Source organism: Aythya fuligula, chromosome 2, assembly GCF_009819795.1.
Source record: "Aythya fuligula isolate bAytFul2 chromosome 2, bAytFul2.pri, whole genome shotgun sequence".
Classification (NCBI taxonomy): domain Eukaryota; kingdom Metazoa; phylum Chordata; class Aves; order Anseriformes; family Anatidae; genus Aythya; species Aythya fuligula.
Genome location: NC_045560.1, coordinates 27,678 through 169,874, shown reverse-complemented (window position 1 = coordinate 169,874; position 142,197 = coordinate 27,678). Strand labels below are relative to the sequence as shown.

At 44.8% G+C, this 142,197-nt stretch overlaps 3 protein-coding genes and 2 non-coding genes across 18 annotated transcripts; 4 read left to right on the top strand and 1 right to left on the bottom strand.

Moving 5' to 3' along the window:
- Positions 1-2,325: 2,325 nt before the first annotated feature.
- Positions 2,326-12,530, bottom strand: LOC116486055 (ATP-binding cassette sub-family F member 2). Of its 2 annotated transcripts, XM_032181987.1 has the most exons (15): positions 12,471-12,530; positions 12,025-12,198; positions 9,847-10,059; positions 8,887-9,069; positions 8,399-8,570; positions 8,150-8,245; positions 6,882-6,984; positions 6,699-6,794; positions 6,482-6,601; positions 5,923-6,012; positions 5,599-5,709; positions 5,310-5,372; positions 4,728-4,856; positions 3,689-3,892; positions 2,326-2,927 (listed from the first exon to the last, which is right to left on the bottom strand). In XM_032181987.1, the coding sequence occupies exons 2-15, from the start codon at positions 12,176-12,178 to the stop codon at positions 2,790-2,792; spliced, it is 1,872 nt and encodes a 623-aa protein (XP_032037878.1). In that variant the 5' UTR covers positions 12,179-12,198; positions 12,471-12,530; the 3' UTR covers positions 2,326-2,789. The 2 variants fall into 2 exon arrangements, with proteins under 2 accessions (XP_032037878.1, XP_032037879.1); XM_032181988.1 differs by lacking the exons at positions 12,025-12,198; positions 12,471-12,530 and adding an exon at positions 10,561-10,682.
- Positions 12,531-13,102: 572 nt separating this feature from the next.
- On the top strand, positions 13,103-16,889 carry CHPF2 (chondroitin polymerizing factor 2). Its single transcript, XM_032182210.1, has 4 exons — positions 13,103-13,377; positions 13,938-14,502; positions 14,915-15,097; positions 15,371-16,889. Exons 1-4 carry the CDS (start codon positions 13,103-13,105, stop codon positions 16,631-16,633), a joined length of 2,286 nt encoding a protein of 761 aa, XP_032038101.1. The 3' UTR covers positions 16,634-16,889.
- Positions 16,890-22,078: 5,189 nt separating this feature from the next.
- Positions 22,079-116,916, top strand: SMARCD3 (SWI/SNF related, matrix associated, actin dependent regulator of chromatin, subfamily d, member 3). 13 transcript variants are annotated; one of them, XM_032183312.1, is made up of 15 exons: positions 22,079-22,094; positions 25,657-25,850; positions 64,921-65,138; positions 68,261-68,303; positions 82,762-82,884; positions 94,077-94,199; positions 95,528-95,623; positions 96,067-96,168; positions 98,058-98,219; positions 98,534-98,631; positions 100,824-100,928; positions 105,741-105,876; positions 110,438-110,560; positions 112,572-112,673; positions 112,772-116,916. In XM_032183312.1, the coding sequence occupies exons 3-15, from the start codon at positions 64,930-64,932 to the stop codon at positions 112,823-112,825; spliced, it is 1,476 nt and encodes a 491-aa protein (XP_032039203.1). In that variant the 5' UTR covers positions 22,079-22,094; positions 25,657-25,850; positions 64,921-64,929; the 3' UTR covers positions 112,826-116,916. The 13 variants fall into 13 exon arrangements, with proteins under 13 accessions (XP_032039203.1, XP_032039201.1, XP_032039202.1 ...); XM_032183310.1 differs by lacking the exon at positions 22,079-22,094 and adding an exon at positions 22,655-22,697; XM_032183311.1 differs by lacking the exon at positions 22,079-22,094 and adding an exon at positions 23,847-24,369.
- A 17,393-nt stretch (positions 116,917-134,309) lies between these two features.
- LOC116486920 lies at positions 134,310-134,500 on the top strand. Its single transcript, XR_004253024.1, has one exon. It is a non-coding gene; the product is annotated as a U2 spliceosomal RNA (small nuclear RNA).
- Positions 134,501-140,654: 6,154 nt separating this feature from the next.
- Positions 140,655-140,845, top strand: LOC116486919. The gene has a single exon (XR_004253023.1). It is a non-coding gene; the product is annotated as a U2 spliceosomal RNA (small nuclear RNA).
- The last annotated feature ends 1,352 nt before the right edge of the window (positions 140,846-142,197 follow it).

Genomic DNA, 142,197 nt, shown 5'->3' with positions numbered 1-142,197 from the left:
CTCCCACACAGCTCAGTCCCCAGGAGCAAACTGCTCCAGCACGTGTCCCCACGGGTGGCAGCTCCCCCCAGCCCCCTGCTCCATGTGGGCTCCTCTCCACGGGCTGCAGCTCCGGCCCGGGGCCTGCTCCTGCAGGGGCTCTCCATGGGCCGCAGCCTCCTCCAGGCCACATCCACCTGCTCCACCGGGGGCTCCTCCACCCATGGGGGGGCTGCAGCGTGGAGATCTGCTCCTGGTGGGACCCATGGGTGCAGGGGGACAGCCTGCTCCACCAGGAGCCTCTCCATGCACAGGCTGCAGGGGAACTGCTGCTGTGTGCCTGGAGCACCTCCTGCTGCACTCACCTTGGGGGCTGCAAGGCTGTTTCTCACTCCTTGCTCTCCCAGCTGCTGTTGTGCAGCAGTTTTTTCCCTTTCTCTGCTTTCCCAGGGGCAAACAACATTGCTCATTGGCCCAGCTCTGGGCAGCAGCGGGTCCCTTTGGAGCTGTCTGGAACTGTTCCTTACCTAACATGGGGCAGCTTCTGCTTTCTCCTCACAGAGGCCACCCCTGCAGCCCCCCACTACCAAAACCTTGCCATGTAAACCCAATACATTGCTCCATTGCCTAATAAGAATTCTCCAATCACACCTGCTCTCTCATTCCAATATTACTATGCCCTCCTCAGAATTTACCACTCCCAGAGAATTCAGTCTAAGATTATAACCTGCATTTATTATTGCCACCATGGTCCTTGAGTACACAGATATGAAATGTGCTGATAGAGTCACTGCCAAGCCTTTACTAAGAATAAGCAACAGCAAAAGGAACAGCTGTAGCCTCAGGCAAGACTTCCAGACCTCATCATTCTCATAGCTACTTTGCAACCCTTTTCAACTCACCAACATCTTTTTAAAACCTAGAGAGCAGAACTAACGAAGACTTGCATTCATTGATTCTCATTTTAAATTCTGTCCTACCAGTCAGTCTTACCCTACTTACTTGTGTGCAGCTTGCTTTTTCTCCTTTACTACCTCTGTTAGCTTCCAGGTACCACACTATGACATACTCATTCAAGTGACCTTTCAGTGCATTCTAGACTTCTCTGCAAAGCTAACTTAAACAACATTTATATTAATCTGCATTATTTTCGTAGAAAACACTTTTTTCCCCCTCAATCTCCAATCATTGCTAAAAACACTGAAAAAAATAAATGTTCTGCAGTATCTACTGGAAACAGCTCCTCCTGTGACATTTGTCCTGTGGATGATACACAATGCTTCCACAGCAGCAGTCTACAACTTGGATGGTCCCTTTGGAAAAAGCAAGGGAATACTTCCATAGAATAGCTCAGGTCGGAAGGGACACCTTAAAGATCATCTGGTTCCAAACCCCCTGTTTATGGGCAGAGATTTTTTTGAGCAAAATTACTTTGCTCAAAAGGCCAGAGCCACGGACAGCATCTGAGAAAGTATAACTGCATTTTTGTCTTGTTCTTCAAATTCTCTGTCAATGTGTCCTGTTGGAATAGGTTATTGGATTACATGAACCTTTTGCATGACCAGTGCTGCCACACACGTGTCATAAGTAATGAAAATGATAGCTTGTGATCATAAGAAGGTATTTAGTTTGATTTGCTACTTTTTTAGTGCCTTCTCATTGTTTTAAAAATACATGAAGAAGTATTTTATTCAATAAATTATTCAAGCTGCTGTGGCAAAATGCAGTTTAAACAACAGCTTTTAAAAAAATTGTCAGGAACAACAACAAAGAAAAGTTAAACTAACTATAGCTGATTAGTCTTGTTTAGTTAAACCCGGAAGGAAGAAATAATTAGTTCATAGTCCAAAAATCCAGATTTAATAAGAGCCTCATATTAGATCCACAGAATTCAAGATGAAGGAAAAAAGATGCATCTAAGTTGCTCTGTTGTAGAGAACAAGTGCTGGTATTCTATAGATCTATGTTGACTCTCTAATTTCAAATCTTCGGAACCCTTTAAAGTTGTATTTGTTAACAAGAGGGAAAAAAAAAAAAAAAAAAAAAAAAAAAAGCATGTGTGGCTTGCTCCCCCTTCTGTCATTATCTGGAAAACCCAGTGTTCAATGTGTGAATTAGCAGTTTTCCCAGCTGCAAGAATCGTCGTACTCTGCTCTGTACAATTCCAGAGCCCAGTATTCACACCTTCATTTATACCACAAATTCTGGTCATAACAAGAGGACTTTGGTAATAGTAAAGAACCAAACCCTCACTTCATATGAGAGCCCTGCATCCTTACTCGTAAAGCTCAGTACTGGCTGATTTGCCCCAGCATGCCCCAATAACTACTACAGCTCACAAAACAAGACTGTTCTTCCCTCTTTATTGACTGATCAGGCAGATCTGTTAATTACACTGTTAAATAATAGTTAAAAACAAACCAAGGCCAGAGGAGTTTGAAGTGAAGTATCTAAACCGAAGCAGAAATTGGGAAGGAGGAGGCAGGGTAAGCTGGGCTGGGGTCTTCACTTCTGTATCACTGCAACTCAGACACCCTAACTGCCACGACCCCAGACCGTTAGATTCCAAGGCCTGGCTCAGATGGGACATCATCTAAATATGGAAATGGTTGCCCAAATGCAGCCAGATCAGGAGAGAAGAGATCTGTCCAGATACAGAGGTGCAAGGCAAGTCAAGGGAAAGCAGTATTGCAGCAATCCTAGAACACAGCCACAGAGATAGCAGCAGTCCCATTCCAGTCGGCAGGTGAGTGAGTCATGTTGGCCACTGTCAGTCTCCACAGAGAGCACCTGACCGACTGCTCTAGAGCTCACACATTGTGGGTCTTCTTGGTGAGCTGTGGATCTTCATCCACCAACTTTGACTTGAGATGTTCCTTATAGGCGAGGATGTCACCTTGCCACTTTGTGATTGTCTGCTTCTCACAGACCCAGATCTCCTGTGCAACCTAGAAGCAAATACACAAGGAAAGGAAGGTTTGTAGTGCAGCATTTTATAATCTTACCAAAAATATAAAATTAACCAAAATCTACTCTCTGAAGGAGAGAGAGTCTATTAAGCAAGGAGAGAGTCTATTGAGTTTTACATATTTGACTACCAAAGATATCTACAGTGAAATATCCCACCTGGTGTTTTCTGAATAATTTATACAGGATTTTAGAACTAACAGTCCTTGAACCCTCTACATTTATTTTTTTCGTTCATGGAATAAGAAATTCACTTCCTGCTAAGCTGGGAATCGGAAAAGGTAGTTCTTGACATGAACTACGCAGATATGCTGCACTGCATATCGCACAAAAATAAAATTGTATCTGAACTTGCAGACAAAGCTATAGTTGATAAATCAACACCTGATATTTCTGTGTATATGGAGTGACCTCCTTAACATGTAGAGATGGAGTGATAAAGAAAACTGCTAGAACTACTCCAGTATCATGTAAAACAATCTAGTTAAAGCATCCACATGTGTCATGATTTCCATTTAACTTACTCTTCATTTTTAGCACTTTTTTTTCTTTCACATGCCTACAATGTTTTCCAAGGTTAGGTAATTATTCCACATGAACATGGCAAGGGAATCATATGCAGTGATATTTCTCACTCACATATCTTTTCAGGATAAGGAACAGCTGAAAACAGTTGAAAACATCTTGCTTTAATTACTCAGTGTTGGAAAGTTGGTTTGCCAAAATTCACCACTCTTCTTACCTGCTGGATGAGTCTGAAGTCATGGCTGACAAGCATCATTCCTCCTTCAAATTCATTGATAGCATCTGCCAGAGCATCTATTGTTTCTATGTCCAAATGGTTGGTGGGTTCATCGAGGAAAAGCATGTGAGGATTCTGCCAGGCCAGCCATGCAAAGCACACGCGGCACTTCTGCCCATCAGAGAGGTTCCGAATGGGGCTCACCTGACAAACACAGACACTATTTGCAGCTCTGCAGGGTACCTTATAGCACCAGCTCCTAGATGCCACACTGACCACAAAATATTCACAGTTCAAACTGTGTTTGCTGCAGCTACATGACACAAGAGGACAAATGTAGGCTTACAACTAGACTAGGCTTCCTTTACCAGCAAAACAAGTGAATTCCAAAGGCTTCTGAAAAAGGGGTGTCCATAGCAAGATTCAGCTTGTGTTAGAGGTTCCAAAGGAAAGTTAATTGAGATCTGCCTAATGTTCATTGCATCCTGACAAAAGCCTAAACCTACTCTCAACTTCTTGAGTGACAAATGGAGAACAGTGTAAAAATCAAGGCTAACTGCAGTGATGATGACAACTCCCACCAAAATGTAAATACAGGAGGGTGGAGTGTTTAGTTAGAGCACCACTAGAGATTCAACGCTCATTTGCTTGAACCATGTGTTCCCCACACCCAGCTGAGAATATGTTCTGGCATTTCTGACTGGCATTCATCTCAGAAATAGAGATAAGCAACCTGGTTCAAGTTATAATTGAAATATAATTGAGGCTAGCACTATGCCATAACCCTTCTTCCTTCACCTGGGTTCCGAGGAGGTCACACATTTCAACCCATAAATTGCTGCAACGCAAAATAAGTTACTGTGAGCCAGGAGTTATTTTTTCTCCAATTTTAAAGACAGAGATGGAAAAATCATTTAGATGCTGTGGTGCACCATGCTGCATTCTGCATCACACTGCCAGGTATCTGTAGAACAACAGAAAATGCAACAGCTCTACTTCCTTAATGCATAAAAAGAAAACTTCAACAGCTCATACTGACCTGCTGCTTCCCTGTCAGACCATATCTGCCAATGATTTTTCTCATCTCCTCCTTCTCCTTGATCTCTGGGTAGCATTTCATCATGTATTCCAAGGGTGAGAGGTCTAAGTCCAATTGCTCTTGCAAGTGCTAACAGAGAACAAAAGCCAGCTTCAGGCTGTGCATGCCACCCATCTCCCCCCTTATACCTCTCTGGTGCCAGCAAAGCAGCAGAATCCATGAGATGATAACCCCACCCCTGGCATGTTCACTGTGCTGAAACGTTATGGAAGCAGACTCCATTTCAGGAGCAGGAGTGCTGCTTCAGAATAGCGTGCTTGTCCAATATCAAGCATGGGACAACCATCTCTCCAGTAAAAGGTGAGAGGCTAAAAAAAAGGACCACAGCAAGCCACTTTTCAGGGCAAAAACATTGGCTAGAGTCCATTCTGCCAAAAGAACAGCTCCCTCCCCAAGCTCAAGGCATGGAAAACCAGCAGCAGGATGGGCCTTTAGAAGCAGAAATAGAGGGACAAGATTCCCCGTTCCTGTCAGTTTTTTTCCTCAGCATTTCATGTCCATGGTAGTTGCTGTAGGGAGTACCTGGTGGTATCTACCAATCTTTACATGTGAGTGCTTGCGGATCATCCCGTCTGTGGGCAGCAGCTACAAAGAAAAGACAGAAGTATTTCACCATAAAATCCCTTCTTTCACTGTATGCCAGCCCTCTGCATGTCTGAACATATAGCATGACAGCAAAAGCCCTATACTGCAGCAAAACTTCAGGATTTCCAAAGTCTGATAGGGGTGCTCTCACAAATAAATGCAGCTTCATTGAAGACTACTCGAAGAATAAAGGGACAGAACAGGTTAGACAATGCTGGGAGCATACCTCTCCTGTGAGCAGTTTCAGCAGTGTTGACTTTCCAGCTCCATTGGGTCCAACAAGAGCTACACGGGTATCCAGGTCAATCCCAAACTCCAAGTTATTATAGATCCATGGCTGCAAACCACATAAATTATGACATATTATGCCTTTCCATTACTACTTAGACTCTACATGCTGCACCTGTAAAGCTCTGTCTTCAGCAGACTCAGCATTAACACTGCCAAGAAATCTGATCCACCTGATTAGAAAACTTACCCAAAAGCCCCCATTACAAGGCAGAGGATACAAGTAAACTCCATACAACCCATACACACTCGCTATACTCACCCCGTCCTTGGTGTATTTGAAGCTTACATTCTGCACCATGATGACAGGAGGGGGGATTTTTCCACAGGGAGGGAAATAGAATGACAAAGTCTGTCAACATAGAATATCCACTTGTTAGACACCCTGGAGCACATACAGATCAATCCCTTTATTTCACTCCCTGTTCCCTCTGGCAACTCACTCACAGGTTTATCTGCTGGCTAATGATTCCCTATTTCTTTTCCTTTGAAGCAAATGGGTGCTTATACTTTTCAAATTATCAGGAGCTGCTCTGAGCATCCTCCCTGATCTTCTCCAACTTTCAGACATTTATTTCTGTGTCTACAAAATGGCCTTACTGGTATGACAAATCCCCTTCTCTCCATTGGAAGAAAAAAAAAAAAGTCTCCTCCTTCCACTCTTCAGCAATATCCTATATTCAGTACAGGAGTCTGGAAGGGAATCCTACTTTTGCTCTCAGCTGTGTCAGCCATTACTGCCATCGGCTAAAGTTCATTTTGCTTATCTGGCCCAACTTTCCTACACTGATCTCTAGATGCAATCCCACGTTTGATCTCACCTTATCGTTCACCACTCTCTCTGTCAATCCAGAAGCCATCATTTTTTGAAGGGTCTTCTCCTTGCTCTGAGCTTGCCTGGCCAGTTTTGCGCTACCATGACCAAATCGCGCAATGTAATTCTGCAACGAAATACAGAGTTAGCCAAAAGCCATGATACAAAGGCTAGAGGTGCATGGCTGCATAGGCAGGAAGATGTTCATGCAACTAGGCAGATACCTTCATGTGTGCAATCTGATCTTGTTCCCAGTGGAAACGCTTCATTTGGTTTTCTTCTAGTTCCAAACGAGTCTTTACATATTGATCATAATTTCCCTAGAGAGAGAGACCACAAAACATCAGACATGCCCCAGAGGAGAGTTTCTCTGTTTCTGTTAGTTGCACAAGACACCATTCACTCACTGTGTAGTACTTCAGTTTGCGGTTGTGCATGTGGATTATGTTGGTGCAGACACCATTCAAGAAGTCCTGGGAGTGGGATATCAGCACAAGGATCCGCTTGAACCTGTAGCACCACAAAACTTAATAGAGACCAAGCTAGGAAAAGAATTGCTTGTTGGCCCTGATGGTGACAAAGGATTTACATGCAACAGATCTCTCTTGTTTACAGCCAGATTAAGAACAAAAAGATAGAAGCCTTAGAGATGCTTCAGGAAATTTGCAGTAAAGCAGCAATGACCAGCTTTCTAAGACATCCTTCATCATAAGGCACTCTTCATCCATATTCATGAAGAGTCGAGAGCTGGCTACCTTTGTGGTGGATTACTACTGCTACTGATGCAGAACTCCATTGGTGTCACACTTCTAAGAAGTTTCAACTTTTGCTTCTCATTTTCACCTTTTTACAGCCTGCCATCTCTTAGGTTCTCTATCACAGGTTCCTTTCCAAGTTGGTAAAATGACTGGCTAAAGCCTCTTCCCAAAAAGAGAGGTTCAAATTACTTTCCTAAATCACCTGATATATAAAACAGACAAAAGGTTCAACTGACAGCTGAAAGAATAATCTCTGCAAATGAAAAGCCCTTCTCGTGCTTATACACAGTCCTTTTAACACACAACCCAAATAACCTAGACTTCACAGCTATTCCTAAATCTTTTGCCTTAAGCATTAACATTTTAACTTTGTTTAACAAAAAACAGTTGCATCCACATACTAGAACAAGATGAAACCAACAGACACAGACACTACAGTTGAAGAGAAAAACAATATGCAAAAAGCTGTGCTGGAGGCCAGGTCTAGAAAGTTTACACTAGTGGTACAGCACATGGTTCTGGTACATGCCTCCCAGGTCTGCTCCTGGCTTTCAGGAAGTAAGTTTAACCTGTACCAGTATTTCTCACTTTTTTCACTAAGGAAGAGACAGACTTATCTTGAATTCTTTACCCTTGCATCAAGAACCGTAACATTTAGCAGCAAGCACAAGGTATCATAGAATCATAGAAATATGAGATTGGAAAGGACCTACATGATCATCTAGTCTAACCGCCCTCCTACCACCAATACTACCCACTAAGCTACTAAAAATATGTAAGTACAATTAGTAACGCAGTATAGTTACATAGCCACAAGAACTACAGACAGTTACTCCTGTAGCACTTGCTCACGTGCTGACAAGATGTTCCAGCAGAAAACTACAACCTACGGAAGCTTCAAACTCCTTCATGCTTACGTTTTCAGCTCTTCTTCCAACCACACACAGGCATCCAAGTCAAGGTGGTTTGTGGGCTCATCTAGCAGCAGCATGAATGGACGAATGAAGAGGGCTCTAAAAGGAGAGGGGAGATGACAGCACAGGGTAAATGCAGGTACCCAAAGCCTCTCAGCTCTCCTCTGAGTTCTTAGAACTGTGTGTGTGGCTTTGCAGCATCAGGATCAGACAGGCATTTTCCCAGGAGGCAGCAGGCAGCATACCACTCACCTAGCAAGAGCCACCCTCATTCGCCAGCCACCACTAAAGTCCTTCAGCTTCTTCCTCTGCATGGCTGGTGTAAACCCCAGGCCGTGCAGGATACGTGAGGCCCGTGCTTCTGCCTTGTCAGCGTCCAGCTCCTCCAGACGTTCATACAACTCCATGAGTTTCTCACACTCCGCTGAAAAAGAGCCTGTCTGTCAGCACTTCTAACAGTAATTGGCTCTCAGCTGCACATCTGTACAGCTGAGATAGCTCATAGTCCATCTGCTTCATCACTAGTCAGCCCCATCCACTCCTATGACTTAGACGCTTCTTAAGAAGTCGCATTGGGTAATTTCATCTAAAGAAGTGGACTTTTCAACTAGTACCGGGCAGCTGGGAGAAAAAGTAATATGTAAAAACTCTGCCAAGGAACCCAGGTAAGACCCTTCCTTCAGTGGGAAGGGAAAGTGGAAGAAATGTCCCTTGTCCACAGGGACTCTGAAAAGCTTTACCATCCTCATGAGCCAGACGCTCTGCCTCTCGTTCTAACATGGCTCTCTCTGTATCCACCTCCATCACACATTGTAGAGGGGTCTTGTCACTGGGAGGCATCTCTCGGGTCAGGTGATAGATGTCAATGTGCTCTGGAATGGGCACTTCTCGTTTCCCAATAGCTGACAAAAGCATGGATTTCCCTGTGTGCAGACAGACACTCCACAATTATTTTTATTCAGTAAGATATGTCACAAAGAAACAGACAAAATGCAGTCAGATCCCACTGATTCCCTCGTTTTCCAACCCAAGAAAATCCTTAGGAATTTCTTGCCTATGAGGAATTAGAGACCTAGCAGAGCCATTGTAGTTCAGCCCTTACCCAGACTTAGGGAGGTGTACTTCTGCTGTGTACTTCCTGCTGTCTAACCAGGTCTAACATCTGTTACCAGGACACCAGACTCTACAGACTTCTAACACATGGGAACGTAATGAACTTATCACTAAAGAGCCTGATATGATCTCATCACTCTTACTAGCTTATCAATTACACCCATATTCTGCATCTCTCTATGTACATTACCAGCTTCTCCAGCAGTTAGACAGCTGTTTTCCCATTCAGACTAGATCTCCCTACTCTTCCATACTATGCATGTTCTCTGGCTGGTAGCATCATCACTGATTTTATTGACACTGTTAAACAAAGCCTCCATACAGGAATCAGAGGTTCACAGAGCCCAGGCATCCCACTCTAGTCTCCACAGAAAGTCTAAATGCTTAGTCCAAAGGCAGGATGCAACCCCATAGTCCTAGTAGCAACTGGTCTTGCTGGGTGGGGAGATGTGGGAGGTGAAACCATCATGTCTAACAGTCTTTTTTCTGGCTTCCAGCATTTACCACCCGAATGTGTCCAGCTTCTCAGCAGCACAGAACCTTCACCGAGCTCCAAGAAACCCGTCACTCTGTGCCCTACAGCTTACCAATTCCATTGAGTCCAATCAGGCCGTAGCGCCTCCCAGAATTCAGCTCAAGTTTTGTATCGCTCAGCAGCTCCTGGCCATGGAAGGTCAGCGAGAGGTTAATGATGTGCACATCAGTGCTGTTGGGATGGGAAGCCAGCACTCCTGTCACAGCACGGGCAGCAGCTTTCTTTAATTCAAAGTCCTCCATCTCCTTCGTAAGAGCATCCACCTCTATATGTAGAGACAGACCAGAAGGATTACTGAATTACAAACACACGAGAAGCCTATGGCGGGGGGGGGGGGTTGGGACCAGATGATCTTTGAGGTCCCTTCCAACCCAGGCCGTTCTGATTCCATAAGCCCCTAAACCAATATAAGCAGGATGACAAAAACAACCAGTGTCTCTTTCTACAAAAATATCAAGGAAGCCTAGAGATGATGGCACTCAATTTTCAGCTCAGCAAATGGACATCAAATGGTCTAAGAGGAAGTTTCACCCGCTCTAAAAATAATAGCTGACCATTAAAACCCGGTGAGTAGCCAGAACAGCCAACCTGTTGTCCATGCACAGTAGGACTAACCCTCAATGCAGAAAGGGCTGGGGCAGGGGAAGGGCTTAAACACTTTTGGTTGCAAGTTTAAAGGCAGGGATGGCCTAAATAGAACTTGGGCAGGAAACAAGCAGCAGGTAAGATGTGAGAAAAGAAGCAGCAACGTTAGAAGAGGCCCTACCAGCTCCTAAGGTAACACATCCATTTGTAGACTCCCTCTTCCTCTCCTCCTACAGCAAAAGCAAACATTTCCTGCCTTGCTAACGTCCCTCTTGCAGCCCTGAGTTACAGCCCGATTTTTACTGCTCCGCGAGGCCCTGCCTGCCAGCCGAAGAAGCAAACAGCGTTAGGGATCGTAGCAAGGCTCGGAGCAGAGACCCGGTGTTCAGGTCAGCAGGGGACACCGCCCGGCTGCCTCCATCGCGCACAGCCCCTACAGACGGCAGGGCCGCAGCCGCTGCAGCGGGAGGGGAGCAGCCGGCACGGGGCGCGCCGCCCCCGCCGGGCCCCCCCCGCTCCCGGAGCGCTGCAAGTGCGGGTCCCGCGCCGCCGCCGCGCGGCCCGGGCTCCGCCAATCGGAGGGCGACATGCAAATGAGCCGGGGGAGCGGGCGGCGATTGGCCGGCTCGGGCCGGCAGCGGGCCGGGCGGGCGCAGAGACCCCGCCCGCGGCCGGCGGCACCGGGCGGGCACGGGGCGGGCGCGGGGCGGGCGCTGCCCGCGGGCACCGCCGGGGTCCCGCGGTCGGAGCGCGGCCGCGCAGCGCCCGTGCCGGCGGCACCAGCAGGCAGCAGGCTGGCGAGGTTCACGGGGGTGCCGGCACAACCTGGATCCCGGGGAGGGCATCCTCCGGTGTGACCCCTGGCCTCGGGCTGCCCCGGATCCGGCACTCGGTGCCTCCTGAAGCACCGCGCTGCTGACACACCCTGAAGTCTTCGCTGTCTGGAGAAAAACTGGCGTGCCCGACAGTCCATGGGTCACCGGGCAGCTGAACCAAGGACACGAATAAACTCTACCAACGAGCTTTACCTTGCCTACTTCCCTCAGGGGGGTTAGGCTCTGCAAACCAGGTGCACCCCAGAAAAACAGCTGAGCTGAAGTTCATAACAACAGCATTATTTTTAGTTAAGAAACCAGACCCTACAGTAGTGTCTGCAGAACAAAAAAAAAAAAAAAAAAAGAAAAGAAAAAGCGGTTCTGGACATCAAATACCAGATCAGGACAGTATCAGCTTGGGAAGGAAATGATGCCACCAGCACCCTCTGCCTTCAATCAGCAACCTCAAGACAGAACCTAGGGAACACTTCAGCCACACTGCACAAAGCCACCGCACAGCTCACAGGTGTCCTGCTGGCTCTGAAGGGAGGGAGCAGCCCTGATAGCAGACCCCGCAGCGGGCCCGGCCCAGCACAGGAGCAAGCCCGCAGGGCACTCCCTGAGGAAGAACAAGCGCCGCGATTCACCAGTTCACGGGCACGGCCAACCGCGTACGGCTGCTGCCCGCCAGCAGGCCCCGGCTGCACGGGGCACACAGACCGACCGGGCCGACCCCACGGGGCGCAGCGCCACGGGCCGGGCACCCCCCGGCGGCTGCGCTCGCGAGTCCCGGCGGGGCCGGGCAGCACCGCGCCGCGGCCGCCCCTCACCTGGCAGCGCCGTTCCGTTGGCCTCCGGGGGCCGGGCCTCCTGCGGCTCCGTCCCGGCATCGCCGTTCTCCTCCGGGGCGCGGCGGGGCCGCTGCCGGGCCTTGGCCGCCTCCTTCTTCTTGGCCGCCTTCTTCTTGGCCAGGTCCGAGGGCATGGCGAGGCGCAGGGGAGCGGCTGCGGGGGGACACGGGCCCGTTAGGCCGCGCCGATCCGGGCCGCCCCGCCCCACTTCTCCGCCCCGGCCCGGAGCACGCGGCGCCGCCGGGCCCGGCCGAGGGCCGCCCGCTGCGCTCTGGGCCGCCCGCCCCGCGCCTCCGCACCCACCCACCCACCCGCCCGGCCCGGCCCGGCCCGGCCCGGCCCGGCCCGCCCCGCCCTGCCCCGTTCCGTTCCGTTCCGTTCCGCTCCCCCCCGCCCCCAGCCAGGCCCGGCCCCGCCGCCCGTACCGGCCGCTCGGCGCTTTCCTTCTGTCGCAACAGGACAGCTGCCACCGCGTGCGCACGCCCCGCCCCCCGGCGCAGCGGCCAATCGGAGCGCGAGACGTCACCCGCGCCGGGCGGCCGCGCCGCGCTGCGGAGGGGGGGCCGCGCTCCCGCCCCCGGCCGGCCCCGCGCGCGCGGGCGGCTCCCGGGCACTGCGCGTCCCGGCGTGCACCGCGCCGCCCGCCCGGGCCCCGCCCCAGGCGCGCTACCATAGAGCCGGCGCGGACGGCGGGTAGAGCGGCCGCCGCGGCACCATAGAGGAAAGCGGAAGCGGAAGCGCGAAGGTGGCGATGAGGCGGCTGAGGTGGCAGCGGCGGGAGCGCGGCCGGGTGGCAGCCGCTGGCACGGAGCTCCGGGACGGGCCCGGCCCTGCCGCGGGCTCGCCCTGCCCGCCGCTGGGAGCGCCCCGCGGCCGCTGACCCGCGCGCACTGAGGTCGCTGCCCGCAGGCCCCGCCGCCCGCCCCGCGGCCCCGCGCCGGCGATGTCCCAGGGCCGCCGGAGCGGCTCCGTGAGCCCGTCCTGCCGGTAGCGGGCCGGGGGCCGCTCGCCGGGAGCGGACCGGAGCGGAGCGGACCCCCCGCGGCCGGGCACCGCCATGCGCCTGGCCGCGCTGCTGGCCGCGCTGCGGCCCGTGCTGCCGCTCGTGCTGGGCCTGTCCCTGGGCTGCAGCCTGAGCCTGCTGCGCGCCTCCTGGAGCCACGGCGGCGGCGAGGACCCGTGCCTGGGGGCGGCGGGCCGGGCCGGGCCCCCCGCCGGCGGAGCGCAACCGGAGGCGGAGGATGGGCGGCCGGGCCAGGGTCACGAGGACTTCAGGCCTAGGATTGTGCCGTACTACAGGGACCCCAACAAGCCTTACAAGAAAGTGCTCAGGTAAAATCAGCGCTTTTCTTCCGAGGAAAATAACTTCGTGTGAATGGCGTTTGGAGCTCTACAGCTTCAAATCAGTTGTTTAAAAAACAAAAAAGTTGTAACAGCATGAGGTAGTGGCCTAGTTTACTATCTTGAAGGAGTGCAGAAATGAATTTAAAAAAATCTTAGACTGAGATGCATGTATCTAATATAATGTGTTAAATTACACTTAAAAACACATTAATCAGTCTACTCATTGGAATTCTAAGCCATTAGTAATAACTTGTATCACTTATTAGTAGTTACCTCTATTTTTTTTTGACTTGCACAGTTTCCAGGATTGCAGAAGTAATGCAAGGCTGTAGGTTCCTTGAAGGAAGGAAGTGTTTTTAAAAAAGGTGACTTTTACTAGTGAGTCTGCTTTTAAAGCTCTCCTTTCAGGCTTAACTGTTCTTGCTATCAATAGATTCTAACAGATAAAGACTTATGCCAAGTGATGGAGCAGTTACAGAGGTAACTTGACTAATGAGGATGTTCTGACACTAAATTAGTGTACTTCAATTTTTATCCTTCCCTTACAGAACTCGCTACATCCAGACAGAATTGGGATTCCATGAGAGACTGTTTGTGGCAGTGCTGACTTCCAAGGCTACCCTCAATACGTTGGCAGTGGCAGTGAACAAGACTGTAGCCCATCACTTCCCACGCCTGCTGTATTTCACAGGGTTGCGCAGTGCCAAGGTGCCTCATGGCATGGTGCTTGTGGCCCATGGAGACGAGCGTCCTATCTGGCTGATGTACGAGACCATGTACTATATCCATCAGCACTTTGGTTCTGACTATGACTGGTTCTACATCATGCAGGATGACACCTATGCACAGGCTGAACAGGTCAAGGCTCTGGTGACACACCTAAGCATTAACCAAGATGTCTACCTGGGACGAGCAGAGGAGTTCATCGGGGGAGATGAGCAGGCCCGCTATTGCCACGGTGGCTTTGGCTACCTGCTGTCCCGCAGCCTGCTTCTGAAGCTCCACCCGCACCTGGACAGCTGCCGCAATGAGATCCTTAGTGTGCGCCCAGACGAGTGGCTGGGGCGTTGCATCATTGATTTCCTGGGTATCTCTTGTATTTCCCAGCTTCAGGTACTACCTCCCTCCCCAGCTTTTTGTGTTAGCTAAGTCTGACAGAACCCATGCTCTTGCTAGTCCCTGCTGCTCAGCAAAGGAACTCCTCTGTGAGCCCCCACTGGGTTAGGGGAGGAAAGGGCTGTCTGGTGTGGTGGCACAAGGGAGACACCCATAATGAAAGCTGAGAAGTTGGGGGAGAGAGCACATGCTTTGCTTTTTGGAGGGTGGATAAAGGGTGCATTGGTACTAAGAAGTAAACAGGCCTGTAATTTATGGAGGTCGGGTATGGAGGGTAGCTGTTGTGTTCTTGTCTCTGGGTATTGCACTCGGCACAGAGAGAGAGGCGGATGCATGTCTCAGGTGAGGGAAGGCTTTGCTGTGAACATTAGAGTTCCATGCCAATCTTCCTGGCTTTTGTTCACTTCAGGGTCAGCATTATCACACTTATGAATTGGCCAAAAATGCTGAGCCAGAAAAGGAGGAAGAAGAGGAGTTCCAAGCAGCTCTTGCTGTGCACCCTGTTTCTGACGTGACATTGATGTACCGGCTGCACAAGCACTTCAGCAGGATCCAGCTGGAGAGAGCCTACCAGGAGATCCAGGAACTCCAGGTATGTGGTGAGGGATATCTGTAAATAGTGCTCATCCAAGCAGGTTTCCTTTTCTTCCAACTCTGTCATAGAAGATTGTTTCTGTTTGTAGGTGGCTGTCAGCCAGACACAGGAGATAGTCCTGCATCTTAGAAGTAGCACTTCAGATACCATGCTGTCCAAAAGCTGGTGTGATGCTATCAGGATATGCTTCTAGGTGGTGATGCAGGTCTGGGTGGGAAGTGGACAGGACCTTCCTTGAGAAAGTGTCATTATGTGTTCTTTTTTGCACAGATGCAGATCAGGAATCTGACATCACTGACTCCTGCAGGTGAGGCAGGCTTGACGTGGCCTGTGGGGATTAATGCCCCATTTCTTCCAAAGACACGTTTTGAGGTAATCAGCTGGGACTACTTCACTGAGCAGTACCTCTTCTCCTGTCCTGATGGCTCTCCCAAGTGCGAGCTCTCTGGAGCCAGCAAAGCAGACGTCAGTGACATTATTGAGTCAGCACTTGAGCAACTTAACAGTCGCTACCAGCCCTCACTTCGCTTCAGCAAGCGGCAGTTGCTGAATGGCTACCGGCGTTTTGACCCCACACGGGGCATGGAGTATACCCTGGACCTACTGCTGGAGGCGGTGACCCAAAAGGGCCACAGTCACATTCTGGTCAAACGAGTGAGCTTGGTGCGGCCCTTAAGTAAGGTAGAAATTATTCCCATGCCATATGTAACAGAGGCCACGCGGGTGCAACTGGTGCTTCCATTGACAGTACAGGACTTGGATTTTGTGGCGAACTTCCTGGATATGTATGCTATGAACACACTGGACACACATGATAACGCCTTGCTGACTTTGCTTTTCATCTACCATCCGTACGATGCTCAGCGAGTCAGCCAAGTGGATGTATTTGCTGGAGTCAAGACCATGGTAGCAGAACTGGAGAAACGCTATGCAGAAGTTAAAATCCCCTGGATTAGTGTCAAAACTGAGGTGCCATCGCAAGTGAAACTCATGGATATAGTCTCAAAGAAGCACCCTGTGGACACTCTGTTCTTCTTGGCCAGTGTCTGGACGGAAATCAACATGGAGTTCCTGAACCGGTGCCGAATGAATACTATCAGCAATTGGCAGGTCTTTTTCCCAGTGCATTTTCAGGAGTTCAACCCTGCACTGGTATACCGTGGTGAGCAGACTGCTTCCTCCAGCACCGACTTCCTAAGGGACGGGCACTTTGACAGACATTCCTTTGCTGAGGCCTGCTTTTACAACTCTGACTACATGACAGCACGTACCAAGCTAGCAGCTGATATCCTGGACCGAGATGAGGTGCTGGAGGGCATGGAGGTATTTGATGTCTTCCTCCACTATTCTGGTTTGCACTTATTTCGGGCTGTGGAGCCAGGGCTAGTGCAGAAATATGCACTGAGGAGCTGCAATCCCCGGCTCAGTGAGGAGTTATACCACCGCTGTGTCCTCAGTAACTTGGAAGGGCTTGCATCACGCTCACATTTAGCCATGGCCCTCTTTGAGCAGGAACAGGCCAACAGTACTTGAGAGACTGGGAACATCAAGAGTTACTCAGCACCTTAACACTTGTCACTTTCCATCCCCTTCCTGGCCTAGCCGTGGGTGAAGGGCATGTGAGGTCAAGGGAGGAGGGAGGCTTTCCTAGCCTTGCTCTGCAGCACAGGCATGGGCTGTGGAGAGAGGCAGTTCTTGTGGGGTTTTATTTTTTTTGTGTGGACTCCTTTGTTTTGTTTTTGTTGTTTTACTGCTTTTTTTAATCAATAAAGATTTCTTTCCAAGCAGAGTGATATAGCTTTAAACTTTATAGGCTCTGGGATGAGGGATGGGAAAAAATGCTGTGGAGTTGATTTTAATTTAAGCTATGCAATTCTGACAAGCAGTGCAGATGGTGAATATGAGATGTGTACTGAAGCAAGGTTACCTTGGCTATGCTACCCTTGGTGCTGTTGTTCCACCCTATCATGTTTGCCTTCGTGCATTCATTTTCAAGGAGACAAACACAGTTTGTCTAGTTTGCTGCTGGACAAAACTGTTCAGTGCATGTCTATTTTGTTATGTTTGCCTCCTGCAACTGCAGAACATTGATTTTGCTTTGTGATCTGGGAAGGTAAAGGAACCATCAAAGACTGTGAAAACAAGCAGCTGTAAAACTTCCTTGTTATGAGTGGTTGCGTTCTTCCAACCACTGTTTTGCTGGTCCATTGTGATCCTAGCAGGAGAGGCATTTGGATTGCATGAGGAAATATTTAAAATGTTATGTGTTGAAGAATAGTGTAGATATTCTCTTACATATACTTAGATACTGGGAACCATGAGTAGTGTAGCATTAGCTCCGATCTGCATGCAGCACTCCAATCAGATCCTAGCTGTGGAACAGATTCTCCCATTTTGTCCATTAGAGCTATTAGAGGATTTTCATATAAGAAAACAACTCTGTCAGGAAGGATATTTGTATGAGAATTTATTTTACATGAAGTCAAGGCACACAGGTGGTGTAATTCTCAATATGAGAAGGTATTTCCAGGCTCTCCTGTCACAGTGAGCCATTAAGTTTTTTCTGTGGCTGAGGATTTTGTACAGCACAACACAGGCCTGAAGGCTATGCTGGACTTGCAAGCACAGCACAGGTCTGCACCTACTCCAGGTAACTTACCTGGAAAGGAAAGGAAAATCACTTGAATGCAATTATTTAATTATTAAACAGATTACAGGTTCCCTCGTAGACCAGGAAGCACTTCAGCGCTGTACAGATGACAGAGCCCTAGCACAAGATGCTCAGAGAGGTTGTGGAGTCTCACTTCTTGCCAATCTTCAAAAGCCACCTAGATGCCCAGTGCAGCCTGCTCTGAGTGGCCCTGCTGGAGCAGGGGTTGGACTATTCTACCAACCTCAACCAATCTGTGAAGTTACAGAACAAATGAATCAAGTGAGTTCAGAATTGTTCGGCATATCAAATAAGAGCCAGTTGTTGGATTTGAGCGCTTCTCATTAGGTCAAAGGGGGGCAGCTCGTCACCCATTGTTGTTTGACCTTTTAATTGATGTTTTGCAAGTAAATGTAAGATCTCTATTGACAAAACCTGCATGTGGTATAAAAAATGTGTACTGTGGAAACAGGTATTAAGAAAGGGTAACACCAGAAAGTAGTGCGTAGCAGAGTAAGGTTATTCAAACAGATTTTGTCTTAAAACATTCAAATACAGTTACATGCTTGGTGTAAATAAAGGCATACCACTTCCCCAGAAAGGATGTAACAAAAAGAAAAGTAAGTCTGAAAAGAATTTGTACTGATGGCAATTAGGTTGCCAATTGGCATTAATTTAACCAGGACACACTATTTTAGGCTCTAAAATACAGAGCTCTCACAGCCCTGAAAAGTTTACTGTTTAAGATATGAAATAATGGATTTATACAGGTAGACAATCTTGAGGAAACAAGTGTTGTTGATTTGAGACAGCAATAACGCCCCTGAGAGATGCAGAGCTTTCTGAAATCTGAGAGATGCGGAACTTTCATTGCATAAAAGCTGTGAGGTGATCTGATTAGAGTGTACAAGTACATAAACTGACTAAAAATGCTGGATGCTAAAGAGATCTTTAATTGGGTGGGGTTAAGGGATAAGCACCAGAACCAACAGCTTTGAACTGAAACAAATAATTTCAGCTGAAAATAGGCATATGCTTATAGTGATGTGATTAACTAGTGAAATTACAAAGCAGTAGTTTTTCTAGTAAGTTAGAATTTGTCTGGTTTGTTACAGAGATCATTGGGGTCCCATTTGAAATGACCTGTCATACGTACAGGCAGAATTATTTGTCCTTCATGGGCTTAAATTTCATGACTAAATAGTGGATGAAAATTGCAAAAGAGAAATTGATCAAAGGCTATTAAGTACAAAGCCAACAACTCTGTCACAGTAGGTCTCTGAATCAAAAAATACTGTGAGCTAGGACAGCATGGCAGGAGCTACTGCTATAGGTCTGCCCTGTTTTATGGTCTTCTCTAGGCATTCATTATTAGCTACTGTCAGAAACAGAATAAATGAGTCAGAGGTACTTATGATTTGACCCTGCACCAACGTTTTATGTCATTATCTGAAAAGAAGGAACAGTCTTTTTCAAGGACGCTCTTTAGTTCACCCAGAGATGATGAACTGTATGAAGATCATGACATAGAATTCTTGGACTGTATTGGGGTCATGGACTGGTCAAGAAGACAAATCACTGTGAGTGTAAAATTCAACTTTGTAAAACTCAGAAAATGCATGCCCTCATTAGCTGTCTGTTGTGTCTGCAACCGTGCTTATTCTGTTGTGCTCCAGGTACATGTACTGTTGTGTATACTTCACTTTCTTCACACTCCATGTACTTGAATATTCTTTCTTGTCTTCAGTTGCAGTAGGGGTAACTTGCTCCTCTGGATGTGCAAGACAGGCTTGCTTAACCCTTACCGTGTACATCAATCTTCTCCAAGACTCTGGAATATAAATAATGTGACCTTTCCAGGTAAGGAGGATGTGCAGCCCCCCTCATCTGGGCAACCTGCATGGTTTGCCACTCTACTCCCCTGCCAGTCCTGAGCAGCTCAGTTGTGTACATATAATCCCTAGAATGGCTGCAGACATCTCAGTCACAGCCAACAGCATTCTGAATTTTCCCACTGCAAAGTGGTTCACAGCTTGTTGCTGGCACTCTGGAATGTGTAAAAATAACCTGCAGGTGGTCTAGGCTGTTCCATACGCAAGGTTTGGAGTTACCGTAGGTCAAAATCAGATGACCAGATACTGAGAACAATATAATCTCATCAACAGGTACATATTTCCCTATCAAAATCAAAGTATTCTTTCTCAGCACAGTCCTCTATTATTTACTCCAGAATGAAGACTTATTTTCTGAGGAACTTGCTCTATTATTCAGCTTCGAGAATTACCTAGTCACATAGCTCATGAAACATACTTTCCAGTACTTCAAAACACAGCTGTGCTTGCTTGCTTAGTTTCCTGCTAGTGGTCCTGGCCTGAACCACCAAATGTTTCTTGCAACACCATCTCGGGGCCCTCATGAGTCATGTCCCTTAGGCAAAGGTAGTCACTCTCTCTTGCATTCCTGTATCAGATTATCTTTCCTGGATATACACGGCCCTTACATATCTTCTCAATATGCATTCTAAGCCTTTTCTTCCAGGATGCTCAAAGATGGCAGTTTCTGGACTACAGGTAATACAAAAAACTTTATATTTACTACTGTATTTCCAGTGCAAACAGCTGTGGCGAGAAGGCAGCTAACAGTGTTATTGGCTGCGTTAGGCAAAGTATTGCTACCAGGTCAAGAGAGGTGATCCTTCTTGGAAGTGGTGAGGCCACACCTGGAGTGCTGGGTCCAGCTCTGGGCCACCCCAATACAAAAGAGACCTGGACACAGTGGAGTCCAGTGTAGGGCCACAGAGATGCTGCAGGGCCTGGAGCCCCTCTGCTGTGAGGAGAAGCCGAGAGAGCTGGGGCTGCTCAGCCTGGAGCAGAGGAGGCTCCGGGGATCCCAGCCATGGCCGGCAGCACCTGCAGGGAGGTGCCGAGAGGCCCCGGGCCCAGCCTGGAGCCCGGGAGGCTCCCCCTGCCCCCCAGCAGCACGGCCGTGCTGGGTGGGGGCCAGAGCCCTGGCCCAGGCTGCCCCCAGAGGGGCTGGGGGCTGCTCCCTGCACAGCTCCAGCAGCGCCTGCCCCTGGGGCTGGGCACCAGCTCTGGGGGCTGCTGGAGCACCGCTGGGACCAGAGGGACCCTGAGGACCCTGACAGCGTCAACAGTTCTGTGAGTCTGTGAAAAGCTTGAGAATACATGTATGACATGCAGGAAAAACACATTCTGAAGGCACATCAATATATATCCCCAATTTGAAAATACCCAGTAAGATATGAATCCACCTCATAATCTTTCCAAGATTTTATTTTTGTTTTTAGGCTTACACCATTTCTGAACACCTGGAGTTGGAAATATTGCTTGGCTTCTGCTCATCTGACATTCCTTTTAAACTAAGTTGTTTCCCTCTACCCCTTTCTCATAGCTCTTTGGAGCATCACTCAGAATCACTCACTCTGTGCCCATCCGATACTAACTCCCCTGCTCACCCCTCATTGTTTCCAGTGCTTCTCCAACTTAAGTCAGACTCTCTTCAGTGCCTCTTCAAATTATTCCTTGAAAGTGTGTTTCATACATATTTTCCACTGGATAGTCACTAACGTTCCTTGTATTTTCTCATTATTACTGGCATACTGTATCAGATCTACAGCCCACCAGACCCAGCGTCCTCACTTAAGGGCTAGTACCAAAAAAAAAAAAAAAAAAAAATTAAAAAAAAGGGCAAATTTAGGGTGATAATTCTTGGCAGAGACGAGTTTTGAATTTGACGCGTTACACGTGCTTCGAAGCCTTTCTCTTCCCGCGTTCACTTTTAAAGCACGGCTACTTTGGGCAACATCAGTCCCGACTCTCTCGCCGTGTGCCGGTCGCTCGGTGCCCTGGCGGTGCCCGCGGCCACCCTCGCTCGGCACGGGGCAGAAGCGCTGAGCGCACCCCCGGGGACCTCTCCAGACCCGGCGGCCCCCGGCCCTGCCCCGCGGCCCTCGCTCCCCTCCCGGCGCTGCCCGCCCCGGCCCCGGCCCCGGCCCCGCCGCCGGGTGGGTGCGGGTGGGCGGAGCGGGCGGCGAGCGGCGCGGCCGCCGGGTGGCCGGAGCAGGGCGGGCGGCCCGGGGCCGGCTCTGCGGCGGAGCCCGAGCCGCCCGACGGCCGGGAGCGGAGGGAGCGCGGCCGGCGGCGGGGCCGCTGCCGCCGCTGCCGGGCCGGGTGGCGGCGGGCGGAGGCGCTGTGGTGCGCGCGAGAGCCGCGGCGGCGGGGCCGGCTGCGGCGGCGAGGGGGCTGCGGCGGGGCGAGGGGCGCTGCGGCGGCGAGCGGGTGGCGGCGAGCGGGTGGCGCTGTGGGAGCGAGGGGCGCCCAGGCGGTGAGCGAGGGGCGCTGCGGCGGTGAGAGGGGGGCTGCGGGACGGGGGCTGCGGGAGGGGGGCGGTGGCGGCGGGGCTGGGGCTGGGGCGGGGAGCGACGGGCGTGCTGGGGAGCGACGGGCGGCGGGGGCCGTGGCCGCGGGCCCGCAGCTGCCCGGCCGTTTCCCGAGGCTGCCCCTCGCCGGAGCGCTGTCCGGCGGCTGCGGGGCCGGCGGCGCCCCGGGGCCGGGAGCAGCGCGGCCGCTGTCCCCGCCCGTCTGCAGGAGGAGCTCCGCGCCCCCCCCCCCGGAGGGTTCGAAGCGGTCGCGGGGACCGCGGAGCCGCCGGACCCTGCAGCCGAAGCGGCGCTAACACGCGAAAGGCCGGAGCGCGGCCGGGCAGGGGGAGCGGGTGCTCCCGCCCCGGCCCGGTCCCAGCCCCGTGCAGGCGGCCCCGGTGCCGCGCTGCCGGCCCTGCGCGGGGGGCGCTTGCCGCGCACTTTGCAGACGGTCCCTGCGCCGCTCTCCGCAGCGCCGCGCAGGCGCCCCGCGCCCGGTGCTGGAGCGGCGGCCCCGGCGCGAGCGGGAGAGCGGCGCGGCGGGGAGGAGGAGCGTGGACGGGACGGTGAGCGCCTCGCCCCCGGCCCCGCCGCCCCTCGCCCCGGCCATCCGCCCGCCTCCACCCCGCCCCGGGCGCCCGCGGGAGCTCCGGCCGCGGGACGCCTCCGCCCGGCCGCTGTCCCCCGCCGGCGGCACCCCGGCGCCGGGCGCGGACCCCGCGCTCCGCCGCTGCCCACGGGACGCTCCCGGCGGGGGGGGGACCGGCGGAGCCCTCGCCGCCCCCGAGGGAGCGGACCGCGCCGCCCGCCCGTGCCCCCTCCGCGCCGCTCCGCCGCCCCCGCTCGGCTCCGCCGCGCTGCCCCTGCTCGTCGCGCTCGGGCTCGGGCTCGGCGCCGCCGCCGGCCTGGCCCCCAGCGGTTTTCTTGTCGCGCGCCCCCCACACCCCCGGAACGGGCTGCGGCGGCTTCGCCGTGTCGGAGGGAGCCGGTCAGATCGCGGCGGGGAAGGCAGGTGGAGAGGGGGAGCCCCGCGCTCGTCTGCCGCCCCCAAACGGGGGCTGCGAGCCCCCTCGGGAGCTTTTTCCTGCGCGCGGTCTGGTCCTCCCATCGGAGAGACGAGCGCCCGCCCAGGCCGCCGTGGGGGGGTCCTGTGGAGCAGAGGGTCCCCTTCCCCAGACCCTGGCCCCGGGGACACGCTGTGCCCCAGCGCTGCCTCGCAGCCGGCTGACGGGTGTCTGCAGCGCTCCGCGAGCATCCAGCCTTCTGCGTGCGGGAGACACGCTCAAATAAAAAAGGAGTTATTTGTCATGCTGCCTTTGAGCTGGCCCCAGTTTTCTTTCAGAGGGTAACACGTAGTCCCAGGTACTTACTGAAAACAAGCTGACCCAAATCTGACCGCTGCTCTGTATGGCCCGCATCTCCTTGACTCCCACCTTGGCACCACCTGCTGCTGGAGGTTGCCGCTTTCTCCCTCCCTCCTGTCCCCTGGGTCCTGAACTCTCTTCCATTTCCCCTCTCAGCGTGACCTGTGGAGGAGGACCCTGTGTGCATCTACCCCTGGAACTGGTCTCCCACTAACACTTTTAAATCCTTTTTTGAGTGAAACTAACCTCTGCCCTTGAATGGAAAACACTCATTGGAAGTGGAGACTTCTGGCACATATCCTGGGGTGACTGGTGATTTTCATAATCTCCTACCTTATGCAGATTGACACTCCAGGAAGGCCCATGCTCCCTGAACTTCCTTCCAGAAGAGACCAACAGCCAAACTGCGATGCAACATCTACTTTGCTGGCTTTCCTCAGGATGGTGGGGAGCAAGAGCTTCTTTGATTCTCCTTACCTCCCCTTTGAGAAGCACAGACACCCACCTAAGGAGAGAGATCCTCTGTGCCAATTCCTGCTGGAGAGACTTGTTTTTTTGGAAGCTGCTGCTCTGTGCTGCTTACTTTGCTAGGAGATTAGGTCATTTCCAAGCACTAGCCCTCATCCAGGCTGTGACCTGGTATTGTCAGCACTGCGCTTCTTGGAGACACCAACTTAATAGCACTGCACATCCAGAGGAGTCCTGCTGCTTCAGAAAATAACCAGTTCCTTGGTGCTGCCTCAGGAACAATCAACAACCTATTGTTCACCATAGGGACACCACCATGAGAAACCAGCCCTTCTTCCCTGGCAGAATCTCCTGCTTTCTGGCTGTGGGGAAGAAACTCCCAGCCTGGCCCTGCTCCTCAGGCAGGGTGAGGGTGAGATTCGTGGCATTGTCAGCCTTTGGTTTCCTCCTTTTCTGCAGTGCTGCAGTGATTTTCCTTTCTGTACCTCATGTACTCTCTCACTTTGCTCTCCTGGCCCAGCCCTTCTTCCTTGCACTGCTTCCATTGCTGTGTTCTAACTCAGCCGCTGCTTTCTGAGACTCTATCCTTCCTTATCTTTGTCTCTATTCTAAGTAGAATTCACCATAATCTTTCTGCCCCTGTTTTGGCCTTGCTGAACTGAGAGCCTTGTTACAGTCCCTAATGGAGCTGTTTGCTCTTATGCTGACCAGCACTGCCTAGCCTGGCATTGTGATGCTTGTATTTCCCTTTCTTGCCTATCTGTTCTTTGAACAGCTGCTCCTAACTGTATTACTAGGTGTGGGCTTACGCCCATGAATGCTGTGAGTGCTGGTGTTCACATCTGTTCTGCTGTAATGCTTCTGTCCTTCATCACCTACAGTGAAGAGATGTCAAAAAGAGCACTGTTCTGTATGGACAGGTACAGCTGGCTCAGCTCTTCCCAAGGAGCAGCTGTCTTTTCCTTCTTACCTTGGCTCACCTGCTCAGGGACCTGTCATGAATATGTAGCCACTGAAGCTGCCTGACTGTACCCTGAATCTGTGGGATCATTAGTTATCCTACTCTACAACACTCTCGCCAGCCTACCAAGGCAGCTGATAGTGCCTGCTGAGATGCTATGGTAGTCTGACAGCCATTAAAGATACAATTTTTTAAGAGTGAAAGCAAGCTGACTTGGTTAAAGTTCCTGAGCTGGCCTTCTTTCCCAAGGTTGCCAGGGATGTCATAGGGCAGAAATGTAATTGAGAACATCCATGTGAGAAAGTACCCTTGCTTCTCGTTTAGACTAGACAAATTGCAGGGATCTCTTCCAGTCTTAACCATTCTGTGGTTCTTACTAAAGTAAGCCTCAACATGTTGACAGATTATAGGCAAGTGTTGTACTTCCATATTTTCTCCCACCTTCCCAAATATAAGCTGGCTTCAGTCTGAAAGTTGAATAGCTTATAAATGTGGCCTAGTGCCTGGGCAAAAGTACCTTACTGGCAACATGGATGTGCACCTGTCTGCAGTTGTCTGCCGGGAAGTCTTTAATCGCTGTCTGTTGCATCTTTCCTTTCTTGATCTTTCTCTCTCTCTCTTTCTTTGAGTTGTGCTGCCTTTGAAGTGTCTCATGGGTTGGTCTGTTCTAGGAAGTTCTATTTTTATTATATATTGCTTCTCTCTCACTCCGTATGTATTTTCTTTTTTCAGAGCTGGATCCAAATGCATCTTCGGCCTGCTGTCTTAAAGCTGTTCCTGCTTCAGGTCGTTTAGAATATCTTCTGCTAATTCATCATGACATAATATCTGGTTTCGTGCCCCATCCTGTTGGATAAGTTTGCTGTTCACTCTTGGTCTATACAGAGGTGACTCCAGGTGTTCATCATCTACCTAGTTGGGTACAGGTAGGTTTTAGCCCTTTGAAAAGTGACCTGTTCTAGGTGGGAAGAATGTGACTTATATTGATACTGGAAAATATTTGGACATCTGGAAAATGTTATTTTGTGAAATAAGTTCTGAATTGCCTTCTAGCTGCTATTGATCTCATCTGGTCCTTTTATTAGTCAACTTCTTTTCTGATAGTTTCTACTACTGCTGTCAGGGAGGCAGATGATTAGGCAGAGTAGACTGGTTCAGATCAAGTAATATTAGAGAATGCAGTTGCTAAGAGCAGGCCTAATAGAGGAAAGAATGAAGAAGATGAAGTAGCAGATATTCTCTCAGGTGGCTTATTACCCAAGTAGCTACAAGTAAATGTGATTAGTTCATGTCAGATGGTTATTGATTTATAGGGTTGCCCTGTGTTTTACAGAGATTTAAATTAGCTTGGTTAGCTCTTACCAGCTGTTAGGCTTCTCTAGTGCCTGCTGTTGCTGGATATGCACTGGTCATCTCTGTGATAAGGTACTCAGATCTGACTCTCCAGTCTACTTTCTACCATTAGTTCCAATCCTCTTGTTGCTTCCACTAGTAAATAACCAGCTTCATTCACCTATCTTTTCCTCAGCCAATGCACAATACATCTGTAAGGGACTTTCGCTTTCCTACAGCTGGATCGGTGCCTTTTTGCCTTTTATAGCCTGGACAGGTCATTTCATTGGTAGAGTGCCTACTAGTAAAACAAAACCTATTTTGCATTGGAAACAAGTAGACTAACGTATAACTTTCTGATTTTAAGATAAATTATGTTTGTTTATGCCATCTTGTTTGGCCTGTTGACAACCATATTGCTCAGTCTGCCGCAGCATAGTTATGAACTTTGGACATGGCTTTTTATCTGTTGGCTGAGCTAAGGAAAGTCTGGTACAGAGAGTTACTATTAGTAGTTTACTGATCATGACTTACATGAACCTAAGAACTGTGTTGCACTAAGTCACACCAAAGCGTCCTGTCTCTGAATAGTACTAGATACGTGAAAAAAAAAAAAAAAAAAAAAAAAAAGAACAGGAAAACAAGGCAAATACTGAATGTTTTTCCAGTCAATTGGAATCAGTAGTTTGGGCTAAATAGTCTTAGAAAATCATACAAATTATTATGTCTGCTTTTTCAATGTTAAGTTATCTTCACTGGAAGGAATTGTTCCATTTTCCTGGTCTAGAGTTGTCTAGCTTTATTTTCAGTGCATTTACTTTTCTGTGATTATGTTTTCTGTTACTATTCTGTCCTTTTCTGTTCAACTGAATGTTTTCTTGGATTCTGAATCCAAGGATGACTATAAGACCATTCACTTTGGCCTATTCTTAAAGGCAGTGGGCACTCGAATCCAGTTTACAGCTGTTGCTGGTTAACGGTATGCCTTTTAGGAAGGCAGTTTGATAATTCCTGTCATTCAGGCTCCAAATTACAGAAGGATGAGGATACTTGGTGGAGGGGGGACCAGACAAAAAGGTGTGTGACTGCAGGGCCTTGACAAAATAAATTGTAAGTAAAGGCAATGAGAATAATAATCTGTTAATCAGAGGAAGCTCATTTTTGATTTTCTTACTTGTGTTTGTACTTGTGGATGGTGTTGGTTCAGGGTACCTATTGAATGCAAGACAACAAATATGGCAAAATGCTTTTTCTAACTAATGCCTAGGAAAGTTTATTTCCTTTTCAGCTCTGATTCACCATTCCATTTGTTTCCCTTCTAGTAACTGTCAAATGCTGTGTCCTCTATGATGAGTAACTTGTTAGAAGCCATTGATATTAAAGTTAATGCAGAGTATACCTGCTAATTCAGTCTGACTTTCTGCAGACAGCTTGCTCCACAACCCTGTCTGAAATCAGAAGAGTTTATGTATTAAAACTCTTTTAATTGATCTTAATCTCAATTAAAGATAAGGTGTTAACTTTAAACTTCAGTACTCTTAATCACTTGGAGCTCACTTCTCTTCCAGTGTGATATTGCCACAGTGGTTTCCAGAGTACTTGAGTTAACGCCTGGAATTTGCTGATCTCCCCTTAAATTGAATAGCATTCAAGCAACCTAGCTTTTCTAGGGTGGGATTGGAGGAATTGAATGGTTCTGACTTAAAAATATAAAGCATTGAGAGTTCTGGCACTATACCACAGGAATTATTCAGGTTTTTAATTTATACAGAAATGTCGTAAGTGCATAGAAACAGGCAAATAACTGCAACTTTCATACTTTTTCTTCTGGCTTACAGAATTATTGTTGTGTTATCCATAACATGTTTGTAACATAGATAGTGGCTAGTAGGTCTTGTTCAGGAGGTGTTACTCAGAGGTCAGCCTGCAGCCCCCCACTACCAAAACCTTGCCATGTAAACACACTACACTAAGCACTTTTCTTTGATTCTGTAAGTATTCTGTTAGTGATGTCTGTTATATTCTGTCTGTCCTACAGGCAAGGGGTGCAGGTTCCAGCAGTGCCAGTTGTGCTTATGTAGAAGAGAGTGCCATTGTAATTGTCTGAGAGGAATGTCAATTTTATTTTATTTTATTTTGCTGTGCTCCTAGCTGGAATGTACTATGTGGCAATGCTTTGTAGGTGTTGTGGTTTAACCTGGCTGGCAGCTAAACACCACACAGCTGTTCGCTCACTCTCCCCCCTCCCTCTCTGGGATAGGGGAGAGAAACGGGTAAGTGAAGCCTGTGAGTTGAGATAAAGACAGTTTATTAAGTCAGGAAAATAATAATGACAATAATAATAATAGTACTACTACTAATAATGTGTACAAAAAAGTGATGCACAATGCAATTGCTCACTACCCGCTGACCGATGCCCAGCCTATCCCTGAGCAGTCCGGCCCCCCACGCTGGCTAGCCACCCCCATATATTGTTTAGAATGACCCCAGATGGGATGGAATACCCCTGTGGCCAGTTTGGGTCAGCTGCTCTGGGTCTGTCCCCTCCCAGCTCTTGCTGCACCCCCAGCCTGCCTGCTGGCAGGACAGAGTGAGGAGCTGAAAAGTCCTTGGCTTGGTGTAAGCACTGCTCTGCAACAATTAAAACATCAGCATGCTATCAGCACTCTTCTCATCCTAAGCCAAAACACAGCACTCTACTAGCTACTAGGAGGAAAATTAACTCTGTCCTAACTGAAACCAGGACAGTAGCATAGTTTGTATGGTGACAGCTTTTGGCCGCCGGTTCTTGTTCTTGTTCTTATTCTTTTTTTTTTTTTTTTTTTTTACCTTCCCTATATAAATTAAAAGTCTTCAGTACCTGAAATTTCGTGAGTTTGTTTGTACTTACACTGAATGTACTTAAACAGCACAATGGTGTCAACTCAAAACATTGTGTTTAGTTCATTAAACATGTTGCATTATTTAAGACTTTCATGGTCAACATGTTTCAGACCTCTGGATTGTTTCAACTTTTCTGTGAATTGTACTTGACACTACTTTACCCAGTGTTCCCACATGGACTTCTCTAGTGGCAAAGGCATGTGGAGAAAATCATCCCTCTCTCCTTAGTTTCTTCTCTCCATAAATCCAAGAGTTTCTCTGACTCTCTTTGCCACAGTAGGATAGGTAATTCGGTTTGAGTTGTTTTCCCACTGTGGTCCCTACTTCCAGTTCAGAGTTTCTGCTTTTCAAGATAAAATCTCTTGCTTTAGGGGGATGTTCTTTATCCTTTGTTCTTAGATTGTTCCTTGCATTTCAGTACACACATTATTTGAATGAATCTGTCTTAATAAGATGTTTTTTAGGTCTTGATACAATAGATCTGTCCTACACTCCAGTTTACTAGAGGTGATTTTGTATTAATTTCCCATATGCTGAATGACACTGATGAATATTGTCTGACTAATTCTTCCCTGTGGAGGTACCTTTGCTTTTAACTACATTTCCCAACTGACACTTGCTCTTTGCTTTGTGACAGTAGATTGGGGACGTTATTGATATTTCATAGTGCTTATTAAAAAAAATAGTCCAATACGCTGCCACCTCCCTAGAACAGTCTTTCAAATATCTCATGATTAGTGCTAAGCAATAAGCTGCCCCTCACAGAAGGTTTGTGTTAGTTCTCAGTAGAGTTTGGCTTTTGTTCTGTGGGCTTTGCTTTTTGGAAACAAACAAGCAGGGACTGCCAGGAATGCCAACACTAGGTCTCCAGTATTACATGTTGGGTCCCAACTGAGTGTGGTGGAACATATGAGACATCTGCTGTTACAGCTTTTCTGTGGACTACTGGCTACTTCCTCTCTCAGTCATCCTCTAAAGTATGTGGTGGTGTGTGTCTTCTGGCTGTATGGCATGTAAAGCTTTTGCTGTGTGGTCTTAGGGTCAAGAAAACTGGATGCTCCATATGTAACTGACGCATTTATACATCTTTAATGTCTCTTGGCAAGTGCCATAGGCTAACTATATGCTGCATGAAAAAGCTTATGTTGATTTTGATTTTATTGCCCCCTGTTTTTTTGGTGGTCACCTAGATCTTCTGTAACAAGGTAATGTACTCCTAGTTTTGTCTCAGTAGTAGTCTTAAATCTGTACACTTTTCTCCTCAAAAAGTGTACAGCCCTTTTTTTTTCCTGAAAAAAAAAAATCTTTTTTCAGTTCCTCTTCATAAGATAATTATTTCATAGCTGGTTTTCTTATATTTGTATCTTTATTAATTATGCCGTATACTTTCTTGAGATGTGACCAACATTGCCTGCAATACGATAAGAGGAAGAGAGAATTGCTGTCTGTAATACCTTCTGTCAGGCTGTCTATAAATCCTTCACATTTAATTCTCAGTGAATGCTTCTATCAAGTACTGCAGCCATCTTTCTGTGCTGGTGTATTTAACATCATAAATCGTACACAAAGTTGTAATTAGTTGCATCCTGTCTTTTGTTCAAAGAATTAGTGTCCTGTTTGTGTCATAAGTATGCCATTGCAGAGAAGGAGTCAGAATGTCTTCTGCAGAGGCAAACAGTGCCCCACAGGTCTATTATGTTCTTATTCTATTCTGTTGTGCCCTTGTTCTATTAGGGTTAGAATTCTTCGAAGAATCATGTGAATAAGAGCAGGCCTGTCAGTGCATTGTCCTTAAGTCTTTTGAAAATACTCTCAGTGAGGTTTCTGAAGAACGTAAAGGCTAATAAGGGACGTATATAGTCAATAAGGAAAATTCCACATAAATAGTTAGGAAAAGTAGGAAATATAAGTGTACACAAAAGGTGAGAGCACACATCTCCTTGATTAAGATTATCCTGTCAAGGATATTTTCGGTGCAAAGGGGATAACAACGAAATAGGCAATGTGCTAAACAAAACCACAAAGACACAAACTGCTAGTTCAGGGGATAATGGAGACAAAGACCAAATGTCTGCAGTCACTCAATGATGAGCCATTAAGAAACTACGGGCATAACTTTGGAGAGGATTTCCCTGGACTTGGTAATTGATAATAAGGTGGAAATAAGAGGAACATCAGGGTTTGGAATATTTGAGGAGGCTTGTGGAATTATGCAAAACTTACTAGGAAATGTTTGGGGGGGGGGGGGAGAGAAGCAAAGTGAGAGGGTAGACAGAAGAGGGTATGAAAAAGGTCACTTGCATGCACACAGTAGCTGGTCAGTACGTTTTTCTGGCTGAGACCTGTGCCTGATTGTCACAGTCTATTCTATCTTTCTATTAAATCTGTTCTTAACTTTCTGTGTAATCTCTCTACCCTATGTGTGAGTTCTCTAAAGAATAGGTGCCACAAACTGGCAAGACTGACGTGAGTGTATACCAGCAACTGGAGTCAGACCCGGGGGTGCAGCCATCCCTGGACTGTGGTGTCGGCCACGGGAGAAAGTGGTTGTCTCAGTGTGAGTAGCTAGAGGGCCCATCTCTTGGGAGCATCTTCACAGATCTCAAAGACTTTGTGTCTGGAATGGCAGCTACTGTGGGGACCAGCATGAGTGAATTTGGGGCCAACAAGTGAGTCAAACTGGGAGTGTAGGCACCCCTGGGCTTTGTTTCTAGCAGCTGGAGTGAGGGGGAGTCTCAGGGCTAGCCAGAGCAGGTAAGGATCTCAAGTTCCACCACTGGGTCTGGCATGTGTCCCAAGCACCAGCTACTGTGGGGGACTGAGGTGAGTGAAATGAGTGAGTGTCTCAGCAGCTGCAGGTCACAGCCCATGTACCAGCTACAGAAGAGGAGCGTGTGTCTTTCCTAGACCTGGTGTGTGTGGCAGGGGTGGTATGTGTAATCTGCTGGCAGATCTCAAGCAAACTGAGGACTTGTCAGTAGATAGGTGGTCCAGTGTCTGGGCAGGCCTATGAGATGAACAGAGGGCTTGTACTGTACTTGGGGTCCGCAAGTGTGGGGCGCTATATTGGGCAAAATCGGCAGGCTTTGTAGGAGTGACTCTATAGGAGAAAGTCACAGATTGCCCTGTGCTGGTCATAGCTGCTTCCAGCCAGCTGAGCAATGTACAAAATGGATCCACCACACACCGAAACTAGAACCAATCAGAGGAGCACAGGACACCTCTCTGAAAATATTTAAGAAAGGGCAGTAGTTGCCAGGCACAAGGGGAGACACCCAAGCAGAGGCAGGAGAGATGCTGGAAGAAAGATGCCCAAGCAGGGACAAGCAGTGTTGCTGGAGCAGAGCAAGAGAAGTGCAAGAGCAGAAAAGATATCCAAGAAGGGTGAGGAAACACCAGAGCAGAATGGGAGAGACACCTGAGGAAACGGAAGGTGTACAAGAGGAGTTGCTTGATTAGGAGTGAGGACACAAAAGGAGAAGGTGTACCTGTAAGGCACTATGGCCCATTGAAGAACCAATGATGAATAAGAAGCAAAAGAGCTGAAAAAAGACAAGGAACCCCTATGCATTGACCCCCATCTCCTGCACTTCCTGCTGCCTCACCAAAGGGACTGAATGTGACATCTGGCAGGGGGATTGGAAACTGAAAAGTGGGAAGGGGAAACATCCAGAGTGAGACTAAAGTGTTTTCCCTATGTGTTATCTTTATTCCTCAGTACTAGAATCAGTAATTAAAGGTTTGTTAGTTGCCACTAAATTAAATTAAGCAAAATTCCATGACTGGAGGCTTTTTTTGCCTCTTGTTGCGGTTTAACCCAGGCAGGCAGCTGAACACCACACAGCTGCTCACTCACTGCCCCATAGTGGGATAGGAAAAGAATCAGAAAGGTAGAAGTGCAAAATCTTGTGGGTTGAGATAAAGGCAGTTTAACTGGTAAAGCAAAAGCTGCTTGCAAGCAAAGCAAACCAAGGAATTCCTTCCCTGCCTCCCATCAGCAGGCAGGTGTTCAGCCACGTCCAGGAAAGCAGGGCTCGTCGTGTGTTACGGTTTCTTGGGAAGACAAACGCCATCACTCCGAAAGTCCCCCATTCATCCTTCTTTGTTCCAGATCTTATTGCATGATGCGTATGGGCAGCTTTGGGTTAGGTCTCCCAGCTGTGTCCCCCCCAGGTCTCGGTACACCCCTAGCCAGCTCAACAACAAGGCAGCATGAGAAGCAGAAATGTCCTTGGCTCTGTGAGAGCACTGCTCAGCAGCAACCAAAATGTCAGTGTGTCATCACTACTAGTGTCACCAGAAGTCCAAAATGCAGCATCAAATGAGCCTCTATGAAGAAAATTAACTATCCCAGCCAAAATCAGAACACTTGCCACGGGTGTCTGTGAGATGGGTGTATGACTACCTGCATCTTTTTGCTAGCAAAGTAAAAGCAGGACTGGCTGGCAAGCTGGAGACCCATGGAGTGGGTATGAGGTTGATATCCAGGTATCCAGGCTGGGGTATCAGGTGGGCAGAAGGGGTGTGTGATACTCAAGGGATCCATGAATGTTTATGGGCTTTTGAATCTAAAGAGTGGCAGCAGGTATGCTTTCAGTAGTTAACGTCAATCCTGGTAAGCCGGAGAGGAGGACTTGGCTGCCTGGTACTTATGTTTTGTGTGAGAACTGGCATGTGGGTACTGCTGAAGGCACAACAGTCTTCAGACACCTTCTCAGTGTAACTGCTGTGTCAGCATTCTCCACATGTCTGAGTGTGTGCATGCAAACTCGGACTCATTAGTGACTGAGCCTGCAAATGGGAAAACAGCAGCTGTGTCCACTGGCCTGGAGCAGAGACTGCGGAGTCTTCAGGCACACTGGGCTGGAATCTCTGGGCTCTGGCACTGCTTGAGGGGTGGTTGCTCGTTGGCTGCATCCCTTAGCAGGAAACAGGAGTACGGATAACTGTTCAGTTTTCGTGACAGAAGGACTACCATTTTGGTCCCCTGTTGGTGGCCAGTGTATTATATAAATGATTTCTAAAGAGGTAAATAACACAGCAATAAAATTAGCTGATGATGTGGCATTATTCAGTGTAGTAGAACCTAAACCTGTTTCTTAAGAACTTTGGACAAGTTTGAAAAAACCTTGATGATAATATGTCAGAATGAACGTTGATCTTATTGATGTTTACATGTATCTTAAGTGTGGGAGACAGAGGGATTTGGCCAACCTCTTTTCAGTGGTTTGTGGGAACAGGACAAGGGGCAATGGCCACAAAATGGAGCACAGGAAGTTCCGCACCAACATGTGAAAGAACTTCTTCACAGTGAGGGTGATGGAGCACTGGAACAGGCTGCCCAGGGAGGTCGTGGGGTCTCCTTCTCTGGAGATATTCAAGGTCTGTCTGGACTCCCACCTGGGCAACCTGCTCTAGGGAAACTGCTTTGGCAGGGGGTTGGACTCGATGATCTCTCGAGGTCCCTTCCAACCCCTACAATTCTGTGATTCTGTGAACCGAATGTTGATGAGTTTATATGTAAAGTGTGTAGAGAAAATAAGTCTGCTAATGTAGCCATGTTGTTGTCCAAACTATCTGCTTTGTCTCGGGAAAGAGATCTTAGCATCTTTATAGATCTCCATAAATATCAATTTAATGTTAGCCATTAAAATGGAAAATCCAATGTTAGATATTATAGGAAAAGAATCAACAAAACTGATTTTTTTATTATAAAGCTATGAAACTCCATGGCTTACCTATATGGTGAATGCAGTTCTATATCCCTTAAGATTTATTAAGTAGTAGAAATCGTAGAATTCTAGAAAAGGTGATGAGGATAGTGAGAAGTTGGGAGATTCCATCAGAGGAGGTATGTGAGAATTCTTTAGAAAAAAAGATAAAGACAAGTATGCTAGAGATCTATAAAGCCATCGGGGGTGGGGAAAGCAAGTTGCTATTTATAGAATATATGGACATGTCATGAAATTATCAGGCAAGAGGCTTAAAACAAACACAAAGGGATATTTTTCATGTCATGCCCAATTAGATCATGGCATTTATTACTAAAAGATGTTTTAACTCTATACTATAGATGAATTTAAACAAAGGTGTTAGACAAGTCCATTGCTGGCTGTTAAACATGGTAGTCCAAGCTCAGGAAGTTAATAAACTATAACAATTAAAAAAAGGAAGGTTATACAAGAGGAATAGGTATGTCTTGTTTCTTGCAATAGTAGTAGTATTGTGGCTATGATGCTCTATCCATATATTCAAAAGACAAAGGTTTTAATGCAGTGGAGTATGGTTATTTGAATATCTGATGAATATTTATTTGAATCTCTGATGTAGTTGCAGAAAAGGCCAGTCACAAGCGGTATCCCTCAGGGGTCAGTCTTGGGACCTGTGCTCTTCAACATCTTTATCAATGATATAGATGACAGAATCAAGCGCACCCTCAGCAAGTTTGCAGATGACACCAAGCTGAGTGGTGCAGTTGATAAAACAGAGGGAAGCGACGCCATCCAGGGGGGCCTGGACAGGCTGGAGAATTGGGCCCATGAGAACCTGATGAGGTTCAACAAGGCCAAGTGCAAGGTGTTGCAATTGGGCTGGGGCACTCCCAGGTATTTTTACAGACTGGGCAAAGAAGAACTTGAGAGCAGCTCTACAGAGTAGGACTTGGGGGTCCTGATGGACGAGAAGCTGGACATGAGCTGGCAGTGTGCACTTGCAGCCTCAAGGCCAACTGCGTCCTGGGCTGCATCAAAAAAGGGGAGGCCAGCAGGGAGAGGGAGGGGATTGTCCCCCTCCACTCTGCTCTTGTGAGACCCCACCTGGAGCACTGCGTGCAAGCCTGGGGCCCCCAGCGCAAGAAGGATGTGGAGCTCTCGGAACAGGTCCAGAGGAGAGCCACACAGATGATCAGAGGGCTGGAGCACCTCTCCTATGAAGAAAGGTTGAGGGAACTGGGCTTGTTTAGCTTGGAGAAGAGAAGGCTCCAGGGAGACCTCATTGTGGCCTTCCAGTACTTGAAGGGAGCATATAAACAGGAGGGGGAACGCCTGTTTACATGTGTTGGTAGTGGTAGGACAAGGGGGAATGGTTTTAAATTAAGACGGGAGATCTAGGTTAGAAATCAGGAGAAAGTTTTTCACTTGGAAGGTGGTGAGGCGCTGAAACAGGTTGCCCAGAGAGGTTGTGGATGCCCCATCACTGGAGGTGTTCAAGGCCAGGCTGGATGCGGGTCTGGGCAGCCTGCTCTAGTTAGTGGTTGACAGCCCTGCCCAGAGCAGGGGGGTTGAAACCGGATGATCTTTAAGGTTCTTTTCAACCCAGGCCATTCTACGATTCTATGAAAATAAATTTATTATTATTTTATTTATTATAGTCTTTCTTGAGCATCTGGTACTAATTATTGGCTAAGTGGACGTTTGGTCTGAGATCTGATGCCAGAAATGTGTATTTTTCCACAGTCTTCATTAAAAATACAAGGACAGTAAGTGATAAATACTTCTTTTATTCCAAATGTCAGTCCTTGTTAAGCAGCTTTGAAGAAAATAAAGCGTTTAAACAGTATAGCTGTAACTCCCCCCATCTTTGATTGTGTGTTTTCTTTAGTGTATTAGCTCTCGGAACTTACATAGTTTTCCCATACCTGTGCAAGTCGTCTGGACTGATTTAAAACTGAATATAAAAATACTTTGGTTCTGTTTATGGAGTGTACTTTAGATGGGAAGAGGAGTGAAGTTAGAACTTTTTTTGGGAAATCAGTTTTCACCAAAATAAGGCAAAACTTCAAAAGCCTGATAGTGTTTTTCTTAGCAAGTTGTGCTGTGGGTGTTCTGTCTGATGTGGATAGTTGGGGTGCCTGGAAGCGGTTGGTAAGATTAGGGTTTTCTTTGAGTTTCTTACAAGTATGAAGGTGCTTTGGAGGGAAGCAGAACAGAGATGTCTCAGATTATATCATCTATTAGGCCTGGATCATAGAATCACCGAATGGTTTGGGTTGAAAAGGAACTCAAAGCCCTTCTAGTTCCACCTCCCCTGCCATGCACAGGCACCTCCCACCAGCCCAGGCTGCCCCCAGCCCCTTGGGCACTGCCAGCAATGGGGCATCCACAGCTCCTGGGGGCAGCCTCCTGCAGTGCCTCACTGCCCTCAATATGATTAATATCTTCCAAACATCTAATCTAAATATACCCTCTTTTACCTTAAAGCCGTCACCCCGTGTCCTATCCCTACACCCCCTGCCTAAGAGTCCCTCCCCAGCCCTCCTGCAGGCCCTGAAGGCTGCTGTGAGGTCTCCCCACAGCCTTCTCCTCTCCAGGCTGAGCAACCCCAACCCCCTCAGCCTCTCCTCACAGCAGAGCTGCTCCAGCCTCCAAGCATCCTCGAGCATCCTCGTGTCCTCCTCTGGACTCGCCCCAGCAGCTCCACATCCCGGTGCTGGGGCCCCAGAAGGAAGGCAGTGCCCAGGGAGGGTCTCATGAGAGCCTGCTGGTTGAGCTGCTGCTGGTGCAGCCCAGGGCATGCTTGGTTTTGTGGGCTGTGAGGTCACAGTGCCCGCTCCGTGTAATACTGAGAAAACTCACTCTTACTGAAGGGCTGGCACTGAGCTAGCAACATGTAGCAATCTTGCTGTTGTTCTTTTCCTGATTATGCTACGTTAACACAAATAAGTTTATTTCAAATGCCTACAAACACAGCTAGTTACAAGTGAATCTTAGTGTGAATTTTCTTCACCTTTCCTGCTTCCTTCTTTGTAAAATTGTTTTCAACTGCTCTGCTTTCTTCTTTGAAAACATTTAAGTTATAGTCTCACATAATTCAGCTTTATTGCTAAATTCCATTTAATAAGCTCCCAATCTGTCCTGGCTGCTTATTCCTGTTTCTTGTAGTAGTTTTTCTCCCCTCACTGTTTTGCTGTAGCAACTTGTGGGACCTGTAAATGAGGTTAAGACTGGTTCTCAACCTGAGCAGTATTCTCCCATCACAGTACTTCTCTGTTACCTCTAACTTGTGAAAAAAATCTTTAAACATGAGGAGAACAAGGGATGTGTAGCCCAGCTAAAATAAGTGAGGCAGTGTTCTTCAGCTAGTGCTGCTTTTGACATAATCATTGTTCATGGAGTCTGCTCAGCAGTTTTTTTATCACAGCAACTAATTGAAGAAGAGTAGCAGCTTACAAACACCAGTAATTGTACATTTCAGTACTGTACATTTCAGTACTTGTTAAATAGCTGTTACTCAAAACGCTTTTTATTTTATTCTGTGATTTCTCGGTTTAAATTCTGTCACCCTGCATTACTAGTACATAAAGAAGACATGGTTTATTTGATTAACTGTCTATGTCTATATCTGAACTAGTCTTCATAAGTTTCCTTTACAGTGAGTAGAGAATTATAACATTTTTGTGATGATTGCTCATATTTTTAGGATTTATGTGTGCATGAAAGGCATGTTACTTCAGGTCAGTGAAAGAGCATATGCAGAAGTACTACAATCTATGTTTGTATACTTATATATTGAATCATAGAATATCTGAGTTGGAAGAGACTGACAATGATCATCAAGTCCAACTTCTGGGTCTCAAAAGGACCACCCAAAAAATCAGACTATGTGTCTGAGAGCGTTGTCCAAACACTTCTTGAACTCAGGCAGGCTTGGTGCCATGACCACTTCCCTAGGGAGCCTGTTCCAGTGCCTGACCACCTTCTCAGTGAAGAACATTTTCCTGATAGCTGGTCTGAACCTTCCTGTCACAGCTTCAAGCCGATCTCTTGGGTCCTGTTGCTGGTCCCCAGAGAGCAGAGCTCAGCACCTGCCTCTCTTCTCCCCCTTGGGAGGAAGTTGTAGACTGTGATGGGGTCTCCCCTCATCTCTTCTCCACGCTGAACAATCCAAGCAATTTCAGCCGCTCCTCATATGTCTTCCCCTCTAGACCCTTTACCACTTTTGTTGCCCTCCTTCGGACACTCTCTAACAGTTTTATATCATTGTTATACTGTGGTACTCAGAACTGCACACAGTACTTGAGGTGAGGCTGCACCAGCGCAGAGCAGAGCAGAACAATCACTTCCTTTGACCAGCTAGCAATGCTGTCCTTGATGCACCCCAGGATACGGTTGGCCCTTCTGGCCACCAAGGCACGCTGCTGGCTCGTGCTCAGCTTGCTGTCGATCAAAATCCCCAGATCCCTTTCTTCTGGCTGCTCTCCAGCATCTCATTCCCCAGTCTGTATGACCAGGGTTGCCCCTTTCCAGGTGCAGAATCTGACACTTGCTGTTGTTAAACTTTATGTTGTTGGTGATTGCACGGCTCTCTAATTTGTCCAGATCTCTCTGCAAGGCCTCACCACCCTCGATGGAGTCAACAGCTCCATCCAATTTGGTATCGTCCATGAATTTGCTTAAAAAACCTTCAAGTCCTTCATCCAAATCATTTATGAAAACATTGAGGAGGACTGGTCCTAAAATGGAGCCCTGGGGAACCCCACTAGTGACAGGTCACCAGCCTGATGTAACCCCATTTAGAAGAACGCTCAGGGCCCAAATTGCCAGCTAATTGCTCATCCATCTTATTATACTTTTATCTAACTGTATTCTTGTCATTTTGTCCAGAAGAATACTATGAGAGACAGTATTGAAAGCTTTACTGAAATTCAAAAAGATTATAACAACAACTGGCTTCCCTTGATCAACTAGATGGATGCAGGAGCTGAAGGCATCTTCAGCAAGTTTGGTGATGATACTAAACTGGGAGGTGCTGTTGACTCTCTCAAGAACAAGAGGCCTTGCAGAGGGATCTAGATAGACTGGAGCATTGGGCAGTCAGCAGCAGCATGAAATTCAGCAAGGGTAAATGCTGGGTTCTGCACCTCGGACGGAGTGACATTCCAGTGTTACGTATAAGTACCACCTCATGACAACACTCTGCAGATTTGCATTTTGTTGGAGCTTTCACTTATTTTACCTTCTATTCTGCATTACTTCTGTTTTTTATCGTTCTTTGTAAAGCCAGTGGCAGTGGTAAGATTTCTTAGATATCACAGGCTCAGGTAGTTCTCCTTCTGAGGCTCAAAACTCCCTTTGAAGAATTCTACTGCTTTGTTTACTCAACAAAATCCTCAGGGGCTGTGCAGTGCAGGGGTGGATGTATTTCTTGACTGGTTTAAGCACTTGTGACAGACTATGTGAACTGGTGTTGGAGCTGTGCAGGCACTGAGGTTACAGAGTAGAGTCTTTGGATGCAGGTGTAAATATATGGAAGGAGATGTAAGATGACATAATTAATGCAGTGATGAATACTGGGGAGGAGGGGGAATGGTTTTAAACTGAAAGAGGATAGATTTAGATTAGATGTTAGGAAGAAATTCTTCACTGTAAGGCTGAAGCACAGACTGCCCTGAGAAGCTGTGGATACCCCATCCCTGGAGGTGTTCAAGGCTATGTTGGTTGGGGCCTTGGCCAACCTGATCTAGTGGGTGGCATCCCTGCCCATGGCACGGGGGTTAGAACTAGGTGGTCTTTAAGGTCCCTTCCAACCTGAGCCATTCTATGAATGCGGACTCTTTACAGTTGATGTATACATTAGGTTCCTTTTAACACCTGTAGTTTTTAGTGTGGTAATATATAAGGATCATGTAGTCAGAAACAAAGATGAGTTTGTATCGTTGCAAATGGCCTTTGGTATTGTGGTAGTGAAGGAATTAAATAGTCCAAGAAGGATTCCATTCTAGAGACTTTATTACATTTTACTGTAATAAAGGTTCAGCTTCAAGTAGTTGTACTTCAAAAAGACTGTTGGAATATGGAAATGTGTTCAGAAGAGACATATAAAGAGATTAAAGGTGTAGTTAAAACTGTTTTAGATTGCGTCCTTGTGGTCACTCACTGTATTTAGTTTACCCGTCAGAGTTTGATAGAGGGATTTTGTCCTGATCTTGAAGAATCTAAATGAGGAAGATAGCAATGTCATTTTATCCGAGGGCATGGATTCCTAGTCTGATATATGTAGCACATAGTAATTAACTTGCAGGATAAATCTGCTCCTACCTAAACCTTCCCCTGCACCTGAAAGATCAGGAAGATTACTTGGGGTCCTATGTCATTCACCCTTGCCCCCAGTACCCTAGTCCCTCTTGATTTGTTCCATGACTCCTTAGGCAGTGTTGTTATTTGCCATGTGGATGAGCAGCAAGGGGTGATGGTTCAAGGCCTGGACAAGCCTCAGTGGTGTCCCTGCAACATCCTGGATCAAGGTCTGTAGTTAACAAACCTCGTGTGACAGCACGATTGGCAGATGATTGCAGAAATGTGTCCAACAATTGTCATGCGCCTTTTTCTCTGGGTGTTAATGCATGGTCCAGCACAGGTGGCTCTGAAATCTTCCTTAGAACGTGGAACTTGTTCCCCTTGACTGTTAGGGCAATACACTGGTTCTGTAAATTTGGATATACAGGTGGAGAAGGCACCCTTCTGCTGACAGAAATCCCAAGTTTCAAGGCTCCCCCAGTATGGGAGACTCCATCCATTGCTTCTTTGAACAATAGTCTCCAGCTGTTCCTCTTTCCCTGCATCAGATGAGCAAGGGCTCACTATTTCCATATCAGTTGCCACTCCCTCCCCAGACTGCTAATTCTCAACTGCCAGGCTACCACATTTTGTTTGATTGGCTTTTTGTTTGTTTTTCTTCCTAAATGGACGGGGTAAAATTTGTATGAGGGAGGAAAGAGTCTCAAAAGAGAATCTGTGGCAGTCAGGTGGACACTTCTTGCCTGCAGCCCCTTTTGCTCCTCCACAGAAGCTTGAGAAATGTTCCGCTAAGCTTGCGGTGCTGCTCCTGCCTTGTTGCAGTGCAGATCCTCCCTCCGCTCAAATCCTGCACTGCAGAATTTTGCATCAGTTAACTGCTAAAGGCTGCCACACAGGGGCAGTAGGAAACTGCATGGGGCACTCCGTCTGTGCTGACCATGGCTTCACTTGACTGACTGCAAGCTCTGAAGCGTTTTAGTAATCAGTCTCTTTGTCTGTGCACTACCATCCAGCGCTACTGCCCTCCTGAGGCCTCAAGTGTACAGAGAGCCCTTTGATTTTTACAAACATGTTTTCCATGTAAAAATAGCAGAAGTGGTGGAATATGGAGGAGAGATGAACGCTGGAATTTCCACACAGCTTTTCTTTAAGTACAGATCCATACCAAAGGAAACCCCTGGAGAGAAAGGAATTGTTTCTACTGCATGTTAGGTCAGTGAAAGTGAATCCAAAAAATTGCCAGAACAATAGCAGGAAAGACTGCCAGGCATATGGAGGTGTTTAATTTGGCAATGCCACTTTAAAATGTTGGTATCAAAGCCAGTTATTGGAAATAATCTGTTGCATTATATCAAAGTGCTTAAAGCAGGTTCTGAAAAATAGGAGCAGGGAGAATGATGGACATGTTTAACTGGGAGGGAGGTGCTTGTGCCTATGCAAAACTCCTTATGATCTTAAGATGCTGAAATGCTTTGGGGACAATGTTCACCAGTCTGAAAAAGCAGAGACTGTGTCTCCTCGGCAACAGGAAAGGCATGCATCTGTTCCCATGGAAATACTCTGCCAAGGCTTTACAGGGAAGATTCTGTTCAGAGCTCAACAGCGCAGGCTCCAGGCTTCTTGTTGACTGTACCTGAAACGGAGGCTGTCTGCACTAGGTGCTCTGATCCTGCAGCTGACAGAGTGAGCTATGAATAGTGTGGCACTGTACCTGGCTCCCTGTGTAAAACAAGGCAATTGTGCGCTGTTGTTCCCATCCAAGGAGTTTCTTCCTCAGTCACAAATTGCCACTACTTAAGACTTGTTTGCAACTTTTCATAAGAAAAGTAGCTGAAGAGGCATCAGAATTTCCTAGTACTAATTCTTTCAAAAGAGTAGACAGGCAAATATGAAAAAAACAGGAAACAAAGTGTACACAGAGAGTCTATATCTGGGCACTCCTTTCTTATGCCTGAAGGGAGAAAAGGAGAGCTGTGTAATAGTGACAGGTCTACTCGCACTAGATCTACCAAACAAGACACTGTTAATACAAATTATATGTAACAGGCACCACTTCTTCTAAACCCATTGTAATGCTCTTCTAAAGGAGCAGACTTAGATCTAGCAGGGATGAAGGGATGATAAGCGGGATCCAAACATTGTTTGTTTGTTTGTTTGTTTTAATATGTGGAATGCAGAAGCAGTAGTGGAACAGTGGTGAATTCAAAGTGACTGCAAAAATTTTAGAAGCAGCATTCTGTTTTTGTATACATTATGTATAGACATTAATAAGCAGTGTTTGTTCTTCAGTTTTTAAGTTTCTTCATCCATCCATCCATCCATCCATCCATCCATCCATCCATCCATCCATCCATCCATCCAATCACAGCCTCCACTCCTGAGCTATCACTTCTTTAGAATTCAGTGAATGTTCAGGATCAGAAAGGATATAGCGCAGCACTAACAGTTACTGTGTAGGTGATATTGCAGCTTTCTGTGAGGGGGAAGAGGTTTAGGAGCTGGTAACTGCACTGTTGCGACAGGAATCAAGAGAATTTGTTAAATCTTTGTAAGTCTTAAGAAGAGTCTTAAGTCTCTTTCATGCTTTGTCTTTGGGTCCCTGCTGCAGTCAGGTTCCTAAGCATTTTTATTTTGTGAGACTGCAAAAGGATTAGAAGCTGAAAGACTGTTAACTATTTTAGATGTATGTAGTCTATTCTTCAACAGCTGCCAGACAGAATGGAGTCATTTTCTGAAGGTAGTCTAGACTTTGGTTTGAAATGTCAGAGAGCTGTGTCCTGTAAGCATGCAAGAGGGTCCACTGAATTGGTACTTTGATAGATAAATGGGGTTAACGTATAAAGGAGGACATAGGAAAGAACAATTAAAAGCCTTCAAAAAAGGCCATAACAAGGAGAAGGGTGTAGGCCTGCAACTGATTGTTCTCTAACTTATTTCTAAAGATGAATTGTGATTGTTGACTTTTTGCAACAGCTTGGTAGAGGCAAAGCATCCCAGAGTTAAGTGAGATGATAAATAAATGGGAAAGCTGTTGTAGGTGGGGTAAAATCAGCAAATGGATAAGACAGAGGGATGCAGAAAAAGTGGATTTTATCAGAGTAAAAAGTACTTGCCAAGTTCAGAACAGACAGAATTGTAGTGGCAGGAATTTGATTAGGAAGAGAAAGGATTAACCCAAATGGCAGAAGGAGGTGGAGAAACTGGGGGAAAAAAAAAAAAAGGCATTAAAACAATCTGGTAAGTGGAAGAATTGTTACAAGTCAGATGAAGTAGCAAAGGAATCAGTTATGTTATAGACAAAAGAAGCTTTTCTAAAGAACAGAACTATGACAAGCGTTTTCTGTGTAACTTTTTTCTTCCTATATTCTGCTTGCCTTATTTCTTATGGGTGAAATGTTAGTGGTTGACTTTCCATTACATATACTTTACACTATATTTTTAACTTTGTTTTATACTTGTTTAGAGTAGGTAAATATCATACTCCAGGTTAATATCTGAGATCTTAACTACGTAAATTTAAAGAAATAATCTTTATAAATATATATATCTTTGGGTTTATAACGAAAATTTAGAAATTCTTTCTCTGTATAACCTTAGCAGAGAGTTGTGCCTATTTGCCATCACTTTTATAAGTAACATTCAGCATTGCTGTATCATATGTGCACGTACTTGTTTGTCTGTAGCATCTGAGTGCTAGGGAATCTCTTTGAAGAATGAAGCACATTTGCTTCCTAAAAGAGAATAGAGTAAAATTTCCTACAAGAACATTGTTTCTATGGTTTCAAGTTGCAGGCTGAGTATAAATTGGTCAGGAAACAGGTGCTGCTGATGGGGTGCAGAGAGTAGGAATTTGGTGGCTATTCAAAATAAGCATGGCTAGACAGCTGGTGCGCCAAGTCCACTGCCTATCATGATGATTAGTGCTCTCTCTGTTCCTGTGCTCCCTTTCTATTTCCATCTGTTAACTTCACTTCTAAACTATAAAGGCCAAAGACCATATAGTTTTATCTGTTCCGCCTAGTACTCTCGAACCCTAGACACAACCAAGCACCAAGAATGGGAAGAACTGTGGAATGTGACAGGTAATATGATATAACATGCACTGAGTAACTCTTTTCCCTGTCACAGTTCACATCCACACACGAACACACCTCTCTGCTATTTGAGTCTTACCAGCATATTCCTGCAAATTATTTTTTTTTGAACACTGTAATGATTCAACTTATGTTTCTTCTACCCTCTGCAATTTTAAGGTGCAGTTAACAAGTCCCTTGTCGTTTAGATCTATTTATTTTTCTTCCTCTGGGAGTACAGGCAGTATATTACTGTGCATATTGTACAGTTCCATGACCTTATTGCCAAATGCAGTTTGTTGCTCTGAGCTGTTCTCTGTCAACTTGCTGTGTCTATAGTATGGTGAGAGATGAGGAGGGGAAGCACTGTATTGTGCTGGAGATGGATGTTTTCCAGTTTTGCAACACTCAGTTGCTGAAAAAGAGCCTGTTTGAAAACTTAATTGTCCAGCTGAAGCCTGAGCACTGTAATTATGTCCCTGTGCCATCAGTTGCTGTGCCTAGCGTTTCCATATTCTTGTGATTTCATGTATGTATTTATGTACTAGGAGAATGGAAAGCTGAAAAGGTTAGAAAACTGTCTTACCTTCTACTGTAGACATATAATTCTTTCAGCTCAGGATTTATCTTCCACTGCCTGCTTGTGTTTTTCCAGCCTAAATCTTCCAACATTTTAGACCCACTTGCTTTTTTTTTTAATCCTCTGTCCTTACTGGCTGTGAAACTTCCCCAAAATCTTTTGAGAATTTAATCATGTCTTTTATTCCCTTGTTTAGATCTCTGAAGACGGTAAAAACAAACAAAAAGACACAAAATACCCTCTTGTGTATAACAACCATTGTCAGAGTCTTTAGTAGCTAATTTTTCTTCCACTTGTTTTTATCATGTTTACAACATTTTGTTTATAACCTCTCAGCCAATTTTTATTTTGCTTAGAAGTAACATACAAATTATGTTCATGTTAAGAATTTCAGACATATGTTTTACTACATTACATTCAAGTTACATTTGCCATTTTACCACCGGCTGCCATTTTCCAAAGTCATTGATGTTTGCTGTAATTATGTACCGTTTGAGATTAACATTGACTTTTCTTGGGGGTAATCTGTTTGTAATTGTTGTAATTATTCTGCCAAATAAAATCATTTAAAAAGACACTTGGGCCTTGTCTGGCAATGCTTTTTTTTTTTTTTTTTTTTTTTTTTTTTTTTTATAATCAACAATATTACTTACCACTTTCAGTTCCATTGTGCTCTAAGTCTGTTGTGGTTTTATTCACTTAATAATTGTTCTACTAGTTTAGTTGAAATGAGAGGTGAATTTATTAGCTGGTCTACGCCAAGACAGCTCTGTTTTCCTTCTTTGGTTATGTGCTTTCTCCACTCTCCTAGTGCTTTTTCTGAGACTCTTTCTCACGTCTTATATAGCTTTGTTTATTAATACATTCTTCAGTCAGTATTTACTTATTATCAATTTGCTCAAACTATAGATACTTCTCAAATGATTTTCACTGAGACCAAGATGTAATTGTATCATTATTAATATTAATCAAAATGGGCTTTCAAAAAATCTTTTTTCCTGATAAAGAAATAGGAAATCCTGCTGGTTTTCCTATATTACAGAAGGGCAAGTGTACTCTAGACAGTTGCATTAGTCTGATCCTAAGTTCATACGAAGCTCAAGGATAAATTTTGAAAGGGAAAATAACTGAGAATGAGGAAGATATAATGCTAGATAGGAATAAAAAAAAAAAAAAAAAAAGCTAATGTTTACTAATCTAATAGTTTTCTCAGCTAATTTTCTAAGCAAAGGAAACAGTATATCTCTTATTTATCTAGACTTCAGCGAAGCCTTTGCAGTGCTATCTGAAAATTTTGTTCGGATTCAGAAAACAGATAATAACGGAAGAATTGCAAGGCAGGTGAGGAAAGATGACAAAGAAGACAGATTGTAGTTTCTTTAGGATTTATCTCGGGATTGATGCTGTTTGATATTTTTGCTGATGCCTATGGCACAAAAAAATAGGAAGTGTAATAATGAAATTTGTTGATGATGCAAATTAGGCAGGTATCATTGAATCAGAAGAGAGTAAGTTATCATATTGAACTAGATGTTCAATATGATGAAATCATATTTCTGGATGAAATCAGATGAACTCTGAATCACAGAATCATAAAATGGTTTGGGTTTGAAGGGACCTTAACGATCATCTAGTTCCAACCTCTGATGACAATACAGTGCACAGTCATGCTGTCATGGACTTGTAACAGGAATCAGCACTGTAAGCTGGAGGCTTACCTAATGACAGTGAATTAAGAAGGAGAAAAAACCTAGTGTATGAGCCCACTTGCAGGAGAATTTGGGGTTATTACCATCAAGAATATAGTGGAAAGTAGCTGGGAAGCTAGGAAAGTTTGACTGAGTGTTCTGCTGATGAGAGAAGTATTAATACCATACCAGTACCTGGCCTTTGAGATTACAATCCTGTTTATCCACGTTCCTGACAGGTTAACTGGGGCTGACAGAGGAAAACCCAATGGAATGATGAGAAATTGGCATTTTTATTTGAAGAGACCAAATACAAGTTTCACTTGTTTAACGTAGCAAAAGGATGGCAGAGTGTGGTTATGACTGCTGTCTGTAAATGCTTCAAGACATAAACAATAAACATAAAGAAGAAACGCTAGGGACAAAGCTGGTAGAACAAATGAGAATAGCTAGATGTACTTAAAAGTAATTCAAAGAATTTTTTTAGCAGATGTCCTATAGGAATACCAAGCCTTAAAGTTTAATGCAATAACTTTATGTCTGAAAAAATTATATACTACATAGCTGCTTTTGATTATACAGCGCTAGACTTTGACCCAGTGGTTCCTCCATCTGTGTTCTGTCCATTAGTCATGGCAGGTGAGTTCTTCATGATGCTGCTACCAAACATACTCCAAACTGATCATTCTGATCAACAATCATGAAGCTGTTCAAATACCAACTATCAACTACCCCTTTTTGGTCTAGGGGGCAATAAATGTATGTGTGTAGGGGGGCTGTTGGCTGGTCTTTTTTTTTTGGTTCCCAAGGATTCCCTAGCAAGGATTCCTTTGTTTTGTCCACCTTTGAAAAACAGAAATCCATACCCCCAACAGTCTCCTCTCTATTTTCCTTGGCCCTTGGCTTGGAAATGAAAGGATTAGCGTGGACTGTGTGTACCACTTAGCTTCTCTGCTAAGAGGACATGAAAAACCATGCACAGATATCACTGGACATGCTGTGGAAAATATATTTTGGGAGGATGGAAAAGTGAAGGCAGAGGCACAGTGGGGCCTAGTAGCTTACTGTGAGGTCACAGGACTGTGCAGGGTTGAGTAAAATGCAAGTATAGTTGATATTTGCATCCTATATTGTTACATATATTTTCCTCCATCTTTTGGTGTCCCTGGTCTTGCCTGTGATTGCTTTTAAAGTAGTCAGGACATAAGTTTTTAATTATGTCTGTCTCTGCAGAATATTATTTAGAACCTCTAGAGACAACACTTTTCTTTGCCTTTATTTATTTTTTATTGCCTTTATTTCAAGTCTTCTTTCTTTATGCATTCTACAAATTGCTTCATTCCAGATAGATTTGAAAAAACAGTTAGTGGAAAGATCTAATTTAAAAGGGTATGTCTATGACACAGTTACGTAAAATAGTAGTGGAAGATCCATGAGTCAAGAAGAATGTAAAAGGCTAGAGTATAAAAGCTGTATGATACTTGGTAAGTTTCAAAGAACAGGCATCAATTTGCATATGCAAATTCTTTATTCCTATATTGTTGTAGCAATCAGATATGTATTCTTTTTCCAAAATAGAAAAAAAAATTAAGAGACCGTTTTTGATCAGCTTAAGCTTGTTTGCAGCAGATCTGCACAGTCTGCCAAGAAAAAACATTCCAGCTAGAGAAAAGCCGTATCTTTGTCATGTGAAATTCCATACAGTTCATGGAGGCAAACAGAGCAAAAGGGACCTTTGGGAGTTAGTTATTTGTCCTGACCCAAGTTAGAATCAACACCAACTACATCACTCTGAGCAGATGCTTGTCTAACTTGTTCCTAAAGACCTTCAGTGATGGAGATTCCCATCCTTTAAGTGTTCAAGGCCAGGCTGGATGGAGCTTTGAGCAACCAGGTCTAGTGGAAGGTGTCTGTACCCATGGGACCATGGCCAGGGGGTTGGAACTAGATGATCTTTAAGGTTGCCTCCAACCCAAACTATTCTGTGATTCTATGAAACATCTGTACCTTTCCTGCTGTACTCTTCCTTAATATCTAATCTAAATCTTCCTGGGGAAAATTTCAATCCATTAGTTCTTGTACTGTGGATACGGAGAGTAGCTCTTTTTCGATTTGCAGCAGCATTTTGGCTGTAATTTTCTCTTTCCCTCCTTAGACTTTACAGTTCTTGTCACACTTACTGTTCTCCCCTGAACCATCTTTCTCCCACACAGATTTTCCTTGACACACAGAGTCCCAAATTGCAAAGAATAGTCTGGTCGAGACAACAATTCAGATAGCAGAAGAATTACTTCGGAAGGGAAGGGTTTCTCAGCAATATTTGAAAAATTTAATTTTGCAGCTTTAGGGAAATCTTGAGCTACGGCCATTTGTGCCCTGCAGAGGAGGAGGAGGGGTGGGGAAGAATACAGACAAAATGTGGAGAAGAAGAATATGAATCTAGAACCCATTGTCACTGCTTATGTTGCCACCAAGGGGATGAGAGAAGTGGGGCAGCTCTCACTGTTACTGCTCTTATGGCTTTTTTTTTTGTCTCTTTTACTTTGTGTCAGTGTAGTACTGTTAATTCACATTCAACTTACGATGTTGTACCACCAAACATTTTTTTCTGAAAAAAATAGTCAGTTGTTCTCCTTCCTCTGTTTATGTATTTGTTGATTCCTGTCTTGATGTGGAAGCTTGTGCCGTTTCTGATTGAATTTATCCCATTCTTTCAAACCATGTCGCCAGCTTCTCAGGATTTTAATTTTGATTCTCTTTCACAGCATACCTCAAACCCCTCCAAACTGTATGTTGCTAGGAAATTTAATAAGCATGTTCTCTAGTTCATTATCTGTATTGTTAACGAGAATACTAAATAATTTTGAACTCAAGTACATATTGTCATTTCTTTAGAATAAGCAGAGCCTCAATCTAGGGACGTTTTCTGTCTGTTTCTCAGTACATTTTCTACACCATATTGCATAAATTTCAAAACTGTTGAGAATAACTTTCTGAGCCTTGTTGACTTAAGTGAAAACTGTATTCCCCTTTGTAGCAAACCATGTAGCAAACCGTGCCCCTTTGTAGCTAACATTATTTTCATGTACTTCTTTAATTATGTGTATGTAGATCAAAAAAATGAAAGCTGCAAGCATATCCCAAAACAACTTGTACCTTATCTTTTGTAGCCTGACCAGTGTAGTTTAACAATTTTAAAAGCTTGAATACCAGTATAGAAGTAAAAAAAAAAAAAAAAAAAAAAAAAAAAAAAAGGCAAATTTGTGGGAGAAAAGGTGGCCTCCTAAAGCTCAAGTAAGGAGGAAGAATGTCAGGCTTTCCTTGAAATGAAATGTGTTAGGAATATAGTACAAAGTGAGGCTGGAGAGAGCAATGGAGGAATGGAAGGAGGTCCCCACAGTGTGCTCGGCCTCCAGGAACTAGTAAAGGCACTATACAAGCACTGCAGAGTCAGTCCTATGCCACTGTCATGTAGACCACAAATGGCTGGGAGCTGCCAAGATAGTCATAGCAGCTGGGGAAGAGAACGATACTGGGGTTGAACCATGCACTTTTTTTAGAACACAGTTGTTTTCATAGAATCACAGTATGGTTTGGGCTGGGAGCAACCTTAAAGATCACCTAGTTCCAACCCCCCTGGGCATGGTCCCATGGGCCATACCTTCCATTAGACCAGGTTGCTCAAAGCTCCATCCAATGTGACCTTGAACACTACTAGGGATGGGACATCCACAACTTCTCTGGGCAATTTGTTCCAGTCTCACCACCCTCTATTTCTTCCAAATATCTAGTCTAAACCTACCCTCTTTTAGTTTAAAGCCACTGCTCCTTGTCCTATTACTACACTCCCTGATAAAGAGTCCAATAAAGACTAAAGATAAAAGATAAAGATCTGAAGATAAAGTTTTCTATGCTTTTATGAGAAAATGTGGGAAAAAGAGAAAAAGAAATGATTTAAAATAAAATTGTATGAAAATTTGGGAGAAGACATTCTTGCGCTGTAAGCTTCATCCTTTTGTGTCGAGGTATTACACTCTCATTGTCCTTCACAGCATTGCGGTGTGTGGAAGAACACAGGAAATAATTAATTCTTAGCTGGGTAATGTTGGTCAAGGCAATTCCATCCATATGTATCTTAGTTTCCACTTTAAAAAAAACAGTATAAATATATATATGTTTTCTGAAGTACTTTGAGAGCTGCAATAGTACTAAGAAAGAGCTGAGTCTTACTCCTACATAATTGGTTTTTCCTTCAGGACTTTTACTCATGCATTCTGTGGCTGCAGTGGATGCCATTCCGTAACTGTCAAATGGCTGACCTTGTAATCTGACATTCAAGAAATCTCTTTTCCTTACAAGAACGTCCAGGTAGAATACACTACATACGCTATTGTATTCCACCGAAATTCATTAACGCTTCCTAGCAGATCCTCGTGCTTCATCATGCAATGAAGACGCCGGTTCTTCATGGGGAGGGGAGCAGCTGTACCTCATTGCCCTAACTGATTAGGTATTATATATAATATGTTAAACAAGAAGTCCTAAAACCTGCATTCCTAACGCCAACCGTCTTGGTTCCGCAGCGCTGGCCACGCAGGACCGGGCCGGGGCCGGAGCCCGTGCAGTGGGCGCTGGGGGCAGCGCTGCCGGCCGCGCCCGGGGCCGGCCTCGGAAGGCGGGCGCGGGGCCGGGGCTCGCAGCGTGTCCGCTCTGCCCGCTCCCCGGCTTCGGCGGTGGCTTCTCGGGGGCGGCTCCGGCCCGGCGCTGCCCGCGGCCCCGAGCTCCGTCCCCAGCGGACCGGCGGAGCCGTCCCCGGCCCGCGCAGCGTCGCCCTCCCCGCCCCCCGCCGGGCCACGCGGCCCCGCTCCTCGCTCCGCACCCCGGCCGCCCCGGGGCGTGCGGGCTCTCGCTGCCGGTCGCAGCCCCCGGGGCGCCGGCTCGGCGCGGCAGGGGTTAAGGCCGCTCCCTCCCGCCTGCCCGGCCGCCTCCGCCCGCGCGTCCCCCGCTAGGCCACGGCTGACCTTCACGGCAGCCGCGCCGGGCATGCGCGCCGCCGCGCTCGGGGCCTGCGGGCGGCCCGGCCGGGGCCCGCTTGGGTCCGGCGCGGCCCCGGGCGGGCGGGCGGCACGGCCCAGCCCGGCTCGGCCCGGCTCGGCTCGGCGCCCGACCGCGGCGCGCTCGGGACCGCGGCTGGCGCACGCCCTGCCCGTGCCGGGCGCGCCGTTGCCATTCGGTGCCGATGGTGCTGGCGGAGGAGCGCGGGGGGACGCGAGGGGGGACTGCGCGCCGCGCCGCAGCCGGCAGCCGCGCCCCGCCACAGCCGCGGCCGGGGGCGGGGGGGGCGGCGGCGGCCTCGCCCGCCGGCCTCGTCCTGCGGCGCGGAGCCCCGCGGGGGGCGGGCAGGGCCTCGTGGTGCGCGGGGCCCGAGCCGCGGGGTGCGGCGCGGCCGGGTGGCGCTGCGGCTCGCAGGCGCTCGGGGCTGCTGGCGGTTGTTTGCCTGAAGCCTTCTGGAGCAAACCGCTACTTGAGCGTGCCTCGAGCTGCGCGGGGCCATTTCGTGAAGTAGCGTGGTAACGGGGTTCCTCGTCAGGGACGGGAGTAGCAGGCTCTGCACGGGCTCGGGTCGGCAGCCCCACCGCAGGGAAAGCTGCCGCTTCCCCACCAAGTGCGGCAGCCGAATGTTGGTGTGGACTTTAAAGAAAAAGCCTGTCGTCTTGCAGGGAGGTTGAGAAGGGGCTCACAAGATGGGAGCCAGTGTTAACTGTGAGTTCTCGTGATCTAAAAAAAACTTGAGTACACAGTCCCAGTGCCACCTTGCCAAGCATGCTGACACGTAACAGTTTGGTTCCAGATCACAAGTACCATCAGTGCCAGTCAACCAGAACCTCAGGAACCATTTAGTTCATGTCCTGAATAAGGTTGTGCTGCTTTGCGAGGCATACTGCTTCTGAAGGACTGAGAGGGGGAGGGGAGATGTAACACCCACTCTCCCGAAATTTCTGTAATTCCTGTGGGTATCGCAGCACAGCAGTGCCTGGGTTGGGGTCACCCTGAGAATCAGTGGAGATTGTTGTCTTCATCCCCGTGTTCAAAAGGCCGTATGATCTTCATGATCTGCTCTTCGCTGCTAGCAAATATGGTGCCTTTCCTGAGCTTGTTTTTATTACTGGTGGAAGGCAGCAATTTATTTATTTGTTTCAGATCTGATTCTCCTCTGTTTGCAGTCTTGCCAGAAAATTCACAGCCCCTAGACAAGAATTTCAAGCAGAGGAATAGAATAAACCCCTCTCGTAACCTGGCAACATCTCCTCTATTGCTGTGTCAGGCAGACTGGGAAACATCAGCCCCTCGCAAGCTGCAGACACACATGGAGCTGTCGGTAAGCAGATCGTGCCCCAGGCCACTGCTGCCTGCTCTGCCATGTTGAAGGAGCCAGCACTGCTGCTTGCGGAATGGCCGCTGTGCTGCCGGCACCTGGTGCCATACTAGCTCACGTCCAGGGCCACTGGAGCAGCAAGCGGTCATGGAGGCAGCCCCTTCCTGTGGGTGGCAGGTGGGCTCCACATTCCCAGCAGTGTTCCAGGATGACATGCGTTGCTGTGCAGGGCTTTGTGTGATAAGCAGCAAGCTGCTGATGTCTCATGGCAGCTGTGGTGTTAATAATTTGTCTGCATCTGTCAGTCACCTGGGGGTCTCTAATGGATCCGTCACAGCTGTATCAAAGCATCCCGAGGGCGGCCACCCCGCCAGTGAGGCTGGGAGCGAGGAAGCGAGGCAGGCGCTGTGCCGTCGCCATGCTGCCCCCCCGCCCCCTGCCTCCCGCTCTTCTCACACTCTTTCTTTCCCCTTGCTCTCACACGCTGTCCTTCCCTGTTCCCAGCTCTCTGCCTCCTGCTGTTTCTGCCTTGTCCGAAGGGGATAGTTCTCAGCCTTGCATGCTGGAAACGCTGCCAGCGAATGTTTCTGTGTGCTGCCTGCCAGGTCCCTGGGGAAAAGGCCTGGAAATGCAGCGCGGGAGGAGCAGTGGGAGCAAGGGAAAGCCATTGTTTCTCACTGCTCGCCTGCTGCATTTTCTAATGGGAAAACTCCCTCCGCGAGGTACCGAGTTTATGTCGCTGTGAGGCTGCCCCCTCCCCCTTGCCCCAGAATTTACCATCCCCTCGCGCTGAGGAGGAGAGGCTGCAGAGCCACTGCGAAAAAGCTGAGGCGTGTTTTCAATTTGCCTCCTGCTTATCTCTGGTGTTTGGACAGAGAGGTTTAAAAAGCTGGATTTTCTGTCCCTGCAGAGTAAACACACAGAACCCAGCAGCACAAACTATTTCTGGCTTATCAGTGGAGGAATGCAGCAGCTGAGGCTTAGCGCGAGTGGGCCGTCAGCAAGGCCCTGAAGGGGCCCCCTCCCCACTCCGCGCTATTAGAAGTGTGAGAGCCCAGCAGGACTCAGAGGGGAGAGTTGGAGAAAAAGGCAGAAAAGGGAAAGAAAGAGGAAGAGAGAGAGTGAGAGAGGCTGAGCAGACCCTGATGGCTACAGACGAAGTTACAGGAGGGGCTCGCAAAGCTACGAAAAGCAAACTTTTTGAGTTTCTGGTCCATGGGGTGGTGAGTCGGGAAAGTTAGTGAGCTGGCTGGCTCTGAATAGAGGGATGAGTGGAAACTGGAGGCTCTGTGCTGGGCTGGATCGGCTCCTGCAGTGTGCTCTTGGGGCGGTGGTAACTGCCTTGCCAGCAGAGCACCGGGGTCTGTGAAACCCCCAGAATATGCACCGATTCATTGATAATATCGGCTTGTGTCTGGGGGGTTGTGTGCTGTGATTTTTGCTTTGATTCTCCATGACTGGTGAATGGCATGCTATTGAGCCTGACCATGGTGCAGAATCTGCACTGGATCTGACCCAAATGGGCTTGTAGGACACTTTGTTCTGTAATCAAACTTGTGTTTTGAAAAACAATTCTGATGCAAGCCTGATGAAGTCTTGTGGTACTGCGCTCTGGTTCTTGTCTTCAGTCTGGGCTCTAATGTATCCTCTGGCTACTTAACAGGTGACTTTCAGGGGCTTGAAGAGATTAGCTGGCAGATCTGTAACAGTCTATGGGCACTCATCCATGAGAGAATTTCAGGGTGCCATGCTTATTAAATGAATACTTAATGTCTTTAGAAAGATGTCCTGCTTTTGTTTAAAGAATTAAGGCTTCGATCTCCATTTAAGGGGAAATGCTAATCCTGTTTTTCTGCCATTGGAAATGATGTTCTTTAAATGTCTCTCTAATGGTTGAAAGCAATCGCCATTTACAGCATTTGGATTTCTTGTATTGATATACATTTAACAAAAATAAGACCCAATGGGTGCAGATATTGTTTGGACAGAGATAGTCTGTTTTCTCTTGAGGATTCTAGCACCTTCTGTGAGACCTTTTTGAAGACATCAGCTGGACAGTCTTGTGCAAAGGTCATAGAAATCTGGGGGAGCTCACTGCAGGCCTCTAAGTTATCTCCATAATTCAGGCTTACCCCAGATGTGTTGAATCCAGCTTGTGTCCTTCAGATCCTGAGTACGGTGAGGCTTGCGAGGCTGAGGACTTCTCAGTGGCATTCTGGTTTTGTGAGAACAGCGAACAGGTGATGTGGTACCAGTGTACAGGAGCAGTCTAGTCTGCATTGCTAGATGGGCAGATGGGCAGGAATGATTGAATAGCAGGTGTGCAGGTCTGTAATGGTGGTTTCATTGTGGACATGTGAGTTTATTAAGATGACCATAGTTGGGCAGAACCATAGGCAAGGTGGAAGGGGTGTGTGTATTTTTCCTTTTCCAGGGCTTCTGCTGGTATTTGCACACCAGTGGTCTTCCTTCAGTAACAGGGAGAGTTGCTGAGTTAGTTGGGTGAATTTGCTTCTTTCCCATGTAGGTGTAAAAGAAGCATGTTAGCCTCTTAAGCATGGGAATTTTTAATTTGGACCAGAATAAATGTAGTAGAACTTATTTCCATTATTTATCTGGATGCTAGAAGAGTCAGACTTGTCAGCACTGGGTGTTTAGCTACTAGTGGCATCTTACTTGTATATGTGTATTACCCTGCATACCTGCTTTTGTTCATCATCTTTTTATTACCTTAGTGAGGCTAGGGATTCTTGTCTGGTGTTCTCTTGCTGGAACACCTCTTCTAGGACCCTCTTCTCCTGTAGTTCTGCTTTTGCTTCTGTGTTTGTTCTTCACCTTTAGTTTCTTCCCGATCTCAGAATCAGTTTGATCAAAACAGATTGAGGTAGTCAGTCTTCCATTACTTACAAAAGATAAAATAATAATAAACAAAAAAGATATAACTTAATTTTATCTCTTCAAGTCCAGTATCCTACCAAAGGGAATGAGCCATCACAACCATTACCCTGAGTTCACACATTGCAGAGTCTGGTTACCACATACACTATGTCTGCATCTGAATGAATTAATTGAAAATTCAAAATGAATAGCAAACTTTTACAGAATTCCTTGGAATCAGATTATGCCCCCATTTCAGGGAAAAACTCCCTCTCAAATTATTTATATTTTATCTTCAATAAAATTATTTATTTGGTTATTAAAGGCATTATTATTATTTTTCAAAAATGGGGGTATGTAAATAGGGGTGGAAAGTTGTGAGAAAAATTCTGTTATGTGAACACTTACATGGAAAGGAGAATTTTGTGGTATTTACTAAGGACAGTTAGATTTTGGATTCATTTCATCTTTCTGGAAACATATGTTCTTTTGCTGAGGTCACTTTGCCCTTTGCTCTTGTGCATTTCATCTTGCCTTTGTTCTTTTCCGTATTGCTAGCTTAGAAGATGTCTTCTTCCCTGTTTGTGTCATTCAGATAGGATGCCTCTGTAATGTAAGATCTCTTAATGGTTAAAAATCTTAAGTGCGATACTCTATCCTGCTTAAATTCTTGATAGTTCGTTACACCTCTGCTCAGCAGTTCTTCTAGAAAGAGTAGTTTTCTTTCAGTTATTTATTTTAACAATTTTCTAACTCCTGGTCTGTGGCATCAGGGTCCTGCACATTGTTTCTGTGGGAAGAGAGAAAGGAATTTTTTTCAAAGGTTTCATCCCTCACTTTGTCATTTTTTCCCCTCTCTGCTCTATTTCTAGCACTTTTATGGATATATACAGCTTTAATGACTACATTTATGCTGATTTATCTTATTCTTGATGTGTTTTCTACTGTCCAGTAGTACGTTTCAGGCTTTCTTTGACATTTCCCTCTGGGTGTCCAGCTTTTACTTTAAATTCTGTTGACCAAAACCAAGATATTAATCTCTGCAGGCCATTCCTCTTCTCAGTTTCTTCCATCCTCCAGATCCTATCATAGGCCGCCCTGTTGGCTGGATCCCTTCACTGGATGTTTTCCTTGTCTCCTTTTTTTTTTTTTTTTCCTTTCTTTCTCAAATAAGTATCTTCACATATAGCCTTGAGAAGATCCATAGTGCAGATCTTGTCAAAGCTTTTGTCCAGATGTCTGTCCTTTTGTGACTCAATTGCAGCAATCTTCTCTTTGGTACCGTGTACTGTTGACCTTGCCGGTGTCATCTTCCCACAAGAAGCTGCTGAGAAGTTCGTTTTCTTGTCCGGTTGTTCTGACCTTTTTAGTTTGCTTTCTTTTTTCTATTACCACTTTATCTTCCTTCCAAAACCAATCTTCTTTCCTTTCATACACAAGATATACCTATAAAGGTCTATGTCCCTTTTTTAAACTATCAAGTCGTATCTGTATTTACAATATACTTGTTGTCAATTCAAATCACTTTCTTCCCTTAGTTATTCTTATTCTTTGCCCCCTGTGCTGTGCTTGGGAAGCTCTTAAAATAAGTCCTTACATGTATTTAGTTTCTGCTAATATGTGCTTTTACATAGGTTCTGCTAATCTTTACAGTTTAATACCAGTTATGCATTAAAAAATAGATTAAAGGACGGGTCTGGCTTTTCAGTGATGTGTATGGGGTGTTTAATAGATTCACCAGTGTTATGGAAAAGGGGATGAGCAGTGAATTTCATAAACAAATTTTGTATCTTCTCATACATCAATGAACTATAACCATGCAGGAGGAAGTCTCAGATGTTATTGTGGGCTGCCTAGTATGTAGCAGCAGCCACTGGTACTAAAAAAGCAAGTAAAATGTTAGCTTCATTAAGAAATGGGGCAGAGAATAATACAGAAGGTATTGCCAATCTGTTGGCGCATACTTATCAGATTTACTTTTTTTCATTTTGGTCGTGTGGAGCCATGCTCATTTGTGTGATAAATAAGCAAAAGGAGGGGTAACTCAGAGAGCAGTGATAGTGGGAGGCCTGTGAAGACTTCATCAGTAAGAGAATGGGAAATTTGGGGTGGTTAGGCCTTGTAGGAAATGATTATTTTTTGTTTTTTATTTTTTTTTTGGTCATAATATCTAAGGATAGAGATTGATTAGGAAAGTTGTGAAATCTCTGACACTGGAGGCTCTTAGGAACTGGTTAAAGGAGTAAACATCTGTCTAAGATGATGGAGATACTGGTGACACTTTATTCAGACTAAGAAGGACTGGATGACCTCAAGGACTCATATTTCAGCATGTTACGGTATTTGTTTTTATTATAACAGGAAGAACTAGAGATACTTTCCCCAAATTGAAGAGTGGTCTATTTTCTTTCAGCTGGTCATCAGTCTGCAGAGATCACTACCAGAAGTAGTAAGGTGAAGAGATTACTAGGTTTGAAAAAATTGAACTTCATTAATGAGAAATATCTTACTAATTTTTATATTATCGTGGATATAAATACTATCTTGTCAGAGCATGAACACTAGAAAGGGTAGAAGAAAGCCTCATGAACCGTCGTCATTGGGCAGTTTGTTCCACTTTCCTAATACAGAGTGGTCTGTACATCTGTCTGTGCTAGGACATTTTCAGAGAACAGTTTCTGGAACGAAGTCACTGGTTTACTGCATACGTATTTTCTGTTTTGTTCAGCAAGGAGATGCTTGGGGTGTGTGCAGGGCAGCCTGAGGAATTCAAGTGATGTTACCACAGTGAAAAAACGTGATTGGGAGATGGTACTTAAAGAAGTCTGGTGGAGTAAAAACATTGTGCAGCATTCAGTCCTTTCAGTTCAAACCATTCTCTGATTCTATGATGACTTGATTAGTCTTTTCTTGGTTCTAGCCATGATGTTGCAGAGCTCTGTTCTCTCTCCCTTCCCAAGACCCTCCCAAACTCGTTTACAGAGTGAAGAGGCATATTCTCCTAGTTGTTCTTCTCACAAAATCCACTCCGTATCACATTAGATCACTATAGTGGGTGTGATCAGATCTACTAAAACCAGCAAGCTGATGGAACTCAAAGCTAGTATATTGGCTTTGTCTGTTTCAGTTCCAAAGGCTGGTTTTGTTTTATTTTTTTGTTATAGTTGTTTTGTTTTTGTTTTAACTGTGTACATTTGAGTGCTTTGGGGTTTGGTATCTAGTTGTTCAGAGTTCTGGATGGACGTGCGTGAAATACAAAGGTGGTCACTGACCTTGTGTCTCAAGTTACAATTCACAGTTTTGTAAATGTAGTGTTTACCAAGTTAAAGATTTTTGGATTGTTATGAACATTTTTCAAAATGGGTGGAACTTGGAAGTCACAGCTGTGGAGCACTTGGACCCTGATTCTAGGATATGAGTGCCTTGGGGAAATGGAGGAAGGTAAATATAGTAGATGAGCAGTAAGAATGGAAATACTGATATTTCTGCTTACTAAGTCTTTAAAAGACTTAGAGACATTTAAAAAACAGGAAGCCATATGAGGTCATACCTGTAGTTATTAGAGGAGAGGAGAGAAGATGTCTACAAGTTCGTTTCTTATACTTAAAAGAATCTGTTTCACTGTTGGGGAACCATTTGTGCAGTCAGGAACCTGTTGCCACCAGGCAATATTATATGTTGATGTCTCTTGAGAAAAACGTCTGCAGTGGAAATATATAGAACACCTCTCCACTGCTGTTTCAATTCTTCCATCAGAAATTACAAGTTTACTTGAAGAATGACGAAGAAAAGGATGGAAAAGGCAATTCTCTAATGTAACAGGATGTTTAGGAGGGAAAGAAAGTAGAAAAGCCAAATGTGTGGCTTAAGAAGCTGTGCAGTAGAAGGTAGTGAAAGAGATTTAGCAGCAGTTGTTGGGGAGGTGGTCTTTTTGCACTGTCAGTGTGCTCAGTTTTGGAACGATGTATGCTAGGCCAATGATGGACTGTTTACAGATGCAGAAGCAGTGAGGAATGCAGGCAATCAACAGAATTCTTAGGGACCAGCATGCATGTGTTAAATATTGGTTGTGTACCTTTCTCTGTGTGCTGTACTGTTTGGCCTTGTCTAGCTGCTTTGCGAGCAGACGAACTCAACTCATTGCTTCGTCTGCTGAGAGCTGTAAGCGTGGTTCCTTCAGCTGGGGACATACTGTGGTCTTCCTCATTTGTTATGCCCCACAGTGCTTTTGCCCTCTTTCCAGTAATGTTTGAAGTAGTGCAGAGTAACACATACGTGTATGGAATCAATAGAGGAAAAAAGGGCATAGGTCTGTGTGTGTGGATGGAGGTTGAGTAGGAGCATCTGAGATAGTGATCTCCTAGGAAAAAGAATGTGTTAGTACTGTTCTGCTCTGCAGCCTTCACCATGGATGATATTTGTTCAGGACAGCTTCCATTCCTCTGATAACATGAGGAAGAGGGGAGAGAGAGATCCTAAGCTGTAGCCAGTGGCACTTCACAGATCTCTTTCAAAAGATGTAATTGTACTGTAATACTCTTTAGTGTTGTGGCAATTTCTTTTTTTTTTTTTTTGTTTTTTTTTTTTGTTTTTTCATTTTGTCATGATTGTGAAAACCTGTGGTTTTTTTCTGCCACTGTGTTCCTTCTCACGTGTTTGAGAGCAAAATAAACTGTTAGGTAAGGTAATTGCTTGTGTGTTCTCCTTTTACAAAAGTTTAGCTAGGGAAAGCATTTCTATATCTGTTGGGAGTCTGGTGGGCTTATGTCAGTGAGATGGCAGCTGCATAGTGAGTAAGATTTTATCTGCATATGATACTGGAGATAGGAGTATGAGAAGTTAAGGGAAAGAGTGAGGCACATAAATGAGTGAGATTGCATATGCTGTCCACAGTGTTGCTGCTCTTGCTAGAGCTGTCTCATTTTTCTGTTTCATGCTTTCTCTACCTTTCTCTGTTTTACTGCTTAACAAAGGGAACTGAAGAAAGTTCAAAGATCTCAAATTTAGATCAAGACTAGATCTGGCTTGCTGATCTTGTTCTCCAGGCTTTAAGGTGTTCTTTATGAGAATCAGAGGAGTGGGTTTGCAGTCTGGTCCTTGTGGCCAGACAGTCTCCAGAGGAGATGAACATGAGATGACTATGTCCAGGATCTTGACTCTTCTGAATGCCTGTCAAATGTCCCAGGATGATTGACAGGCAACAGCCGGCCTAATAGTCTGTTCTTTGCTGGAAGAAGGCCACAATTTGTAGATTGACAGACAACAGAAAGATCTTAAATACAGTCTCAAGTGTGAAGCCCATTCCAGGCCATTTGTTTCTGCAGACTCTGCTTGGGTCAGGGAGTGGGAAAGAAGAGAGTTGCTCTGTTCCAGCAGTCTTCATAGCTCAGTGTTGATGGGAGACAATGTTTTCAGCTCTGCACAGAGCCTCAGTTTTGCCTCTTTGCTGTCTCTTGCTACTGCTCTGCTCAATGGTCATAACCACCATCAGTCTCCTACATGAATACTTCCTGAATCCACCTGCTTGGCTGATGTTGCTGGTCTGTCTCCTATTTCAACATTCCCTCTCTGCCCAAACCAGTGATAGCCATTGCTTCCTTACTGATTGTTTCCCTTCTTTCTTTCTTCCTTTTTCTTCGTGCATCCAAGCACAAAGAATATTTAAGACTTGTGATGATCAGGGAGGGCACTGAATTGGGGTTTTGGGGACTACAGAGAGTTTGGGTGGGTAATCTGGAGAGGCAGCTAAGCACTGTTGCTTCGAGCTTTCAGCCAGAATAGGTGCTTTGTTACTGTAAAATGTAACAGTCAGAGCATAATGTAAGAGCTGCTTTTCTGGCTCAGAGGAAAGGTCCCTCCAGGCCTGCAGTGCTATCCCTAACAACAACCGTAACAGATGGCTACGATAGACAGAGAGAAGGGCAGGTGTGTAGAACATCAGTCTTCAAAAATTTTTGATTGTGCACCCTTATCATTAAAAATTCTTGAGCATGCACCCTCCATATGTATATATTTATTTATAAATTCTATATATGAACTCCCGTACCACTACGTACGTTATAAAACAAACAGATTTTTTTTTTTTTTAAAAAAGGATAAAGATGAAAACTCCATTTAAAAAAATGTTAATGGTACAAAAAAATATTTACTTCTTGCACCTTGGTGGATTGTCTTGTGCACCCTCTGGGGTGCATACATTCCACTTTAGAGACCACTAGAACACTTCTTCTGTATACTTTCTTGGTCTTTGACTGTTGATAACTCAGAGAAATTTCTGAGCCAAACCTGTTTCCCATGTCTTCAGCATCCCTTTGAAAAGCAGTTCCATGGGTTCACTACCCACTGTGTGGCAAAACACCGTTTTGTTTGTCTGTGAGCCTGACTCCTCATGTGTTTCTCTGATGGCCAAGGTTTATGTACTAGTAGGGGCAGTGAACAGTCAATCCCCATCTGCCCTCTCCAGGCCACTTGTGATTTTGCAGAGTTCTTGCAAATGCCACCTTAGATTACCTTCAGTCATCTGTTTCCAGGTGGAAGAGTCATAGTATATTTGATTTTACTTACGTGAGTACTATTGCATATTTTAATTTTTCCATACCATTCTTTGTATTTTTTTCATGTCTAATCTACACTCAGCAGAAAACAGAACTGAACACAGTATTCACCGTACTGGCAAACCATGAACAATGGTGCAGTGATGTTCTCCGTTCCTTTCCTTGTCATTTCTATTATTTAATGGCTGATGATTTTTATAGAGGTGTCTATGTAAAAATCTTACTTTTGTTGGGCAACAGTCAGCTTAGAGTACGTTGTTCTGTATGTGTTGATTGGATTGATTTCTTCCATGTAAATCACTTGTAATATGTATTGAAATCCATTTTCATCCTCCTTTTACTTGTGCAGTCAGTCTCCTTAAGTCCTTCTGCAGTTCTTTGAAGCTGGTCTTCATCCTTGCCAGCCTGAATAACTTAACATCATCTACAATTTTTTTGCTTCCTTACTTTCTCTCTTTTTTTTTTTTTTTTTTTTTTAAGGTTGCTTCTGAATATGCTGAAAAGCATGGGTCCCAGAAAAACTCCTTTTATTGTCAGAAACATTTACTTTTTCCCCGTTTCTATACTTTAACCAATTACTTGCCTATAACGGATGCCATGGCCTTTTGGTTTCCTTGGAAGACTTTCTAGAGGGAGTTTAGAATTTCAAAAGACTTTTATGTATGATCATTCTTTTTCATGTGTTGGTTTAGATGCATATAGTGTGTGTGCATGTCTGTATTTTCACAAATATGTAAATATTTATAATAAATGTTTTGGTAATTCTTAGAATGAAACTAAGTTCTCTCTGTTTTAAATTAAGTTTTATGAGTGGCAATTATTTTAATGGTCTTTTACCTTGAGGAATATAAACTAGGATTTACCATTGACTTTGCTATATGTCTAGTACATCATTAAGCTTGTGGTCTCACCTAAAGCGTCTGCTCCAGAGCATGCTGAAGTCAACATAAATATCAGGACTTTCAAATGCCTAAAGGAGCTGCTGGCAAACTGTCGCTGTCTCTCTCTCTCTCTCTCTCTTTTTTTTTTTTTTTTTAATTATAGAGCCTTGATTGGAAAGATGACCTTTTCTTAAAGAATTCTTGTCACTTCATGAGCTTATGGTGCTCTCCAGTGTAGGTGGAGGCAAGGGCTCTTAATGGAAAATGTTTTAGCATAGCATTTCCGTAGTTCAGCTTTGCTTGTTACAACATCCCGTATGAGCAAAGCAACCTGCTAGTCACTGCAAAATCTGAAGTGCTGTGGATGTGAGCTTGCTTGTGGCTTTGTTTAGTGTGTGGACTGCTCCAATTTGAACTGTGTATATCATGCCATGTCAGCTTTAGTCTGAAGGTAGAGCTATCTACTGTAATCTGGCCTGGGTGCTACTGACCACTGAGTGTTTTCCCTAGCCTAGAATTTCTCATCTCTGTTTCCTGTCTACTTTATCACAGAGTTCCTCTTTACAGTGTCCATGAAATTCCTATTCAGATCTCTTGCACTTTGCGTTGCTGCATAGTGTTTAGAAGGATGGTAAAAATTGGGAACTTGCTGGAGCTAGTGTCTGGTTATGTACAAATGTTGCAGCTGAGGAAGCAGGGACCAAACTGGCTCTTCTTTCTGTTTTGCTTCTTCCCTAGCGACCTGGGATGCCATCAGGAGCTCGAATGCCCCATCAGGGGGCTCCCATGGGTCCCCCAGGTCCCCCATATGTTGGAAGCCCCTCAGTGAGACCTGGGATGCCCCAGACTGTGATGGAAACAACAAGAAAACGCACTGCGCCACAGCAGGTCCAGCAACAACAGGTGCAGCAGCAAGTGCAACAGCAGCAGCAAGCTACCCAGAATCGAACTAGGAGGTGAGTATTCCAGGAAGGAAGCAATGGAAAACAATTTGAGGAGGAAAAATTATTGATCTCTGTTTAGCAATAGGTAAGACCATTAAGATTGAATGAGACAGACCAGAAGACTTATATAATGTCAGTTTCTTAAAACTGGCAAAAAAAAAAAAAAAAAAAAAAAAATAAAGGTAAATTTTACTCTGTATTTTGTGAATGGTCTCTGAACAAGTTGACCATTACAAATTTCTTGTTTTGCAGTTAAAATGCTTTTTTTTTTTACCTTGCAAGTGTATTGGGCTATAAATCTGGCCATTACATTTAGCTTGTAAAGTTAATGAACAATTCTTTTCTAATATACTACATCGATTTTAGAATTTGTTGTCTGCTTTGTATAGTTTCTCTGATTTCTGACTGGCTAAGAAAATGGTTTATAAGCAAGGGACAAGTGGTAAAGATTGTTGGTTGGTAATATGAACTCTTGTACTATGGTCACTAAGCAGACTGTTCATAACACTTGCAGTTTTCCTAGGCATTGCTACATGTAAAGTAGAGAGATAATCATGGGAAATAATTTCCCAGAATTAGAGGGACTTCTAAAATGAGCTTTGTTTTTAATTTATGTCCACTTCATGCAGTGCTGAGTGCACTCTCTCTTAAATAACAGTTCTCCAATTTCTTTTTGCAACTTATTAGACCTTATCAGAAAGGAGTTACCAAGTGTGAGCCAGTTCCCAATAAACAGATAGGGTGCAGTCTGCCTTTGCAGTCTGCAGATAGGGGGCTGTCTGCCTTTTGCAAAGTCATTATAGGTATATATAGATTCAGACATTGTTCTGGTGGTGTCATCATATCTACTTGTAGGTAAATGTGACTTCCTATGCTCAGTGCTTCAGGAGCCCTGCTCTGTCCAGGGTGTATGCCTTGGGTCAGCAAGCCAGACTTGGGAATGTTTGTATCTGGGATGCATCTGGAAAGGACTCCAATACCGAGAGTATTAATATATTAAGATTGAATAAGTTTAAATACAGAAGGAATGTGTGTGGGTGCAGCATGTGAGCACAAGAGATACATGTGCGTCATGGAGGCCTTGCCCAGCACTAGCCAAAATGCACATTCCACAGTACTTCCCAGGAGATTCTTCAGGAAACTGCAGAAAATAATGCCCAGCCTTTAAATATACAACCTGAAAAATTGCCACAACTGGATAATTGAATTAAACTTCACTCACCAGTTTCCAGGGATCATTAAAGAAGAATAGTTTGTTACCTAAAAGTTGATGTCAAAAGCCACAGAATAAAGCAGTTCCCCCTCCCAGTTCTGAATTTTAACATTTACAGCAGTAATCACAACTGTGGTGAGGGCAGCTTACACCAGTGCTTGTTAGGTACTCTGAAAAGTTTCTCTGTTTCTTCTGCCATGCCTTTCCTCCAGATAATGTTTTCAGTGTTTTCCCCTTGTTCATTTCTACCTCCCTGTCGTTTCCCATTGAAACTTTCCTAGTTTTTCAGGCAAACTTTTCTGGCACCTTGGGTCCCAATTCTTGGATTAATTGAGCCCAATGTTGTATGGCACAAAAGGGCCAAGATGGTGTAATCTTCCTTTCTTGGCAGGTTTAGAAGACTAAAAGCAGGTAAATCTTTCTGTAACAGACTCCTGGAGAACTTTTGAGAACCATGTTTTTTGTGGGGTTGCCTTGTTTGTTATTTTCTTTATAACTGAAAGCATAGGGGTTGCTGTGGGTGCATATTCCACTTCCTTTGGGAGGATGCGGTTTGCTCAGGCATTGCTTCCAGAATCTGAAGAGTTCAGTGCAGATTTGATTTTTGTCAGTTGTGGAAGGTCTTGGAGATTTAAACCATGTAACGTTCTAGTCCCATTATTTCTGTGCTTTAAAAAGAGACATAGTTCACCTGTGAAAGTGGATACAACTGTGTAAATGAATTTTCTACCCCAAGAGAGGATGTAGTTTGCACCTCCAAGCAGAGTTTCTCAGGGTTGGCTTATGTGGAGATGAAGAAGAATCTGTTATTTCAGGCCAGGCTTACTATTAGCAAATGCAGGAAGGGAGTATGCTGCACTGATGTGTGTGGAAACAGCCTTTATGTGGACATGGCTGATGACAGACTTTCAGGATGGAAACAGTAAGGAAGGGTATCCTTGTGACATGGCAGACTGGCAGCAGGCGGTTGTCTTTCTCCCATTTTTCTGTCACAGATGGAGTGATTCATCTCCTCTTTAAGATAAAGGCCTTGCAAATTACAGAGGTGAAGAGTAAGGCCTGAATTCTCTCTTGGCCTTGCTAGAGAAAGCTAGGTGACAGTTTGATGGGAACAAATGCTTTTTAGAATCTGAGGAATTCAAAAGACGATATATTTGGCAGTCTTCCTAACAGTACCATTTCTTAGGCTTATATAAATTTGGCTGTATGCATATGAACAAAAGGAGTGTTTTTAAAAGCATACATATGTAAATGTGCTTGTGTCTGGGTATGGACACATTATGCATATGCCCTAGAGGAAAGCAGATATCTTCCCACATACATGTTCATAAAGATGAACAAGCATGGAGACATAAACTCACTTACCTTTGTAGATCGCTCACTTCAATAAAACAATTGTGTATACGTAGGGAAGGGTGCATATATTTGTGTTTTCATATGCAAATGAACATCAGCACTCAATTTTGGGCATGAATGAATACATACTCAGATCAGTTTGAACAAGTTCATGTTTTCAGTTTACAGGCACTCACCTCTTACTTGTGTGTGTGCATAGGTATGTCTATGCACACTTCCACACATGTGCAGTGTCTGTCTCCATGCTCTTTCTGTATCTATAGACGACATGCACATGCACTTGCATACATTGCCGCCCTGCACCATAGAAGATGCTGTGATCAAAGAACTTGTGCACTTCTTTCCAAGATGCATAACAGACAGCTCTGATTTGTTCTTAGCTAACTACCTCCCCAGGCTGCTGAGAGAAGGGGTCCTAGGTCCTGGGCATGGGTGAGACCCTTTTGCTGATGCATGCACAGCTGTGCACCAGCATGTGGAGATGTCAGGATAATTTAGCAGGTGGCCTCGTTACTCCTAGATCTGTCACCATGGTAACGTGTTTTTTTCTTTAAAAAATGTACAGTGCCAAGAGGAGGAAGATGGCTGACAAAATTCTCCCTCAGAGGGTGAGTCGCTTTCATTTCCTATTCCCTTCACAATCAGTTCAGCATCTTAGTGTAATTAGAGGGATTTTAGAAAATACTTTCACTTTTTGTTTAAAAATCTAATTAAAAAGTAAGTAGGCAGTGGGTGAAAGTCTAGAGAGCAAGGCTGGGGCTAGGGCTGGGGGCTGGGAGTGTGGAGTACAACCCGGCCTGTCATCCTCTTGCATTGGGTTAGCTGTGCCAGCACTGCCACTTGCTGGATGGACAGTGGTGCTGGTCTGTGAGGTACATGACTTGATGATGCTGGGGCCCTCTGGATCTTAAAGATGTTTTTGATCAATTTTTGAGGCTGGCCAAAAATTGGTTCGGAGTGCAGATGTTCCTGCAGGAGACGAGCTTGTTCTTAGGTCTCTCTGGCCCAGTAGACCTGCCAGGTTCTAATTTTTGCAGTTGTGTCTTAGTACAAGTGAATCCACATAAACAACAGAGTTCAAGGGGCCTGTACTGTTCAGACAGATAATAACTCTTATCCTTGCAGGTATGTCTAGGTTTTAGTGGGTGTCTATGCTTGATCCTCAATGTTTAAATGTTCTACTTCCTTCTCAAACATCAGCATTTCTCTCTACTCTCCTTCTCTTTCATTATTCCCAGACTTTTCTGTTCCTGTACTCTCTGTAGTACAGTTCCCCTAAAACATACACGCTCCCAAAAAGCAAGGTTCTTTAGTCTTCTAAACACACACACTCATCACGCTGTAGTCCCAGTTTCTTTGGCTTCTGGTGCTCTTTCTGGGCTCAGAATTCCTTTCACAGTTATGTGGATCTCCACTTCCTCTTCAAATCTACCTTTCAGCTACTAGTGTAAACCCGAACTTGATGGCAACCTTCAGATTCTCTTCTGTGACATTCCAAAGGTACCTAGTTACAACCAACTGAAGGTGAACCCACTTTGATACTCCTGATACCAAATTATCACTTCTCGTGTTGTAACTCCTGCCACCCCCTGAAAGCACAGTCTTTAGTAGGTTACCCATTTGTTTTTTTCATGCTGCTGTCTTGAAAGAACTAAGCTACCATGAAATTCAGACCTTTGAACTACTTGCAGTCTCCATGCTGTTTGTGTTGAAAGTTTCATTCCTGCTTTGCTTGTAGTCTGTACTTTCTTAAACAAGACATGTAGCTGCCATTCTGTCTCACAAATTGTTTTCAGAGACAATTATATATCCTGTATGGTGAAACTATCATTTTAAATGTGTGTCCATTTGAAGGCTTTTTTTTTTTTTTCTGTCCTGGTGCCTTTATAAGATGAAAAGGTCTCAGATAGAACAGAGGTAACCAAAATTATTTGGCAACAGAAGACTTATGCCTCTTTAGCAAATCCATGATAATTTTTAATAGGTAGAGCATACATTTTGATATGTCAAAAAGCTATACACAGATACTAGCACCTTTCAGAACCACGCTGTTACCAAGTCTTCCTGCCTTTCAGTATCTTTGTTGCTGTCAGCCAATAATTTTAACTGATGCAATGATTAGACAACACAAATTGCTAGAGTCCTGTCTGCAATAGAGTTTTATGAGTGCAGTTGAAGTGGTGGTATCAATGATATGATTTTGTGTCTGAATTAAGGTACTCCATTAGGCTGCTGTCTGTGTATCAGAACCTCCTAACTCCCACCAGTCATGAGATGGGAAGATGCTGTGTACATTAGTGTCCTGTCAAGTGGAAGATTTGCACTGGTGGGTATTGAAAGCAAGCAAAACACAGGGTAAAACTTCTAGCTTTCCAAAGCTAGTTCTAGAGTATTTTCCAGCCATTGGGCATCTGTTTCCAGCTTTTTGCAGTCTCTTGCCTTCTGGTAACTGTGATGGAAAGAGGTGTTGATATTAAACACATTTTACTCTTGAGAACCAGCTTACGTAATAGAAGATGGAAAATGAGGTGAGTTCTCAGTGTTGGTTACTATGCTAGTCAGGAAATTGCACAGATGCACTGCTACTGGACTTCCAGACTCTGATCAAGCTTGTGCTTCATTTTGCAGCATGTTTCTAGCTGGGAAGGGTTGCACATATTCTACAGTTTAGCTATTTGACAAGGACTTTGTTTTGCATAGATATAATTGTACAAGAACAGTTCAGTCTAGCAAACTATTGTGTATAGGAAGATAGGATTATCGAACCCCAGGGGACCTCCTGGCACATCCAGTTTGATTCACCTGCCATAGAAGCCATGTCACACAGTTGCTGTCTCAAGACTAGCTAGCTTCCTTACCTCTGAAATATTTTAGATTTGGCAGCTCCCACACTTTTTTTTGGTTAGGCTCAGCAAAGCAAGTGGTTTTAGTTTTCCAAGTAAGAGTGCCTCCCTATGATTCTAATCATCACAGTCCTTTGTTGTATCTATTCCACGCTAATTTCACACCTTTTGAACTTCTTTAATTTTACCTCTCAGGAGACCACAACTATATATAGTATTCTAGATTACCAGTATCACCGATACTTGAATAAAATTAATGCATTTTTGTGTCTACTGGAAAGAGGTAGTGATACCCCATTACGATCAGATTTTCTTTATTACGGCCTTCCTGCATTGATATAGCATGCAGTCATTCTATGACTGACTAGTACTCAGAAATATTTCTACTTCTTTTCTTTGTAACTGGCAATTTCCCATATTAGAGTAGGAATTGTTGGTATAGAATCATAGAATCATAGAATCATAGAATATCCTGAGTTGGAAGGGACCCTTAAGGATCATCAAGTCCAACTCTTGACACCGCACAGGTCTACCCAAAAGTTCAGACCATGTGCCTAAGTTCACAGTCCAATCTCTTCTTAAATAATAGACTCTAAGGAACATAATCTTGTGCTTTGTAATGTTATTGTTCATCCCATTTCTATTATACAGTTCTCAGCTTCCTTATACTCTTTGTACTATCCTCTGCCTTGTATTGACAATACCACCAAATTTGTCATTATTAAGTTTTGTTAACATACTTCTAATCTTGTGTCTGTTTCTACCTCAAGCCACATCTGCCTTTAGAGAAACATGACTGCATACCAGATTGCCCCTTTTCTTTCTCCAGGGCATTCTTCCTCATTACTGCTGGTCAATGTATGCCTTTCTCTTAGTTCTGAGTCATTGCGTGTTTTCCAGGCTCTGTGACTGTGATTGACTGTTCTGTTTTTTCAGCTTCTATGCCTACTTTATAATGCAAGAAGCTCTACTAAAAATTCTTCTGACTCCACAGCTATTCATGTCTTTGCTTTCACCCATTAAGCTTGCTGAATGGAGCACAACTTTCAGACAGCAAGCTATGTCTCCTTTGGTGGGATGCTTGCGTCGTACTATTGGCTACACTTTCTCAGTGCTTCCCTCTGAGGACTTCTTGTCTGTTTGTGTTGATGGGTTTTCGTACACTCATCCTTCAATTTTCATCCTCTTTTCTTCACCTTTATAAAGATAATCAGTCAACTCCTGCTGCTGTTCACTGACCACCATATAGGAGTCCTCTGCTGAACTCTCATACCATAATAGCTGTCCTGTTGTTGTTTATTCACTGCATGTCTGTTGTCCACCTTTTTCTCTATCTGTGTCAACCAGAAGTGTTACTGTGAATCTGCTGCTATTCATTCATAAGGAAAAAATGGTGAGGAATGTGATAATCAGTGGCAGCCTTAGCTTTAGCAACTGTGAAATAATGAAGTTCAAAATCCTGAAGGGAATGAGAAAGAGAACAAGTAAAGTGTAGACCCTGTATTTCAGACAAGCAGAGCTTGCATTATTCAGGGAACCGGTAGGTGTGATCCCATGGGAGGCAACTCTGAAGAGCAAAGTAGCTCAGGGAATCTGGAAGGTCTTTAAGGGCAGCCTCCTTCATGCCCAAGAGCATCCAGATATGCAAGAAAATGTGTAGATTTATGAGGAGCCCAGATTGATAAGCAGAGAACTTGGAGTGCAGCACCCAGTATCAAAAGGCAGTATACAGGAAGTGGAAGCAGGGACAGGCTAAAGGAGGAATTTGGAAACATTGCCTGGGCAAGTAGGGATTGGTATCAGAAAAGTCAAAGCTCAGCTGTAGTTGAGACTTGCAGGCAACATCAAGGACAACAAGAGCTTTCACTGGCACATTAGTAATAAAAAGCTGACCAAGGAAAATGTGGGCCTGGTGCTGTGTGGGGTAGGTGATATAGAGATGAATGACACAGATAAGGCTGAGTTACTCAGATCCTTCTTTGTCTCAGCCCGCACTTAAAATGTCTCCCATACCTCTGTGATCAGTTAACATGTTCAAAAGTAATGACCAGTAATAGACAGGGATTGAGCCAGGGATTATATGAGATAACTCAACCCGTACAAGCCCATCAACAGGCTGCATCCACAGTGCTAAAGGAACTGTCCGATGTCCTTGCAAGGTTATTCTCTATCACCTTTGAAGTGTTGTGGAAATCAGGATAGGTCCTTCATGACTAGAGAAGGGCAGTTTTTGCACCCATCTTCATAGAAGACTGAAAGAACAACCCAGGGAACTGCTGGCTAATCAGTCTCACCTTGGTCCCTGGGAAAATTGTTGAGCAAGTCCTATTTGAAACACATTTTGGGGCATGTGAAGGAGAAGGTGCTAACTGGGAGCAGTGAACATCGATTTACCAAGGGTAAATCATGCTTGACAAACCTGATTGCATCTTCTATTAAAATGACTGAATCTTTGAGCAAGAGATAGTAATGCATATCATTTACCTTGGCTTTTGAAAAGTTTTCAACATTGGCTGCCACAATATTCATATATCCAAGTTGTTACATTTTGATCTAGATGGGTGGACAACCAGACAGGTAAACATATGGTTGGATGATTGGACTTAGAGGGTAGTGGCTAATGGGTCACACTACAAGGAAGGCAGTGACAAGCTGAGTACTGCAGCGATATGTCCTGGCAGCTGTTCTGTTTAGCATCTTTATCAGTGACCTGGAGGAAGCAGTTGATATGCTTGCTCACAGTATTTGCAGATGATGGGGCGGGGGCAGCAGTTGGTACACTTGAAGGCAGGCTGCCATGCACAGGAAGCTGGACAGGCTGGAGAAATGGGCTGACAGGAACATCATGAATAGTGGCTACAATGGTGATCTGGGCTGTTGTGTCCCCATGTCTTACATTCTTTGTTTCTAATATTTTGACTTATTTTGCTTCTAATATTTTGACTGTTCAAATACATTTAATAATTTGTGTTGTCTTCTCCCAGATCACCATGGTATAGATCCATAGTGCTCTGTTCTCTGTTTCCAGTGTTGCCGTTGAATTTCACTTGTAGATTCTGTTCATTACATTAAGTTATAAAAGCTCCAGAACCATTCCTCTTCTTTATATCTGTCATTTTATTTGTCTGCTTATTGCTGCTCATCATGCCTTGATCATGACTTGATTAATTTACCCACAGTGAGTTTTGGTCACTTCCATCAGAAGCTGTGGTCTCATTAGCATCCCCCAGTATAGATAAATAACTGCTTGCTTTATTGTGCACTTCATTGTATTTGTTCAGTACTGTAACATTTCTGCAGCCCAGTCAGCAAACTCAGAAACAGCTTTTTCTGCAAGTGTGTTGCAGTCTTTTCAGGTCATTATTAACGTAAAATGTTAGTGCATTTACATCTCTCTTTTATGCTTTCCTGAATCATTTAAAGAAAAATACCAAGTCAAAGATGTTGAAAGATGTAAGGTTTCATATATCATTTGGCCACGATGAAAACTGAATCACTGTCTTACTGCCTTTTTTTTTTTTCTTCCTATTTCTTCAGGGTACCCATGGCCATTAATTGTTTTTTATCTTTGTCTCACTGAATTCCTTAAAATGTTGTTGTGAAGGTCCCTCTAAGCAACACTTTTAAGCCTAAAATATCTTTTTTTTTCCTTTATCCATTTTGACATCTTCAAAGAATGGGTGGGACAAAATTTTATTGCAAAGTGACACAGCTCAATCTGTTGATACTTAGAAGGCTAAATTTGAAATTCATATGGTGCTTTCAAGTACTCCTCCAGCCACAGCAGTAATGAGCTTGGAATGGACACAGTAGATCAGTCTTGACATAATGTGTATCTTTCTCTTTAGCCTGGCAGACTAGAGCAGAGTTGTTTCTTTGGTGTGCTTGAGAAAGTTTAGCCTGGATTTAGATGCCCATGACTCTTTATTTCATAACTGGGAAATGTTCATGATATTCTGCTCAAAATGTTGTAGGGGAATCAGAGTAAATCTCTTTAAAGCTTACATGTATGTTTTAGCTGCTCATAACAGGCATATCTGTCCTGATTCCATGGTTCTTCTTTACTTTAAATCAAAATACTATTCATCTTTTTGGTTTTATTCCTGTAATTCTGTGATTATAAACAACTAAATATTTTATCTTGTCAAATTCTTTTTCTTTAGCTAATGTTTTGTTTTGTATTTTTGATAATGAGATAGCCAGACTAAAGGTAATATTCTAAATGAATTTACAAATGCATCATGCCCCAACATGATTGCATATTAGGATGATGATGATTATGATGGAGCTGGGGGTAAGTAAGGAAAAGAAGTAAGAGTTAAGGAAATGGCAAAGCAAAAGCAGAGGAAAAAAAGTTTTATGAATTAGAACACTATTTTTTGGGAGTTGGGAAGTGTAGACTGGGGATTCCACCTCTGTGCTAAGGAATGCTGGATTAGATTACACTCTGCTGCACTTTCATTACTGGGCAGCTTCACCTCTGCTTTGTCTGACTACACTGTCTTGAAAAATGATTCTATGTGTTATCCCTGCTTCCCAGTAGTCTAATCCAGAATCTCAACACTTTGATGCTTAGAAACTTTTCAGATTTAAAATCTTAATTAATCAATGTTCAGCTTAAATTCATTTTTTGGAATAGCACATCTTTAGCTTAAAATCATTTTTGTTTCTGAGATGAAAGAAAACTTTCAATTCTTTTGAAACTTGAAAATCAGAATTGTCACATGACTCGCATTCTCCTGGCTTACCAAATAATATCTTAGAGCATGGCTAGAAAGTATGTATATATATATATATATATATACAGCCTGCATCTGCAGTATAAAACACATAACCATGCAACTCAACACTTCTTCTCCAAGCCTTGGAAGCCCTGAGAAAATAATTTTTGACATTATTTATTTAGTAGGAAAGGCAGCCAATGAAAGTCATAACTTTCTGGGGAAGTTTTTATGACACTAATGTGTTTTACAGTGCAATGGGGACTTTGTGCCGAGGATCAGTGGTGAGATTTCACTCTGGTGATCTGCATCCTAGTCAGAAGGGAATATGATTCTTGGGAAGGGGTGGGGATGGATGGACAGAAAATTTTGTGTCTGTGAGTCTGTGTGTCAGTGTTCGTGTCCATCTACCCATAGGGATGGAAGAGGGGAAGTCTGCCATAGCACTGGTGGGAGGAAGTGTATGTGTACCCTAAAAGAAGTGCTTGAAGCTATGATTTTTTAGATTTCATTCCTCAGTTTGTCACAGTGGTTCTGGTTTGGTTTTGAAGAACATGCTCTCACAGTTCACACTACTCAATTCTTTCTCTCTATTACATTCCTTATGTATGTTACATTACAGTTAGTTACCTAAACTGGCAGCACATCCAAAGTCTGTTATTAGCATATTTCATTAGCTCACTTTTGGGGATTTTTCTTCTTTTTCTTTGCAAGGTTGGTACTAAGGCAGTTGGCCCCGTGATCAGTCTTTAATGAACTCCGGTGACAGCTGTAGGCTGATACTTCTCAGCTCAGTTCCTCATCCTGGCCTCTTTAGCTAGGTGCTATGTACTGTGTAACTCTTGCACTAAACACCCTATCCTCTTCATCCACAGTTCCATGCACAGTGCTTCATAAGGTGCCTTACTCAATTCCTTATAAAGTTATTGAAAGTCATTTTCACCCCTCTATGATGAATTATCTTGGCTTGTTACTGTATTCCCACAGTTTTTCTAAAGCTTTATTAAAATTGGCACTCCAGTCCATATTATTCCTATCTTGATTTTGAAAGATTTTAAGGCCACCAAAACATAGTTTTTAATTAAGTCCCGCTTTATTCAACCAGAGGTGTAACTGCCCTTTCCAGTACACTCATGAACTTAAGTGTTTGCTTTGCCTGCCCACAAAGACTTCTTAATTATTTCTGAACTTTTACTTTCAAGAGCTGTTTGTCTATATCAGGATTCTGATATATCTGCTCATAGATAAAACATAGGACTAGAAGGATCTCTTGGTGATGAACAGAGTACTTCTACAATGAATCACATTCTATAAACTTTGTCATAACCAGCAAGGCTCTGTCTTAAACATGAATTCAAGGTACTGTGGGCAAGAACCTGCTGGAGGGCTATTCAAGAAAATCATGTTTCTGATCAAAACCTTCCTCAGAATTCTAGCATGGGGTTATTGACAAATCTCTTGATACAAGAAAAAATGAGCAGATTGGATCACATAAATTTTCAGATTTATACAGATAGTACAGATTTGTACAGATTCATAGCTGCTACATCTAGCTGTATAAAAAGATAAATTGCTTCAGTAAACAAACTTTATTGAGAGTCCCTATTGCTGTATGGATCCTCTATTCTCATTTACTTTCTGTCATTGTTGATGTCCTCCATGTTTTTTGATTCAGTGATATCCTTAAATACATTAATGGTAGTTTATCTTTTTCTAGTGATTCCTTCAGAACTCTCCTGAGGAACTGTAAGCCTTGTCTGCATATGTGCTATACGTATTACCTGTGCATTTTACTTGAAATTAAATGTTTTATATAAAACATGCATTCACAGTTGTGCAGTATGAAGTAAAAAATAACTGTGATTTAGTCTCTGTTACATATAGAAAAATGTAAGCTGGAAGTGACCAGTGGAGGTCATGCAGACTAGTCCTTAAAGACAAAAAAGATTCACTGAATATCAAGCAAAAACATGATTTGGATTGATAATTGTTTAAACCTTAGTAATCACAAAATAATTCGGAACAGCCGAACTTCTGAAGGTCATGCAGAGCAACCGTTTCTCAGAAAAAAATGGTTCAAGTGACATTGTTCAGGAACGCGTCTGGTCAGTTCTGAATACCTCCAAGGCTGAACATGCCACGGAATCTTTTGGCAACCTGTTCCAGTGTTTTAGTATCATCATGGTTCCTTCTATTGAGTCAGTTTCCCATGTTGCAAGGTGTATCTGTTGCCTTTCATCCTGTTGCTGTGCACCTCCAAGAAGAGCCTTGCTCTGTCTTCTCTGCACCTTCCCATAGGGCAGTTGCACTCAGCAATAGGCTGTCCTCTTCCCTGCCTTTTCTCAAGGCTGGACAAATGCAACTCTTGCAGCTTCTCTTGGCAGGCATGTGCTCCAGCCCCCAGTCATCCTCGTGGCCTGCTGTGGGGCTCACTCCAGTACATCACAAGTCTTTCTGGTCCTGTGTGCAGAAGTCCAGATGCAGTTTTCCAAGTTTGGCAAAGCCTCTTTCCTTGGCTTGATGGCATCTCTTAGGCTAATACTGCCCATTTTGTGGTCAGCCTTTATCAAAGCCGGGTTACCTCAGACTCATTCTCCGCTTACCGTCCATGAGGACCCCCAGGTCCTCTCCTGCAAAGTTGTTTTCTACTCAATTGACGCCCACCTGTACCAGTGCAGGGGGTTATTCTAGCCCAGGAGCAGAACTTTGTATTTGCCTATGTTGAACTTCATGATGTTGAAGTGCCATCCTCTTTCTGCAACTTGTCAAGGTCTCTCCCAATAGCCCTGCTCTCCCAGCTCTGTCCCAGGCTCAGGGGCCAGGGAGGCCTGAGGGCACAACCTGCCAGGAGAAATGGAGACAAAAACAGCACTCGCCCTTTTCCATAGCTTTTGACTTGAGCAGCAGACCGAGGTCGTCCTTAGTCTTCCTTCTCCTGATGACTCGCTTGCAGAAGGCTTTCTTGCTGCCTGAAACATGCCTTGCTAGGTTCAGTTCCAGCTGAGTTTTGCCTTTCCTAATTTCCTGCTTTTATGCTTGGGTGCTACCATTCTGTTTCTGCTGGGTAGGGCATCCCTACTCCCACCTTCATACAGTCCTTTTTTGCACTTGAGGCCCGTCAGGAATCCAGTGCTTAATTTTACTGGCCTGCTGCCAGGCTTGCTCAACTCTCTGTGCATTGGTCTGGATCATTCCCCTTTGCTTTGAAAATATTGTCACTGAAGTTCAGTTGACTTCCCTAAGTCCCTATGTCCTTTGGGGATCATAGGATATCATGTTATGGAATCTTTCCAGGCAGATAGTGAACATGTTAAAACCTGCTCTCCTGAAGTCCTAATCTTGCTTCCTTCTCAAAGGATCCCAAACTCCACTATCTCATTTTTACTGTAGACAGGGCTGTCCTTAATCTTCACATCCACGAACAGTTCTTCCTTCCTTGTTTGTAACAGGTTCAGCAGTCAGCTTGCTTATAACCTCTGTCAATAAATTGTTATCAATCCAACTCAGGAATCTCCTATAGTGTTCATGCCCAGTGATAACTAACTGGATCTCAGGGTGGTTAGTCCCACATGAGCATGAAGGCCTATAACAATGCGACTTCCTCCAGATGTCTAAAAGGCTTTGTCTCCTCCTTGATCAGGTGGTCTGTAGGAGATGCATTCCACAGTATCAGCTGTTCCAATGCAACTCTTAGCATTCAGATAAAGTCTTTGCTTAGCGTGCTTGTTGTCTTTACCTTCCAAGACGTCATACTCTGCCAGTCGTAAAAGCTATCCCATGATGTTTCTCATATCCAAGAGACTGTAGCATTGCAGTTGTTTATTGACTTCCAATTCCATTTGTTTGTTTGTTTCACAAGCTGTGTGCTTTTGTTTGCAGGTAAACGTGGTTGGGCTCCACACTGTGCTGCTTTTACAAGGAAGGTGTGAAAGCCCTTTCCCATCATGATGTTCACTGCTCCCTACCTCACTGCCCCCATTCTTCTACTTTTTGCATTCTTTTGTCACCTTCAGTAAAAAAATAATAATAAAAAATAGTAATAAATAATAATCCATGGTAATAAAGGATAAATGTGTGGAAATTAATAGCATTATCTTATTTCTAATTTTTAAATTTTTACATTGAATTTTCACAGTAGGAAAAAAAGAACTCCAAACCCAAGAAAGACCCTATCTTACTAATGTTAATAAGAATTTGCTTCAGTTATCCATATAATTCTAAGAGAAGGTTTAATTTACATGCTTCAAGGCCTCAGATGATGAGATGCTGCTGCTAGGTGATTTTTGTTGCTTCTTAAAATAGATGAAGGCCAGAATGGAGAATTCAGCTCTTGAAATACTCTTTACACATTTATACTTAAAACTTTTGTTTAAAAAAAAAAAAAAAAAAAAAAAAAAAGAGAGAGGAGACTTGCATGTAGCTATGAGCTTTTCAGTTATGGGAAACAATGCAAGAAGAAACACATAGGCTGCACAGATCCTATCAAGAAAACAGAAAAATGAATTACATACTATTGGATGGAGTGAGTGCAAAAATATCTTCAACTTTTTGAGCTAGTATCTAGGAGAAACAAAGAAAATATTATTTGTGATGTGTTACTGTTGGAGTTTGCCTTTAATAGTCATCTAATTATTGAGGGGAAACTGGGAAAGAGTATGGGATTGGACCACTATCATGCTACCCCAAAATTATTTGAATACTAGGCTGAGAAAGCAAAAAGACTGTAAGAGCAGCCAAAACTGAGCTGAACTAGAACTTTGTTCTAGTTCAGTATCCTGTCTTCACTGTGGTTGTAACACATACCTACAAGAGGCTACAAACATGGGCAAGTATGTATAATTCTTCTCCCAAATACTTTCCCAACCTACAGCCATTTGCAGTTCAGGGAATTATAAGCAATATTAACTTTGTTGGCTAATTTTAGAGTGCTTATGCTTTCATAAATGATGTTTAACATCCAGTTTGGTTATAGACAGAATAGGAAATAGGAATATATTTCTAAAGGGTATAAAAATACCCTTTTGCTTGCACATGGTAAGAGATGTAAAAGTGTGGAATAGAAATATTTATTGATGATTACTGCTGTTTCTACAAACTTACTAGAAATTTCTTCATGTCCTGGGTCCAGTACCTTAAGAATCATAGGAGAAGTTGCATCACAGCAGTAGTATATGCTTGATCTTGAAGGCTGTGTGGACCAGCTCCCTGCTTCATTGTGTGCATATGAGTTCATGAACTGACTGTGCCATGACTCAGAAGTAAAAGGCTGAAACTGGGTCCAGACTTTTTAAGTGACAGCAGTACATACAGCATGATTCATTTCCTCTGTGTTGAAGGAGCTGAGGAATCTTTTGTTCTCTGTGGGATAGAGTCATGGGGGTATTTTCTTGCATCCTGAGATTTGTATTCACTATGGGGAGGAAGAGGAAGTATTTCCTAGTTGTCTATTCTGCAAGCTGTCTGGCAACTCCTTGATGTTTCTATGGCAATGCTTGCTCTTTGTGATTTTCTTCTAAAAATGTTTGTGTTCTTTTATTATTCTGTTGATAGTAAGAGTTTGTGGAAGAATACAAGCAGTTAAAATACAGTGGTTCAGCTAAAGCTGAACAGAATTTCATGGAATAAAAACAAAGCATTTATTTGGCTCACAGTTTCTGTTTTTCCAAAGTGTCAGTCTTGCTGCAAATAGTACAGGTGTTCTAGCATCTCAGATCAAACAAACAATTAATGTTGAAAGAGACATTTATTTGGTAGTCTTGATCAGTCTAAATATATTAGGCAGTGATTGCTTCTCTTCACCCTGGGAAAGGAAGTGATGACAGAACCTGTCAACCCATGAAAAATGTATGAGCAGTATGGAGAAGGTGCACAGGGAATACCTGCTCAGTGCTGCTCCGGCTCTACAAGAAGATGGCAAACAAATGGCAGGTTCAAAATGAGCAAAAAGAATATTTCATGCACTGCCTGTATAGAGGTTCTGGAACACTGCCTGAGGCTACTGTAGGTGCTAAAGAACATCAACTTTCAACTTTTCAAAACATCAACATTAGGGCAGATGAATTCTTGGAATGACTTGGTGCAGTTGTTCTTATACCATTGCAACAGTTAAATATTTTAATTATACAAATGAAAGCTGGAGTATCATAAAAATAGACAAGGCAGTCAAGTAGAGTTTTTTATACGTAACGTAGAGTTCCCTTTTTGTGGTTTGCTTTCCTGAGTTACTCCAAATTAAGAACTAACCTTTTTGTGTACGGTTATATTTGCCCATTTCTAAGCTCAGGTCTTTTTTAGGTCTTTCTATTTACATAGAGTCACAGAATGGTAGCGGTAGGAAGGGACCACTGGAGGTCATCTGATCCAGCCCCCTCCCTGGCTCAAGCAAGGCCTCCTAGGGGAGGTTCCCCAGGACCATGTCCAGACAGCTTTTGAATATCGCTGAGGAGGAAAACTCCACAACCTCTATGAGAAACCTGGGCCAGTGCTTGGTCAATCTCACTGTAAAAAAGTGCTTCCTGATGTTCAGGGGGAACTTTGTGCATTCCAGTTTGTGCCCATTCCCTCTTGTCCTGGCAATGGGCACCCCACTGAGAAAAGCATGGTTCTGTCCTCTTTGCACCTTCTTTTCAGGTATTTGCAGACACTGATGTGATCTCCCTTAACTTTCTCTTCTCCAGACTGAACAGTCCCAGCTTTCTCAGCCTCTCCTTGTAAGAGAGGTACTCCAGTCCCTTCATCATCTTTGTGACTTTTTGCTGGGCTTTCTCCAGTACATCCCTGCCTGTCTCCTACTGAGTAGAAACTTCTGACTCTTTCTTCCTCCTAACCTACTTCCTATCACCTCCTCTGCTAACTTTTCTGGAATAAGGAATGTAAAATGGGGTTTTATCAATACAGGTAGTATGGTTTAGCCAATATATTAAATACTAATAAACGTTAGCAAGATTGTAAGTTAATGCATAGCTAGTCATGTTGAAAATTAAATTTGAAGGTCAATTCCACCTCAGCCAAGAAGATGCAGTAACAAAGGTTGCCTTCCTAAATTGCAGTTTGGGCTTATGATGGGTAACACTTGTGGGGTTTTTTGTTTGTTTAAAGAAACACAAAGAACATGAACATCCACAACTTTATTTTTAATCTAGAGAGGTACAGCACTTTTGTAGCTTAAACAGGATAAATTTAAAGTACTTTACATTTCCAGCAGTGGTTTCTAGGCTTTTTGTAACTAATCCTCACTTGAAAAAAAATCAGCAGTAGCTCAGGACTTGTGGATCCATTTGAGGTCTTCCAAAGTTCATTAGCTCTAATTCCATGCTCCAGCTTTTCAGTCATATGCTTCTACCATGCCACTGAGACCTGTCCCACTAGTTGGGTACTGCTGTCTTAGAGATAATGCCTTCTGAGCACATCTGTCTAACAGCTGGGAAGGTGTCAGTATTACTGCTCAGGAACGTAGCAGATTCTTGCTTCCAGTGCTTGGATATTCCTTGCTTCATTCTCAGATCCGGGAGCTGGTTCCTGAGTCCCAGGCCTACATGGATCTGTTGGCCTTTGAACGCAAACTAGACCAGACCATTATGCGGAAGCGTGTGGATATTCAGGAAGCGCTGAAGAGGCCAATGAAGGTATGTCATGAAAAATTTCTAGATTGAGTTAGGGGAAAAAATTACTCTTTGTCTTAAATGGTGGAATGATCTTTCCAGTAAATGTCCTGTTAACAGAGACATTTTTAAATGGATCACACAAAGCTCCTAAGAATAAGCATCTGGGAGCAGAGTGTATGGAAAAATGATGGAGAAAATTCTGTGGGTATTACCAGCTATAGCTTCTCAAAGCCTTTAATAAATGGAATAATAGCTTCTAGATAAGTAAATACTGCTGGAGGAATTTTGTATTTGAATGTTTAGAAAGGAGAAAATAAAGGTTTAGAGGGGTGTGCTGAAGAGATATATTAAATTTCTTATTAGAATTCAGTTAAAATCTAAAATTGTGGAATAACAAAACAATGGGGAGAATTACAGAAAAGTTGTTAAAGTTCTTGCAAAAGTGTATACATTTACATAGTCTATAAAAAAAAAAAAAGGATGATTCATATAAGAAAAGGATGGGTTAAATTTTCTGCAATTTCTTTTAGATCGAGTCCAGAACTTCCCTGTTCATGTATCCTACTGAAAAGGTATTTTCCTCAGCATTCTCATGCTGTTTCACTGAATTGTTTAAAAAAAAAAAAAAAAAAAAAAAAAAAAAAAAAAAAAAGGTTAGGAGAAGGAACTGTGGAAATCCCATAATGATATAATGGTTTGGGTTGGAAGGGACCTTAAAGATCATCTAGTTCCAACCCCCCTGCCCTAGGCAGGGACACCTCCCACTAGACCTTGTTGCTCAAAGCCCCATCCAGCCTGGCCTTAAACACTTCTGGGGATGTAGCATCCACAGCTTCTCTGGGCAACCTGTTCCAATGTCTCACCACCCTCCGAGTGAAGAATTTTCTCCTTGTATCTAATCTAAACCTACCTTCTTCTGGTCATCTAGTTCAACCTCCTGCTCAAACAGGGTTCAGCGTTTTGATTATATCTAAGGACAGAGGTCTAACAGCTTCTTCAGGCAGCCTGAATGTTTGGCCACTCTCATGGTGAAGAATTTCTTTTCATATGTTTTAATTAAGTTCTTATTGCTGTTGAATGCACATATTCATATAATAAATCCTGTAGTATGAAGGATTTCATGGTTGAATACCTGTGAAGTAAAGCTGTCATCCTTGTCTGTGGTGGCTGTTAGCCCAATTAAGATTCCATTCTGTTCGTCTATGTACAGTTATCTTATAAGATGTGGAAGGCTTTTACATCTAATGTTTTTCCAATTGAAATTTATGAATCAAAAAAAAAATATATAGAAAAATGAAGTTCTATGAACATGCATGTTTTACAAATAGGAAACTGAAGTTTGGATGGTTTAAATCACAAGTTTGTAGTCCAAAATGGTTCCATATAGTAGATTGGACTCTCAGCAGCAATAGCTTGTGTTAGCTTAAAGTGCATAAAACACCACTATTTTAAAACAATATGGAACCTGACCATGTTTAAAAGGAATAGAAAATTTAGACTTGCAGGAAGATATTTACTCAGTGGCAAACTCTTTACCCATGGAATTGAACAGTGCATGTGGCTCCAGCTGTAAGCTAGACAGTGGAGATTTTCAGGGCCTATAATGGGGAAGAGTATAGGAGGCACAACAATACAGAAAACATATACAAAAAAATCTGTTTCTATCCAGAGCTCAGCAAATGCATTTTAAATATGAGTTATTGATCTAGGTTACATCTGAATCTGTTTCTAAAGAATAATCAAACAGATGTTTCTTAAATTTGTGTCTAGATTTTGAGTGTAGCAGTTGAAAAATTCAAGATCTGTCAAAATAGAGCTAAGCCTAGATAAATTTGAGTTGTTCTGAAGTTGAGTGTTTTCATTTTATTATGGTTCAAACATTGGTAACAGCAATAAAACTTATATCTGCACTTCCATCCTTATCAAAGCTCTCACAATTCTGAAATATTTTTGTTAGAACAAAAGTTCCCAAACTGGGATTGTAATCATGGAAAAAATTTAAACTTGTCTTAGATATGTGATAATATATAGGCAATATGCAGGACTACTCAGAATTATCAGTTGTAAGTGCAATAATTATATTGGTCACAGTGATCGGGTTGTAGCTAGGAAGGGTCTTTGGAAACCAAAGATGGCCTGTGTCGCTCTGGATTTTTTTTTGTTTTGTTTTGTTTTGTTTTGTTTTTTTCCCCTCTATGTTGGTAGATTACTTATTCTGTAGAAATTTGGGGTGGAGATGATTCAAACATTTTTGATTGAGAACAGTGCATAAAATACGCTGTACCTGTCTGTTTTTCTTTGATCTTGTGTGAACAGCTGCACTATTGAAATAGATGACAGCTGTGGGTTTGCTCACAAAGTAAGTAGGAGACCTTATTTTTTTTCTGAGGTTGGTTAAGGGGAGGTGATGGCCTTAAACCACTGCTAGCTCACTTTACCACTGCTAACAGCCCCTCTTAGCTGCCAAATTTTCCAGTCCAGTTCCTGTCTTACCTTTTTTCTACCTCTTAGGTACTCTACTCTTCCTATGTTTGTATTACGTTCTCGGACTACACCTATCACAAGAGTCTCAGAATTCCTAATAATAGAATCATTAAATCATAGAATACCCCAAGTTGGAAGGGACCCACGAGGATCATCGAGTCCAACTCCCAATTCCGCATCCACAAAGCAGCATTTGCTTCATGGCACTTGTGGCAAGAGTCCCTGCACTGACATTATGAAAGAGATACCTGTTAATGTGTTCAGAATTCCAGAAAGGATGTTGGAGGAGGGAGTTAGGCAGATGGGAGTTATGGACTGCAGTGTGAATTGATGTACAGATACAGCAAGCTCCACGGCCTGAAGGAAGCAGAAGCCATATTGTTTAACTCAAAATGAGTGGATATAATTAAAGAAGAATGAGTTAGTGAAAATATGGACAGCTGGGGCCATGGTGAACATTAGGAGTGGGATTTACTGGGTCAAGTACAGCCATCTACACTGCGTTTATTTGTATACAAGTTAATCACTTTGGGCTTCCTTTACAGTCAGATTTAGTCAGTGTAGGCACAGTTCCTCTCATATAGAAGTATATATCGATATAGAAGTATATAATTATAAATATTGAAGTAGATATTTAAAATAAGATAGAAAAAATGTGCCCTAAAAAGTGCCTGTTTCTCTCCATTGTCTAAGCCTGGGATAACTAGTCAGTTGCAAAAGCAAGGCTTCCACTCCAAAACAAGCCACAGACAATAGTTTGATTTCTGACCCAAACCAGAGACTATCACTCTTTCATGGTGAACTGATGGGGGAGTTTGAGTTTACCATACCTGTGTGCAGTTGCAGTACCTCAAACTAAGTGATGTGCTCCGAGATTCTTCATTCTCAGGTTCAAAAAGAACCTAAAAGGAAGTGTCTGAATATAGACAGTGTCTAAATGCATCTCCCTGGTTTTGTAGATTGAAATTCTTTCCTCATTTTCAGATTTTAAGATGACTAAGGAATTGCTGTCAGATTGCTGGTAGAAGGGAATGTGCATTTTTTTCTGAAATTCTAAGGTTTCTGCACATCCCTCTGTCCTCTCAGGAGAGTGTTTGTTTGTTTGCTTGTTTGTTTTTGTTTTCCTCAGAATACATTGTGTACACAGCATCTCATATCTGAGCTTTGTAGTTCAGTCATTCTAAGAAAGTCCCGTGTTTTCCTTCTGTTGGGTTCTAAAGGTAGAGCATCCAATCCTATTTTGATTATAAAAGTCTTGTACATAATATGATGTGACTAACTGGGAAAAAAAAATCTTAAGTTACTAGTTAGAATTTCCAGTATCAATAGAAAAGTTCTGATGTTACTGCAGAAGACCCTAATGACATCCCACCTGATTGTTGAAGCTGGAATACATCATCATCAATGTTCAAAATTACATCAACGTTCAAAAAGAACAGTTTACACTAGAGTGATTGGGGGGGGAGGGGGGAGGAAAGCTTCTGGATCACTTAGGGAAAGGAAGATACTTCCTGAATGTCACCTGGGTGTCACAAAGAAGGTTGTGAGGGACGGGGAATGACTGGGAAAGATTTTGGTAGAGGGGGAGAAAAGTATTGCCATTTAGGCTAAAGGACAATGCTGACACAAGAACAAATGGGGAAAAGGTGACTGTGAATAAATGTTAGGCTTGAACTTAGAAAGAGTTTGTACTTTTCAGAGGAGCAAAATTCCTCTAAGTCAGGGAGGAGTAACAAAGACCTTGTTTTTTAAATTGTATCTTCATGATTTTCTGAAAGGCATTGCATGATTATGACACGTCACCTGCACTTCACTGTTGCCCTCAGCTCAGTGACCCTAGGGCTGTTGGTGTACTCCATCAAGTACTACAATGGTTTTGATAAGGTATGTTAGAACACTTTAAGAGAAATATCTGTACAAGACATTTAAAGTAGAAATACATTGTAGGCGAAACAGAATATATGGCAGTTTCATCTTTACTCATCAGCCATAACATTTTCAAATTAAAAAAAAAAGCCAAAGAGCTTACAGTTTCCCTAGTGTGAGAAGGTAAGTCTGGCAACAGATCCTCTTGATTATACTCTTGATTAGTAGGTGGTCATACATTGGAAGAGATGGCTTATGGCTTGTGGTTGTCTTCCCATTCCTAGCCTTAACTTGTATGTTGGTCTTCAGTCACCCAATCTTTGAGGGTCACCTTGGAGTCAGAGGGTTTTGGGTGAATCCACCTCCTTTTGGGTACTCCTAAATTTGGCCCTCAGAGTTCACAGTTGTCTTCCCTAGTCTTATCTGGTGATTCTTACGTGTTGTTACTGAGAGGACTGTGTTGCCAATGGTACCACACCAATATGTGTTACTGAATTACTGATTGAATTATTGGATGGGTAGTTACACGCTTTCAGAAACTGTGCCCACAGCCTTACCATACTATCCTGCTTTCAACTCATTAGGACTGAATCAAGCCACTAGGGTAAAAAGCTTATCATTCTCAAAAAAAGGCAAAGTCTGCGTGCATTCTAAATCCATCACACGCTAACTTAAGTATTTGATGAGAACATGCTTAAATCTTTCTTACTCACCCCTCTTCTCTCGGCTACAGTGACAACAGGAATTGTAAGGCTGGTGTGGATCCAAGCTCCTTACTAGTAGTGACCAATTATAGAATCACATAATCACAGAGTGGTTGAGGTTGGAAGGTTCCTCCGGAGGTCATCTTGTCCAGCTCCCTCCCCTGCTCAAATGGGACCACCTAGAGCAGGTTGCCCAGAACCATGTACAAACGGCTTTTGAATATCTCCAAGAAGGAGGCTCCACAGCCTCTCTGGCCAACCTGTGCCAGTGGTAAATACTTCAAAGGAAGGTGCCAGAAACCCTGCAACTGTAGGTAGCAGCTCCACCTAAATTCCAGTAATCAGACATCAGTTTATATTAAGACACAAAAAAGTTTGATGTCTCTTTTAAAAAATTTGGTATATATTGGTATGACTGGATATTCCTGGGATCTGTCCATACATAGCCACTCCAGCACCTTCTCTCTCTCTCGCATTCTCATTTTCTCTTTTTTTCCCCTTTTCTCTTTTTTCTTTTTCTTTTCCTTTTCTCTCTTTTTCCCCTTCTTCTCTTTTTTTTTCTTTTCCTTTTCCTTTTCCTTTTCTTTTTCCAAAAAGCTTTGTCTTCAGTCCAACATGCATTAGTTCAAAAATAGACCAGTTGAGACTGAGAAGTGAGTATATGTATGACCATTAGAGCAAGATATAAGAGACATAATAGATTTTTCATTGTATCAAGTCTTTAAGTCAACACTGGATGTCCTTTAAAGAGAGCTGTCCTGTTCGATGGATGTTGAGAGTCTGTTACACAAGAAATTGAACTAGACAAAGTCTTCTGGCTTAAAAATCTGCAAGTTTTAAATCTATGTTCATGTAACAGTTAGTTCTACAGTTTAATTACAGTTCATTAGGCTTTGTATAGCTATCATGAAACATTCCTCCATCGGCCAGGTTTGAATTTATTGTCTTTTGGCATAATTTGTGTTCTGCTGTTTCGTGTTGTGGCATAAGGAAAATGCAAACATCTAATCTTCTTCTTCAGATCAGCCTGTATTTCGAATATATCTTTCAGGTTCTTCAATATTCTTTTTTTAGGTGAAAAATTTAAGTCTTCCCAATCACTGTACAGAAGGAGTTTTTCTGTACACCTGGTCATTCTTATCACCTGCCAGGATACACATTGTGCATCTCTTCCTCAGCGAGTACAGTAGAAAACTGCAAAATAAGATGCTATAATTGCTTTTGCAGGCTACTGGTCATAATATTCTCCATTTTATTCCTCAATAATATTTTTTTACCCTTTTGGAGTTTTTGTTGTTGAAGAACACTTGTAACTAGTGGCCATTGTTCTTTTTGTCTCATCTGATACTTTATCTTCCACTGGTTTTTTTTTGTTTGTTTGTTTGGTTTTTTGCTTCCTAAAAAGTTTGTGAGACCACCAGTCTATATGCAAAGAAAGAAATACAGATTTTTTTATGCTGTATTGAGACACATGGAAATTCAACCTTAAGATGTGCATAGAGCTCAAGACAATACTACCCAGGGGTTTGGCAGCCAGATTTCTTTAATTCAGTCAACAATAGATAGCCAGCTTATGACTGTGGTAAGACAGAGAAGAAGCTGTAGTCCTGCTCCAGCATTTCTGTCAGCCTCTTGTTTTGATCTGTTTAATTCCACATGAGCTCTCCTGCCATTTGTGCTGCTGTCACAGGTGAGACCTTTGCAGCAGTTCGTGGCTGACCAATCTTCTGTCACTGGTGGCTCTTTTTTCCTTTTCTTATTCACAAGGAGAAATTGTAAGTAAAATACAATGCTTTGGGGAGTTGTTTTTTCTTTTTAATACGATTGCAATTTAAAGTCATTTTGCTGAATACAAGTCAAAAAAGCATGTTAAAAGATGTGTATCTTAAAAGAATAAGCAGATTAAGCATTTATTGATTTTTGGTCAAGATTTGATTCATAACATCAATCAAGTCTACATGAAGTTCTCCTCTCATTTAGCTTTGTCTTTGTGGATGGTAAAACTTCAGTGTGTTCGAAGAGATGAAATGTGATGCTTTCTTCTTGCTCTAGAGCAGTATCTTTTCCCTCTAGTTTTTGTTACAAAGTACTGAGAGTCCTACGTGTAAAAAACAAGGCCACAGTTTGTTTTTTGTTCTTCTATTCTCTGAGAAGCCTCCATACAGAGGGAAGGATAGATTTTAAGTCTTTGGTAGAATATGCATTGCTTGGAATTTCTGCAGAATTTCCTTCTGTAGGAAGGAAAGTAGCTTCTCGTCCAAGAATATTGCACTGCTGTATTTAAACTGCAAAATAACCAATTGTACCTAACTGACATAGGATCATTTCTTGCCTGGATGAGATGGAGTTGCTTAGCTGGAGATAGAAGAATATATCATTCTCAGAGCCTTCTGGATTTGCACTTGACATTATTGTGGAACCTCAGAGTACTGTCAAGAAGTGAATTTGAGCGCAGTGATTCTGGGTGCGTCTTCAACGTAGGAGACATTATGATCTGTACAGTGTCTGTAGAACCCCAGCCTGTGCTGTCTTCATATTCTTCTTTCTTGAATTCAGTTTTCTTCCAAGACTGGACATCCTTGTGATAGCGTTATTGCTGTAAGCACTGAAGTCTTAGCTCATTGGGTAGATCCCTTCAGGAAGGATTCATACTAAACCTGTGTTTATAAAAGTATAAAAGGATCTTGCTTCATCAGGTGAGACAGTAGTGGCTCAGAATTGTCAGGAGAAAGTCGTGACAGAGGAAATGGAGCCTACTGATCCAAATAACATCTTTGTAGGGCTATGATTCTGATGTTTTGCTAGAGATTTCTTAATGTATTTTCCTTACATGCCAGAAGAAGGAAAAGATGGAGCAGTAACCTATAAAGTAACAAACAGGAGGTGAACATGGTGGCTGCAGCCTCAGAGAGGTAGTTGTGGAGGCTGGCACATTTCCAAGTCAGTACAGTGCTGCACAGAGAAGAATGTATTTGGCTGTTCAAGCAATGTTCATTGCCCAAATACCTTTTTCACTTTTTTGGGGGGGGCTGCTTACCAGAATGTCTTTGGCAGATCTGGCTGCATTCTGCAGGTCAGGTCTAGAGATTTTGATTGTGACAATTATCATCGCTGACACATGTTTGCAGTTCATTATGTAAATTCTCTTTAAAGGGTGGTAGCACAGCTGCATAGAGGAAGGCTGGTGTTTGCCATGTCCTAAGGTGAATTTGGCCTGCGAGAGCCCTCACAGGGAGGGGGAGATTGTTCCATATGGATTGCAGGGCTGGGTAGTCAGAGAGGCAAACAGGGTAAAGGACTGCCACATAGAAGAAGGCTGAAACACAAGCAGAAATTTGGAGATGTTTGAGACAGAAAGCAGTAGCAGAAACACAGCTGGATCTTAGAGAATAAAAAGATAGAATTCTCTGTGTCTCCTCAGAAGTGACTCTGCAGAGTTTTCTGCAACCCAGCAAGTTACTGAGAGTTGCTAGACTAAGGGCAACCATGAAGAAATTATTATTACTATTACTATTTTAATTTTTTAAAGTATTAAAAAAGAAGGAAAAAAAAACACCAAAAAATGTGAGTTTTCTTTCTTTATGATCCCTTATGCCATTTCAGGTTCTAATAAATTTTTAAATTAAATTTAAAGCCCCTTTGCTGTTGGTGTTCTATTGCAGCTGTGCAGTTGCTGTTTGATTCCTTAGGTGTTTGTTATGAGTCAGGATCAAGGATATTTCTTTGTGTTGCATATAAGAGATAATCATTGTCTTAATAGTGTTGCAAATTTGCAGTATCTGTTTGATCAAACTCGAAGACAACCCACAGGGTGCAGGTTACACATTTCGCTTATCAGATGGAATATCTTTGCTTAGTAGAGACTAAAGGCTCGGCTTTCCACCAGATTTACTGGTTGGCAGTAGTGACTACAACTTTAAAGATAGTCATTACATAGGATTTTTATTCATAATTATTCTAAGTTCCTTTCTGATGGCAGTGTAGAAGTGGGCTGACTTATCAGGGTTACAGTGAGGAAAGGATTATGTTTTTAAACTTGAGAAAGAGAACTTGTTGCATAGAAAGAAAGACCGTAAATTGAAGAGAGAAATGTAGGAGAAATTAATGATAAGCTGACTCTGACTTTGGCAGAGCAGGGAAAGTACAGGGAACACAGCAGGAGACCAGTCCTGAAATGTAAGCTGCGCCTGACTTGTGCGTGACTTGAAAGAAAAATGGTAACAGTGGAAAGTATTGAAGGAGAGATTTTTGTATTATATAGTGGAATTAGGCATTGTTGCTAACTCTGGTGAACTAAGGAACCTAGAACCTGAAAGCCAGGAGAAAGGAAGACATCTAAAATACTCAGATGTGAACAAGAATGTTATTGCAGAGAATGATCATAGTGATGAGACGTCAGGCTTTTGAGGAAACAGATACAGTTCCTACCTGAACATGGAGAGGTATGAGGAGTGGGTGAGTTGCCGGAGTAAAAGCAGTAGTGGACATAATGCATTGGAAATCAAAAGAAGAGGAAATAGAATCAGTGATATAAAACTGAAATATCTGGAGAGCATCCAGAAGGAACTATTAAGGAGAAAAAAAAAAAAGAAACTGCTTATATACATAGATACAGTTTTGCAAATAATCCAGGTGGGGATAAAATTTAAGACAAACATAAAATTTGCAGGTTAATATGAAGAATTGTGAATTTAGAAATGTGAAGTCTTTCACTAGTCCTTCACAGCAAAGAAAGATTCTGGGGTGTTAAAAAAAAAATATATATATATATATAGTGAAAGAGTACTTCAGCAACAGAAATCGTGTAGGATGGGATGCAGAAAGAATAAGGATTTCCAGGATTTTTTTAAACCTACCTGCCTGTTCTCACCTGTGTCAACCCGTCATTTTCTAGACTCTTGGCACTTCTGAAAATCCTATTCTATCTTGCTGCATACTATTGACCCTCCATTTTAATCAAACCTTTCTGTCACTGTGTCTCTGGATTTGTAGTAATTTTCTTGTTCCATGTGGGCCATACAGCTCTTCCTCCCATATTCCGCTGTGCTGTATCAGGTTTTCAGTTCTCTGACCTCGTATATGTAATTTGCATCTTCTGTTCTATAGACTTACATCTCTCCCGTACCTCTTTGTGTGTGTCTACCTCTGTGTGTGTGTGTATGTATGAGAGCTTTACAAGACTGCTCCTTTTTTATGTTAGGTGAAGGTTGTTTTGACTGCATTAATTTGATGACTTCAGCCTTTTTGCTATTATATTATAGACAGATATTTGAGATTAGAATCTCAAATGAATTTGGGTGATATCTCTTCAGGAATCCATGCATCAATCCGTGGCCAAGTTTTCCACATAGTGCATGGGAGAGAAGGGCACTGAAGAATAAGGTAGCCATAAGACAGTACAGTGACTGGGAAACTCTCTTAGATAGCCTGTAAAAATGACAATAGGTAGGCATGATTCTCTCTCTTAAAGACTTGAGCACCTAGCTTAGGGATGAAGCACAGTGCCTTCCTCCACACAGGTCTCACAGTATGTTGGAGCTGCGATCTGTTTGATTAGAGTGAAAGAGAGTTAAAAGGGAAGATTAGGAAGCAGGGACGTGTCAGTGTCGATGTGGGGGCAAGAGGGTGTGGAAGACTATACCAAGCTCTACATGATGGTGGAATGAAGATGGACGGAGATGTGTGGAGCATGTAATACGAAGCATTAGCTGGATTTGTGAATGCCATTTACAAATCTGAACTGATACAGCTGTGAAAGACATTCATGTAGCAAAAGGTGTGCAGCTGAATTTTATCTAGCTAGTATCCAGAAAGAAAGGGCATTGTGTGGTGCTTTTCTTAAAATGATTTCTCAAATATATAAACCAGAAGTACAGGTTATATAGCCCTCAAGGGCTTGGCCCTGCAAACTCCTGCCTTTCTCCACTTACAGCAAATTCTTAGTGTGTTTATATTACCAATTGGTTTTGAAAAGAAGTACCAGATTCAGCTCTTCAGTGAATTTTCTTATGCATAACCAAATCTTAAATTCTCATGTAACCTGGTCCAACTGTACTAAACATGCAGATATTGTACTAAAAGTGTGATATTTCACGTGGCTGCCTCAGGTCCTGGACTTAATCTGGATATGTACTTTTCTTTTTTCTATTTGTGTAACAGCAAAAGCGGAAACTGAGACTTTATATCTCCAACACATTTAATCCTGCAAAATCTGACGCTGATGACTCTGATGGCAGCATCGCATCATGGGAGCTTCGAGTGGAGGGGAAGCTCCTGGATGATGTAAGACTTACCTGTGCTTCAGTGGGGCTGGCAAGGATCTAGAGATTGTCCTGTAGGGTTGTGATGGACTTTACTGGGGTCATTAACTCAGACATCTCCGAATGGCAGCATTGGCTTGTTTTTGCTGGGAAGACACCATGTCCAACAGAAGGAGTGAAGGATACAAAAACATAGTGGGAATGTTGGAGAGAGTTGGGGAGGGCAGCAGGAAATAGAGCAGACTTAAGGACAGAACAGGTACGATGAGTTGGAGAGAATACTGCTTGAAAGATATGGCAGGATTCAGGCCACGATAGGAGTGGTAAGTCAGGTCTAGAGCAGGCCATTGCATATGGTGAGTGCAAGAGGATGTATGGATGGTCAGAGCAAGGATGGAAAAAAGGTTTTATTAACTAAGTGATCAGAAACCCCTGTGATGGATTTCACTTTCCTCTGGGAGGGCTGAACTTTCCTAATAAAGGTGTCACCTATTCACTTTACAAGAAAAGTATTTGATAAGATAAACAGATGGAGATTGTACTTGTGTGGAGACAGAAAAATGTTTAAGACATGCCTATCTTTCTGGAGATAACAATACATGAATCAGGATCAGAATCTTGCTAGAAAATGGAGGGTAAACAAACTGCAGCATCTGGAAACTGAAGTTAGACAAATTCAGATTAGTAATTAGAGCATAGATTTTAACAACAAAAAAAAACTTTATTGGATAAACTTGCCAATTTTTATTGTGGATCTTCAGTTACTAGCAAATTTTAAATCAAAGAAGTATGTACTTCCAAAATATCTTCTGCATTAGGTACGAAATCCATTTAAATGCTGTGGACTGTATTCTCCAGAAAGTCAGAATATATGACATAGACCTCCCAGCTTTTAATTTAGACAATATAAACTGCATAGTAAATGGTGAATACTGCTAATTAAATGAAAAGGCAAAATGTAAAGGAAGTACTTTTACTTAGGGTATGACTAATCTGTAAAAACTTACTGCTATCTGATAAGTCAGAACAATAATTTAGTGTTTATTAAAAAAAATACAAACTGTTAAAATAAAAGGCATACAGTTATCTTGTTCACATCAAAAGACAGTTCTTCATGATAACATTAAGACAGTCAGGGAAATCTTTCCTTCAGTGTATACTGTTCTACCACTTCTAGATTTTTGTATATTTCCCTGCATTTATCAGAGGGAAATCTCAATTAGATTGTTCACTCTTGTGATCTATATGGGAGATAAAGTTCAAGAGAAAGAGAAAGAGCTCGAAAAGGAAGCACAGAACACGGGGTAATATATGCAGTCTTAAACATTTCCTTTTGTTTTGATTATACAGCTAAGCAAGCAGAAACGGAAGTTCTCATCATTTTTTAAGAGTCTAGTCATTGAACTGGACAAAGATCTTTATGGACCTGACAACCACCTTGTGGAGGTAAGAAGTTAATGCACCTTTGCAACAAACCCAGTACTATAACAGATGAACAGCTATGCGCCTGTTATCTGCCTTGTTTAAGTTACCTTGCATTCACTGACTTATTTAAGGTGTTTTCAAAGGTTTCAGAATTACAGATGTAGTAGTAATGTAGGGTATCTCTTAAAAGAAGAATATATGTAATTAAAACATTTGTGCGCATTTGTCCTGACAAGTAAAGCATACTAGCATCACAACAGGCTGTACTGTAAGAGCAGAGCAAGAAATGGTGGAGATTTTGCTCGTTTGTTTGTTTTGTTTGTTTGTTTGTTTGTTTAATTGCAAGATCTTAAGGAGTCTTGTTACTTGTCTTATTCTTGCTTGGAGTGCTGTGCAGGATTCACATACAGTTTCCCATATCAGTGAAAAAAAACTGACCATGTTAATTTTATTTCCTTTGGCAGTGGCACAGAACTCCCACAACTCAGGAGACTGATGGCTTCCAGGTGAAAAGACCTGGTGATGTCAGTGTGCGGTGCACATTACTCCTCATGTTGGATTACCAGGTCAGTGTGTTGCTTTTGCTATGGAGAATACATCCATTGGGGCATAGAACAAATTCATCAAAACAAAGCAAATTCATCCCCTTACATACCTCAAAAGATAATATATTTGGAAACAAAACTTCACGTGGTTGAAAGAGGTTAGAATGATACCAAACTGCCAGATGATTTAAAATATTAAGGGGACACAAAGTAAGTTTTTGCTGTAGTCTAGCAAAATATTATTCTTGGCATGATGGTGATTAGTAACACCTGCAGAAAGTATATGCATTTCCTCCTCAGGCTTCTTACAACACAGTCAGATAAGATGCACATGAGGTGTGTGTGTGGGGGGGGTGTCCTACACATTGCGGTTCAAAAGAGTGGCTATTGCTAGCGATGCCTGAACCAGCTGTGTAGCTGTGGCAGCATTTTTTTCAGAGCAGACCACACAGATTTCTGGGGTTAATAAACTTTGGTTACATTGTCACTATAATCTGGTATAAAACATTGCCCTGGAAGGGATAGACTCAAGTCCAGGCATTTCTTCTTCCTCTTTTGTCAGTACTAGTTTGATTGTATTAGTAATATTTGTGGGCTGAACACACAACAAAAAAAGTTAGGGAATTGATTCATTTCAGAGTTAGCAAAGCTTAGTTCCAAATCAGTTTTCTGATTGCAGTCACAGGAAACAAACAAAAAACAACAACAAAAAGCAAAGGAGGATAAATAAGGATATTCTGCGAAAAGGGAAATAAAGGAAACAGAAACAGAAAAGGAAAGGGAAAGGGGAGTGGGAAGGGAAGGGAAGGGAAGGGAAGGGAAGGGAAGGGAGAGGTCACTGTCTTAAGTGCATAAAAATGCACTGCTGCAAAGAGATAGGATCTCCCTTTTCAATGGCAGTTCAGTCTTAGATACTTTTTTATTGTATAACTTTAAGAATTCATTGTGCGCCGTTCGCTTCCCCCTCCCCAATGCAAATGGCATCTATCCAGAATAAAGACACTACATATAATGTTTATAGAAAATTTTACTTATCTTAGGGAGTGTGTGAGCTAACTGGGATACCAATAGAGCCAGTAAGAATCCTTATGGCTAGGAAAATATCATTAGAGTTTGTTATGTTCACCATTACTATAAATTTATTCTTTTAAATAGATGTTCTCTTATCCTGAAGTCTTGTCTTGTTATAAATCTGGCTTTGGGTGTCCAGGCACCCAACAAGGTAATCCTTGCTGAAGAATGTGACAAATATTAAACATGAGCATGGGTACACCTGAAGAAGCACCAGACTCTAAGGTATCTAAGGAATTAGAGATGTAAAAGAGAGTAATTGAAGAATTGTAACACAGAGGTCAGGAGAAGAAATATATTCCATTGAGTAGTTGTGGTCAGGTAAATTTTCTGTTTTGCAGCAGAATGTTGGGAACATGCTGGGAAAACAGAGTACCAAGGGAATTTGTTGGTAGGAGGCAGCTGATCAATTGTTAGGAACAGCAGAAGCATCATCCTGACTTCATGCTCCCTATCTGGTTAATCTCCAGTATTTCAGAGGAAGGACCATTCTTCTTCATCTCCTGCTTCCTAAAGTCAGATTATGCATGAACAGTAAACAGGAAAATTATTTTCTGACTCTGCAAGCACCTCGTTATCTAAAGCATGTGATTCAGGTAGTCTTTGTGCATAGCACATGAACAATGTTTGTCTTTCTTTTTCAAATGTTAGACATAGCTGTTCCAGAGCATGACCGTGGTACACATCCGGGTAGTTTACATTTCTATAACCTACCACTGAATGGGGTATTTCACCAGAGGAACAAAGTCCCTAAAGAACTGAAGCTGAAAATCTCTATCAGTGCATGCATCTACTTTTTTCTCCATTGCCATCTGTCTCTTCTTCTCTTCCTGTTGCAGCCTCCACAGTTTAAACTGGACCCACGATTAGCACGTTTGCTGGGGATACACACACAGACCCGATCTGCCATCATCCAGGCTCTCTGGCAGTACATCAAAACAAATAAGCTGCAAGACTCCCATGACAAGGAATACATTAATTGTGACAAGTACTTCCAGCAGGTAACTCCTATTTGGACACAGCTATTCAGAGGCAATCAGTAATATCCATCTGCAAATTTTGGATGGACAGAAATTACTGAATTTTGTTTTCCCTTAATAATTTGCAGTTTCTTCAGTGCTGAATGGCTTTCAACAGACACTGTAACAAATATAGTAAATGCCTCCATGTGCAGTGTTGTCAAAAAACACATCAAGGTGGTTCCTCACTCCTAAAAAAGTCATAGCCTTTCCAAGAAGAAAGGGTCTAATTGATTTACTTGTTTAATTGCAAATTAGGTTTTGGACAAGAATAATATGCTTTTATTATATTCCAGATCTTTGACTGTCCCCGGCTAAAGTTTTCTGAAATTCCTCAGAGACTCACTAACCTACTGCTGCCACCAGACCCTATAGTGATAAACCATATCATCAGGTAAGCTGATCAGTCAGCTCAGCACTGTCACATGCAAATCATACACTGTCTAAAACAGAGAAACTGCTATGGTTGCCGGGACCAGAATCCAGGTTTTCTAACATCCAAGTGAGTGCTTTGGACTGTGTGTTAATTCTTTATGTCTGTAAAGTTATGAATTATTTTCAGTAGAGTGGCACCAATTCTCTAGGAAAATGCAGTATTTCCTACATCTTTTATCCATACTAAAATGGCATTGGGAAAGTGGGCCAGGTTTCTTTCTTAAAGGGATTAAAAAAGAGTTCAAATCCACTCAGAGGAAAAAAAGAGGAATTGAATTACGCTATTGTACATCATGGGCAATCATTCTAACTGCTGAGTTATTATGTAAAAAGTACAACAGTATAACATTTCAAATACAGTGGCCACTCCATGCATGCTTCGTTGGGATTGGATCGGCTCTTTGTGTGCTAGTCCTACTCTAAGAATGACAGCTAGACAGAGATCCTCAAGAGAGTTAAGCTAAAAAAATGCCTAGATTCAGAGAAGGTCATCATGACCAAGATACTGAGCTTCCTGTCATCCTCGTCAAAAAAAGGTATATTTCTGGTGTAGCTAATACACAATTTTCAGGTATCTTAGGACACTTCCAGCACATTCCATATTTAACTGACAGCTTGGAAGGATGGAAGAGACTCTTGGAGATCACAAATTTGCTTTTGGATATTTCAGTCTTTCCTAATTTCCTTGGGGTCTTGGTCAAAACTCCGATTGTGAGTATTTAAACAGTATCATTAACTGAGCTTAGGGATTTGATTTCATACAGAATATTGACAACAAATATTCCTGAACATGCTTAAAATGCAAAGAAGTCCTGGGGGCAAGATCATGTCTGTTAGATAGAAGGTAAAGAAGAGGACCTTGTGTGTAGTAGCTTCTCTGATACACTGTGTGCATCATGCAGCACCTGGCAATATTACTCTGCAGTGACATAGTGACATAAAGCTGTGGATAGGGGGAAGTATTAATGTGCTGAGAGTAGGTGATACTTTTGCAATAGAGTCTTTACAGTCTCAGGCAAAGCAAATAGAAATCTGGCACTGAATGTAATGGGAGTAAGTAAATTTTCAGACTGCTAAAGGAACAGAATAGTGTAGAGTAGAAGGTATCATTTGTGGTCATCTGAGGCTCCTCCCCTCCCAACAGCATTTTAGTCCTGCTCTTCAGACACCATCCATGCTTTTTGTTAAAGAAAATAACAAAAATGCAATGGAAATTAAATAGAGTTAAACAGAAAGCTGTTAGTATGGGTAAATACTTTAAATGGCAGATAGACTGAAAGAGGATGCAGTAGAAAATAGTAGTGTTTTTATCTCTGCAATACTGAGTGCACCAGATTTAAAACTCATAGAAGTAAAATATTCTTACCTGAGCTCAATCTAGAGCTGGAGCTTTTCTTGAATTTTACTCCTCATTGTTGCTGACAGACTTGAAATCAGAGGTAGAAAGAGAAACACATGACATTTCCCATTTCTGCAAAGAAACAAGTCATCTCCCACACTCTTAACACTGCACAAGAATACTACAAAGCGTAGGTCTCCAATATTCTTATATTGCAAACAAGTTAGTATTTGATTCCTCCCTTTTGATTACCATCATGATTTATATAAAAATTAAAAAAAAAAAAAATCTTACATTGAGTCAGTATCCCATGTTACAAGGGGTATCTGTTGCCTGTTGCTGTGCACCTCCAAGAAGAGCCTTGCTCTGTCTTCACTGTACATAGGGCAGTTGCACTCAGCAATAGGATCTCCTCTTCTCTGTCTCTTCTCAAGGCTGGACAAATGCAACTCTTGCAGCTTCTCTTGGTGTAGGCATTAGGTATTACAAAGCCCTGGAAGCAGTAGTAAAGGACTCAGGAGCACAGGTAGATTTTTCATCAGTCCTGCCAGTCAAAGGGGAGGGGATTAAAAAGGCCAGTTGAATCTGGCAAATCAACAGATAGTTGCGTGACTGGTGCTGCAGGCAGGGGTTCAGCTAGCTAGACCATGGGACTCTCTTTGAGAAACCTGGTCTGCTGGGGGCTGATGGGGATCCACCTGTCAGAGAAGTGGAAAAAGCATCTTTGATCATAGGCTTGCCAAGCTGGTGAAGAGGGCTTTAAACTATAGTTGCCAGGGGAGGGGAATCTCAATCCATCCCTCTCCTCCCAGTTTGATGCCAGTGTCAGTGACAGATGCCCAGAGTCTGGAGGAGGGTCACAAATCAGCAGAAGAGAACCTGAAGACCAGCACAAAAGAAGTCCACCACTCCAGCCAGTAAGTCAGCTTCATCACGGGCCCAACTTAAATGTCTGTATGCTAATGCACATAAACAGATAGAAGCCTCATGTTCGTAAGCCCTGGTTCTCATGGAGGACTTCAGCCCCCCTGACATCTTTTGGAGGGACAGCACAGTAGGGCCTAGGCAATCCAGGAAGTTCCTGGAATGCACTGATGACATCCTTCTCCAAGTGACAGAGAAGCCAACAAGGAGAGGTGCTATGCTGGATCTCATTCTCACAAACAAGGAGGGTCTAGAGGGGAATGTGAAACTCAAAGGCCACCTTAGCCGAAGCAATCATGAAATGGTGCAGTTTTGGATTCTGAACGAAGCAAGGAGGGAGCACAGCAAACTTGCTACCCTGGAATTTGGGAGAGCAGACTTTGTCCTCTTCAGGGATCTGCTTGGTAGAGTACCATGGGACAAAGGCCTGGAGGAAGAAGTGGTTAAGAAGTCATAGAATCACAGAATAATTTGGGTTAGAAAAGATCTTAAAGATCATCTAGTTCCCTGGGCAACCTGTTCCAGTGCCTCACCATCATCTGAGTAAAGAATTTCCTTCTTAGAGCTAATCAAAACCAACTCTTTTTAGTTTAAAGCTGTTATTCCTTGTCCTATCACTACACTCCCTGACAAAGAGTTGAACGGTTTCCCAGGGAAGTTGTGGATGCTCCATCCCTGGAAGTGTTCAAGGTCAGGTTGGATGGGGCCTTGAGCAACCTGATCTAGCGGGATGTGTCCTTTCACATGGCAGGGGGGTTGGAATTAGATGATCTGTAAGGTCCTTTCAAGCCCAAACTATTCTGTGATTCCATGTGCTCCAGTCCCTAGCCATTCTCATGGCCTGGTGAGGGGCTCACTACAATATGTCGTGTCTTCCTGGTCCTGCACTCAGAAGTCAAGATGCACAAGTGTGGCATAGCAGGGAATAGGTTCTTTTCTTTCCAGAGCTGATTTCTGCTCAGTTGATGCCCACCTGTACCAGTGCATGGGATTGTTCAGAGCAAAACTTTGTATTTGCCTGTGTTGAACCTTATGATGTTGAATTGCTGTCCTCTTTATTCAACTTGTCAAGGTTTTTCACAATAGCCCTGCTCCCCCAACTCCATCCTAGGCTCAGGGGCGAGGGAGGCCTGAGAACACAACTTACCAGGACAAATGGAGGCAAAAACAGCATTGAGCACCTTGCCCTTTTCCATGTCTTCTAACACCTGAAGGTTATCTTGTCCAACCGCCTCCCTGGCTCATGCAGGGCTCCTTAGAGCAAGTTGCCCAGGACTATGTCCAGGCAGCTTTTGAGGATCTCCAAAGAGGGAGATTCCACAATGTCTGTGCCAGTGCTTGGTCACTTCTCACAGTAAAGATGTGCTTCCCGATGTTCAGGGGGAACCTTCTGTACTCAAGTTTGTGCATATTGCCACTCATCTCTGTCCACTTCAGACCATTGAAAAGAGCCTGGTTCTGTCCTCCTTGCATACTGTCTTCAGGTATTTATATCTACAAGGGTAACCCCCCCCCCCCCCCGAGCTTTCTCTTCTCCAGACCGAACAGTTCCAGCACTCTCAGCCTTTTCTTTTAGCAGAGCTGCTCCAGTCCCTTCATCATCCTCATGGCTCTTTTCTACACTCTGTCCAGTATGTCCATGTCTCTCTTGTGTTAAGGAGCCTAGAACTGGGCACAGGATTCCAGGTGTGGACTCACCAGTGCTGAATACAGGGGGAGAGGATTATTCCTCTCAACCTGCTGGAAACACTTGTAATGTAAATCCATCCGTGCAAGACCTCCTTCTCCCCAAGATCTAACAAGTTCAATTAGATCCTGAGTCCTTTTTTTTTTTTTTTTTTATTACTACCTGCAGCAGGTGCACACAACCGAGATATTTCAAAAATAATGTTCTGAAGGAGCATTTTTATATTACAAGTGACCATGACTGAAGTATGATTTATCAGCTACTGGGTTGACAAAGTTTTCTTGCTAAGAAATTTCAACTTAAAGCTAAAGAGAAAATGGCAATTAAGCCTAAAACCCAACAAGTTAAAGCCTAACACAGTCCTCAGGGTTAAAGCCTAAACCCCAGTCCACAGGATACTCCACCTCCCAACCTGGAAGTTTGAGACAAGGAGCAGAACTCCCTCAAAGTTCAGGTGGAAATAGTTAGAGACCTGCAGCTCCACCTGGACTGTCACAAGTCCATTGGGCCAGATGGGATCCACCTAAGGGTGCTGAGGGAGTTTGTGGGTGTGATTGCTGGGCTGCTTTCCATCATCTATCAGCAGTCGTGGTCATCCGGAGAGGTCCCGGATGATGATTGGAGACCTGCTAACATGACGTCCATCTATAAGAAGAGTTGTAAGGAAGACCTGGGCGACTGCAGGCCTGTCAGCTTGATGTTGGTGCCAGGGAAGGTGATGGAACAGGTCATCTTGAGTGTAATCACACAGCATGTGCAAGACAACCTGGGGCTCAGGCCCAGTCAACATGGGCTTGTGAGAGGCAAGTCCTGCCTGACCAGCCTCATCTCCTTCTATGACCGGGTGACCTGTCTGGATGAGGGAAAGGCTGTTGACGTGGTCTACCTAGACTTCAGCAAGGCCTTTGACACAGTCTGCCAAAGTATTCTCCTGGAGAAGCGGGCAGCCCATGGCTCAGGCAGGTATACGCTTTGCTGGGTTAAAAACTGGCTGGATGGCCAAGCCCAGAGAGTGGTGGTGAATGGAGTGAAATCCAGCTGGCGACCAGTCACAAGTGGTGTTCCCCAGGGGTCAATGTTGGGGCCCATTCTCTTTAATATTAATATTTAATTAATTATTTGGATGAGGGAATTGAGTGCACCCTCAGTAAGGTTGCAGACAATGCCAAGTTAGGGGGAAGTACTGATCTGCCAGAGGGTAGGAGTGCCCTGCAGAGGGACCTGGAAAGGTTGAATCGATGGGTAAGGGCCAATAGGATGAGGTTCAACATGGCTAAGTGCCAGGTCCTGCACTTCGGCCATAAGAACCCCATCCAGCACTACAGGCTTGGGGCAGAGTGGCTGGAAAGCTGTGCAGAGGAGAAGGACATGGGAGTATTGGTTGATAGTCAGCTGAATATGAGCCAGCAGCGTGCTCAGATGGCCAAGAAGGCCAACAGCATCCTGGCTTGTATCAGAAGCAGTGTGGCCAGCAGGGCTAGGGAAGCGATTGTTCCCCTGTACTCGGCTCTGGTGAGGCCACACCTCGAGTACTGTGTTCAGTTTTGGGCCCCTCGCTACAAGAAGGACATCGAGGTGCTCAAGGATGTCCAGAGAAGGGCAGTGAAGCTGGTGAGGGGTCTGGAGAGCAAGTCCTACGAGGAGCGGCTGAGGGAGCTGGGCTTGTTCAGCCTGGAGAAGACGAAGCTCAGGGGCGACCTTATTGCTCTCTACAGGTACCTGGTTTAACCCAGCCGGCAGCTAAACACCACACAGCCGTTCGATCACCCTCCCCCCCTCCCTCTCTGGGACGGGGGAGAGAAATGGAAAGTGAAGCCCATGAGTTGAGATAAAGACAGTTTAATAAGACAGGATAATAATAATAATAATAATAATAATACAATGATAATAGTACTACTAGTAATAATGTGTACAAACAAGTGATGCACAATGCAATTGCTCACCACCCACTGACCGATGCCCAGCCTAACCCCGAGCAGTCCAGCCCCCCTCCCCCGGCTAGCCACCCCTATATATTGTTTAGCATGACGTCAGATGGTATGGAATACCCCTTTGGCTAGTTTGGGTGACCTGTCCTGGGTCTGTCCCCTCCCAGCTCTTGCTGCACCCCCAGCCTGCCCATTGGCAGGACAGAGCAAGAAGCTGAGATGTCCTTAGTATAAGCACTGCTCTGCAACAATTAAAACATCGGGGTGTTATCAGCACTCTTCTCATCTTAAGCCAAAACATAGCATTCTACCAGCTACTAGGAAAAAAATTAACTCTGTTCTAACTGAAACCAGGACAGTACCTTAAAGCAGGCTGTAGCGAGGTGGGTATTGGTCTATTCTCCCACGTGCCTGGTGATAGGACAAGGGGGAAGGGGCTGAAGTTGCACTGGGGAGGTTTCGGTTGGAAATTAGGAGATATTTCTTCTCAGAAAGATCAGTTAGGCATTGGAACGGGTTGACCAGGGAGGTGGCAGAGTCACCGTCCCTGGGGGTGTTTAAGGAAAGGTTGGACCTGGTGCTTAGGGACATGGTTTAGTGGGTGATACTGGTGGTAGGGGGATGGTTGGGCCAGATGATCTTGGAGGTCCTTGCCAACCTAGATGATTCTATGATTCTATGATTCCTCAGTCCTAGGTGCAGAACCCTTTACCCTTGCTCAATTTCATTGCTGATTGCCCAATGTTTCAGTCTGTTTAGATCCCTCTGCAAGGCCTCTTGTTCCTAGAGAGTCAACAGCACCTCCCAGTTTAGTATCATCACCAAACTTGCTGAAGATGCCTTCAGCTCCTGCATCCAGATCATTGATAAAAATGTTGAACAGAACTGGCTGTAGAACTGAGCCCTGGGAAACACTGCTAGTGACTGTCTGCCAGAGAGATGTAGCCACACATCACTACAACACTTTGAACTCTAGTGTTTAACCAGTTCATCACCAGCTACCAGCCAGTTCACCACCACCGATATATATATGACGCATGTATACATAATATGTGTAAAGGTACCCTGTTCTTAAAGTCTTCTCACAGCATCTGCAACAGTTTTTTTGAAAGAGTATTTTCTGGTCTGGATGGCTATTTACTCTGACTCATTATGCCAGTTTTCACAATCTTCTATTATCCTCTCCATAGTGTTGACCCTAATGATCAGAAGAAGACGGCTTGTTATGACATAGATGTAGAAGTTGAAGACCCATTGAAGGGACAGATGAGTAGTTTTCTTCTCTCAACAGCTAATCAACAGGAGATTACAGCATTGGACAACAAGGTACTGCCCCAGTATCACGTGGCATATGTATACACGTTTTATAACTTCCTGAGGGTTTGGTGCCGTATATCAAAGGGACTAATGTGAGAAAGGGATTGCTCATTTAGATGTGCTTTCAAGGGTTGAATAAGTCACATGCAATGGAAATACAGTGGGGTGGGTGGGGTTTGCTCTTAGGATTTAATCCAGGGCCTGATATAGTTGTAAAAATGTTACAAGTGTTTCGCAGGCAGCATAATGAGTACCATGGCAGGCAACATAAATTATGTGCCACTCTAGGTGCTGTAGGATTTCAGATCTTTCTGAACTAGTTAGTAAATCTAGTGTGCTCTGTGGAAAACTAACATGTCTTGTTTGCAACTAAAAACATGTTAGAGCAGGCAATGTGGATCAAGCATGGTCTTCCAAGGTATGTGTTAGGAGAATTAGGCTGGATCTTACAGCCTGAGAGAGGCAAGGCTGCCAAAGCTCCATTATCCCAGATCCAACCAGCAACGAGGCTGAGCATGTATTCCCAGTAGGCATGCACACACACACATGCACCCATGCGTGTGTATATGCCACATATATATATATATGTATATATATATGTATATATATATATATATGTATATATATATATACATGGCCAGCCACACAGATCAACACGGTCAGGATACAGAGAGACCTCACATGAACACAAAGATAACCAATAATCTCATTCTGGTCCTCTCTCTGGCTGAACTCCGTGGAGGGCCGCTAGTGGGGGTATGTCCCTCTGGCAGCTGGTCTCGGACACTTTGTCTACCCACTAGCTGCCTCTGGATCCCAGTCTCCCAGTTGCTGGCACTTGGCCATACAAGCCCCAGAGGCTGCAGCCCCACTCCCAGTGTTCATACAGACACAGGCACATCCACACAGGCATACGCATCCACACAGAGGCACAAACATACCCATATACGCACACATACATTCGCAGCTGGCTGGGAGTCTCTTGGTCCCCCAGTTGCCACTTCCCTGTGGTCTTACCCTTCGATGTGTGCACACATACAAACACCACTGGGTCTTGTCCCTAGCAACCCTCAGACCCCACGGTCCCTGCAGTGGCTGGCTGAGATTCCTTTGGTCTGTCTGACTGCCAGCTTCTCCTGTGGTCTCATCCTTACAGACATATACCCCACCATGGCTCCCAGACCACCTTACCTACTTGCTGACTAGTTCAGCTTGTTCTTTGCCAGTGCTCACACATTCACGCATCTGCACTGCTGCAGGTGCCAGCACTGAGGCACATGGGCCTCCAAACCATGGTCTTGCTGCAGTTGCTGGCACATAGAGCTCCCCCCATGCATAAAAGTAGAATTCCTCACTCAGGAAAAGAGTTAAAAATGGAATCTGGTAACACAGTAGGACAGATAGCTCTGGTCAGGCATAGAGATGGCTGGACAAGCATATCAATGAGCAAATCGTTTACACACAACCAGTGATTTTTAGCCCTTTATATATCTATTTTCCCACAGTTGTGCCTCCCTGAATCACGTAGATCCATCCCTTTTCCCGCATTTGATTAATTCCCTAAAAGTGCCATGTCAAGTGCAATCCCAAGATGCTCTTACCCTAGATCCTATAATGTGTCCCATAACACATAGGCGGCAACCCTCCAAAAATGCTCTGGTGTTCAGACTTTGTGGATGTTGTTGTTGGATTGCTCCATGAAGTTCAATATTACAATAGGAATCATTTAGCTCACGTAGGTGGATATTCTATATATTTTAAGATGGAGCTTCAGCTTTTAACTTTTTTAACTTCAGTTTAGCAGTGCATTTTATGTTCAAGATGCCTTTATATAATCATTCCTGCTCTTCAAATTTGTATAAATGGGCAGAGTTTGACTACCTAGCCTTTTCCTCAGCACACAAGTTTATCAAGTTTGTCCTCAGTGCACAAGAGACCCATTACTCTTTTTTTTTTATTATTTAATGAGGTTCCTTAGTTAACACAGTCAAATCACCACCTAGTATTTTACATCCAGATCTTACTTTCTTCTAATCTGGCACAAAAAAAAAAAAAAAAAAAAAAAAAAAAAAAATGCAGCTTTGAAAATATAAGAAGTAGACGATTAAGACTGGCATCACAGATTTTTTTTTCTTTTTGTTATGCTGAGAATCAGAAGCAACTAAGGAGAGTAAAGAAGGTGTTTGGTAAGCATAGCAAGCAGCAGCAGCCTTCTTCTGGATATAAATAAGGTGGGATTACAGTTAGCAAGACCAAAGAGAAAAATGTAATTGTAATTAAAACGTATTACAGGAATTTTAACTTCTGCATCTTATGATATGAAAATCTCTATCTTAGAAAAAATATGAGAAAAAAAAAATTAAAGTCAGACATTATTTGGATATGGGAACCAGAGATGCTAAAAAATTGAAGATGAGAACAAAGTTGCCTAGGCTGAGTTAGAGAAGTAGTGGGAAAGTTTTGATACTCAAAAGACTTGGGGTTATGAAGAAGGATTAGCTGTGGAAGAATAACAGGAGCAATTTTTTTTGCGGAAGTGCAAATTGATAAGTCTGTATCCATCCTAGTTGCCCCATCCCTGGAAGTGATGAATGCCAGGTTGGATGGGGCTTTGAGCAACCTGGTCTGGTGGAAGGTGCCCCTGCCATGGCAAGGGGGGTTGGAAGTAGATGATCTTGAAGGTACCTTCAAGACTATAGGTCCCTAGAAGGTCCCTAGACTATAACATTTTATTGAGAGGTCATAGTGTCTTGCTATATTGATATGAGGGAAAGCTAAGAGAATCTCATATTCTTTTAGTGTGCTGGGCATTGCACTGCTGCAGAGCAGCTCACTAGACTAGCTGCAACTGTAGAAAATTAATAGTAGAAAAATCACTTGGAACGGTTTTGCAGAATTGTTTCCTGGTTTATTGAACAAAGATTATGTGCACTTAAAATAACCATACCTCTCTTATAGCAGTGGTGAGCTCTGCAGGCTGCATTAGGGATTCATGTCAAGGCAAGAGGACCATTAGCCATTTTTTTGCACAAGTGTAAATGGCTGATTTGCCCTGGCAAGGGATAAATAAAAGTGGTTCCACAAACCAAGGGAAGAAGTGTGATATCATGGACCAGAGATTATTCATGTGATACAGAGTCATGCTAAGTTTCTGTTTGTTTACATCTAACACGAATTTGTTAAACTGTTGTCCTCATACTGTTTTAAAGAGAGTTTGGATACCAGCAGTCCTGCAGATTTTTGGTAACCGTTGCAAGATCTGTTGTTCTGTGGTTCTTGGAAAAGGTCAAAGCAAAAGGTTTCAGCAGAGCAGCTGCTCAGCCAGTTAGTTTCCAGCCTATATGTGCTTTCATGCAGCATGCTAAGGATTATTATGTTTCCAGTCCAGCTCCCCCTTTACCATGTCTTTATCACCTTTTTATTGAGCATTTTCTGCAGCAGAGTGCAAGCTGTGATTAGTGAAGTTACTGAAGTCACTTCTGGGTAAGTCATCTAGTGGAAAACTGGTGCACACCAATAGGAGATTTCTCTCTAGCATTGGCTATATCATTTTCCCACATGAGGAACGTTTTAAGTTGACAGCCGTTCTCTTCTGTTAACATACCATACAGTTCTGCCTACAATGCCCTTAGTGGCATAGCCAGATCATGGGAGGATTATTTTCCTCCCTCTGTGTCTGGCCACAGTAGATGTTTTGGCAAAATAGATGTGGACAGGAGATTTAACAAGATGGGTCTGCAATCTCAAAACAGAATTTTAGAGAAACAGGATAGTAAGAGGTTGCTTTTCTGTTTGGGTATGTGCAAATGATTCATTAGTTGTCCTCCCATTGATCACAATTGATTTTGTTTTCCAGGTTTATTAACATACCTTGACTCCTCTTTGTAGTGTATATTCTTCCCTGCTAGTTAATGACCATTTCTTTCATAATATTTTTGATATGACTCATTTTCTATAAACCTTCCATACTCACAGTTTCTCATTATTCACACTCCTTTTGTAGCCATTGTGACGTTAATAGTCTTTCTTACAAGAAAAATTCTAGAAGTCATGGCTGTTATGTAAGTTTATTTAACATGGATTTGATTGGGCGATCACTAGAACAAAGTTTAGGCATCACCACAGGATATTGAAGGTATAATGTTGACTAACCAAGGGAGTAACTGCTTTCTTGCATTGGGCAATATGTAAAGACATTATATAGCACCTTTCCAGAAAAATCCCTGACTTCCCAAAAAGACTGCTTATATACAGGAAATCATTGCATTATACAGTGACATGACTTAGCTCTTCAGTATTGCATGTAGCGTGCCATCCAGTAGTTCAGTGCAGGAAGTGAAGAAGAATCCTGTATGTGCTTATGTTGCAAAAATACATGTGAAACCAAAATGTAATTGCAACACTAGGGTTAACTCCCACTCTGAAGAGAAAATTCCATGGGATGAGTCTTTGGTGTAGAATTGTCACCTTTGTATATTACAGAGAACTACAAAGACATTAACAGGACTGACCTCAGGGTTGCAGAAACATGAGAGGAATTAAAGAACATCTGCTTTATTTTTTTCTTCAGATTCATGAGACAATCGAATCCATAAATCAGTTAAAAATACAACGTGATTTCATGCTGAGTTTCTCCAAAGATCCTAAAGGATACATCCAAGACCTTCTTCGATCCCAAAGTAGGGATCTTAAGGTGAGCTAAGGTTGAAGAAGAATGTAGAAGTGAAACCAGAATGTAAGAACATTAGTTAAATGTGTACAGATGTATAGCTAAAATATCCAGGATGGAAAATTGGTGGAAAAAACGATGAGTGTAATACTACTGTCCCAGAGCAGAAAGTATGCGGGAAGGACCGGTTAGGCTGTATTTCTCTTCTAGTGGATTAGCAGTGCATAATGGGGATTGTAGGTGAATTTGTGGTTAGACAGTAAGACCAAAGTGCAGAGATGTGTTGGTGTACTCTGTAAAATTAAAGCTATATAAAACTAATCAGGAGGATCCTATAGCAAAGTAACACTATTTGGGTATTTTATTGGTTTTCAAAATGTAATCTTATTTAAGAAATAGCAGAATAAGTATCAGATGCCTTTGAGTTTAGTTTTGAGAAACCCAAGGTATGTAATGTAAGGAATTTCATTTGTTTGCCAGCCAAAAAGAATATTTTTCTCAGAAAGTTTCACACTTTGTATCTTTAAATCAGACGCATCAAAACCCGTTATGTTAATGAAGTCAGGAAATTATTTTTATGTAATAATTATATTTCAAATATAAATGTCTTGTTTGTTAATCAATAATCTTGCAAAGATTTACTGTTAAGATTATGATTGTTGTTATTATTTATATTCAGAAAGGGAATGGACATCTAAAAGAATGTTTAAATATACCTGTAGCTTGAAGAGCTTACAAACTGAAGTGTGGTGGTGGTGCTTCTGTAGTTGCATATATGGAACAGTTGTTCAATGCTCTCCCTGACTGACATCCAGTTCCAAAAGGGCCTTTTTGGTAATACTCTGCCCTGCTGGCATCAGAACTGACATTGTAAAACACTACCCTGCAGAATATGCCAATAATTTTACATTTCAGTCTGACATGAATACCTTCACAATTTCCTGTTGTTTACAGTTGTGCCAAGGTTCTTTGGATATATCTGCAAGTAAAATATACAGTGCTAGGGTACTTTTCCTGGGACCCTGGAACTAAACTGTCAATGCTGTTAAAATGTTAGAGATCTGTGGCATTTAGCCTGGCCAGTCCTGAATGACTCCTTAGCACAGCCTAGAAGCAAATGTTAGGAGCTGTTCAGTTTGGATGTGGACACCTTGTTTTGGCAGTAACCATGAATCAGAGAATCATAGAATCATAGAAACACAAGGTTGGAAAGGACCTACAAAATCATCTAGTCCAACTGTCCTCCTATCACCAGTACTTCCCACTAAGCTACTACATCATATCTTGTAGCACCTTGTCCAGGCGCTTCTTGAACACTGTGAGGGATGGTGACTCCACCACTTCCCTGGGCAGGCCGTTCCAGTACCTGACCACTCTTTGAGAGAAAAAGTTTTTCCTGATACCTAATCTAAATCTCCCCAGGCACAACTTGTGGCCATTTCCTCCAGTCCTATCATTAGTTATCTGAGAGAAGAGGCCAATCCCCTCCCCATCACAACCTCCCTTCAGGAAGTTGTAGAGTGCAATGAGGTCTCCCCTGAGCCTCCTCTTCCCCAGGCTAAACAATCCCAGCTCCCTCAGCTGGTCCTCATAAGACTTATTCTCCAGAACCCTCACCAGTTTTGTTGCCCTGGACACACTCCAGGGCCTCAATGTCCTTCTTGTAGTGAGGGGCCCAAAACTGAACCCAGTACTTGAGGTGCGGCCTCACCAAAGCTGAGTACAGGAGGACAATCACTTCCCTGCTCCTGCTGGCTACACTATTTCTAATACAGGCCAGGATGTCATTGGCCTTCTTGGCCACCTGAGCACACTGATAGCTCGTGTTCAGCTGAGCATTGATCAACACTCCCAGGTCCCTTTCCTCTTCAAGGCTATGTCCAATGCATGCCATTGCCCATTTGCCTTGGGCATAGAGATCAGTCCTGAGAATTTTAATGCAGTAGTGTCATTAATTTTTGACTCCACGTAAATGTAAATGTTTCTCCATGTGGTAGAATAGCTATAGTGAAAAGTATTTTTATTTTTGTCACAGGTGATGACTGATGTAGTTGGAAACCCAGAGGAAGAACGCAGAGCTGAATTTTATCATGAGCCATGGTCTCAAGAGGCTGTGAGCAGATATTTCTACTGCAAGGTGTGAAGGAATTAGCCACGTGGATAGTTCATAAATGAGTCATCCTACCACTGAACAATAGAATCTGCTGAACTGCACAGTTTCTCTTTTTCTTTCAGATTCAGCAGCGCCGGCAGGAACTGGAACAGTCTCTGGGAGTGCGCAACACATAAGTATTGCTCAAAAGATCCCATTGGCATCATGACCACAGAACGAGTGGACTTCTCAGTGTTACTTAGCTCACTGTTACACATGGACCTGCTTCCTGACTGGATGGGAATGTACCATCAACAAACCAGTCAGAACACCAGCTTTAGAGTGACCTTTGAAAAAACTGCCCATGGGAGGTGTCTCAAACCATTCCAGGCCATAGACAGCAGAAGATTCCTGTGCTCCATACAGGTGTCAATGTTAAAGAAGATTAAAGATTCATTCATCAACTTGCATCATTGAGTTCCAGTGGAAAGTTCAGACACTACACAGCAAATCCTTATGGGCTATGCATAGAATCATGGGTGGTATTGATGGGGGAGGTTGAGTTGGGTGTTGTAGGAGACTACAGATTAAGAGAAATAAAGGTAATTCTCATTCTGTTACCTAAGATTCTCAAATAGTAACTTCTCTGGAATAAGACAAGATAGTCCTGATAGCTGTGGAATGCTTTGCATTCCTGAACAGAGTTTTCACTTCAGCTGGACCAGTGTAAGAAGCCATCGCACCGTGTGAAATAACAAACTAGGATGATTTTCAATCCTAGAATGAAGAGCCTCTCTGGAAGGAAAAAATATAGTCAGGACATTTCTTCTGCAAACTTTAATACTCCCTCTTTCCCTTGCCCCTGCAGTGAAAGGTAGACTGAATTATGTATCACTAGACAGTCTCATGGGTACGATCAACGTGCAGTACGAAGAGGAAGAAAACTATCTCCAGCATGAGAGCCTCTTAGGCATTCTTAGTATCAGTGGGGTTAGAAAAGCTGAAGTTGAAGCAAGAAAAAAGGCATTCTTAGAAAATGCAAATAACCTAATGGTGCTTTGCTGATACCTGCCTTGAACACAGTGGATATTAACAATAAGTCTATAGGTAAAATATGAGATTTCTTAAACATTTCTCTCCTTGTGTGCCATTAGGGATCAGGACTGAAAAAAAAACTTCCGTAACTGTTAAGTTGATTTAGAATCCAAGAGGCTTAACTTAATGTAACATGGCAGTTTTCTCTTTACTTCAAGATGTCAACAGAGTTCCTGGATTAGTCTCACATTTTGATCATAGGTAAACTGCCTCTTCCTATTCAGTTCCCCCATACATGATATGTGCTAGTTGTATAAGATGCTGTTGAGTTTTGAAGCCTTAAATAGCATAGAGGAACTATCCCTTAGAAATCACCTTGTTTTCAAATATATGACAAATTCAGACTATCAGAATTACAACATATTTAGCTGGAACCAGGGACATCTTCATTAAATCCTTCCCCCCATTCCACCTTTTGTAGTGCATAGATTGGTTTGTAATTAATGACCCAGCATGATGTCTAGTCTAAAAAGCAGCTGCCAAAGTATAACTGTGTCCTGATAATGTAGCACTCGAAATCCTTTTCTAGGCTTCTCCTCTTCATCTCCTTTCTTTCACTTTCCTGGAAAGAGAGTCAAGTTCACATGTGTTAAGGAAGGGAGGCAGCTCTTCTAAGTAATTAATTTTGCTATGGTATTGTCCTTTTCTCTTCTGCTGTCTTTGCTGATTTCTTTCATATTTGAAAGAAAAATTTCTTCTGTCTAGTCACAGAAGAGAGAGTCTTCCCTCCCACCCCTTTATTTAATACCTCTGCTTTCACATTACCAGTGCCATAGCTTTTACTCTGTCCACTGCGTTCAGAGGTGTCTTGAAAAATTTACATATGATTGGTCATATGATGGCAGTACAACCATGCAAAACCACTGGTGTAAGGAAAAGCACAGCTGTACCTCTTTGCCCAAGGCCTTTTCCTGGGAATGGCTTGGCTTGGATTTTTTTTTGTGTGTTACAACCTCTTTTTACACTAAAACCTGAAATCCTGCAGTCTCAAACTGGTAGAGACTGAGAGGTTGCCAAACAGTTAACAACTTAAAATCTTATGTGCTGTAGGACTCTGCTAATTGGACTACCAGCAAACACTGAGGGAAAACAGTGGGGATCATCTGCTACTGTGCTTCCGTATTTGTTATGCTGCTGTGTCAGTTGTGTGCATGCTGTCCAGTGTATAAAACTTTTTCTGTATGTGGTAAACAGAGCAGCTACATTCAGGGGATGTATTCAGATCTCCAGGAGTAATAAATGCCGAGAAAAATAAACGAGGATATGAGAAAGGAATGGGGTGGGATAGATGCCTGCAGGATGTCTGCCAGTGAATTTTATTTTTGAGAACTTTGCCATATGAATGGCAAATATTTGTACAGAAAAAATCCAGTCATATGCCACAGCTGGCAAAATAATGGAGCCCAATCTGCTTTTAGAATCTCTCTTTAAAAATAATTGTATGGGTCTGTTTCCAAGCCTCTTTCAGAACAAAGTAATGAAACAATGTGTTGCTGACCAGTGGATTCCAAGTAGCACCACTGGAAGGTGAAGCAATGTTAAGCACCAATGCTATGCTGAAGTGTATACACACATGCATGTTTGTGCACACGCATGCTCGTGCATGATTTGGCCACTGTACATAGCAATCCAAAATTCGAAAATACAAATCCAAAATTCATATATCTCACTGTACATGTTCTTCCTGCCCATAAAAAGACTTGTCACCAAAGAAGAGTCTTAGGAATAGCTGTCAGGTGTCTTCCTTTTGATTAAAATGGTGTTTGAGATTTTGATTCTTTTATTCCGTGCTCGGAAGCAGTTTGAGCCTTTTACTGAAGAGACATAGAGAGAAATGTTATCTTCCATTCCAGGAGTGTAGCCAGGAGCTTGCTTTTAGCAAAAACAGACATTATAGTCGAGGAGAAACAATTGGACAATTCTGGGAGGAACTGGACCAAATGCAGCTTGGGCATGTGGAAATGAAAGTCGGTAGTACTGAATAGGCATGTAATTCCAGCAGATTTTGAATGATAAATTTATTTTAATTTCAGGATGGTGGGCTTTTTTTGTGTGTTAAAGATGACAAGACTGTTATTTGTGGTCTTTGGTTTCTGCCACGGTACGATACAAATCTGTGCATACTGCAATAAAAAAATATATATATATGTGCATAGATGTAGTTAAACTTATAGATGATAATATAGATGATTGTTAGAAAATATAGCATAAAACTAGGACAAGGTTAAAACAATTCCTGGAGTACCAGTAGAAGGGAAATATATCTTGGAGCTGAAGCATTGGCATGGCAGTTAAAGGAAAAACAAGTGTTTGTGGAAGCAAAGTGCCAGAATAGAGAGAAGAATACAGCAGTGGTAAAAGGAAAGAGAAAGGTGGGAGCCACTGAAGTGCCATTAAGTCAAAGCACAGGATAACATGCAGATTAATGTTGGAACTAGCACAGTCTATGTGATTTTGTATATTTTGTGTGCATGTGTATATGTATACATATAGAGGGCAGGAGCAAGAGTCAGTCTCAACTGGTATAGAGCTTGGGAAATGGGCATTCAGGGTACAGCCAAATGTTCTGCATTTAAGTTCTGAGACACATTGCCAAAACTTCTTCTACTGTTATCAGTAGGGATTCAGCTATTTCACTTATCAGCACTGGCAGTTCTAGTGCACGCATGGTTTCGGCTGACAGCTTTTTTACACCACACTGTTTAGAATTTATTCTGATGAAGCTGAGTGAAATTATTGGTGTATATCCTAGGGCTTCGAATTTTGCTTAAAATGTAGTCAGGTGGTGGTTTCTTTCTTTTTATTTCTTTTCTTTCTTTTTTTTTTTTTTCCTTTTTTCTTTTTTAACCTCTTTGTGTTGAGAGCCCTTTTAATGGCAGTGCAAAGAGATGAGTGGGGAAAAAAAAAGGCTCCTTTCTTTCTGAATAAGGAGGTCTCCTTTCTGTAACTGCTCTGTTGTTTAATAGGCTGTATCTGTTCTGCCAGATCCTGTATGATAAACACCTTTTCTGATCTCACTGAAGAAAAGTACTCCATTAAAAAGATAAAACTGTGGGTTTGGGAGTGAGCAAATACATGCATAAGGAGAGGTGGGGGAGAGACTCCCTCTGCTCTGTAGTCACCTTATCTTCACTGTTGGATGCTGAGTGAGTCGTAGAAAAGCTTTTAACAATAAATACTTTGTTTATTTGTACCTCTTGCCCTTACCTTATGCCTCTTAAAAAAGAAAACTTAATTTCTTTTGTGTAAAAGTAATGCTGGAAGATTTTTTTCACACATTTCTTTTACAGAAAATTTTACCTAAGGATTAGGAAGATCTCACTTTCTATGTGAAACTGCTTAGAGACCTGGGAACTACAGATCAATCCAAGGCCAATTAATGACACACATTTACGCCAGTCCATGGCGTGGAAGTGATACATGAGATGTTACTCTCTGGGCTCTGCTACTGATATGAGGGATAATTTGGTGCAGTTGGTTTCTTCTTACTCCTGATGAAGACTCTAATGGTCTCAAGTTTCTGGATTTCTGTCCACATGTATGTGCACATGCATAAGGAGGGGCATACACATACAGGTTTTAAGTAGATTTGACAACAATGAGAGCTGTCTCACCAAGTTTAATCTTCTGGTGCTGTTTCCATAATGAATAAGTGATGAAGATGGGAAATCCTTAACATTGGAGAGGTCCGGTTTCTTGCTTGGTCATTCGGTGTACAATTAGCACCATTATTATTAGTTTTAATCAATAAAGAAGTTGCAGCTGGGGCTAGAGCTTGGATGCTGAGAGGAGGCTGGAGAAAGCTATGCAAACAGCTAGCAGACTTCCAACAGAGGTTCCATACAAACAACCAGTAATATTAGAAACATTTGACAGGATGAACAAGCTGCAATTCACCAGCTCAATGAAGAGTTTTTATTTGTTTTAAGGGTCAAAATTTCTTAGGTCAATAGACTGTCAAGAGAGAACAATATCAAGAAGTGGGGTGGGTGAAGACTAAAAAGAAGAGAGAATGTAAAAAAGGAAAGGAAGGCCTAGAATTATTTTAGCAACTGAGTGAAATGGGAAGCAGAAGTAGTAACCTTTTTTTGAGAAGAAAGCAAACAGATGTTAAAAACTCATAAATGTCTATCTAGAGACTCCAACTAGAGTGGGGAAAGTTCTGTTTGGAAGTTTATGTAGGAAATTTCAGTATCTGAGACAAAATTTAATTTTGCACTTGAAAAAAAGTGTTTACACAATTCCTGGAAAGGGAGTTTAGTGGAGGACTTGTTAGTGTTAGATCAGAAGTTGGACTTGGTGACCTTGGAGGTGTCTTCCAACCTAGATGATTCTGTGATTCTGTGGAAAAGCAAGTAGCAATAACAGCAATCATATCTTACAGTAACAACAGTCCTATGCATTTTTATCCCCTTCATTTTAGAGCAGCAACAGGCAGGCTGTTTTTCCAGGATTCAGAGAAGGAATGAAGATTTACAGTTTAGTATCCTGACACTTTTTTAGTTTTCTCAGAGTAAACTGAGCACTACTGAGTACAATGCGAAGAATGTGGATAAATGCAAAAAGAGAGATTAGACTGATCATATGATAGTTGCTCTTTGCAAGCGGAGTTGGAAGGCAGAAGTTAGATAAACTTAGATAGAGTAATTCTGTTACAAAAATTGGGTTCAACTCAAAAATAAGACATAGTCAATGCAGAGCTAATCAAAGTATCCAAATTTTAGGGCATGAAAAAGCTGGGTAGCTTGAATATAACTACTTAAGGCTGAGGTACTTTGCTGTCAAAATTCACTTGACCAGCTTGCAAGCTTTAACACCTGTTTCATGTACATCCACAAAATTTTTGTCCTCATGAGCAGTGATTCATACTACATGCCTTCTAAAACTTGAGGCTGATTGTTACCCTTTATTTTAGTCTTCCTTCTCCCAACACAGCTGGGTGCATACTAGTCACTGTCAAACTTACACACTTTGCCCATTTTTCCAGGGTCTCAGTGTAAGCTCAGGTAGGCCTGGTCATTTGGCTCCTGTACAGGTTATATTGCAGTTGTGCCTGTTTCCTGCTTGGCTGTAACAACACCTTGCTGAGGGGCATGTTACTCCTGTCAGGTAGACTGACTTCAAGGCTTGCCTTTAGATGTGCCTTACAGCCATGAGCTTGTCTGATGAGTTGGACTCCTGGCTGAAGATGGCTACCTGCTCCAGGTTTGTTTTGCTTGCCTTGTTCTAGTACTGCTTGGCTGGCCCTCGGTCAGGGAGGCCTCTGCCTTATCAGGCATGCTACCATGCTCTGCTGCTGGCTGTGTGTCCTAGGGAGCAGTCACCCACCTCTTACTGCTCCCTGACAGCCGCTGTGTCTTTATCCTCCTGTCTTATGTGTACTGTGCCATTTGCAGGCAATCTTCTATGCATTTCATATAGCTCTATAGGTTTTAAGTAGTATGTTCCCTTTCCAAATGTTGTACCTATTCTACCTGAACACTGTCTTTATCACCTTTCATTTCAATCACTTAAATGGACTGTGAAACACTGTGCTGCTCCTGCCCTGTGTTCATGCTTCAGTTGTTCTTGCCCAATTACTTTTTTTTTTCTTGCCCAATTACTTCCCCCCCCCCCCCCTTTTTTTTCCCCCTTTTTCCTTTTCCCCTTTAGAGTGTGCTTAGACTTTAGACATGTTATGGTTTAACCTGACCGGCTGCTAAGCACCACACAGCCGTTCACTTACCCTACCCCCTCCCTGTCTGGGATAGGGGAGAGAATTAGAAAGAAATGAAAACCTGTGGGTTGAGATAAAGACAGTTTATTAGGACAGGAAAGAAAGGGATAATAATAATAATAATAATAATAATAATAATAATAATAATAATAATAACAACAACAACAACAACAACAACAACAACAATAACAACAATAATAATAACGCATACAAAACAAGTGATGCACAATGCAATTGCTCACCACGTGCTGACCGATGCCCAGCCTATCCCCGAGCAGCTGCCCCCCCACCCTGGCCAGCCCCCTCCATATTAATTGTTCAGCATGACCCCAGATGGTATGGAATACCCCTTTGGCCAGTTTGGGTCAGCTGTCCTGTGTCTGTTCCCTCCCAGCTCCTGCTGCACCCCCCAGCCTGCCCGCAGAACAGTGTGAGAAGCTGAAAAGTCCTTGGCTTAGTGTAAGCACTGCTCTGCAACAATTGAAACATCAGTGTGATATCAACATTATTCTCATCCTAAATTCCGAAAACAGCACCTTACCAGCTACTAAGAGGAAAATTAACTCTATCCTAGCTGAAACCAGGACACATGTCTAGTTCCACTCCAGGACAATTAATTAATTCAAGAATCTGGTCCTTTCTTACTTTGATTCTGTAATCTAGGACAAATTGCCTTTCTAGAAGTAGAACAAGAAATGACAGTGGGAAGGAAGTAGTGAAACAAACAGATATTTGATAAGACTGTGAAGGGACAGAGGTACTTGTTTACCTTGAGTACTGTGTTCAGTTTTGGGCCCCTAACTACAAGAAGAACATCGAGGTGCTCAAGCATGTCCAGAGAAGGGCGATGAAGCTGGTGAGGGGCCTGGAGAACAAGTCCTATGAGGAGCGGCTGAGGGAGCTGGGCTTGTTCAGCCTGGAGAAGAGGAGGCTCAGGGGCGACCTTATCGCTCTCTATAGGTACATTAAAGGAGGCTGTAGCGAGGTGGGGGTTGGCCTATTCTCCCATGTGCCCAGTGATAGGACAAGGGGAAAGGGGCTGAAGTTGCATCAGGGGAGGTTTAGGTTAGATATTAGGAAAAACTTCACCAAAAGGGTTGTTAGGCATTGGAATGGGCTGCCCAGGGAAGTGGTTGAGTCACTGTCCCTGGAGGTCTTTATAAGGCATTTAGATGTAGAGCTTAGTGATATGGTTTAGTGAAGGACTTGTTAGCATTAGGTCAGAGGTTGGACTAGGTGATCTTGGAGGTCTCTTCCAACCTGGATGATTCTGTGATTCTGTAAAACCAGTTTCTTATAGTCTACATGAGGCAGATTTGAGCATGAGAAGAAATCAGTGAGGAAGGCTGCACTGATGGAAATTTTGGGTTTAAGGTAAAGGGTTAAGGATTCAAACAGACTGAGGGGTAGTTGAATTTAGAAAAGGGGTTAGGATTTGGAGTTGGAATAGGGTTCAAATTAGGCTTTAAATTGGGAGTTGGGATTAATTAAGAATTCAGATTACAGATAAGGGACAGGATTAATTTAGGATTTGAATTGAGAAGGCAAGGTATAGGATTTTGGAAGCCTGTGAAGCCAAAGAAGGTGCATAGCTGTGCACTGCACTGATGCTGTCTGCCATCCCTGTGACACACCAAGAAGCAGCTGATGCTGGAGCAGTTCTTGAGCATCCTGTCCCTGGAGGTGCAATACTGTATATGGGAGCACAGCCTTAAGACCTGTACTGAAGCAGTGGCCCTGGCCAAAATTTTCATTGCAGGATGTCCAATGCTGGCACATAGACAATGATGGATGGTTGTGAGGGAGTAGGCTTCTCATCCTTGTAGGTCAGGGCTGTGCGTTATTACACAGTCCTTACCTTCCCCCCATAGAATTACAACTAGGTGTAGTAAAGGGTGGCCTAAGAGCTTTTGTGATTTAATCTCTCCTCAGACATCCTTTCTATCCATGTCCTTCTACCCAGGTTCACCATAAAATTGAAAGTGGAAGAACCCAGTGGTTTCGTGGAGAACCATTGGAAAAAACCCGCTTCCTGTCCAGCCCTCAAATGATGGGATACTGTTCAAGGCATACACTGGCCTAGGACAACATGCATTGTCAAAGAATAGCCCCGGAGACCCCTAGAGATGGGTAGTGTGGGCTGCCAAGGGGAAGGACAAGGGCTTGCCCTCAATGGACTGTGGGGAGAGGGCACAAGATGGCCAATAGGAATGGCTGATATTCCATCAGTTCCCAGCAGAGAGACAGGTCTGACCCTGAAACCCTTGTCTTTCTCTTCTCCACTCTTTCTTCCTCAGTATTATTATTATTTTTTTACTTCCTCTGTCTCACATCACCTTCTCTGTTCTGCAGCCTATGACTGCAGAAGGCAACTTCCCCATGAGATGTATGAATGAACACTACTCCAGGCCTAAGGTCTGCAGTTCCCCAGGCAAACTGGAAGCATACGGGCACAGAGCCCTGACACTGTCACTCTGCACTGGGGAAGTGCCTATCATCTGTATTTGGTTTACCTATTAAAAATTAAACAGTTTTTTTTTGTTGTTGTTTTGTTTTGTTTTTTAATTGGCAGTCATTTAAAACAGATGGAGGGAAAAGAGTGCTCTGGGGAACAAAGAAGTTCTGAGGAGGGGTGCTGACTGAGCAAGAAAGAGCCAAAGAAGGTTGTGGAATGAGAAGCACTCTAGGAACCTAAGAGAGTTTCCAGGAGGCATTGTGATGGAGAGGATGGGTGAGGCCAGAGAGACAAAAGAGTGCTTGGGGAAACAGTAAGAGGGTCTGCATGGTGCACAGATTTTGTCATGAGGTGTATTTGGTTTACGTGGCAAGGTTTAGGTAGTGGGAGATTCACGGGTAGCCTCTGTGGGAAGTTCAGAAGCTGACCCACGTTAGATAAGAGCCAGTTCCAGCTGGCTCCAAAAGCAACCTGTTGCTGGCAAAAGCTGAGCCATGAATGCTGCTGGTTGTGCCACTGTGAGAACATAGTTAAGAAAGGGAAAACAAACAAAAACAAACAAACAAACAAACACCTGCTGCATAGGGGCAACTGGGAGACAGAAGTGAAAAATGTAGAGAAACAATCCCACAGACACCACAGTCAGTGAAGAAGGAGGGCGAGGAGGTGTTCCAGGCACTAGAGCAGAAGTTCTCCTGCAGCCACTGAAAGAGGACCAAGCTGGAGCAGGCTGTCCCCCTGCAGTCCATGGTGTACCAGATCTCTAAACTGCAACCCCATGGAGAGGAGCCCACAGTGGACCAGGTGATCTGGCAGGAACTGACATCTGTGGAGGACCCTTGCTGGAGCAGTCTGCTCCTAAAAGATGGACCCCATGGTACAGACCCATATCGGAGCAGTTCTTGAAGACTCTCAGTCTGTGTGAAGCTCACATAAGATCAGTTCAGGAAGGACAGCATCCTGTGGGAGGGACCCCATGATGGAGCAAGCGAAGAGACTGACCATAAAGGAGTGGAAAGTTATGAAGTGTTAGGGACTGACTGCAAACCCCATTCTTTGTTGCCTTGTGCCATTCAGGGGGAGAAGGTATAAGAGGGTGGTTGTTGGGAAGGTGCTTTCAGTGTATTTTTGGTTCCCACTGCTCTAACCTGTTATTAGTAGGTAATAAATTACATTAACCTCCCTGTGCTGACTCTGTCTTGCTCGTGATGGTAACTGGTGAGTGATTTTTCTGTACTTAACTCTTCAGCTTTTTTTCATCATGTTTTCCCTCCCTGTTCTTTTTAAGGGGGAGAAGAGGGGAAGAGGTGAGAGGGCAGTGTGGTGGTATTTAGTTGCCTCATCAGTATGAAACCACCACAGACAACCTTATGTGGTGCCAGTTCCATTCTGGGGTATGTGGTGGTGCTGTGGGTTGTGGCCCTGTATTGCTGAAGGGCTGCAGCTGTGGGGTGTAGTGGGAGGAACCCCAGGTGTGGCAGTGAGGGTGCTGGTGGATACAGCCCCTCTGCATAAAGGAGCTGCCCCAGGGAGGATGAGCAGCAGTTGTTGGGTCAGTGGAGCAGGGAGTCACTAGGGGGTTGCTTTGGGCTACTTTTACTGCCCCAAGGAGGCTGGTCTGGTCTGGTATTACCAAGGCTGCAGCTTCATCAAGGGAGAAACTGAGTGGGGCTGGGGTGTCTGTGGGAGGGCAGCAGGGAGACTTGGTGTCTATTGGCTAGGGCAGGAAAAGTCCTGTGTGGGGAGCTGCAGAGTGGGACTGTGGCACCATGTTGGGGCAGGAGACAGCAGCAGGGCAGCACTCCAGGCTATGTGGGTCTGGCAGCAAAGTGGGGTGGTGGTAGGGAGTACTGTGTCCCTCCAGTGTCAAGACTATGGAGAGTGTTGCATCCTGCTGCATGCTGAGAGTTGTGGTCTTCTGACCCAGGGTTCCAGTTGGCCATGCTATTTTTTGAAGCCTGCTGGGAAATTAAAGTTATTTTGTTGCCACTAGGCTTGTGGGCAAGGAGTCACTTGCACCAAAGAGTAGTTCCTCCCTCTGTGGCAGTGTGGGAATTTGCAATTTCCTGCAACTTTCATTTGATTTTTTTTGCACGGTTCCTACTCCCCTTGTTAACAAGTCTGGAAAACAAATACACTTTTGTGCACGTGTGGTTGTCGGCCAGCTCTGCATGTGTGTGGAAAAGACATGGTGCTCGCTACTGCCACCTGATGACTTTCACAATATTTACATTTTGATGTCCATAAGCGCATTAAAAACAATCCTTATGATGCCATTTTTCAAAACAATGACGACTCTGACTTTTCAAAGCTGTAATTTATAGTTTAATTTCTGTTACTTGCTAACTGTTGAGAACATCTCATTAGGATTCCTGCCATAAAAGTCTAAGCAGGTTTTAAGCCATAAATGCTTAGTAAAATGTGCAGATGCTTACAGCATTGCTTACAAAACCACATGTAAACCATGCGTATGTCAATTTTTTGAGAATATTCAGCCAGAGTATTTAACAGCCCATGAAGCTGAATTTCTTGTACCACAGATTCTTGAAATGAAGCATACTGTGGGCCTCTGCAAATCTGTTCCTGTAGCGTTCAGAAACCCATCTTCTTAAACTCATCCTTTAGGCAAATGCCACTTTCTGTAACATATATTTATTTAAATCAAATACTTCCATAAGCTATCTGGTAAGTGTTCTGTTTCACCACCATGGGTTTGACAAGATTGTCTAATGCAAGGCATCAGTTAACTCCTAAATACTTGGATGATTGCATTCTTTTCTTTTTAAAAATTTATTATTATAGGAAAGCTCCATGATTATATATATAATACCTAGAAGTTTTACAGCAGTTGCACATAAATAGTCAGGATTGACTTTTTTTTCAAATATTTTTTAACTATAAAGTATTATATAATTATGCATTTGACTTCAACATTTAATATATAAGAATAAATCTTTTGCTGGTTTTAGAGTGTTTCATTAAAAGTTTATTTGTTTTCTCTTCCTGTTGCAGCAGAGTTCTTATGAAGCTTCTGTTCAGGAAGTTGGTAAGGGATTTTTTGGTAAACATTCATGTAGATATGCAGAGGATTTGAAAGTACCTATCCCAGATGCTACTTCTGTAGCAGAGGATTAGATTTATCAACCCTATGAATGAGAACACTAGCCATTTTGCATAGTCTGTTAGCAATGTCAAATTATGATTGGGACTGAAGAGTATGTTGTAGCATTTCATGATTCTAAGTTACTCAATAGGTGACACTTAAGTGGGTAGATAGCTTGCTTGGCTGCTGAAGTGCTTATTGCAAAGTTTAGACTGACACATAGTGCTAAAGAAAATTCTACTTTTTTCTTATGATGGCAGCTCTGTTAGGAAGAAGGAATGATGGGACAGAGATGGAAAGTATATCGAGAAACTCAATTTCAGGCATGAGACAAAGAAAGCAAGGAGTGCAAAACGGGAAATGTGCAGTCAAGAGACTGATTTATTTATTTTTCTAATTCCCTCGAGGCAGTCCCTCAGCTAATGCCATCTAGATGCATCTAGACTGTGGATTGCTAATATATAATAATAATAATAATAATAATAATAATAATAATAATAATAATAATAATGTTTTACGGAAATGAGGCTTGTGTGAATGTTTAGCTTTTCCTGTTCTTTCTGTTAATAATTCTAAACCCACTGGCTGGTGTAGAAGATAGGTCACATGGCTGAAATATTTTTTGTGGTGATACTGGATTTGTGCCTTGGTAAATGAGTACACCTGTTATTACAGCGTGACAGATGTCTGATTAGCATAAGACCACATCAGACCTATTCTTGGTCTGATTACATGTTGTGGGCTCTTAATTGGAAATATGTTCAGCTCTTCCTTACTGTGTTTTATTTTTTTTTTTCAACTAGAGTGTTGTTTTTTTTTTGTTTTGTTTTGTTTTTATTGAAATCTTCGTGAGAGTATCAAATCAGGATCCAGTAAATATGTATAAGCAACTAACCTACAGTGTGTACCAATCAGTATTAGACTGCAACTCTGTTAGCAATAGCAAACCAGAGGAAGATGCTTAAGGTAAGTGCTTGTTCTGCCTCAAGTTGAATGGAAAGATACTGATATTGAGCATGCCAGGGACTGTTTGAATTATTTTTTTTTAATATGAAAAAAAGTGTAGGTGATTGTTGATGAATGGGATTTTGTTTACTCTGTTATCTTTTCCTACTAAAGATTGCATCAGTTGTAAAACTTAATCTTGCTGTTTATACATTTTGTAGTATCTGTGGCAAAATAAACTGCAAGACAAGAGTAAATTAGCAAGTACAAAGACATGTTATTCTACAGATAAGATTAAATAACACACAGTTACTTATTCAGTTTTTATTTTCAGAGAACGCTCCTGCCAAGTACGTGAGGTTTTTGCTAATGTGACTGGGGAAAGGAATGGCTGTGCTTTCTTTTTTCTTCTGTTCTCCACCCCCCCCCCCTCCCCTGCCCTTCTTTTTCCTCCCCCACTTTTTTTCCTTTTCTCTCTTGATAACAGGGACTTGATTTTTTTTTTTCCTTAGAGGTCCAAATTGAAATATTAAAATGTTAATGGTCAACAGTGTCAGAGGATTGGGTGGCATTTTCAATTTAAAGGGTAAAGAACATGGAAATTTCATGTATATTAATGTTACTCTGTTAATAAGGCTGAAGTACTAGTTGCTTGCTGTTTGAGATTTTTTTTTTCCCCTTAAATATCCTCCACAAAGGCTTTTGTGGACATGCTGTGTATCTTTGCTGTTCTTCCATTATTCATTTGGTATGAAAGAGTGCTACAACATACAAAGGCTGTAGACAGACATCTACCATTGTTGTAGATGCCTTAAGTCACGTATTTGTCCTTTTAGCCTGCCGTTTCCTTTACTTTCAGTTGAATTTTGTGCAGTGCTACATTAAAATTGGTAACATTGCTGCTGAAGTGTTCTTGGTTAAAAATAATCTTACTGCAATAGTGAATTCACTTAATATGGCTTTGCACAATGACTCTCATTATAGTAACATTTTTTTCTTTTGCCACAGATATGAGAAAAGCTCTTTCCAGAGATATGGAGAAGAAATCAATTATATCTTCACCTCATCTTTTGAGACCAGAAGACACTGAGTACCTGTAAACAGTGATAGTCAGGTGACATACTAAGAGCATGAGGTTTCTTCTCTGCCTGCCTCCCTCCCCCTCCCCTAAGATATTATGGATGAGGAATCTTAGTCTCAATGTTTTTCCCCATGAAATACCAAAAGCAATATTGAGAAGACTACTTACATTGTCTCTTTTGGTAATAACTACATACTTTTGCACTTACCCTTGCAACTTTTCCTTTCAAATACTATTTGAGACTGTTAAATGGAGTCACCTCTGGTATGTGTTGTTTTTTTTTTTCCCCAAACCAAAAATGTCTGAAGTCAGTAATAATAAAACTCATAAAAATGTATTTCTTCATGACCAGTGAAAATACTGTACACTATCCATGAAAAGGAGAAGGGGAAGGAAGGCCTGATATGTAGACTAGACCCACTACACAGGGAGGTCTGCTGCCTCCTGGGGACCTGGGTTAAAGATGTAAGGAAGAAACTTCCTTTGCTAGTACAGCCCTCGGATTATTATCCTCTTTAGTTGTTTCAGGTAGGCAGTGATGAAACAGGAAGAACTTCTTTAAGGACTATGAAGGACTTCAGAGCCATGGGGTGACTGTTCAAGGGTTCAGGAGCACAAGTCGTTCTCCTCTATCCCTCCGGTTATAGGAAATAATAAGGGACTGGACATGATGAGCCAGTGGATTACTACTTGGCTCTGAGCCTGGTGTCACCAGCAGGGGTTTGGGTTTTTTGACCTTGGCTCGATTTACAGGAGACCAGGCCTGCTGAAAACAGACAGGAACAGCTTATTCCACTGGCAGAAAATGGTTTTAGGATGGGAGTTGGCAAGGTTCGTTGACAGAGCTTTAAACTAGCTATGAAGGGGGGTTGGCGGTGAAACCAGGGTCACTAGAAAGGAGCCTGAATGTAACATACCAGTTCTTTTGGTTGAGGAGTGTGCTAGCAAGACCTTGCAGACTTGTGTCTTGGTGAAGGAGGATGACATAACATTTTGCAGGAAGGACACAAGGGTTGGTGAGAGGTTGGTTACTATGGAAACACCTGAGTATGGTCAAGAGGGTGTTAGGGCTTCTCCCTCCCAAAAGGTGGCCCAGCTGAGGTGCATTTACACTAATAGCAAACAGGAGGAGCTGGAGCCCACCATGCTAGTAGGAAACTATGATGTAGTTGCCACCACTGAAACCTGGTGGGATGATTCCCATGACTGGAGTGTGGCCATTGATGGCTACAAACTGTTCAGAAGGAATAGACGAGGAAGGAGGGGAGGAGAAATTGCCCTCTGTTTTAGGAAGTGGATAGATTGTGAAGAGCTATGCCTGAGAAACAGCTGTGACCAGGTTGAGAGCTTGAGGGTGAAAATCAAGGACCAGTCCAGTAAAGGATATCTAGTGGTTGGGGTCTGCTACAGGCCACCTGATCAGGGGGAGTCTGTTGACAAGGCCTTCTGGCATCAGCTGCAAGAACTGTCACACTCACAAGCTCTGTTACACACTGGTATGGCTCCTGTCGTGCTCCCCTGTTCCTTCTTGCTTGTCCTCCATCTCCAACCTTACTGCCCTGCTTCCTATCCTTCTTGTTTTCACTCTCTCCCTCTGTCCAGCTCCCCACCAGGATCTCTCAGTCCAGCTTGTCCCTGCTCCCCATTCTCACCCCCCCCACCCCCCCCCACACACACACCTTTTCCTCTCTTGCTTGCAACCCATCCCAGGCTTGTCTTTCTTTTCCCCACTCTGTCCTTCTTCCTGGCTTTCTCAATTTTTCTCCCTCCCTAATGTTTCACTCCCCATGTCTGCACTGCTCTTGTTGTTGTGGTCCCTCCACCCTCCTTCCACTCTCTGTTCTATTGGTCTGCATCTCTCTGTCCTGCTGCCTCTGCCATCGTTCTAGCCCCTTGTCCACCCAGCTCACCTCTTATCCTTCTCTCTGTGCCTCTGTCCTGCTCCCCTTCCCTTTATGCTCTTTTGCTGTCTCAGCCTTGCTCCACACTGCTGTCTCTCCTTTCTCCATCTCTGTCCCATTCTGCACCTCTCTCTCAATTACAGCACTCTGATCTCAGGTGTTCTGCCCCCTTTAAGGACTTTTCAGTTCTCCATCTCTCATCAGTTCTTCTCCATTTCTCATTTCTGGTGCCCATCACTATTTGATTTTTCTCAGTCTGTCTTTCCTGCTCCTCATTTCTCAATTTCTCTTTCTGACAAATTTTACCACTTTGTCTACCTCTACTTTTCCATGTTCTTGCATCCTGCTCTGTTCCACTGTCTGTATTGTGCTTTCTTGCTCTCCACCACTCTCTTTCAGTTCAGCCATTGTGTTCCCTGTCCCCTCTCCCAATCCCACCTCTGTCCCTGTGCTGGCCTTTCTCTCTCTGCCTCCCTGTCGTTCTCCTCTCTCCCTCTTTCTTGCTTTCTCTGTCCTGGTGACCATCACTATTTTATCCTTCTCCATCCCTTTGTCCTGATTCCTATTCCTTTCCTTATCTGTCTTTGCCTCCAACCCTAACCCAGTTGTTCCCTTCCTTGCTTCTCTCTGTCATTCTGTCTTTCTTCCCCTGCCCTGTTGTTTCTCACTATACCTATTATTATTTTTACTCTGTCACCGTTCTGCTTCCTCTCCTTGTCTTTTTTTTTTGTCTTTCTGTGCTGTTCCCTGTCTCATCTTTCTAGCTATAACCCCCTGACCAGCCTTTGTTTTACTTTCTCAATCTTTGTCCTGCTGCCTGTTGCAGTTGTTTTTTCCTCCAGTGCTGTCCTCCTTTCTGTTCCTCTGTTCTCCTCCCTGCTCTACCCTCTGATCATCCCTGTCCAGCTCCCTATCCCATGGGTTCTTCTTTTCTCCCTCTGGCTGTCAATTTTCTCTCTCATTGCTTGTGCTGTACACCATTTTCCTCAATTTTTCTTCCTTCTTCTCTGTCTTGCAGCCCATGGGTGCAGGAAGCAACTGTTCCCCATGGGATAGATGTCTGGCCCTCCAGGAGAAGGGGGAAATGTACAGGGACAGAGCCCTGCTACAGCCTCCTTCCTGGGAGTTCTGTGCATGAGATAGTAAGATTTTGGTTCTTTTGCTTGTATTGTTGTGTTTGCAGTCTCTGGCCCTTGGTAAATGGCTGTCACCTGCACCTATCAGTGCTGGTTCCGTATTAGGGTGTGTGGAGGAGGCAGGTGCTAGGGGGTGGTTGCTCCATGTTCCTGAAGGGTGGCAGCTGTGGGCTGGGGCTGGAGGGGCCCCAGGTGAGGCTATGAGGGTGCTGATGGGGACACCCCCTCTAGATATGGGTGCTATCCAGCTGCGGTGGGGGCAGGCTGTGGGTCCAGCAGAGGAGAAGGGAGCAACAGCAGTGGCAGTCAGCTGTCTTCACTGCATGCGGTGGGTGTGCTGGGGCTGGTCTGTGATGAGGGGGCGGCTGCCAAGCGTGGCCAGGGCTGCAGCTGCTACAGGGGAAGGGGTGGCTGGGGCTGGAGGTCTGTGACCCCGGGAAGGACAAAGGGAGGGGCTCAGCGTCAGGCTCGGGGGGCCTCTGCTGTGCAATCGGCAGCTGGGGCACAGAAAGCCGCGGGTTAGGGGGGAGCCGTGAAACGGGGGCGGGCACCGGGCTGGCCCCAGAGCAGGGTGAGGGAGTGCGGGAGGAGGCGGCCGCCGGCCCGCTGCCTGCAGGGCCAGGCCTGCTCCGCCGCGTGCTGGCAGCGCCTGTCCCCAGGCTCCGGGCTCCCGGTCGGCCGCGTTGGTTTCCGGGGCATGCCGGGAAATGTAGTTTAGTTTTCCACTGCTGCTCACCTTCCAGGCCCGGAGTGTCCCGTGGCCAAGAGCACTTATTTCCTCGGCAGTGGCGGTGCGTGCGTTTTTCTGCCGGTTTCGTGTGACTTTCTGCGCAGTTCTCTCCGCTTCTTTTAATGAGAAAACAGGCTGTGAGCCCGAGAAATCAGGACTGGCACTGCAGCCGGGTGGCCCAGCAAGGTGCAGTAGCGCCGCGCCGCGCCGTGCTGCCGCCTGCTGGCCACAACGCGGAAATGCAGGCAAGAAGCGGCAGCGTGGCGCCTGTTCGCGCTCTGCTGCCACCTGCTGGCCGAAATGGGGTACTGCAGGCAGCACGGAGAACGACACTTCGGGAACGCGCAGTAGCGCCCCGTCCTCGCGAGCATGCGCGGCAGCACGCCGTGGTGAGCGTGTGCAGTAGCGCCGCCTACCGGATGCGTGTGGTAGTGCCCCACACGAGTACGCGCGGCCGTGTACCCCGACGCACGCGCACTAGCGCCCGTCCGCGGGCGTGCAAGGTGCCCCCGCGTGTGCGCGGCACTCCCGGAGCGCGCGCGGCCCCGCCGCTGGGTGTGGGCGTGCGGGGGGGCGCCGCGGTGCCGCAGGTACCGACCAGGGGCGGTAGCACCGCTGTCAGGGCCGTGCCCAGCAGTGCTCCTCGCTCGCTGCACCGTGGTTGTACCGTGGGAGCTGTTCTCTTTAGCTGTGGTGGTGGTGGGACGGGTGGCTGAGGCAATAGTGACACACAGTTGGTGGTTTTGGGCACCTCGAGACGTTGTGCGGGGCCAGGCACCAGGCAGGCGGGAGTGCTGCATGATCCATGGCTCCTGGGGAGATGACCGTTGTGCCAGCTCGGGGCAGTGGCAGGGGCTGTGTCATGCTGGACTACAGCGCAGTGCAGTAGGGTCTACACTCGGAAGAGCTTTTGGGTCCCACCTGGGTGGAAAGCAGAGGGGGTGAACCCTCTGGGTGTGGGTGGCTGCTTCCCATGTGCTCATGGCAGGAAGCGGCAGAAGCCCTGGGGCACGGCAGAAGGACAGCAGACTGGGACCCAGGTCTGCCTGCCCAGGGAAGTTTCCAAGTGACCACTTGGATAGCTTACCAGTCAGCTGGAGGAGGGCTATGAGCCCGGGGCAGGTTCTGGGAAGAAGTAAAACTACCAGCAGCTTATTCCTTCTTTTCCACGGCTGGCACTGAGAGCTGAAAGGTCCTGTTGTCCCCTGCAGCTGCCAGTTGTCTGTGTCTGCCTGAGGCTCATAGAGCTTTGGCCCATGTAAGGTGTGCAAGACTCCACTGTGTTCTTTTGAGTGGGTGACAGAGCAGCCAACGGTTACTTACAGAGGAAGCCAGAGAGAGTGAGAAAGTTTGAGTTAGAAATTCTCCCCAGCAGAACCAAGTACAGGAACTGTGATGAGTGTCCTACTGCCCAGCCCATTCCCACTCCCCTCCTTCCTCCTGCATCTTTCACCCTTCCAGCTGCTCCTGCCTCCATCTCTTTCTTGTGCTCATCTTCACTGCCCTGGCTCTCTATCCACCTGCCTGGCTGACTGTCCCTTCGTGGGGCTTTCCAAACCCTTATTTCTTTCACTGGGGGGATCCCTGCTGCTGTTTGATCAGATAGGGGTGCACACTTGATGAGGAAAATAATACAATATTTAATATGATCTTTTATTGCATTAAGACTTTTCATCATCTCTAGTCTCTCCAAAGTTCAGAAAAAGTGGAAAAACTTGGGAATTCAGGAAAAAATATAAGCTAAATTATATTAATGGACAGGAAAGAGTAGGGTTGAGGTTATTCCCATCCCTTTTCTTAGCATGTGCCACAGCCATCAATCAGCTTGAAATGCCTATGAGGTACTTACTGGCCAGCCAGTGAGATCCGCATTGCATCTTGGGACAACAGCAGATGTGAATCTTGATGATAGTGTTTCAGTAACTTCTGTCAAATTATTGGTAAATGTCATTCACAGATGGAAGAAGTCTTCTTGGCCCATATGAATCCAGAGCGCTGTTGCTTCCTAGCAAATGGAGACCAGGTGTACATACAACGCTACCAAAGGAACTCTCTCACTGCAATGGCAAGGTCTGTTCTCAGGGCTGTTAACAACACAAATGGCAGTGAGAGCAGAAGAGTCAGACACCTGGATCTCTGCAGGACACAACACGAACAGGAAGCAGCCATGCACCAGAAGCAGATGACAAAGCAGGCAGCTTCGCAGAGACTAAATGCAGATGGGGGATAGGGAGGCATGAGTATTATTTTTTAGCTTTTAATGTCTGGCAAGTGGATGGTGAGAGGGCTTTCTGTTAATGTAATGGTGGAGGTAAAGAGCTAGATTTAGAGCACATGTTATGTAGCTGTATGTATTGTTCTGTTGACATAGTGTCAATGAAAACATTCTACATGTTCCATGGGAGTCCTTTCAGAAAACAGAGACAGGACACAATTGATGTGAGCCATAATCCCACACGATATGTGTACTCTGGGAGTCTCACAGCACATGAAGCTGCTCCATGGTTGGGCAAAAACACCCCTTTTCTGACTAATTCATGCTGGCTTCAATTGTGACCTGTGCCCACACGCCTAGAAAGGCCTCCAGAGTCCATGCATGCAATAAGTGGCCAGAACTGTTTCCCCTCCAGCACAATCATGCTCAGTGCTCAGAGTACCTTCCCAGTACAGCAGCGCTGCTCCCTTGGTCACCCTCACGTTGCAGAACCAGGCAAAGACCTGTGGCTCCATATTTTGTAACTCTTGTTTTTAATTCCTCTACCTCTGACCTGCAACCCATAGCTACAGCAAGCAACCACTCCCCATGGGTGTGTGCATATGAATGCTGCTCCAGCACTGGCTTCTAAGATGCCCCACGTGAAGGTGGAGAGTGTGGGGAGCTGAGGCTATTGCAGAAGTAATCGGCATGAATTAATTAACAGCTGTTTTCTCACTTGCACTCCTTGCAGCGCATGCCATCTCCTGCCGCAATGGATAAGTGCCCATCTCCAGAGTCCAGGGAAGCAGATCAAATACCGGGCTGCCAGGGAGGACGTTTCCGCAGGGTTACTCTTTGTTTCAGTTGCACCTGGAGACTCAGGTGTAAATAATGAGGGTGGTGGTCCGAGGACACCCTCCCTGTAAACCCACGGGGCGACTGCGAGGAGGAGGCGGAGCTGCGCCAATGAGCGCGGAGCGAAGGCCGGGCGCAGAGGCTTCGTGGGCGGGGCCCGCGGCCGGCGAGGCGAGGCGAGGCGCGGCGCGGCGCGGGGAGGGAGAGGCGGTGCGCGGGGCGGGGCATGCAAATCGGTCGCGGGGCCCGGCTAATCGGGCGCTTGGGGGCCCGAACGGGCCGCTGGGAGGCCCCGGCGACGCGGCGGCGGGGCGCTTGGGGGTCGCGGCCGCGAGCGGAGCGTCGGCGAGGGCGGGCGAGGGCGGCGGGTTGAGGCCCGGGAGGGCGGGGGCGGGCGGTGGAGCGGTGGCCGTGAGGTCGGGGTGGTGGGCGCGGGAGCGGGTGTCGCGGGGGAGGCGGTGGTCGGCATCGCTTCTCGGCCTTTTGGCTAAGATCAAGTGTAGTATCTGTTCTTATCAGTTTAATATCTGATACGTCCTCGATGAGAGGACTTTATATTAAACGGATTTTTGGGCTCGGGAGTTGGATCCGGAGCTTGCTCCCTCCGCTCCGCGCATCGTCCCGGTATTGCAGTACCTCCGGGAACGGTGCACCTCCCTCGGGAGGTTGCTGTGGCTGTGCAAAGACAGAGCTGGCAGGCAGCTGTTGGGCGGGGGTTCGCGCGGCGCTTCCGCGGCGCGGGACGGGGCAGCGGCCCCTCAGCGGCCGCCGCAGGCTTCCCGGCTCCGCGGGGGGCTCGGCGCGGCCCGGCCCAGCGCAGCGCGTGCGCTCGCTTCCCGCCTCGCTGCCCCTTCCACGGGGCGGAACGGCTCTCTGCCCCCTCGCGCTCCCGCCAGCGCATGCCGCCCCTTTGCGCTGGGGAAGCGGCCGCCTCCAGTGGCCGGGGCGGCCCGGGGCGCGGCGGGGGCAGCATGGTTCTGAAGGTTTTCTTTGGCTTGCAGCTGGCGCTGGCGACAGAGGCACTTAGGAGAATCGCATCAGGTAGAGAGAGAGCGCTGACAGCATAGCATGCGACTAGGATGCTACCTGGTGTCTCTGCCAACTACGCTGCGTTGTGCAAAATAACTAAAGCCAGAAGCCTTGGGCCCCTTACCGAGGTCAGTCTCTTATTAATAAGAGTGGGAGCCTGCCTTAAGAAACTGGCAGAAACCGGTCCTGCGGATGGGCAGGAGCCAAGGAGCAACCGACTCTGCGCAAAGACAAGAGGTCAACTAGCGGGGACGAGGAAGAGCCACCAACCTTCATCCCCATGACCCCCGACGACCGCCACCGGGAGACACTGCGCAAGCGCGGGTGGGGGGTGCCTGTGGAAATGACTTCTCGAACTACTTTTACCGTGAGGCGGGGACGGGTTGTGAATACGTATAGGCGCGCTGTGAAACTTCGTGCAAATGTATCTCTTTGCTGGCTGCGTATAACCGCGGCAAATTGCCGCGTGCGCTGCACACGACTTTGGCGGGACCATCCCCCCGTGCTGCCCAGCGCTGAATAAACAGACCTACTTTTGCAGTCTTACTGACTGTGGACTCTGTTTGCCGCAAGGCAGTTTGGCGAGCCGGCCGGGAGAGACGTTCCGCTCGGCTGCGGGATCGGCTGCGGAGCGGACGCCCCTAGGTGCACCCCGAGCATTTTCCTCGGGGGAGCCTCCGCTCTGAGCCGCTCACCGCGGGAGCAGACAAAGACCTCCTGAGGCCGCGGACAAACGGTAAGTTTTAGGGTACAGGAAGGGCCTGTAAGTCGTGCGGGTGGCCGGGGCGGCTGGTAAGTCGCGCAGAGACGTCTGGCGTGCAGCAGAGTCCCCGTGTGGGAGGAGGGTACGCTACAGGCTGACCGATGGAGATGTCGGGGGGGGGGGGGGGGGGAAGTTTGCTGGCCGCTAGGGCGGCCGCTAGAGATCTTGGGAGTAGATGGAGCAAATGCGAGGTTACCGCTGCGTCCCAGTGTTGGGAGCCAGGACGGACCTGCTAATGACCGCATAAGAAGCAGGAGAAGGGGAAGCGGGCCTCTCAAAATTGTGACAAGGTTACCTGGGTAATAGTAGCAGCTGCTGGAGGGATGTTAAGTGGAGTGGTAATAACTGCGTGTCTTCTTTGTAGATGTCTGGGTATGTCATGTCGAAAGCATTGGCGTCAGTGTGTGTGTTTGAGACAAAGTGCTGTTGTGAAGTGACTTACGAACACGTTTGGTGGTTGTTTTAAGTGATATATTCTTGTGGCATGAGCGAGGAGCGCAGGGGGCCTCTTTGCGTGACGGCGTGATTGTGCTGGGTGAGCGAGACGCAGCATCGCCGCGAAGCGAGTGCGGCGTTCCGATCCGCGGTCCCGTATCCTCCGCGAGGGGAGCGGCCGGGGACGAACGAAGCGCACGACAGACCGAAAGGAAGTGCTGTTTTATCCAAGGGTTGACTGGTGGTGCCCAATCTATGCGCCCGGCGGTGCATCTCGTAATCCCATTTTTGTTCTTCAATGTTTGGAGCGTGACAAGGAGGAAGGTGGCGGCATTATCTAAGTGACAGTTTAGAAGTTTGGATATATTCGCTGTGGTGTTCGGTCGGTTTCCCAGGTATCGGGGGAGAGGGGCTGACCGATTATCAAAGAGGCAGAACGGAGGGAGTCGCGTCTGCGGTGGTTTGGGCTTGAGCCCCTTGGAATTAGGTTAGAAGGGGGAGAGCGAATTTATTTAGGCCTCAATACCTTTTCAAGCCCCCATATTGATGGATCCGTAGGAGTGATTCCTTGTTTTGTGTGAGCTTGCTAACAAAGTGCATGAGAAAAACTGGCACTCGGCTTGAATTTCGGTCCTGCTGAAATGTAAACTTTGTGGAAAAGGTGGTATTGTTTGTCTAGAAGACGGAGGGCTGAGTGCTTCAGGTGTCCTCCCGAAGTCCTGTGGATTTCTCATTGGAACGGGGCTCATCAATCATCTGAAATAGTAACGTTTGTACGTGGACAGAAGAGTTGAATCCCAGAGAACTGGGACATTTGGGAAGAAGATTAGGAAAAGAGAGTGAAAACCTGTCGCTGGACCCCCAGTCACTGGAGCCCCAGGTGCGGCTAATGAGGGTGGGTAGTGATCTGGGCAGCCCCTCCTCATAAAAGGGCTGCACCTGGGCGGGGGTGGCAGCTGCGGGGCTGGTGGAGGAGGAAGGCGATGAGGGGGCTGTAGTTGCAGTTTGTCTGCCTTGCGGCCCCTCTGCTGCTTGGGGCAGCCAAGCTGGGTCCGGAAAGGTCTTTAGAGAAACCTCGGAGCACGGTGAGCTTACTGAGCGTTGCTGGGACCGTGGCAAGGAAGAAGGTGCGTGCAAGCAGGAGTTCCTGGGATCGTGGAAGTCCTGGGCAGCAGGGCTGCCTGTGTGCTGAGGCTGGGTGGGGGAGGACTCGCCGAAAGCTGGGGTGGGCGGGTGGGCGCGCGCAGGCACAGCGAGCCCCGTATGCGAGGAAAGCCCCGCACGTCCGTGCACGTGCTGTCATTCTTCATGAATCTGAGCGACTCTTCCTGTAACGCCCTTGAGTCGACACACGGCAACTGCAGACGACATGCAGCATTATACAGCAACTAACATTGTACGACCCAAAGGACTGCCTGTTCTCACCCCAGATGCCCTTGAGGGTTTTCACACTGCCCCATACTTCTGCATCAGCTGCCAAGCGCACCCACGTCCTTGAGCAAAAGCAGCCCCATGGACGGCTTTGCCTTTGCCTGAGGCAGGCATAAGTCAGACCGTCTTCACCAGTATGGCTTTTTTTTTTTTTTTTTTTTTTTAATATGCACTGCAAGGACTTTATCCCTTTCTCCGTGTGTAGGAGTTTTCATTGGGCAGGGCTAGCTCGATTGGCAGACTAACCAGGTGGCTGTTGCTACATGTGCATCCTACCTGGGCAGCCTGCTCTAAGGAACCTGCTTTGGCAGGGGGGTTGGACCCGATGATATTTCGAGGTCCCTTCCAAGCCCTACAATTCTGTGATCTGTGGTGGCTTTACCTTTCTAGGCAGCTGACGAACTCCACCGCAACTGCTCTCTCTCAGAAGAGGAGGGGAAGAAGAAAAGGAAAGGAACAACTCGTGGGTTGAGATAAGGATAATTTAATTAAAGGAAAAAAAAATATCAAGGGAAAACTGTTATTAAATAATTCCCCTAAAGGGAAAGGGGGGAAAAAAAAAAAAAAAAAAAAGGAAAACAAAAGTAAAGGCTGTGTGGAAGTGCAGAGGAAAGAAATTACTCTCTACTTCCCCCCAGTGAGCGATGCCTGAGCACGTCCTTGAAGCAGGGCCTCAATGCACATAGCCGTTGTTCGGGAGGACAGATGTTCTCCCCACGAGAGCCCACCCCTCCCCTCTTCTTCCACTTTTATTGCTGAGCGTGACGCCATACGGTATGTATGGAATAGCCCTTCGGTTGCTTTACGTCGGCTGCCCTGCTGATGTTCCTTCCTCCCCTCTCGCCCACCCCCAGGCCTGCTGGCTCGGGGCGGGGGTTGAGGGAATCCTGACCCTGTTGCCAGTATTGCTCAGCAGTAGACACAACTCTGGTGCGATACCAGTGCCGTTCTAGCTACAAGTGCAGAGCACAGCACCGTGTGGGCTGCCGCGGGGAAAGTTATCTCCGTCCCAGCCACACCCAGTACAGCACCCCAACGGTTGAATGTCTCAGCACCCATTGCTTTCAGCGTACTCTTTGTCAGTCTGTTGTTGTTTGTTTGTTTATTTTCCCTGGACGCTGGTGCAGGAGAAGGGATGTGGTATACCCATTCAATGCCATGCTCTTTGGTCCAGGTGTTTATGAGGTCATTGTGGAAATGAATCCCATTGCCTGATTCAATTATTTCTGGCGTGCCGGGTTGACATGGGACTGTGAGAAAACGTTGCGTCTTTGCAGTAGAATGTGTTTTTGCAGTGGAAAATTCCACTAGGCTTGCATATCCAGAAGTGCTTGTGCAGGCACGACAGCAGCCCAGCAGTGGAGAGTACGCTAAGCAGATAAGGGGAAGGTTCCCACTGTCCCAAAATACGGAGGACGGGTAAGAAAAGCAGGGCGAGCAGTGCAAAATGACTAAAAGCAAAAGATCGTGGGCCCTGTGGTCACAAGAGAAGATGGGGCGGAAGGAGAAATTAACGGTTGGTCAAGTAAAACTGGACCTGTGCGGTACAGTGACAAGAGCTGAGTAGCTCGTGAACCTGTTGCACTCAGCCAGGGAGGAAACGGGAGGAATCAAGCCTTGGGTAAGAGGGTTATAATATAAGGTTATGATATACTTTTGCTGGTTGCTCCCGCTTGCAGGACCCCCGCCGCTGCAATCGTGAATAAAACAGCTTTGCAGAAGACCCCGTCCGAGCAAGTTATTTCTTTATTGATTTATAATTATTATATTCTTTCTTTTTTTCCTCCCCTCACAAGACTTGCCTTTCAAAGCCCAGGACGGTGTTCCGGGTGGAAAGCTACGTTTCCAGCCGTGCAGTGGCTGCTTCCAGCACCCCAAGCACACGGCGCTCGCCAGCTTCACGGGAGCAGGTTCTGTAGCGGGGGGGTGGGGGGGGAGGAGGGGAAGGCGACAGGGCCTGGCCGCGATGCCGGGGCAGGGGGAGCCCCTGCAGCTGCTGAGCTTCAGCACAGCTCAGCGCCACGCAGCCGTTTCCTCGCTGCCTCGATCTCACCCCTCCGGGAAAGGGGGGAGACTCGGGGGTGGGGTGGGGTGGGGTGGGTAACGCGTGCCGGCTGAGATAAAGACAGTTCAATAGGACAGGAAATTAAGAGAAAGTAATGACAACAACGTGCACGCAGGCACCGAACTCCTGATGCACGCTGCAGTTGCTCACCACACGCGTGTCCGACGGCCCAGCCGCTTCCTGAGCAGCAGCCGCCCCCCGGCCATCCTTCCCGGCCGGTGCTCCGCGTGATGGCGTGCGTTCCGGACAGCCCTTTGTGGCCAGCTCGGGTCGCTGTCCCGCTCGCGTCTCCTCCCGGCTCCCGGGGCAGACACAGCGTCTCCTCTCCGGCTCGAGCGCGCCCAGAGCTCGCGGCCCCTCCTCGTGCGGCGGCTCCGCTCCGCTCCGCCGGTCCCCCGGTCGCCGGGCCGAGCCCCGCGGCCCCGTGCCTCGCTCCGGAGGCGTCCGCAGGCGCTGAACGGCAGGGCGGAGGACCCCCGCCGGCGGCAGCGTCGTGCCGCGCCCGGCCGGCCGGGCCCTCCCGGCCACAGCTTCCCCGGCCGGCCGCGCGCAGCTCCCGCGGCGCTGCTCGGTGCCGCCGGGGCGGGCGGCCTGGGGCCCCGGCCAATGAGGCGGCAGCTAGCGGCGCGGCTCCGGGGAGATGGGCGGGGCATGCAAATCCCGCCGGAGGGGAGGGGGCGGGAGGGCGGGCGAAGGTAAGGGGCGGGGCGACTGCGAGGAGGAGGCGGAGCTGCGCCAATGAGCGCGGAGCGAAGGCCGGGCGCAGAGGCTTCGTGGGCGGGGCCCGCGGCCGGCGAGGCGCGGCGCGGCGCGGCGCGGGGAGGGAGAGGCGGTGCGCGGGGCGGGGCATGCAAATCGGTCGCGGGGCCCGGCTAATCGGGCGCTTGGGGGCCCGAACGGGCCGCTGGGAGGCCCCGGCGACGCGGCGGCGGGGCGCTTGGGGGTCGCGGCCGCGAGCGGAGCGTCGGCGAGGGCGGGCGAGGGCGGCGGGTTGAGGCCCGGGAGGGCGGGGGCGGGCGGTGGAGCGGTGGCCGTGAGGTCGGGGTGGTGGGCGCGGGAGCGGGTGTCGCGGGGGAGGCGGTGGTCGGCATCGCTTCTCGGCCTTTTGGCTAAGATCAAGTGTAGTATCTGTTCTTATCAGTTTAATATCTGATACGTCCTCGATGAGAGGACTTTATATTAAACGGATTTTTGGGCTCGGGAGTTGGATCCGGAGCTTGCTCCCTCCGCTCCGCGCATCGTCCCGGTATTGCAGTACCTCCGGGAACGGTGCACCTCCCTCGGGAGGTTGCTGTGGCTGTGCAAAGACAGAGCTGGCAGGCAGCTGTTGGGCGGGGGCTCGCGCGGCGCTTCCGCGGCGCGGGACGGGGCAGCGGCCCCTCAGCAGCCGCCGCCCGGCCGCCGCAGGCTTCCCGGCTCCGCGGGGGGCTCGGCGCGGCCCAGCGCGTGCGCTCGCTTCCCGCCTCGCTGCCCCTTCCACGGGGCGGAACGGCTCTCTGCCCCCTCGCGCTCCCGCCAGCGCTGGGGAAGTGGCCGGGGCGGCCCGGGGCGCGGCGGGGGCAGCATGGTTCTGAAGGTTTTCTTTGGCTTGCAGCTGGCGCTGGCGACAGAGGCACTTAGGAGAATCGCATCAGGTAGAGAGAGAGCGCTGACAGCATAGCATGCGACTAGGATGCTACCTGGTGTCTCTGCCAACTACGCTGCGTTGTGCAAAATAACTAAAGCCAGAAGCCTTGGGCCCCTTACCGAGGTCAGTCTCTTATTAATAAGAGTGGGAGCCTGCCTTAAGAAACTGGCAGAAACCGGTCCTGCGGATGGGCAGGAGCCAAGGAGCAACCGACTCTGCGCAAAGACAAGAGGTCAACTAGCGGGGACGAGGAAGAGCCACCAACCTTCATCCCCATGACCCCCGACGACCGCCACCGGGAGACACTGCGCAAGCGCGGGTGGGGGGTGCCTGTGGAAATGACTTCTCGAACTACTTTTACCGTGAGGCGGGGACAGGGTTGTGAATACGTATAGGCGCGCTGTGAAACTTCGTGCAAATGTATCTCTTTGCTGGCTGCGTATAACCGCGGCAAATTGCCGCGTGCGCTGCACACGACTTTGGCGGGACCATCCCCCCGTGCTGCCCAGCGCTGAATAAACAGACCTACTTTTGCAGTCTTACTGACTGTGGACTCTGTTTGCCGCAAGGCAGTTTGGCGAGCGGGCCGGGAGAGACGTTCCGCTCGGCTGCGGGATCGGCTGCGGAGCGGACGCCCCTAGGTGCACCCCGAGCATTTTCCTCGGGGGAGCCTCCGCTCTGAGCCGCTCACCGCGGGAGCAGACAAAGACCTCCTGAGGCCGCGGACAAACGGTAAGTTTTAGGGTACAGGAAGGGCCTGTAAGTCGTGCGGGTGGCCGGGGCGGCTGGTAAGTCGCGCAGAGACGTCTGGCGTGCAGCAGAGTCCCCGTGTGGGAGGAGGGTACGCTACAGGCTGACCGATGGAGATGTCGGGGGGGGGTCGGGTTGCTGGCCGCTAGAGCGGCCGCTAGAGATCTTGGGAGTAGATGGAGCAAATGCGAGGTTACCGCTGCGTCCCAGTGTTGGGAGCCAGGACGGACCTGCTAATGACCGCATAAGAAGCAG

What these genes read in the sequence shown, in the direction of transcription:
- LOC116486055 (XM_032181987.1), bottom strand. Translation starts at nt 12,178, where the DNA reads ATGCCCTCGGACCTGGCCAAGAAGAAGGCGGCCAAGAAGAAGGAGGCG. An exon ending in ATGAGGGTGGCTCTTGCTAG is followed by an intron (nt 8,246 to 8,398) that starts GTGAGTGGTATG and finishes CTCTCCTTTTAG; the next exon opens with AGCCCTCTTCATTCGTCCAT. An exon ending in TCAAATACACCAAGGACGGG is followed by an intron (nt 5,710 to 5,922) that starts GTGAGTATAGCG and finishes TGTGGTTTGCAG; the next exon opens with CCATGGATCTATAATAACTT.
- CHPF2 (XM_032182210.1), top strand. Translation starts at nt 13,103, where the DNA reads ATGCGCCTGGCCGCGCTGCTGGCCGCGCTGCGGCCCGTGCTGCCGCTC. An exon ending in CCTTACAAGAAAGTGCTCAG is followed by an intron (nt 13,378 to 13,937) that starts GTAAAATCAGCG and finishes CTTCCCTTACAG; the next exon opens with AACTCGCTACATCCAGACAG. An exon ending in AGGAGATCCAGGAACTCCAG is followed by an intron (nt 15,098 to 15,370) that starts GTATGTGGTGAG and finishes TTTTTTGCACAG; the next exon opens with ATGCAGATCAGGAATCTGAC.
- SMARCD3 (XM_032183302.1), top strand. Translation starts at nt 53,595, where the DNA reads ATGATCTTCATGATCTGCTCTTCGCTGCTAGCAAATATGGTGCCTTTC. An exon ending in ACCCAGAATCGAACTAGGAG is followed by an intron (nt 65,139 to 68,260) that starts GTGAGTATTCCA and finishes AAAAATGTACAG; the next exon opens with TGCCAAGAGGAGGAAGATGG. An exon ending in GTGACAAGTACTTCCAGCAG is followed by an intron (nt 98,220 to 98,533) that starts GTAACTCCTATT and finishes ATTATATTCCAG; the next exon opens with ATCTTTGACTGTCCCCGGCT.